The sequence below is a fragment of the Bos mutus genome, chromosome 25 (genome assembly GCF_027580195.1).
Source record: "Bos mutus isolate GX-2022 chromosome 25, NWIPB_WYAK_1.1, whole genome shotgun sequence".
NCBI lineage: Eukaryota > Metazoa > Chordata > Mammalia > Artiodactyla > Bovidae > Bos > Bos mutus.
The window spans coordinates 13,898,643-14,042,821 of NC_091641.1; the positions used below are offsets into that span (position 1 = coordinate 13,898,643).

The 144,179-nt window shown below is 40.2% G+C and overlaps 1 protein-coding gene and 1 pseudogene across 1 annotated transcript; one reads left to right on the forward strand and one right to left on the reverse strand.

Moving 5' to 3' along the window:
• Positions 1-394: 394 nt before the first annotated feature.
• On the reverse strand, positions 395-106,698 carry TPST1 (tyrosylprotein sulfotransferase 1). Its single transcript, XM_070362383.1, has 6 exons — positions 106,460-106,698; positions 73,714-74,659; positions 26,169-26,367; positions 6,372-6,422; positions 3,359-3,405; positions 395-946 (listed from the first exon to the last, which is right to left on the reverse strand). Exons 2-5 carry the CDS (start codon positions 74,556-74,558, stop codon positions 3,388-3,390), a joined length of 1,113 nt encoding a protein of 370 aa, XP_070218484.1. The 5' UTR covers positions 74,559-74,659; positions 106,460-106,698; the 3' UTR covers positions 395-946; positions 3,359-3,387.
• On the forward strand, positions 95,880-96,085 carry LOC106700577 (cytochrome c oxidase subunit 7C, mitochondrial pseudogene; annotated as a pseudogene).
• Positions 106,699-144,179: the final 37,481 nt, after the last annotated feature.

Genomic DNA, 144,179 nt, shown 5'->3' on the forward strand with positions numbered 1-144,179 from the left:
CAGGGGTACAAAAATGGACACAAAAAGACACATCTCTGCCTTCTAGGATCTTACCATCTAATGTAAGAGACAATTTAAGAAGTCAAGAAACATTAAAAACTGCAAAGTGTGATAAGATGATATTGTGAATGAGGTTGGCAGAAAGGGCATCAGGGGAAGTCTCTCTGAAATTAGACTTTATGGAGACCAGACAATTGAGAAGGAAACAAAAGAACAGGATTCTGAGACAAAAGGATGGTAGTGGGTCTCTCTGAAATAAATTACAGCAAAAACTCCACTCAGAATATCTGAAATACAGCAACTGAAGAAACTTTGGTTTATTAGATCATCATCTGATACGTCTTATTGCTTCTCTAAAATCACGGCAATGAAAAAATGTAAACTAGCAAAGTGCTTCACATTTAAAGCTTTTATTTTGAAAAATAAAATACAAAAGTCATCAAGTTGTAAATGTATGTGGTAATTCAACTTCTCAGAAACAATACAATGAATTATTTAAATAATTAAGACATTTAACATTATCCACATCAAACATTTCAACAGGTACGAGTGTTCTACAAAACATTAGAACATGTACAGACAACCTAGTCCAAGATGAAACTGCCCAATTTTGCTTACAGGATCCCATTTTTAAACCTTCCCCTTGAAAACAAAGTTTGGACTCTGGTAAGAAAAGATGAGGGCCAGAGCAGTTTTAACAGAAAGCACACATCCCAGCTGGGTTCCTTCTCTGCAGGGCTGTGCATGTAATTAGGATCGAGAGCGCTGTACATGGGAAGCAGGTCACTCAGGAGGGTCCTAACGTGTGCTGACATCCCACCCTCTCGGGGGAAGGAGACCGGCAAATAAGCAGGAGATGTAGGCATGCTACATACACTCCACTCATCTCAGCAGGGGACAGCCAGTCCTAGAAACTTCTCTGTGGCCAAAAAGGCAGCAGTCTTCCCTAGGGCAGACAAACAGAATGCATTAGAGGTGTGTACTCTAATCTCACTTTGTTCTTCCCTGCACGACACCACTTCCTTTCCAGCTGTGAGCCCAGCACAGCAGGGGAGACAAGCAGGGGGATGGACCACTGAGAACAGCTGCTTCAGAAGGACTACTGGAGAGGCCATTCTCCCTCAGTTTGGGATGCTTTTAGCTGCCTGCCAGGAGCTTTGATATGCAAAACAAAAGGATGGAAGCCAAAGCAAGGGCTGCTCCTGCCCACTTCCAAATGACTGAAACTGTCGTCTGCAACTGAAGCAACTCTGGCGGCATTTGACAGGGATGTCAAATGTCCAGGGGTCGAATGCTGACTGTTTAATATCAAAAGGTGGATACTGAGGTTCTTTAAAGCAAACTTTAGGAGATACACTGACTGCTGTTCATACACCAAAGGGATCCCAAAGACAAGATGAAAGACTATGATTTGTCTTGAGATACCTTGGTGTCTTCCTAGCTTCTCCTGAGTTCTTCTCTCATTGCATGAGGGCCACTACAGGCCTCGACAAGCAAACAGGATGCATTGCTGCTGTAGTGGTAACTCAAAGCTGGAGTCATCTGACCTGTAAAACAGCTGGTAGATAATGCATCCCTGTATGAATGTTTCCAGGAAGGAATTCATCTATACTTTTTTTTTTTTTTTTTTGGCTGCACTGCGTCTTAGTTGTCGCATGTGGGATCTTTAGTTGTAGCATTTGAACTTTCGAACTCAGTGGCGGCATGTGGGATCTAGTTCCCTGACCAGGGATTGAACCTGGGCCCCCTGTGTTGGGAGCATGGAGTCTTAGCCACTGGACCACCAGAGAAGTCTCTCATCTATACTTTTGAAAATATTTTGAATAAATAAAATTACAGAAGACCTGATAAATGCTGTTATACCTGTATGCCCACTGAGTTTAAGTCTATACATTTTGCTCCTCAGCAAAAGACAATCATATATCCTAAAACCTATGAATAGTATAAATTCACTATCATTGGTAATTTTGACATGGTATAGCAGTATTCACTTTTTTCTATCTGTAATCTATTAATACACAGCACATCATAAAAGTTTCTTATTCAGACTGAATTTTCAATCTCAGTTTTCTCATCAGTAGAACATAAAAAATACCACCTACTTGCCAGACTTGAATGAAATCATTCATATATATGTGTGTGCATATATATATATGAATAATTCATAGATCTTAAAGATATCATTTATCATATATTATTTATATACTATATATATGTGATGCTTGGTATTTCATGCCTGGTATGGAGCACACAGTCAATACATGGCTATTATATAAAGTAAAAACAGAACAGCAAACAAAACTATGACAAAAATCAGATTTTAATGAAAGCTTTTCAAGCTCCAAATGGTTGTAATGGTCCCCAACCTTTTTGGCACCAGGGACCTCAACAAGCAAACAAGGGACTGGTTTCATGGAAGATAATTTATCAATGGACCAGGGATGGGGGATAGTTTGGAGATGATTCAAGCACATTACATTTCCTGTGCACCTCATTTCTATTATTATTGCATCAGCCCCATCTCAGATCATCAGGCATTAGATCCCAGAGGCTGGGGACCCCTGGTCTACGACATAACCACATTATTCAGACCAAAATGGAATCTTAAAATCTGGAGAGTGGTGTGAGGTCTGAACAGCCATGTCAGGAGGTCTAGGTTCAGAACCAGCTTTGCCACTGGAATCCAAGACATGTACCTGATGATCACTCGGATAGAAAGGAGGCCAAGAAGGCCTGCCCCACACTGTAGCCCTTAACCACAAGACAACATGGCTTATAAACATACAACACCATAATGCATTAACATCAGCAAGGGCAGACTTGAAAAACCAACCAAGAAACTCCCAAAAGTATTAGTGCAAAAATGTTGGCACATGCCGCACACAGAGGAAGCAGCATGGGTGGCGAAAGAATCCCTGGCTGGACGTCAGAAGACGGTGCTCATTACCACTGGGTTCTTCCGACCTGTGATGTGACCTTGACCGATAATCTGGTCTCTCTAGGATCAGTTTCCTTATCAGAAAACAGGTGGTTGAGGGTGTTTCTTCAGCTAAAATATTTTACCCTTTAACACCCCTCCTCATACTGAAAATAACAACTAAAGCTGAGTGCTCACTGCATGTCAGGCTTCTGGCAGACATTACTATGGTTCATTCTACCAATCTCTTATTTACATTGTCCTCACTTTACAGATGAAGAAACTAAGACACACAGAAGTTAAGTAGTCTGCTCAATGCCAAACACAGCCAAGATTCTAATCCAGGTGAACGGACTCCAGAGCTGTGCTCCCCACCCCACCGCGCTGCCTCCTATGAGAATGAAACCCAAAGGTCCAGGCCAGCCGTGTCCCCAACCTCACCTCATGTATGTAAGAGGTTCCTGGCTCTGCTACTCCACCTGCTCAGACTGTGGAAGGAAGCAAAAGATGTTTTAAAGTCAGTCAGCATGAGAAATGACTGCTCTTGTTGAAATATCAGATGTAGCTTGCAGGCTCTGATTAGACTTCCTAATGAATTCTGTCTGCTACTGCTGACAGTAAAGAAGATTGGCTTTTGTCTCTGGTTCTTAGTAGGGAGACTAAACCCTGGGAATTTTCCAGGTAACATGAATGTCTTTGTTATTTATGAGCCCCTTAGATTATACCTGAGTGTCTGCTGAGAGATAAGATGACTCAGTATGAGGGCTGATCACAAGGAAGACCAACCTGTGATTTGAGGGCTGGGTCCCTGACCCAGCCCAGCTTCTGGGTAGGGGACTTTGGGGATTGAGTTCAATTCTACGACAGTGAGTCAATCATGCCTATGTAATTAGACTTCAATAAAAACTCTGGACGCTGAAGTTCAGTGGAGCACCCTGGTTGGTGAACACATGGATGTGCTCTGAGGGAGACATACCTGCCTACCTCGGAGAAGGGCACAGAAGCTCTGAGTCTGAGACTTTCCCAGACCTTGTCTTATGTGTTTCTTCATTTGGTTGGTCTTGACTTGTTTCCTTTATAGTAAAACTATAATCTTTTTTTTGTTGTTGTTGTTGTTTTTCCACACTGCAAGGCTTGTGTAATCTTAGTTCCCAGACCAGGGATCGAACCCGGGTCCCTGGCAGTGGAATCGTTGAGTCCTAACCACTGGAATGCCAGGGAATTCCCAAAACTGTAATCTTAAGTACAGTGCTTTCTTGAGTTCTATGAGAATTCTAACTAAAGATCAAACGTGAGGGTTCTGTGGACTTCAGTTTTCTCTTTATTAGGAGTTAAATCAAAGCCTTTTATAGGCTCTTTTCTAAGTACCTATGTGATGCATTAAATGAAACTAACCTGAACAGGGGGCTTGAAGTGCCTGTATTAAGCCTTTTACTCTATTTTTTGTTATCTTTTCCTTATTTATTACAGAAATTCTCTATACTGATGAATCTTTTGTTTCAAAATTTTCTTCTACTTAAGGTGTACTTTTTTATATGATGCTTTCTAATAAGTAAACATTCTCAATTTTAATGTAGTCCAACTTATCCATTTTAAAATTAATGATTAGTAGTTTTTATAATGTTTAAGAAATCTTTCCCTCTTAAGGTCATAAAGATATTCTCTATTGCCTCCTAAACACTTTATTATTTTGCCTTTCACATTGAGTTCTATAATCAACCTGGAAAGGATTTTTATGTATGCTGTGAATCAGGGCTGTCCCATTAATTTCAGTCTCAAAGTCCCTTTCTTGACTCCTTCAGATTTATTACACAAAACAGCCTTTGGATTGGACATTTCTTTAAGTTTGGATTGGACATTTCTTTAAGACTGCCTCTTGGATTATTCTCTGGCTCCAGCTGCCATAGCCTGTAAGTGACCACTTGTTCATGAATTCATCCAGGTTTCTGGTGCATCTTGCCCAGCCAAGGCTCAGGGCCCCTGTGCCCTCTTGTTGCAAAAGTTGATCAAAGTCTTTGGATAGACCAGGAGTCCCCTTGAGAATTCTCTTTTCCCTCTGACTCTTGAGGACACATTCCAATTTCTCACACATAAAAGTAATTCAGTAGACAGTTGTTGAATAAATTAAATGAATGGATGGATGGATTATAATTAAATATTTGTTAATAAGCATATACCATCAGAGAAGGCAATGGCACCCCACTCCAGTACTCTTGCCTGGAAAATCCATGGACAGATGAGCCTGGTAGGCTGTAGTCCATGGGGTTGCTAAGAGTCGGACACGACTGAGCAACTTCATTTTCACTTTTCTCTTTCATGCATTGGAGAAGGAAATGGCAACCCACTCCACTATTCTTGCCTGGAGAATCCCAGGGACGGCGGAGCCTGGTGGGCTGCTGTCTATGGGGTCACACAGAGTCAGACATGACTGAAGCAACTTAGCATAGCATATACCATGAAAGTAGTTTAAAATACTCAAGTAATATGTATCAATTATTAATGGTTGTTTTAAGACAAGGATCTGAGAAGACAGAGTTTTTAACCTTGGTTGAGATACAGCTACTCTTAGAGAAAAGCCTGTTTACTCTAGTCTTGCTTCAGGCAATACGACTTCATACAGTCTGTGAGGTTCCTCTCAACAACCCAGATCTGGAACACTTTTAGCGACTGAATTCAGTGCTGGGTCCTCATTTCCTATTAACAAGCTAACTGCTGTTAGCAGCAACCTGGAAGTGACATGCATTATCACCATGCTGGACAGGGACGTTTTCTCTTGGCTCAGGCAATAGTCACTGACTTCTTCCTATGACTACACAGGGATGGCAGGAGATACACTCTTGCAGGACACTCTGGGCTACTCTACATCTGTTGGTTATAACATCACCTATTCCTCTTCAACTCAAGAAACAATATTGGAATCCAAGTGAGTGATGGTGTAACATGACAAGCAGATCTCTGGATCTGCTTTAATTTTTTTTAAAAACTAAAGTTATAAGCTTCAAACTCACATCACCCATTCCCAGCTTGGTGAACTTGGTAGCTGAAGGCCAATGGCTGTGTGTAACATGTATTCATAAGTCTTCCAGGCTCCAAATGAGGAAAACTAAAAGGCAATGATGTACATGTAATACGAACAAAGGGTGGCTGTACATTATTATTTCAAGTAAGGTATCAGAAGCCTGGAGCAGACTCACCAAGGCAGGTTCCTTATTTATGGGATGCTGTGTGGTTTGTGAGTGACCTCAAGCAATCAGATTTTAGTTATCAATGAATTATTTCCCTAGCTTTAGAAGACACTGAGCCCTCTGAAATTGAGACTATGTTAAGTGATTGTCAACAATTACCAGGAGCCAGTCTTTCTACCCCCAGCATATATCATTATCTCATTGAGAGGATGACTTCAATGCAAGAGCCCATTTATTATTACACCAAGAGGAGGAAGCAGATACAGTACCTGAGGTTTTTCTTTAAGAAATTCAGGAAGCTGAAATTCTCCTTTATAGACCTAGGAAAAAAAATAAAAGCCAAGTATAAGTTTAAGGAAATATTCACTGTCATCATCGCTTTGGGAAGCTTGCATTGCCTGATGGTGGGTGGGTTCACTGCTTCATTCTTGGTGAGTTTGGGAATAGGAAGGAAGTCTGTCAGTTCAAGAGCAGCCAGAGTTGAGGACTGAGTGAAATTTCTATTCACTCTGACCCCACCTGCTCTACTCTTCCCTAGGTGCTCCCAAATATGGGCTGCCTGGGAGAAGGCTTAGAGTCTCTGAAGAAGAAAGAAAAGAATCCTAATATTCCAAGTTCCAATTATTGTATTAATAGCTGAGAAAGTAAGCCCTTGGCCATTTCTCTCCAGCATCCAACAAAGAATTCACATAATTTAGGAACAGGTTCCTCCTGATTTCCTTCTGAAATCTCCAGCTTTACTTTTCTTAATGTACCCAATATTCCCATAGTAATTTGAATACTAGGTGGTTCTTAAAATGATATATACTTTTAACCTCATGAAATCTTATAATTAAAAACTTGCACTTTTCAATATGTAAAGTTATGTTTCTAAAAGCAGCAATAATTAGGGAATAGTTTTTAAAAAGATGTGTAGGATCTTTACATAGGAAACCATAAAATATTATTGACAGAAATCAAAGACCAGACAGGCACATCACTTTCAGGGATTGTAACATTCAATATAATAAAGCTGTCCATTCTCCTCACAGGATTTCCAATAAAAACTCTAGCATGCTTTTTGGGGGAAGAAGGAGGGGTAATTTCAAGCTGATTATAAAAGTTTTGTGGAAATGCATAGGGTCAAAAATTATCAAGGTAATCTTAAAAAGAACAAGGTGGAAGGACTTATTCTAAAATATATTAAGACATTATTGAAAGTGAAGTTGCTCGGTCGTGTCCAACTCTTTGTGACCCCATGGACTGTAGCCTACCAGGTTCCACCATCCATGGGATTTTACAGGCAAGAATACTGGAGTGGGTTGCCATTTCCTTCTCCAGATCTTCCCAACCAAGGGATTGAACCCAGTTCTCCTGCACTGTAGGCAGACACTTTACTGTCTGAGCCACCAGGGAGTTAAGACATTATTTTCAGCTATAATTAAGTTACATTAAACATACAAAAGAAGCAGGGAAAGTAGAAAAAGTAGAAGCAGTAAAAGTTTTTCTTTTCTTGGGCTCCAAAATCACTGAGGATGGTGACTGCAGCCATGAAATTAGAAGACATTTGCTTCTTGGAAGGAAAGCTATGACAAACCAGACAGCATATTAAAAAGGAAAGACACAGTCAAAGCTATGGTTTTTCTAGTAGTCATGTAGGGATGTGAGAGTTGTACCATAAAAAGGTTGAGTGCTAAAGAATTGATGTTTTTGAATTGTGGTACTAGAGAAGACTCTTGAGAGTCCCTTGGACTGCAAGGAGATCAAACCAGTCAATCCTAAAGGAAATCAGCTCTGAATCAGTGGAAGGACTAATGGTGAAACTGAAGCTCCAATACACTGGCCACCTGATGCAAAGAGTTGACTCACTGGAAAAGACCCTGATGCTGGGAAAGACTGAAGGCAAAAGAAGAGGGAGGCAGAGGATGAGTTGGTTAGATAGCATCACCAACTCAACAGACATGAACTTGAGCAAACTCCAGGAGAGAGTGGAGGACAGGGAAGCCTGGTGTGCTGCAGTCCATGGGGTTGCAAAGAGTTAGACACAACTTGGCAACTGAACAACAACAAAACATACAAAAAACACATACATACAAAAAATATAGCTATAATCAAGACAGTAAGGTTTTGGCACAAAGACAGACACATATATTAATGAAACAGAATGAAGAATCCAGAAACAGACCCTCATTTACAGATAAATGGTTTATGACAAAGGTGGCCCTGCAGAGCAGTGCAGTTAGAATGAACAAATAAATGTGTTTATGTATATAATGATATACCATCCTGAAGTTTTAGAAATGAACTAATACTATACCAACAACCTAGATGAATCCCAATACATAATGATGAGAAAAGAGCCAGATCTCCAAAAAATAATATAACATGTGTCTCCATTAAAGTTTTTAGTATTTATTTATTTGGCTGCACTGAGTCTTAGCTGCATCATGCGGGATCTTTCAGTTGTGGGGCATGGATTCTCTAGTTGTGGCATGCAGGCTTAGTTGCTCTAAGGCATGTGGGATCTTAGTTCCCCAACCAGGGATCAAACTCGTGTCCCCTACATTGCAAGGCAGATTCTCAACCACTGGACCACCAGGCAAGTTCCTCAATTTAAAACCTTTAAAGCTCAAAAACAGGCAAAGCAACTCTGATGTTAGAAATAAGGATAGTGTTTACTGTGGGGAAGAGTGGGGTGGCAGAGCTTGGGAAGAAGGATGAGAGAAGCTTGTAGGGTGCTGATGATTTTCTGTCTTGATATGGGTAGTGATTATAAACATGTGTGCATTTTGTGAATATTTACTGAGCTGTGGTTTGTATACTTTTCTGTATATATACTATACTTCAAAAAAAAAAAAAAAAAACAAATTAAGCCAGTAGCTTAAGAATTTACTAGGCTTGCTCTTTCACACACACACAATTTATTTAAGTACAAAGATGTCTCTTTCAACACTGTCAACAATGGCAAAAAATTGGGAACTATTCATGAGGAAGGTTTCCATCAGCAAGAGCTTTGATAACTGTTGAGAAACTATAGAAAGAAACTATGGATTGTTACTGAGAAGAGTCAGTGGGTAGCACCTCCGAGCACAGAACAACCTTTTAAATGGTGAATACTAAAGCCTACTAACTTAAAGGATTTCACTTGGGTATAAGATGACTTTCACTTCTAAAAGTAGCAGTATGCCTTCTGAGACTCAGAGAATGGATGTACTTTTTTCCTGTCTCTTCCTCTGCAATTTCTAAAACCTAGTCTATTCTTTAGGGTCTCTGCTACAGTCCTAGGAAGCCTAAATTAAAGCACAAAGAGACTTGATATTTCTTTAGCAATGCATCACACTGGAAACTGAGGTAGGTGTGCAGGGTAACAACAGTGCAGCTGCTAGGAGGGTCTCAAAAGCTGCCTCCATCTCCTTCATATCTTCAAACAGTCCCAGGTCACCGGAGAGCTGGTCTAACTGCTCTCCAAAGAATCTACATGTAAGAATCCTATTTGCTTTACCCCAGCCTCAGAGTCCAGAGATTGTTCCAGTTCTGTTCATTTCCCCCTAGTTTTACTGAGATACAACTGACATATAACACTGTATTAGTGCTCCAGCCTTCTAACATAGTAAGTGTCTATATCATGGTAACACTGACTTCACGGTGCTTCTGTCTACTATCTGTGGGGCAAGCAGACACTATATCAAAACAGGGGCTCAAGTTATCAGAATAGGCTTTTTGTTTTTGCTTTTTACCAGATTCTCAAGTCTTTCCTTCTCCCTCTATTCAGAGAACTGAGTCCGAAGCCCCCCTCTCCAAGCCCTGGGCATAAGCTGCTCAGGCTTAAGGTCCTGCACCCTGGGTCCTTTATGAACCAAAACCAGCATGTTTGCTCCAGTACCCCTTCCACTGTTAGCGGGTTTGGTCCCTAACAAACTTTTTTTATATTCCTCACATCCTCTCAGGAACCGAGTCTTCTTTCTCTCAGCCTCTTCTGCTAGAATTCAAGTAGAAGGTGCAACACAAGCCCACAGCGTCAAATGGCTAGTCAGTGGCAGAATGAGGCTCAGAAGTCCCCAGCTCAGCACTCTCCCTTTATACTACGCTCTGCATCTTATTACTATCGGAAAATTCTTATTGTTAAATTCTTCCTTCTCTTTTTGGTTTGTTGTAAAAACCAGCAAGACATAACAGAAAATATGAGTGGGAATATTAAATATTATAAGTGTCTTCCAGGAATCAATATGTTCAGAGAGGTAAGGCTCATATGAAAGGGGAAAAAAACACACCAAAACCCTAAATATGTGATATCGCAATTTAATAAAAAAAACAAAAAGGGGTCAGGATAAGACATCAAACAAAAGGCTCAATCAACAAATAAGTGGGAAACTGTGTCTCCTCATTATCCTTTAGGGAAAAAAATGCTTCAAAAGTTAGGAGCTATGGTACTGACAGAAGTTAGGAACTTTCTATTGACCAAGCAATTTCTATTTAGTGCAGGAAACCAAGTACAGAATCACTTATAAAAACAGCGAAGTTAGAAATGGAATTTCCTCTGGCTAAAGGAATAGTGTTTCTGGACATTCTATCCTCTGGTACTAATGAACTGAGGATTTTACTAGACAGAAATGAGCTAGGTACACAGAATCTAAACGTTCCTAGAGAACCCTCCCACCTCAAGCTCTGCAAAACAAGGAGACAAAAGTAGGCTTCTGATTTAGAGGGTGCACTGGAAATAAAAAGAATAACAGCAGGCAAATTTGATTTTCTCTGCATCAGGTTGGTGCTGAGCATGCGTTTCATGTTTCCCCTTATCTAATCCCACAGTCCTCTGAGGGAGGTATTATTCTCTTTTTACAGATGAAGTAACTGTGAGGCACAGAGACATTAATTTGTCCATTGTAGTAAAATGGCAAGTTACTAAGTACCATGATTGAACTTCCATTTTAAAAGGGTCATCTTAATTGCTCTGTTAGTCTGCAGAGGATAAAGGACAGAGTCTGGAGCAACAGCAGTAATCTAGACAGGACAGGGAGGTGGTGGTGGAGGTGGTGCAAAGCAGTACCTTTGTGGATTTTCCCCCCTAATTATATCTAGATATCCTAATAGACTAGATGTGGAAAGTTAAAGAGCAGAAGGGAGTCAAGGATGACAAAGTTTTTGGCTTAAGCAACTACCAACTGGAAATATGAAGTTGCCATCAACTCAGCTGGGAAAGGTTCTGGGATATAACAGATTTTCAGGGGTTTAATTTGGAAATGTTAAGCTTGAGACATCTACTGGACAATACATGAAAATGTCACGTAGTCAGAAATACAAATCTAGGATTCATGGAAGAGGTCTGTGCTGGGATATATAAATTTGAGAATCATCAACTTATAGATGGTATTTAAAACTTGATACCTGATGAGATGACCTAGGTGCTCAGGGTAGAGAGAGGGAGCAGAGGGCTTAACACTGAAGCATGGGGGTATTCCAACATTAAGAGGTCGAGGAGAAGAGGGAGAACCAGCAAAGACTGAGAAGAGGCCACCAATGACAGAGAAGGAAAATTTTAAAAAGTGGTATTTAGAAGTCAAGTGACTCTGACTAATGTCAGATTCAAATTTGTGGAGTGAGGTATCACCAACTCTGTTATAAGCAAACCCTTCAGTTGTGGATTACCTGGAGTACAAAGCTAGAGAAGAGAAGAGAATTTATCTAAGCTGCCTGTGAAGCTTCAAAAACCCAAGAAAGAAGAGGTTCTGAATACTGACTGAAGTAAGCAATGCATCTTCTTGTTATTTGTCCTCAGGCCACTTTCCATTTTCTTACAAGATTAATTAGAAGCGGACCAGCCATGCCCAGTACCACTTCACCTGCTACCACAGCCTCACCTATAGTAGTAGTTTACAATTAAGACGTAAACAGAAGTCTCCATGGAGCTAAAATGGATGTCATTAACATACCTGCAGACTGAAGATTGAGTCTTCTATTTAATCGAGTCTTTTAGGTCCCTTTTCCTTTATACACATTTTTAACCATCACAAGTTATCCGGTTTCAACCTATAGCAATCAGATACAGCAAACAGGAAGGTAATGGGCAAGTACTGATAACTGAGAAGTGACAAATGAAACAAAGGAAGACACAGAAATTGTAAAAGGCAGATAGGAAGCCTTGAGTTCTTTAAGAAAGGGACCCACAGTTCTATATCCTATATAAAGAGAGGATGGGCATTTTCTAATACAAACAGTAATTTCCTTTGGATGAAATAAAAATTCAAATTATGATCAATAATTTACTTAAGAAGGTAATGAAATAAATCATCAAAATGCAGAGGAATTCTACATCAAAATATTAAGGTTTGGTCCTAAACGAGACACATCTACCCAGAAACCTGACTTTCTAGAATGATGGGTTCCCCAAGGATCTCAGACAGTCAAGCGTCTACAATTTACAGGAAAAGGTGGCAGACATGTTATGAGGCCTAATTCTGAATCTGGCTTGATCTTATGGAGAATATGAAACTATTTCTAAATTATTTTCATGCTAAAAGTGTTTGTGGCCACATTCCCTGATGATCCCTGTGTCTGGTATTTAAGACCTATGTAATTCCCTTCCTTTAAGTGTGAGTTGGACCTAGTGACTAGATTCTAACAACTAGAATATGGCAAAAGTGATGAATGTTATTTCTGAGATTAGGTCACAAAAGTCTGTTTCTTCTGGCTTGGGTACTCAAGATGAACAATGACTTAACTCAAAACATTCTTTCAAAATAAGAAAATTTTAAACAACGTCCAGAAACACATACTAATGACCATACTACATGCACTGCAGATTTTAAAGTGCTACTTTTGCTCATTGTTTTCTTCAAAGTGTGTGCATGTATATACACATATGTGTATACATACACACACATTCCAAGGGTTAAAAGATTAGTCTTATAACCTCTGGTTATGAATTCAAATTTCACTGTAAGCTCAAATCTAATTTATTCCTCCTTTCTGCCTTCTTCCTTCTTTCCATCCTCTTTCCAAGAGCGCTCAAGTGCACAGAATTGGATTACTTCTTAGTTCACGACAAACTTTCACCATTGGTCCATGCATGGCCCACTATTTATTTTGTTATGCAGTTCACTATTTTTAATAATATAAAAAGCATTTCCCCTCGAGAAACAATGTTAGTTTCACATGCAGAGAAAACACAACTCCAGCCAGATATGATAATGCAGAAAGGAATCTAGATTTTGAAATTTACATCTTGAATCCCACTGGGCTCTTCTGGCCCACTAGAGACTTACTATCGCTAAAATACAAACATGAAACAGCTGATAACATGCATGTTTACATATTCTCATTTGTCTTAAAAGTATTCTGGCAGCTTTGCAAACCTCAGACTGGGTTTCTGCAGCATTCAACAATCGTGTGTTACAAACAATGGACAAGTGCTATTAGTACATTCCCTATATCAAGAAGAAATATATTCATCAGTTCATAAGCATCATCTACTCCTCCAAAAAGGTTTTTAAGAAAAAGTGTATTGACTTTTGGGTGAGGCTGGACAAGATGGATTGGAACGTAAATTGAATTGGGAACGTGTAATAAATGTGACATAGGAACCTCTATAAGAAAGCAGTATAAACAGAGCAAACTTAGCATCAGGGGATTGATTTCCAGGGGAGAAAAGTTTAACATGCAGGATGATTAAGAAACTGTATCAGTTTACCATGGGATACTTACCAGGCAAGAATGAATACATCTCTATTCAAAGGTAAAAGTGTTGAACATAATTTTCAGTAACACTGAAGGACAGTTAATACACACAGGTACAGTCAATAATAATTTTATCAATTTCCTTTCACTGGGGTGCTTTTTCCTTCTTTTCTCAAACTAGGAACTTTTAACTTATCCTTTAAACATGACAATCCAGTAGAGCCAGTTCTGTGTTCACATAGCATCCCAAATGCCTTAAATTTATGGCAGTTATCATGTTGAACTACAGTTAGTTACACATCTATTTTCAGCATACTTCTTAAGGAGAGGGACAGATCCTTAATTATCTGTATATCCTGGATGCAGGGATGAATGGACTGTTGGACAAAAAAAGAAATGAATGAAGAGATTCCTTCCTAATGGTCTCCATTTTTACAGATGATGGACCGAAAATAGTTTCTGAGGCCAATTTACAGTACAGATTAAGCAGAGAAGCAGAAGAAGCAACTTCATTGGGCCCTCCCTGATTGGAACCTACTGAACCTTGAGGGCTAGATATGACATTATGTTATAGAATACTGTTAACTCATTCTATTCAATTCTACTTTTCAATTCTATTCAATTCTATTTTTGGAAATAAATGAATTCAAGAATCAACCATGAAAAAGAATGAAATAATGCCACCTGCAGCAACATGGATGGACCGAGAGATTGTCATACTGAGTGAAATAAGTCAGAGAAAGAGAAATATCGTATGATACCATGTATAAGCAGAATAGAAAAAGAAATGTTACAAATGAACTTGCTTACAAAACAGAAATAGACTCACAGACTTATAGAATGAATTTAAGTTTATGGGAGGAGGGATAGTTAGGGAGTTTGGGATTGACATGTACACACTGCTATATTTAAAATTAACCTTCTGTAATATTGCACAGGGAACTCTGTTCATTATTAGGTAACAGCCTAAATCACTGGACCACCAGGAAGTCCCAGGAATTTCTATTCTTAAAAAGACAGCCTTAACGGAGAGAAAAGGCAAAGCAGATAAGTGTGAGAATATATGTGAGATACATAAAAACATCACACATCAAAATACGAAGAGAATTTCTAAACATCATTAAGGAAAAAGCAAATGATTTTGTAGAAAATTGGATAAGAGACTTGAAAAAGCATTTCATAACATAGTTCAGTGGCAAATAGCAGGAAACAGGGTTTGCTCTCTTTAGTTATTAAGGAATACTCATTTTAACCATAATAAAACATCACTACGCTCCTATAAGAAAGACTAAAATTTTAAAAGATTGACTCTAACATTGACGATGTAGAACAACTGAAATTCTCATATACCTGCTAGTGAGAGAATATAGTCACTTAGTATTATCTCCTAAATTTGCACATTCAAATGCCCTCTGACCCATACATTCATTCATTCTGTGATGGAAAAGATTAACTTAGCAGGGTTATTTTGCTCAAATGTTGCACATTCCCAAGAAAGGCCTATTTTCAGGACTGCTCTTTGCTGGCTCCAGGGATCTGAGCCTAGAGTGTTCTGTCTATAGGAATGCATGTCTGAGGCCTTGGGCTGGCCTGTCCCAGTTTGAGCAGCTAGTTTATGTTAGTAATTTATTTATGGTGAACATCTGTTTTTTCTCTGGGGCGGGGCGGCGGGGGGGGCGGTCTACATGCCTACATGACCAATCCCCAATAAAAACCCTGGATTCAGAAGCTCTGGTGAGCTCCCTGGTTGGGAACAATTCACATGTGTTGTCACACATGTTGCCGGGGGAATGAAGCAAACCCTATGTGACTCCACTGTGAGGGACATTTGAAAGACAGCACCTGGTTTCCTCCAGAGTTTTTACCCCATGTGCCTTTTCCCTTTGTAGGTTTTACTTTCCATCTTTTTGCTATAATCAGCTACACTTGGAAGCATAAGAATTTTAAGACTACTGTCTTGGAAAATCCTAATGTAACTCTCAGGCATATTCTTAACAGAAGTGCATACTCATGTATGCACTTTTGTTAAGACATGTACCAGGATACTGTATGTACAAGGATACTGTATATCAACATTAAAAGACATGTACAAGGATATTGTATATCAACATTAAAACATCCCTACAACTATAAACAACTCAAATGTCCAAATAGTTGTGCAACTATAGTATCACATTTATTTATCACAAAAATGAATTACTGTGAAATGCAACAACATGAAACTCACGAATGTTAAACGACAGAAACCAGACACAAAAGAATACTGTCAATACCCTGCAGGTAAAGACTACCAGGAATATAGCTGTAGTTGAACATGTTGAATTCATTATTCCTTTAAGCAAGGGAACACACACACCATGGAAATGTGGGATGTCTCAGGAAAAGAGCATCAGGAAGGACTCTCATGATTTTGGTTAGGTGATTTGGGGAAAAGTCCAAGGAAACAGGGTTTTTCTCTGGACTGGGGGCTGCCAGCAAGCAGTGATTATTCTCTAAATGGGTATCTTAATAAATCTTATCTAAAAGAAAGGAACAATAGAAGTGAGAATAAAGCTGTTTTTGGTTAAGAAGCAAGAGGTGGGTATTTGGTATTTCATTGTTACTACAAAGTGGTCTTGTCTTTTCTCAGTTCATCGTGGTTAAAGAGGACTCCTGTCTTGTGTTGGGGTTCTGTGAGATCATTGGTACCCAGGTGAAGACCATCATATTTTAGTGGTGAGCACAAAAAGTCAGTTTCTAATCAACCATGGGCTAGAGGTTGTGTCAGATCAGTTCTATGGTGTCTGAGATTGCTTTTTTCCTTTCTTCAAAATAAACTGTATGATTTCATTTATATGAAATTTAAAAGCAAGCAAAATTAAATCCATGATGGCAGAATTTAGGATAGAAGTTATCCGTGGAAAGAAGGAAAAAGGAGGAAGAAATAATTTGGAGGCGCAGGCACAGGGCTTCTGAGTACTCCTACTGTCTCCTTGAAGAGCAGCAGCATCTCTGGGTTGAAAAGTAGTGGAAAAATAGAAAGGAACTGGCAGTAGTCTGCACAGTCTTCATTCAGTGATAAAACACGGTCAATAGGCTTTCCCTACAAGATGAGGTCTTTGTATGCCCGCGTGTCTGTCAAATCACTATTTAGGAGAACGTGTCACTCAGTCGTAAAGAATCCACCTGAGATGGAGGAGACGCAACACAAGCCGCATTTTCAATCCCAAATCCCCTGGAGAAGGAAATGGCAACCTACTTTGGTATTCTTGCCTGGGAAATCCCACAAACAGAGGAGCCTGGCGGGCTACAGACCATGGCATCGCAAAGAGTTGGACATGACTTAGTGACAAAACAGCAGCAGTCACTTGTTGAAATGCAAAATGTATTAAGTGAAAAATATATAAAGAATTCACATGAAGCCCACTGATACTTATTCAAGATTTCAAGTCCCAAAAATGAACATTTGAAAAAAGCAATGTTGAATATCTATCAGTGTCACTACATTGATTCAACAACAACAGGAAATAATACAGGCACACCTTGCAGATACTGTGAGTTTGGTTCTAGACAACTACAATGAAGCAAATATTGCAACAAAGCTAGTCACACAGATTTTTTTGGTGTCCCAGTGCCTATAAAAGTTATGTTGACACTATCCAGTGAATCATAATCATTTTGCTGGTAGAGGGTCTTGCCTCAATGCTAATGACTGCTGACCATCAGGGTGGTGGTGGCTGTAGGTTAGGTGGCTATGGCAATTTTTAAGAATAAGACAACAATGAAGTCTGCTGCACTGACTCTTCCTTTCATGAACGATTTGTCTGCAGCATACAATACTGTTTGATAGCACTTTACCCACAGAGTAGAACTTCTTTCAAAACTGGAATCAATCCTCTCAAACTCTACTGCTGCTTTATCTACTAAATTTATATGATATTCTAAATCCTTTGTTTTCATTTCAACAATCTTCATAGCATCTTCACCAGTAGTAGATTCTATCTCAAGAAACCACTTTTCTTGCTCATCCAGAAGAAGCACCTCCTCATGAATTAAAGTTTTATCATGAGGTTACCACAATTCAGTCACATCCTCAGGTTCTATTTCTAATTCTAGTTCTCTTGCTGTTTCCACCACATCTGCAGTTACTTCTTCCACTGAAGTCTTGAACCCCTTCAAGTCATCTATGACAGCTGGAATCAACTTCTTCTAAACTCCTGTTAATGTTGATATTTTGATCTCTTCCCATGAATCATGAATGTTCTTAACAGCATCTAGAATGGTGAATCCTTTCTAGGAGGTTTTTAATTTCCTTAGCTCAGCTCCATCAGAGGAATTGCTTTCTATCTAAGATACAGTATTATAAAGGTATTTCTTAAATAAGACTTGAAAGTCAAAATTATTCCTTGACCCATGGGCTTCAGAATGAATGCTGTGTTAGCAGGCATGAAAAAAAAAAAAAACAATCTCATTGTTCATTCCCATCAGATCTCTTGGGTGACCAAGTACATTGTCAGTGAGAAGTAATATTTGGAAAGGAATATTTTGGGCTTCCCTTGTAGCTCAGCTGGTAAAGAATCCACCTGCAATGTGGGAGACCTGGGCTGTTTGCTTTCTTAACATTTGTGTGTTCACTGGAGGAGCACTTTTAATTTCCTTCAAGAGCTTTCCCTTTGCATTCACAACTTGGCTAACTGAAGGTGCATGAAGTCTGGCTTTTGGTCTGTCTCAGCTTTCTACATACTCTCTTCACCAAGCTTAATCATCTCCAACTCTGATGTAAGGTAAGAGGTATATAACTTTTTCTTTCACTTAACACTTAGAGGCCATTGTAGGGTTATAAATTGGCCTAATTTCAATATTGCTATGTCTCAGGAAATAGTGAGGCCCAAGGACAGGGAGAGAGATGGGGGAATCACCAATCAGTAAAGCAATCAGGACACGCAGAACATTTGTCAATTAAGTTCACTGTCTTAAATGGGCATGGCTTGAGGTTCCCAAAACAATCACAACAGTAACATCAAATATCATTGATCACAGATCACAAGAAATATAACAATGCATACACAACAGTGCATTACTATTTCTTTCTGGAGGTTCTGCAGGCACAATGATCAGTATGAATGAAACTGTAATGTCATACAGGCTCTGAATAACACTATCAACAACCTTGATTTAATTTCTAATTGATACTTAAAGGACACTACATTCAACACATGCAAAATACACATTCTTATCACGTGCACATTGTACATTCCCTGAGATAGAACAGATGCAGGACTATAAAACAATTATCAACACAAATTTTGATATGTTGTATCTTCTCTGTCATTCAGTTTAAAATATTTTCTAATATTTCTTATGATTTTTTTTTCTTTGGCTCATTAATTATTCAGAAGTGTGTTAATTTCCAGATTGTTTGGGCTATGACTTCAAATGTTGCCTACAAGAACTTCATATTAGGACACAGTATTTTTGGTCAAAGAAATATTCTTCTTCCTCTGTCTAAGGTTTATTTTTGCTAATAACAATCATTTTATTGAACACCTACTAACTCTCAAGTGCTCAAGATACAAGTGTATATGTGGTCCATGCTTCTAAAAAATCCTTAGTATAAAAGAAGTAGTAAATAATATAAATGATACTATAACTGCAAGAGCAAAGGTAGGCACGAAGAATAGCAGAAGAATCTGTGGCACATAAGAGGCGTCATGTGAGCTGAGTCTTAAAGGACAAAGTTGTAAAATGAAGAAGAGAAGCAAGTTAATCAAGGCAAGAAGAGCAAGTGCAAAGGTACAGGGTTGTTATAAAAATGTGCCAAGAGAACGAAAGGCAGGTAGTGTGGTGTGACTAGAAGGATAAAGAGAGATGAGGTTGAAAAGTAAGACTGAATGCAGCAGACGAAGAATCTTAATGCTGTTTTAAGGATTTCCATTATGGTTATGAAACAGAAGATCTCATTGAAACGATAAGAAAACATCGGATAAACTTTTCTTTAAAGCCATCAAAGAGCAGTGGATGCAAAGAAGCAATGAAGTCTAGATGACTTCCAGAGAAGGATGAGTTCTTCAAAGGTGAGCGAAGAGTCTCTTTCTATCTTGAATCAATTGCTAATCTGCATATAGGTAGGCAGAAAAGCAGGCCTACCAGAGGTGAAAGATTTTGCTGATAAGACAAAAAGAAGCTGAACTTTAAGTGGCAGTGTGAACTGGTATGATGAATTCAATCTAGAAGAGGCCCAGATGCAAAAATAAATCTCTTGGTCTAATAACTATAACCCAAGGGACTTCTGCTGAGTAAGCAGCAGAGGAAGCAGAGAAAGGAGAGAGATCTCCCAAACTTGTGTGGTCCTTAGATTCCAGGGCCCTGCTGCAGCTGCAATCCAGAGGTGAAACAAATTAATTTAAGCTTCAACCCACTCCCTGCCAGCTGCTATTTTTAAAAAGCCAAAGAAATCAGCCTTTCATCCTCAGAACACAGGAAACTGCGGGTTGGGCTAAAGGTCAAATCTCCATAATTTCATTTAAATCTAGAAGTAAATGGACTAAAACTGCTGCTCAGATCCAGCTCAGTCTGACTCAATGAAATGTGAATGATCAGCCAAATACCCCAGCTGCCTGAGAGAGGAAAGAATATGCCCCATCTGGGAAAAATAAAGGAAAAATATTATCTAGGTTACTTCTTTTATAAAAAAGGTCCAGTATGAAACAAACTCTAAAACATGCAAAGAAGTAAATAAGCATAATTCATAATTAAGAAAAAGAGCCAAAAGAAAGACCCATGTATAAGAACTTTAAAATAATTATAAAAATGTTAAAAGAATTCAGAGGAGAAGATGAACAGAATGAGTGAAGAGATGGAGGATTCCAGCAAAGAAACAGAAATTCTAGTTCTGAAAAATAAATTATCTGAAATGAAGTTGTTGGATGGGATTAATAGCAGGTTGGACACAGAAGAAGAAAGGATCAATGAATTCAAACGTAAGTTAATTAAAAGCAAATTAAACCTGAAGCGAGAGACGGCAAAAAGAGGATCAGTGAATCTGGCACTTTTTAGTCAAACTGGCAAAAACTGAAGAGAAAAATCTTATAGCAGTCAAAAACAAAAAATAGGGCTTCCCTGATGGCCCAGCGGTAAAGAATCTGCCTGCCAATGCAAGAGATGTGGATTCAGTCCCTGGGTTGGAAACATCCCCTGTAGAAGCAAATGGTGACCCACTCCAGTATTCTTGCCTGGGAAATCCATGGACAGAGGAGCCTGGCAGGCTACAGTCTATACCATCAAAAAGAGTTGGACACAGCTTAGCAACTAAACAACAACAAATTCTATCAAGTGAACAATGTGTCAGAGAAGTACAGAACTGCTGAACTTTAGTACTCAAAACCAAAAAACAAACAAACAAAAAAAGCTATCACATTCATAAGAATTTTAGTTGACTTCCCATAAAAACAATGACAAGCAATAAAATAACATATTCTGGGTGCTGAAAGTAAAACAAACAAGCAAACAAAACTAAAAAACCTGTCAATCTAGAACTCTACACCAAGCAAAATATTCTCATATAATGAAGGAGAAATAATGACATTTTCAACATGGTTGCATAAAAACAATGAAATGGCTACGCTTACATGAGACGAAGGAGATTTCCAGAGAGAAACATCAGAGATGATGAGACACACTTCATAATGAGAGCTAACTACTTACAAATATATAAAAAGGTATGCTCCTAATGATACAGATTCAAAACACATGAAGCAAAATTGATAGAAATAAAAGAAAAAATTCACATCTTTATCCAAAACTGATAAAATTAGACCCCCCCAAAAGCAATAAGAATTAGAAGATCTGAGCAACACTGTGAAACAATATGACCTAATCAATATTTATAGAATTCTGCAACAATTGCAGAATATACATCCTCTCAAGTGACATGTGAGAACATATGCTGGCCATAAAGCAATTTTCAATATATTTCAAAGGACTGAAACCACACTAGTGTATTCTCTAATTGTAATGGAATTAACTTAGAAACCAACAATAAAAAGTGCATCAAAAAATTTCCAAAGATTTGGTTGAAAAGTACCATTCTAAGAAGTCTGGGCTTTATCCTATAGTACTAGTGGAGCTATTCAAGGTGTACACAAGGGAATAGTATGTTCAGATACATTCAGATTTGAACTTTTAAAAAAAGTAACTGTCATTGAGTATGTTTTTAAATGTAGAAGAATGAATACACTCACATACACAAAGGAGAATAAACCATAATTCATGTGAAAAATGAAGAGAAACTCAAATAAATAAGGTAGCTAAAATAGGAGCTGAGTCAAGATAATTTCAAATATATAATCAAGGGGGCTTGGTGATTAATTAATTACATGTCATCTGCAAAGCTAGGTAATCCTAACTACCTTTGATCACTAGACAAACAGAAATGCTATGATGGAGACAGGAAAAACACAGAGAAGTTTTTGAAAACACAGAGAAGTTTTTGAAAACACAGGTGTGCGGTACAGGCTCTCCCGTTAATGCAAGAACATTGATTCCAACAGCTGTAGCTTCTCTTTTTTTTCAGTGTGTCCTTTTAAAAAAATTTTATTTTAATTAGAGGATAATTACAATATCGTGATGGTATTTGCCATATATTAATATGAACTGGCCACAGGTATACATGTGCCCCTTCCATCCTGAAGCCCCCACCCACTTCCTTCCCTACCCTATCCCTCCAGGATGTCACTGAGCACCAGCTTTGGGTGCCCTTACTGTGTAGTTCAGGAATATAAACCAACTCCCTCTCCCACCTAACTAATATTCAAGTTCCTTTTTGTTTGCTCTGTGGGTTCTATACACTGATACGTGCTTTTCTATTTGACTATTTGTTCTTCCTTAGTACTATCTAATCTGGTCTTCAACTGGATATTCCATTCACACTTGGATTTGCTTTTCAGCTCCCTCTTCAGGTTTAGTAACCAGGTCTGTTACTGCTCTGTTTGGGGCTTGACCCATGTGTCCTGAGGACTCTGCTCCCTGGCTCATAGACAGTGCAAATATAGATAAACACAGCCTAATCTCGCCCCTAGTCTATATTCGTGCTCAGTTTAGAGAATAATCTGTTGAGCTTCTATCAGGGAACAGGTATGGACAATAAATTCATTTTGGACATTGAGTTTGAAGTCCTTGTGAACAACCAGGTGGAGAGATACAGAAAGCTGAAAAAAAAAAATGAGCTTGGGGCTCAAGAAAGAGACCCTAGGAGATACAGATTTATGATAATCAGCAAATAGATTGTAATCAAAGTTACACGAGTGAATGAGCTTTTCAAGGAGACTATAAAACAGAAGTTCTTAATCTGATGGGCTTTAGAGGCATCTATGAATCCATTAAAATTACAGAATACAATTCTCTCTATATATATGTTGTCTTATTTCTCAGACAGGGACCCATAGTTTTATCAGATCTCAAGGTCTATAAATCCAAAAAGATTAAAAACCCACAGGCAAGGAGATTGCTAGAATGTAATCTGGGGAGGGAGACTGCTGGAATGTAACCTAGAGGGCGCTATTTACTGAAATGTGCTACAATTTGGGGATTAGAGACCTCAGTGATGGGAAAGGACATGGAATATGTTAGCATTTCATTTCCAGTTTACCATCTGAGTCAGAGAAGCCATGAAGCACATGATTTTCTACTCAAAATTGAGCAACATGTCTCCAAAACACACTGACTCAGACACCAATACTTCAAGACTATACAAAGTTGCATGAAAAACAATTTTTAGGCCTAGAACTTTGAATTCTATATTCCCAGTCAAAACGTGAATTTTCCCCCTACTCCCATCCCATAAATAAAAGGCATAATCTCCCCAGCCATCTTCTTTCTCTGGAGTCAATCTCATGTCACAGCTGACAAGAGAAGAACAATTTTTAAGCATTACCTTATGAAACTTCACGATCATCAATGCTCGATATATTAGCATCTGAGCTTTTACAGGAAAAAGCCTTGAAAATATATAGCTTTGGAAAATTCCAGGAAACAAGGATGTCGGCTTGTATGCTTTATCACAAAAAGCTCAAAAATGCAACTTTGGTTCATACTTTATCTTTTTATTCCCAAAATTACTTGTTAACTTTAGAGATAGATGGGGTTGGGGAGGGAGGTTTTTTCCAGTGTATACTTTGAAACTCTTCAAAAGCCACAAATGTGTATGAAACAAACTCTCTAGTCACAAGGATTCAAACCACAGCATTCTTCCCTACTTAACCACTTAAGCAAGCCAAGAACAGTCTAACCAGCCAACTCACATGTAGGAAAACTATAATGTCTACTGCTTGGGAAACCTCTAAATATCATTTATACATGTACCTTGGTTTATAAAAACCATTTTAGTATGTACAAAAGCAAAAGCTATGAATTACCAATTACCAAGAGATTAAAAGGGACTATGATAATGGATGCTGGACTGTGTACTGTCTTTAGCAGAACATAATTGACAAAACTTTAACACACATAAAACTTTTTTTAAACTTAGGAAATAGTTTCATAAAAGAATATATGTATGTAGCTAATAATTGGAAATGTTTGATTATATTAATCAATGAAACCTATTAAAATTAGCAAAAATCTAAAATAAAATCACCTATATTATGCTGATAGTTCAAAAGATTAAAAAAACTTTATCAACATATATCATGCACCTTAAAATTTTAGATACTCTGACATAGTTTAATTCCACTTTCATTATTCTAACCTTTAAAAAGAGAACCCATTAAAATACAGTATGTGCAAAGATGTTCATTGTAGCACTGTTTGCCGAAGAGAAAATGATAAACAACAAAAGAAAAACAGTGAAATGAATATATAACATATACTAGGGAAACCTCATTCATTCATTCACTTTTCATTCATTCATTCACTTATTACTGTGTTTCAAAAGGATTTAAAGTGGTTCATATAATGTTATTTATACAACCATGAAAAACTATGTTAAAAAACATGTGCACAATGAGAAAATGCTCATGAATATTAAGTGGAAAGGGTGGGATATAAGATTTTGTGTGTGCAAAAGTAAGATTAAAGGTTATGCAATCTTACCTTTGTTTAACATGTACAGAAGAAAGGAAAATTCATCAAAATACTAACAATGGTATTTGTCTGGGTGGTAACATTACAGGTGAATTTTTTCCTATCTTTTTAATTTTATAAGTTTTATAAGCCGAGCTTATAATTTTATAATAATCCTTATATATATGAAAAATATTAAAAGGATAAAGATAATTTTAAAACAAAAAAATCTGCCTCCTTATATGATGGTTTATAAGAAAACAGCTCATTCCAAATAGCCACTAATGACTTGAAAAAAGAAAACAAAAGTAATATCTAAGAGTAAAAAATCCACATGGAAATCAGCCTCATGAAATATAAGTTAGTCAATTAAAAGTATCAAAAGAAGGACAGAATAAAGAGATGATATAAGATTGTGGGGAGGGGAGAACACTGCATAAAAAGAGAATACCAGAAAAAGAAATTTTAATCTTGAAAATCAAATAGCCTATCAGTGACTTATGCTAACATGTTTGTCTTATTTAAACTGTAGTTTCAAAAAAGACTAAATCTAGAGATTGAAAGTAGAATTGTGGTTGCCAGGGGCTGGAAGAAGGGGGAATGTGTAATGAGTACGTTGTTTCAAATTTGAAAGATGAAAAAAGTCTTTGAGATGGATGGTGGTGACAGCCATACAACAATGCAAATGTACTGAATTGTATACTTATAAATTGTTAAAATGGTAAATTTTGTTATTTGAATTTTACCACAATAAAAAAAAAAGAATACATTAAGATCTGATTTGAGATAGATTATTCAGGTAAGGTATATATTCAGATTTTTTGAGTTTTGAGCTTTTCTCAAATAAGATTATAGAGATGTGAGCATAACTTATTAAAAGATATAGTTGTAGTCATACTTTACTAGCAACTTTCTCTCAGTCAGAGGGTAGTTTATTGTACCTATTTATAATTCTTCTTCTCATGTAGTCAATGCTTAGTTTTCAAATACCAAGAAATCATGCCTCATCTAACCAAAGTAAAGCAGCCATTAGATTCAGAGTAAAAAGAAACTAGAAGTGAGGTCACTAACAATTCTGGTGTTTAGACTAGTTTATGATAATCAGCTAATAGGATAAATCTCTTCAACATAAGCACTATTCTTAGAAATATGGGAAGAAAGAGATTGAAGAATTGTCCCCACAGTCCCTGGAAAGAGCCATAGTTATCCTTAAAATGCAGTGGAAGATTTCTGACGATGAAGCATTTTACAAATAGGATTTTTCTAATTTAAAAAAATTTTCTGATCATAAAAAAAGCAAGAAATAAAACAAAAAACTTTCCCGGACCCAAATTCCATACCCAGTTTTCTCAATTCACTTGGAAGTTCTCACTTACCCTTCTGGTGTTTTCAAGGATTTTGGGATCAGGTTTTCCATAGTTAGGTGGATTGGCATATGGGTCATATCCAAGTTTGGCAAGCATGGGTGCAATCACTGCCATGTCTTGTAAAACATCTGGAGGTATCTTCCCAACCCATTTTGATAGAGCTCCCACATTGACTGGCTTGATGACTTGGTCTGTAGATCTCTCCACTCTGAAAACAATATAATCTGAATAAATATGTATTTAGAATATAAAAAACAGTATTGGAAATTATTTTTGATGACTTTAAAAATTACAAGTCTCTGGATTATAAAGCTATTGAAAAGGAGCACATTTTTCAGGCTTAACATTATTTACTAGACTTTTTTTTTAATGTTCTCAATTTCACAGCAATTATTGGCAGTCTCAGATTTCTAGAAATAGGAAAAAGGGTTAGCTGAAAACATGTGCACAAAATGTATTACTGACACTTTGATTACAACATTCAGAAAAAAAAAAACATAAGATGCTCAGAAAAACAGCTGATCAACTTAGTTGAAATATATAAAAAAAAACACAGGTAAATAAGATGGCTTGATGAAAGATGACCAAAGGGACAGAAAGATGTACACATTATGTGAAAAAGTAAATACAGCAAAATGTTAATTGTAGCTAGTGGATATAATTCTTTCAGTTTTTTGTATGTTTGAAATTCTTCATAATAAAATATTAGGGGGAAAATAGTCAACCACTATCCACTAACAATGCAAAAGATTCCTATGTCTTATTTTTTTGTTGATTTCCTAAAGAACTCTATTTTTTAAGGAAGAAAAGTGCTTTTATGACTTTTGCTATTACAAAATAAATGTGTTCTAAATCTTGACCTAGATATTTACTTTAAGCCTATAGTGATACTATGTTTGATCAAAAACTCATAACATTAGGGCAAAATATAATATAAAAAGACATCTGTATTTAAATTGGATCTGAACTAGCAGATTTAGGCCTAATGACTATCAAATAAAAGTGGCAAAAAAATGCCTAAAAGAGTTTTATATTAATATCATAATACATTAGAAGTCATTCACAGTATTCTGATAAAAGGTTAAAAAAAAACCTTTTCCTTTTTCAATCTCTCACTGAAGATAAACATTATCTAATAAAGAATCCCTCAAAGGGGCTACACTCCTTCAAAAATACACAAGAGAAAATAAAATGATTCTTCCCTGGGATTCTGTGAGGCCACTAAACCCAGGTTTCCTCCCTGTCTTGATGGCCACCTTCTTTTTTCTCTCTCAAAAATTTCTCCAGGACTCCAATGCTCTCTTCACTCTATGCATTTTCCCTGTATGGCTTCATCTCTACGATTTTTTCTTGATATTTTTTTACCTGAGTGAAGAACATCCTAGTATGTCTAGGACAGGTCCAATTTAAATCAACTGCCCCCAGCTTAATGATGAACAGCACATCACACTCACACCCATAAACGTCCAAGTTTGTATGAGACATTATATGGTCACCCTACCCATATACCCTGCACACACCCAAAAACTAAGGTGGTCCAAAACTGAACCCCTCATCTTTTGTTCAAAATCTACTTCTCTTCATATACATCTTATCCTGATAAATGGCACCACCACCTGTCTACCAAGCAAACCCAGAGATCTCAGATGGGACAGGGAGAAAGCAAGATCACTCCCAAATTATTCAAGTGCTGGAGGCTCTATCTTTGAGTAGGAAAATCTCTCCCACTGGTCTTACTGCCACTAACCTTAGTTCATGTCACCATCATTTCTCACCCAGATTACTACAAAAGTCTCCTAATTTCCCTGCATTTAAGTAGCTGGCTTCCCTGTCCAACTATCTTATCCTTCCACTAGAATATAAGGAGGGCAATGTTTTATTAAAAAGGGCTTCCTGGGTGGGTCACTGGTAAATAATCTGCCTGCCAAAGAAGAGAAGTAGGAGATGTGGGTTGGATCCCTGGGTAGGGAAAGTCCCATGGAGAAGGAATTAGCAACCCACTCCAACCCAGTCTGGATAATCCCATGGACAAAGAAACCTGGTGGGCTACAGTCCATTGGGTCACAGAGCTGGACACAACTGAGTGACAATGAACACACATGCATGCAACGGTGTAAATACTCCTACTATGTCATCAACCACAGAGCTGAGAAGAGATGCACAAAAAAGGTTTCTCTATGCTGGGAAAGAATTGAAGGCAGGAGAAGGGGACAACAGAGGACGATATGGTTGGATGGCATCACCAACTCAATGGACATGAATTTGAGCAAGCTCCAGGACAGAGAAGCCGGGCGTGCTGCAGTCCATGGGGTCGCAAAGAGGCAGACATGACTCAGCAATTGAACAACAAACAGCTGAGGCAATCCAGCTCCAACAGACCACTGGATATATAGGGCCACAGTCTCTTATCCAAAATCCTGAAATCCAAAAGGTTTCCAAAACTAAACATTTTCCTGTAACTCATATGGGAGCAAAACCTGAACTGATAAGAACCTATTTATAGTCTTTATTCTTCTTGGAGTAAACAATCAGTCTTTGATGCAGAAATATGTACTTGATTACAGAGTGCTGACCTAGAATGCACAGAGGATGTTATGTGTTACGTACATCAAATGACCTTTCTAGCATCCAAAAATTTCTGAATTCTAAAACACATCTGTGTTAACCAATGAAGTCGTACATAGATAGGGTCTTATATGTCATGATTGGGAAGTTGATTTTATCTTGAAAATGATGGGGAATGATATAAGGGTTTTTATTACCGAACTGACAAGACCAGATTTTATTACAGAACCGACAAGACCAGATCATCCTTATCTGCATTCAATATTGATAACTACGGGAAGAGTACATTGAAGGAAGAGGTAACTGCAGTCAGAAAAACCAGTGAAGACGTTCAACTATATACTGAAAGAACTGAGAAATGATTAAAGCTTCAACTACTGTAAATGGCATAGAGACGGAAAGAAAAGAATCTGCACAGATTTTTTTAAACTGATAAGACAGTGGCCAATTAGATATGGGGAGGAGAGAAAGGAGTCTAGATGAATTCATTTTTGACTTGAAGGACTGAATATACAATGTTATCATTCACTAATAGAGAGATCAATAGACAACATAGAGGGAAAGCTTAAGTATTATTGCTTAGTTTCATTTCAGATGTAGGGAACAAAAGAGAAGAGATAAATTTTTTTAGTAGTCAGGAAGTTTCCAAAAGTCTAAAGGAAAACTAGAGCTGACTAAAAGACTGAAATGTAGTATGTATTCAGTAAAAAAACAGCTATTATTATTCTTGTATCCAGATTGTAGCACTGATTCAGAAGAAAAGTGAAAGTCATTATTTATTATGATTGCATAAATGATTTACAGATAAAGTTCAACCATCTCCTGTCTGACAGACAGAATTCTAAAATGAAAAGGCTTTTTGTTATGTAACCACTGAGTCACAAGCTCCATTGGTAATGAATGCAGTTGTGAGAGAGTCAGTTCCTAGGCAGGTTGATAGGGAGTCTAGGGGTCCCCAAGGAGAGAGGGGTCTGGAATTCTCAAGGAGGAAGAAAGGACAAACTTTTTTCTTTTTCCACATTCCTTAGGATTATATAACAATAATGTATCCTGCCTAAGGACAGTCTTTGGATTCAACCTTCTGTTATCTTAAAATGTTAATTATGGGAGTAGACCTGGTCTTTACAAGGATGTATCTTGCCTGAGGACAGTGTTATCTTAAAATGTAAATTATGGGAGTAGGTCTGATGAGGTCTTTACAACCTCCAGACATTCTTTGGATTCATTGGAGAGTATATAACTTCATTGTTAACACTAGCAAGCGGGTACTCTTTCTACCCCCTTCTGATGCCTATGTCAGAAGCTTTCTCTATCTCCTTTATACTTTAATAAAACTTCATTACACAAAAGCTCCGAGCGATCAAGCCTCGTCTCTGGCCCCGGATTGAATTCTTCTCCTCCGGGGGCCAAGAATCCTGGTGTCTTCGCGTGATTCAACAACAACCTTTCAGTTGCTATGGACTTCTTAAGGGGAAGAACTTGGGAAGGCCTACTGCATAGTGATCAGGTGCTTCTCTTTAAAGGAGCAGTAATGGCATTTTATGTTGTTGAGCATAAAATCCAAATTAAATATTTTTTGAGCCCATTATGTGTCAAGTGTTAGATATTAAGGATGCAAACATGAGGTTATGGCCCTCCTCTCAAGAAGCTCAGAGTCCCTTAAGAGAGATAAACATATACATGATTAATATGCAGCATGATAAATGTGATGTCAGAGGTTAGAAATCATATTATGGGACTGTACATAACAGAACTAGGCCATTCTTCTCCTGGAATGGGACATGAGTCAGCATAAATTACCAACAGCTAGGGCAAATGTCAGCAATCTATGGGTCACAGCCCAAATCCAGTCCTACTGCCCATTTTTATCTGTCCTTCAAGCTAAGAAGGGCTTTATACTTTAAATGCTTTTTTAAAAAATCAAAAGAGTATTTTATAAAATGTGAAAATCATATGGAATTCAGATTTCTAAAGTTTTATTAGAACACAGCCACACTCATTTGTTCACATACTGTCCATGGCTGCTTCTGTGCCATAACGGCAGAGCTGAGTAGCTGAGGTAAAGCCCTGTGGCTGGACCTCCCTGTGGTCACCTAGTGGTTCAGAATCTGCCTGCCAATACAGGGAACACGGGTTTGATCCCTGGTCCAAGATGATTCTACATGCTGCGAGACAACAACTGCTACTAATAGTGTGCCATGCACAAGTACTGAGTCAGCGCTCTGCAGCAAGAGAAGCACTGTAGGGAAAAGCTCACACACCACAACTACAGAGTAGCCCCGGCTTGTCTCATCTCAACTAGAGAAAGCCTGTGCGTGGTAATGAGGACCCAGCGCAGCCAAACATTAAAAAAAGAAAAAAGAAAAAAAAAGACTATACGATTCCCCAGACTTAAAATATTTATTATCCAGCCCTTTGCAGAAAAAATTCATCAACCCCAATCTAAGACTGTACCTTAATGGCACGGAGGGTCTGTGGCGGGTGGTGGTCTCATGATAGCCTTCCTCAAGAAGGACCACATCAACTTTCACACACTTGAGAGCCTGGTACATTAGAGAGCGACACATAAGGAGAGCTAAGGATGTATTTGGAGCAGCTTTTGGGTGGAGAGGGAGATGAAGGAGGAAAGAAACATACTGTTTACTTTGTACTTACCAGATTCAAGAAAGACATTTGTTGTGTGATGAATAGGATAGGGGAAAATAAAATAGAAAATAAATTGAAAAACAAGAGACAGAGTGATCCCAATCCTCCAGGAGGTCACTGCTGGTTGGGGAGCCACACAAACTTCCCACTCTTAAACTCAGAGAATTGCTTTGTAGTTCCAAATCATCCCTTTTGGCTCATTTTTTTTCTCTCTTTCCATGGTTTCTAGGTATTTAGTCTGCCTTTTTTTCTAAGAGGCAGCAAGATGTAATGGTAAGAATGAGGACTTGGAAGTTGGGCCTGAGACACAGTTTGTAACACTGCTCAGAAGTGTTACTTCTGAGCGAACATAGAAGCGAACTATGACCCAAATCTGGCCTGCTTCTTGTTTTACAAATCAAAGTGCTATTGGGACAAAGCCACATCCACTTGTTTCTATACTATCTATGGCTGCTTTTGTGCTGACATCAAAGCTGAACAGTTACGAGAGACATTATATGGCCTATAAAGTCAAAAATGTCCGGTCCTTTACAGAAAAAGTTTGTCATTCTCTGTTCAAAAGGATACAGTTAGGACTTCCTTGGTGGTCCAGTGACTAAGAATCTGCCTGCCAATGTCGGGGACTGGGGTTCAATCCCAGGTTTGGGAAGATTCCAACTAAGCCCGTGTGCTACCACTACTGAAGCCCGTGTGTCTAGACCCTGTGCTCTGTAACAAGAGAAGCCACAGCAAGGAGAAGCCCACACACCGCAACTAGAGAGTAGCCCCTGCTTGCTGCAACTAGAGAAAGCCTGCGCACAGCAATGACAGACCCAGAGCAGCCAAGCATAAATAAATAAAAACATAAATAAATATTTGTAAAAAGAAAACAGTTATTTGAGAGCTATGAACTTCCTCCAAAGAATCGAATTTTCTTCTCCAGACAACAATCTGCAGGCAGGATGGAGTTCACCCAATATCCTTTACTCCTTCAGTCCTTCCAGAAGTTAACTAACACTTAGGCCTGAAGGGTACCTGAGTATAAACTAGTTCTCACTCCCATACCCTCTAGTCTCACAGGGGCCATAAAACAGAGCCTGACAGATATATATTTCAACACCCACATCCCAGGCACAGCACTGCAAGGCAAGGCAAGGTATCTGTGACTCTGGGCAAGGCAAGATATCTATGAATCATACATATTTCAACACCCACATCCCAGGCACAGCACTGCAAGGCAAGGCAAGATATCTGTGAATCTGCAGGTGAGGAGCTTGAAGCAGGAGTCTTAACTGTCCAGGCTCCCCTACTCTGCAGCATTCACAGTGGAAGGCATTCTTCCTCGGGGAATGGAGACAGTGCCAAAGTTTTGAATGACTGAGATGAACATTATTCTCCAAGACACTCATTTTAAAAGCATGGAGCTTCCACGCATCTTAGTTAAACCCTACAGCTAGGCGGGCTGCCAAACCACAGGTCTGAATTATGATATGCAGCAACTACTACAGGAAACCAAATCCTCTGGACTAAAGCATCAGGGCTGGAATGGACATGCAAAACAGAATGGGTAAAAGGGTAACATAATCCACACAGCTAGACTTAATACAGTAAAAAGATGAAACACCATTAAAAGTCATGTTTTCAAAGTCTATTTCACTCTTAGAAAGTGTTCAGGTTATATCTTGTGAAAGTGGATTTTTAAATGTGTACACAACAGAAATTCAATAGCCCTCCCCATCTCAGTCAAAAGCAGCTCGATTCTTCTGGCTGTGCAGGATAACACAAAGTAAAAGTGGAATTGTCTTTTGACTACTCTCTTTCTCTCATACTCCACATCCACTTCATCAGAAAAGCTTGTCAACTATCCTTTAAAATGTATCAAATATGATCACTTCTCATTAATGTCACTGCTACTCCTGATTCAAGCCAACACTGTCTCTTGCCTGGATTTCTATCATATTCTTCTAAGTCTCTCTGCTTCTTTCTTTATGTCTCTGTGGTCTATTCTCATTACACAAGCAGACAGAGCCTTTAAAAATATAAGGTAGATCTTGTCACTCTTCTACTCAAAATCCTGCAAACGCCACCCATTCCCCCACCGCCAATGTCAAGTATTCCGAATCCACATCCTGCAAATGAGAGGGAATCTGAGAAACCACAGAATATTGTTTCATCTTGCCAAATATTCCCTAAAAACAAGAAACCAGATAGCAAAACCAAAACCCCATAACCAACATTTAAAACAAAAGTAGGTAACAAAGTAGCCCCACAAACCCCCAAATGCAAGTGTGGAAACAGCCAGCACAGCCACAATACCTGCATAGAAGCAATGTTTCTGTGGGAGGAAAGAGAGGGAAGCAACATGGCATATGAAAGATAGCCGTACTCTGAAAACCAGAACAGACCAGTCTGAAACATTAAAGTGGAAGGGTTTCACCCAAACCAAAAGATCAGAGTAAGAGGCCCTCGTAAGTTGAGAAAGGGATCAGTAGGCTGGGAAAAATGAATTCTTAAAACCAACCAGCCAAAGGTCCTATCCAAGACAGGGCATCACAATGAAGGGCAACTTCTGGAGAAGAATTAGAATAGGGAGAGAGACAAAGGACTGAGCAAGTTCAGATACCTTTGACAGAGGGGTACAGAGCCAGGAATCTCAGTAAAGCAAGCCATTTAATACTGTACCAAAAAATGAGAAGAGAGTGATCTGTGCAATTGATAAAGATATCCTGAACCATTACTCCTTCTAAAAGTTTAAGAAAATTATTTTTATGTACAAATGAACAACAAGAAAATACAAGACCAAATCTCAAGGTTTTTTTTTATTATAAGGAAAAAAGGAAATAACATCCCTATGGATAAGGAAAAGCAGTCAGAAAGACATGGCCACAAAATATTAAAACTGTAACTTACTATTTTATTTTTTAAAAAAGATTTACTTGGTTGTGCCAGGTCTTAGATGTAGCATGTGGGATCTAGTTCCCTGACCAGGGATTGAAGCCTGGTCCCCATGCAATGGGAGTGTGGTGTCTTAGCCACTGGACCACCAGGGAAGTCTGTAACTTACTAAGTTTTTTCTTAGCGTAAACATGACTTTTTTTGCATTTTTTAAAACTTTTTATTTTGTACTGGATTATAGCTGATTAACAATGTTGTAACAGTTTCAGGTGGACAGCAAAGGGACTCAGCCATTTATGTGTGTGTGTGTGTGTGTATACACACCTCATAACTTATTATTTTTAAACAGCTAAAAGACATTTAAAAACGATATAAGATAGGAAAGAACAATATAAATCATAAGTATAAAAACTCAGAAATGAAGTGACAGAACTCGGGAAAATCAGAAATGAAAAAAGATTATTTCATAAATGAAGACTAATCTTGAAAGAAAAAGAAATAAAATAGATACTCTTAAAAGATATTAAAAGTGAAATAGAATAATGCTTTCAAAAGACTTAAATGTTTTCCAATTTTAAATTAATTTAAAAACTGGAAATAGAAGAAATACTAAAAAATAAAAAATTAATGAAGAGAAAAAATTCAAGACAAAGTGATCAAATTATGAAGGTCAAATAAAGAACAAAACGGAACTCAGCATATGAATAATAGGAAGTAGAAAATGAAAGTTCAGAAATACTAAAAACCAAAATTCAAAGAAGACACTCTTTAAAAAAATTTAACTACATGATTGACAATGTACATGGTCTATCTGAGAATATCTGCTTTTTAATGATGAGTATCAAGACATGTTCCAGTAAAATTAAAGGTACAAATAAAGAATAAGAATCAAAATTAGATTATCAGACTTTTCAACATCAACACTTGTTACCAGAAGAAAATGGAGGAATCTATTTAACATTTACATAGAAGAAAATTAAGCCAAGAATTTTATATCCAGCAAAACTGACTTTCAGGTATAAAGGGCACAGAGAAACTGTTATCAAAATTAAGGACTCAGGGAATGTTGTTTCCATGGACACCTTCTGAAGAATCTACTAGAGCATAAGTTGGCAAACCAAACTTTCTCTGTAAAAGACTAGACAGCAAATGTTTTGTGACTTTCAAGCCACATTCTCTGTTGTACATCCTCCTTTAAAAAAAAATTTACAACCTTTTAAAACTTAGTAAATATCATTACTGGGGATTCCCAAGTGGCACAGTGGTAAAGAATTCACCTACGAAGGTTCAATCCCTGAGTCGGGAAGATCCCCCCGAGTAGGAAATGGCAATGGGTTTCCATATTCTTGCCTGGAAAAGTCCATGGACAGAAGGAGTTTGTCAGGCTAGAGTCCATAGGGCCACAAAGAGTTAGACACGACTGAGTGACTGAACATGAACACAAAATACCATTATTAGCTCACAGGTCATTCAAAAACAGGTAGCAAGCCAGTTTGCCAATTTCTGTACTATAAAATGATTGGGGAACTAAGTTCCTACATGTCACACAGTGTGACCAAAAAGATAAAAATAAAAAATAAGATGCTAAGAATGTACATTAAACAATCTGTTTTGGAAAAAAAGAATAAGAATCAAGTATTTACCATGCTTTTTTCCTATATGAACTGTAACCCTGGAAAACCAAATAAAAGATACAAGAAGGTATCTTGTTATAAAATTTTTCCAATTAAAAAACAGAAATCTGAATTGGAATACAAAAATTTTGCAAGATCCAAAAAATTGATGAATCCAGGCACTGAAGACCAATGGTTGCTAAAATTACAAAAAGAAAGAAAAGTACACATAATGATGGCCTTGCCAAATCAGATTTCTACAGATCTTGAGCCTTTGGATTCAACTGCCAATTTGCACAAAGTACAGAATCAGAAGAATATGTTGGGGCTTTCCTGGTAGCTCAGCACTAAAGAATCTGCCTGCCAACACTGAAGACACAGGTTCTATTCCTGGCCCAGGAAGATCCCACATGCCGTGGAGCAACTAAGTCTGTGCACCCCAACTATTGAGCCCTCGTGCAGAGCCTGTGCTCTGCAATGAGAAGCCAGCACAGTGAGCAGCCCACGCATTGCAATGAGAGAAAAGCCTGAGCATTAGCGAAGACCCAGCACAGCCAAAAATAAATAAATAAAATGATAAACCACAGTACCATAAAAAAAAGAATATATTGAACAATCAGCAGTTTGACTGAAAAAATTTTGCAATAATCAAAATTCAGATTATTAACTTTACAGGCTAAATGACTCAAGCTCTTAAAAAAATAAAATGTATGGTAAAGAATGTTTTTGGCATGCCACACCACTTGTAGGTTCTTAGTTCCCTGACCAGGGACTGAACCCGGGCTACCGTAGTGAAAGCACAGAGTCCTAACCACTGAACAACCAGAGAACTCCCTGGAAACCTTTAGATTAAAAGAAACTTAAAAGACACATTAAATTACTTTTAATGAGTGAGACTATAATATATAGACATGTATATTTACATACATATATATATATACATCTCTATAATATATATAGATGTATATATATAGTTCCTAAAACTATAAAGGAACATAAGAAGGTGATTTCTATAAAAGTGCCAGAGTAGTGGATAGTCTGGTGGGGAAAGAGAAGATTTGAGTTAGGGTACATGGAAAGGTTTCTGGACTAACTAACAGTCCAATTTCATGATATTGGTGATAGTTAGAAGGGTGTCTGCCTTATTAAAATTATTAAACTAACTTTAAAAAGTATTTATCATTTATTTGGCTGCATGAGGTCTTAGTTGTGGCATGTGGGAACTAGTTCCCTGACCAGGGATATAATCCCAGCTCCCTGCATTGGGAGCATGGAGTCCTAGCTACAGGACCACCAGGAAAGTCTCCCTTAAACTAACTTTTAAATAGTTCTTATGATGGTCTGCAAGGCCCTACATAAAATAAGCTGACTTTTACATACTCCCGTATCTATCCTGTTTCAGCCCCATTGACCTTTTTGCAATTGCTTGCCTAGGCCACACATCTCCTCACTGGCATCTTTGCAGAGGCTGTTTCCTCTGCCTGGAACACTCCCCAGATATCCACTTAGCTAAGTACCTCACCTTCTTCAAGACTTTCCTCAGATCTCACCTTCTCAATGAGGCATACCCTGACCACTCTATTTAACTACTAATACAACCCGCCCCTCAAAATCTCCTAGGTCATGGTCCCCTTCATTCTTCTGATCTTTTTTCCGCGTTTATAACCTCCTAATATACTATTTTTTTTTTTATGTAGTATAGAGTTTTGGTGCCTCCTCTCATGAAGGCAGGAATTTTTGTGTTTCGTTCACTTGCTCTTGCTTTCCCACAGGGCTCTGCTCAAATTGTCACCTTACTGATAAAGACTTCCTTCTATTCCTACACCCCAGGTCTTGGCAACTACCTATTTTCTGCTTTCTCTCTTTAGCATTTATTGTGCTCTGTTTAGTTGCTCAGTCATGTTTGACTCTTTGTGACCCCATGGACTGCAGCCTGCCAGATTCCTCTGTGCATGGGGATTCTCCAGGCCAGAATACTGGAGGGGGTTGCCATGCCCTCCTCCAGGGGATCTTCCCAACTCAGGGATCAAATCCAGGTTTACTGCATGGCAGGCGGATTCTTTCCCATCTGAGCCACCGGGGAAGCCCTGAGCACTTATTACCTGACAAAAGAGACATTTAACTTGTCTATTTTTTTTATGGGTAACTCCCAAATGCTAATGTAAGTTCCATGAAAAAAAGGATTTGTTATTTTGTTTTGTTAACTGCTATAACCCCAGCATGTAGAACTTTGGTAGCACTAGTGGTAAAGAACCCATCTGCCAACGCAGGAGACATAAGAGACATGGGTTTGATCCCTGGCTCAGGAAGATCCTCTGGAGAAGGGATAGCAACCCACTCCAGTATTCTTACCTGGAGAATCCCATAGACAGAGAAGCCTGGTGGGCTTCAGTCCATAAGGTAGCACAGAGTCGGACATGACTGAAGCAACTTAGCATGCAAATACAATGCCAGCTTGTAAAACATTACCTGGCACATGATAGGTGCTCAGGAAAAACATTTAGGTGAAATTCAAGTAGATTTCTATTCTTTAAGTTTTTTTAATGAATGACAACTGAATTTTGCCAAGAGCTTTTTCAGCATTGAATGATATGATCATTTGGTTTTCTCTTTATTGATATAGTGATTTAATAGATTTTCTGATAGGAACCATTCTTTCATTTTTGAAATGAAAACTATTTGATGATAATTGCTTATCAGTTTTGATACACTGCTGAGTTTTGTTTACTAATATTTATGATTTTGGCATCAATGTGTATAAGATAATTGGTGTCAGGTTTTCTTCTCTGTAACTTCTGTTGGGTTCTGTCATTAAATCATGGTTTCATAAAATGAACTGGGGAGTTTTCCAATTTTTTCTCTATGACCTAAATTAATTTAAACAGGCTTGGGTTCATCTGTTTTTTAAAAGTTAGAAATAATTCAGTTCTTGATCATTCACAACGTTTTTAATGGTATCTCTTAGTCACATTTTCAAGCTCTTTGTAGCTAGTCAACCTATTTAAGTTCTCCATCTATCCTGAAAAATCAGCTATTGTCTCTAGGCTTTCAATTTATTACAAAAGTCCTTCCATGTAGCATTCTCACACATTCTTTTCTTTTATATCTGTGATTATATCTCCTTTCTCATCCTTTATGTGATATATATTTACTCTCTTAGACTTTTATCAATACTGCAAAGGGTTTACCTTTTAATCGATCATCTCAAATACCGAATTTGGTTTTTATTCTTTCTACTATTTCTCTTTTATTAATTTCAGCTCTTAGCTACATTGACTTTAGGATCCAATACCATTAATCCTTCGTGAAAGATATGCCACTGTCCTAAGTTCCCATATAATTTGGGTCTATTTCTTATTTATCATTTATCAGGACAGATCAATCTTGATTCATACACAAGAATATTTTACTACTGAAGTACTGAGCAAGGTTTCATTAGAAGGGGTAAAGAGGCTCAGATAGTAGCATTAAACCAGAGGTCCCATAATGTATGTTTAGTTGAGGCTAAGCAAGAAACATAGGTATCTAATGTAAGCTCACTGCAGCATGATAATGTGTGTATGCATTCCTGGGCTATCCCCCACCCAGAGAATATATGTTCCATAAGGACAGGATTTTTTGCCTCTTTTGTTGCTATACATAAACTGCCTACAATAGTCCTGCTGCTGCTAAGTCACTTCAGTCGCGTCCAACTCTGTGCGACCCCGTAGACGGCAGCCCACCAGTCTCCCCCGTCCCTGGGATTCTCCAGGCAAGAACACTGGAGTGGGCTGCCATTTCCTTCTCCAATTCATGAAAGTGAAAAGTGAAAGTGAAGTCGCTCAGTTGTGTCCGACTCTGTGCGACCCCATGGACTGCTACCTACCAGGCTCCTAGGCACATAATAAGAGGTCAATAAGAATTTATTGAATAAATCCATTTCTGATTCTTCAGATAAAAGCAGCATTTTTAGGTTTAGATTAATAGTTAGCACAAGGTCAAGAAATAAAAAAATCTCTCCCCTCCCCGATCACCCTTCCTCTCCACTGTTCCTGGTCATATCTCAGGCCTTATTCTTCAGTTCCTTGACATTCTGGGATGAAAGCAGCTCTGTTGTGGTTTTGTCCCTGGTTGTTTTCTCTGTGTAGCAACATCCTGGTGTTTGGCCAGACTTGCATTCTTCAAAACGAACACATTTCATTTCTTCTTTATGGCCCACAAGTAGTTGTAAAGACAGTGGCACTTCATTTCTTGAAAGTTCCCTCACTTGTTCATTCTGCTTTGTTCCTCCAGCATGAAATAACAGACACAAGTTCGTTAAAGGTTGCTAATAACTGTCCTTAGTCTATTCTGGACTTCAGGAATAAAATATTTAATTATTACATGCATGCATTCTCAGTTGCTAAGTCGTTGCTTATTCTTTATGATCCCATGGACTAGCCTGGCAGGTTCCTCTGTCCAAGGGATTTCCCAGGCAAGAATATTGGAGTGGGTTGCCATTTCCTTCTCCAGGAGATCTCCCTGAACCAGAGATGGAACCCATGTCTTCTGCATTGTTAAATGGATTCTTTACCATTGAACCACCTGGGAACCCCCTATTTAATTATTACCTAAAAGCAAATAGGGTACTCAGCAGATCCATCATTAGAATTAGGTATATGTTTTTATCTCCTAAAGGTAAATTGTTTTAATACGTTATATTTTAATTTCAGGCTTTTAGCAGTTAGAATTAATAAAACTGTAGTTGGAATTTTCTTACACAGTGATTGAATTGTATGTATTATTTACCTCTATTTAAATAACACTGAAGAGCAAGAAGGATATATATATTTCTTCAAAGTTTTAAATTATTATCTTTCACAAGTACAAGTAGAACTTCAAGAACAGTAACTTTTATAAGGTGTTTAACTTAAATTTTTATGAATATGTCCGCATAACCACCATCCAGAATAAGATAAAGAACACTTCCAGACTCCAAACTGGCTTCTTTGTGTTACATCACAGTAGTAGCCCTATGATAACCATTGTTTTAACTACTACATAGATCGGTTTTATCTACCTTTGAACTTCATATAAATGAAAACACACTATAAATTCATTTGTGTCTGGACTTTTATGAAAAGCACAGTATTTGTGAGATTCAATCATGTTGTATCAGCAATTTGTTCTCTGTTGAATAGTATCTTATCACATGAATATATCACATTACCTATTCCCCTGATGATGGACATTTGGATTTATTTCCAATTTCGGGCTATTTGTATAAATAGTGCTGCTATGTATATTTTGTAAAGTCTTTTGGTGTGATTTTCTTAAGTTTATAACTTCTACTGTTGTGTATGTATCCTGGAGAAATATGATGGGTCATAAGAGAGGCATATATTTTGCTAAACACCTGTAACAGGTGAATTTACTATTTTACATTAACAATAAGAGTTCCAGTTGCTTCACATCCTTGCCTACACTGTATTGCCTACTCATTTAATATTAACTATTCTGGTGGAAATGTAAGGGTATCTCACTATGGTTTTAATTTGTAACTCCTGTTGACTAATATTAACCCTACTAATTCATTCATTCACTATATCTATTTACTTAAGTAGATTTAGAACAGATCTCACCTCATTAATCTATTCAGAAATTATGTACTGAATGAAAGAAGGGAGCAGTGTGGCTTTATCTTTGCCGTTTTGAAGTAAGTGATCTTCTGAAGATCTCCTTTTTCTAGGGACCAGTTTGGCCAGTGCTAAGTCAACCTAGGTAGTGACTTTACCCACGTTCTTTATTATTTTCTAAATACAGATTTGAATATAGTGTTCCTTCATATTTCAGCTTGAAGGACTCCCACTAGCACTTGTTGTAGGCAGTTCTTCAGTTCAGTTCAGTTCAGTTCAGTCGCTCAGTCATGTCCTACTCTTTGTGACCCCATGAATCGCAGCATGCCAGGCCTCCCTGTCCATCACCAACTCCCAGAGTTCACTCAGACTCACATCCATCGAGTCGGTGATGCCATCCAGCCATCTCATCCTCTGTCGTCCCCTTCTCCTCCTGCCCCCAAACCCTCCCAGCATCAGAGTCTTTTCCAATGAGCCAACTCTTCGCATGAGGTGGCCAAAGTACTGGAGTTTCAGCTTTAGCATCATTCCTTCCAAAGAACACTCAGGGCTGATCTCCTTTAGAATGGACTGGTTGGATCTCATTGGAGTCCAAGGGACTCTCAAGAGTCTTCTCCAACACCACAGTTCAAAAGCATCAATTCTTCGGCGCTCAGCTTTCTTCACAGTCCAAGTCTCACATCCATACATAACCACTGGAAAAGCCATAGCCTTGACTAGACGGACCTTTGTTGGCAAAGTAATGTCTCTGCTTTTGAATATGCTATCTAGGTTGCTCGTAACTTTCCTTCCAAGGAGTAAGCGTCTTTTAATTTCATGGCTGCAATCACCATCTGCAGTGATTTTGGAGCCCCAAAAAATAAAGTCTGACACTGTTTCCACTGTTTCCCCATCTATTTCCCATGAAGTGGTGGGACCAGATGCCATGATCTTCGTTTTCTGAATGTTGAGCTTTAAGCCAACTTTTCACTCTCCACTTTCCTGAAGAGGCTTTTGAGTTCCTCTTCACTTTCTGCCATAAGAGTGGTGTCATCTGCGTATCTGAGGTTATTGATATTTCTCCCAGCAATCTTGATTCCAGCTTGTGCTTCATCCAGCCCAGCGTTTCTCATGATGTATTCTGCATAGAAGTTAAATAAGCAGGGTGACAATATATAGCCTTGACGTACTCCTTTTCCTATTTGGAACCAGTCTGTTGTTCCATGTCCAGTTCTAACTGTTGCTTCCTGACCTGCATACAGGTTTCTCAAGAGGCAGGTGAGGTGATCTGGTATTCCCATCTCTTTCAGAATTTTCCACACTTTATTGTGATCCACACAGTCAAAGGCTTTGGCATAGTCAATAAAGCAGAAATAGATGCTTTTCTGGAGCTCTCTTGCTTTTTCCATGATCCAGCTGATGTTGGCAATTTGATCTCTGGTTCCTCTGCCTTTTCTAAAACCAGCTTGAACATCAGGAAGTTCACGGTTCACTTATTGCTGAAGCCTGGCTTGGAGAATTTTGAGCATTACTTTACTAGCATGTGAGATGAGTGCAATTGTGTGGTAATTTGAGCATTCTTTGGCATTGCCTTTCTTTGGGATTGGAATGAAAACTGACCTTTTCCAGTCCTGTGCCCACTGCTGAGTTTTCCAAATTTGCTGGCATATTGAGTGCAACACTTTCACAGCATCATCTTTCAGGATTTGAAATAGCTCAACTGGAATTCCATCACCTCCACTAGCTTTGTTCGTAGTGATGCTTTCTAAGGCCCACTTGACTTCACATTCCAGGATGTCTGGTTCTAGGTCAGTGATCACACCATCGTGATTATCTGGGTCGTGAAGATCTTTTTTGTACAGTTCTTCTGTGTATTCTTGCCACCTCTTCTTGATATCTCCTGCTTCTGTTAGGTCCATACCATTTCTGTCCTTTAACGAGCCCATCTTTGCATGAAGTGTTCCCTTGGTATTTCTAATTTTCTTGAAGAGATCTCTAGTCTTTCCCATTCTGTTGTTTTCCTCTATTTCTTTGCATTGATCGCTGAGAAAGGCTTTCTTATCTCCTCTTGCTATTCTTTGGAACTCTGCATTCATATGGGTATATCTTTCCTTTTCTCCTTTGCTTTTCACTTCTCTTCTTTTCACAGCTATTTGTAAGGCCTCCCCAGACAGCCATTTTGCTTTTTTGCATTTCATTTCCATGGGGATGGTCTTGATCCCTGTCTCCTGTACAATGTCACGAACCTCATTCCATAGTTCATCAGGCATTCTATCTATCAGATCTAGTCCCTTAAATCTATTTCTCACTTCCACTGTATAATCATAAGGGATTTGATTTAGGTCATAACTGAATGGTCTAGTGGTTTTCCCCACTTTCTTCAATTTCAGTCTGAATCTGGCAATAAGGAGTTCATGATCTGAGCCACAGTCAGCTCCCAGTCTTGTTTTTGCTGACTGTATAAGAGTTTCTCCATCTTTGGCTGCAAAGAATATAATCAATCTGATTTTGGTGTTGACCATCTGGTGATGTCCATGTGTAGAGTCTTCTCTTGTGCTGTTGGAAGAGGGTGTTTGCTATGACCAGTGCGTTCTCTTGGCAAAACTCTATTAGCCTTTGCCCTGCTTCATTCCATATTCCAAGGCCAAATTTGCCTGTTACTCCAGGTGTTTCTTGACTTCCTACTTTTGCATTCCAGTCCCCTATAATGACTTTATTTTTGGGGGCTCCAAAATCACTGCAGATGGTGATTGCAGCCATGAAATTAAAAGACGCTTACTCCTTGGAAGGAAAGTTATAACCAACCTAGATAGCATATTCAAAAGCAGAGGCATTACTTTGCCAACAAAGGTCCGTCTAGTCAAGGCTATGGTTTTTCCAGTGGTCATGTATGGATGTGAGACTTGGACTGTGAAGAAAGCTGAGCACCGAAGAATTGATGCCTTTGAACTGTGGTGTTGGAGAAGACTCTTGAGAGTCCCTTGGACTCCAATGAGATCCAACCAGTCCATTCTAAAGGAGATCAACCCTGAGTGTTCTTTGGAAGGAATGATGCTAAAGCTGAAACTCCAGTACTTTGGCCACCTCATGCGAAGAGTTGGCTCATTGGAAAAGACTCTGATGCTGGGAGGGTTTGGGGGCAGGAGGAGAAGGGGACGACAGAGGATGAGATGGCTGGATGGCATCACCGACTCGATGGACGTGAGTTTGAGTGAACTCCGGGAGTTGGTGATGGACAGGGAGGCCTGGCGTGCTGCAATTCATGGGGTCGCACAGAGTCGGAAACGACTGAGCGACTGAACTGAACTGATAATGAAAAGGACATCTTTTTTAGGTGTTAGTTCTAAAAGGTCTTGTAGGTCTTCATAGAACCATTCAACTTCAGCTTCTTCAGCGTTACTGGTTGGGGCATAGACTTGGATTACTGTGATATTGAATGGTTTGCCTTGGAAATGAACAGAGATCATTCTGTCATTTTTGAGATTGCATCCAAGTACTGCATTTCAGACCCTTTTGTTGACCATGATGGCTACTCCATTTCTTCTAAGGGATTCCTGCCTGCAGTAGTAGATATAATGGTCATTGGAGTTAAATTCACCTATTCCAGTCCATTTTAGTTCGCTGATTCCTAGAATGTCGACGTTCACTCTTGCCATCTCCTGTTTGACCACTTCCAATTTGCCTTGATTCATGGACCTAACATTCCAGGTTCCTATGCAATATTGCTCTTTACAGCATCAGACCTTGCTTCTATTAACAGCCACATCTACAACTAGGTATTGTTTTTGCTTTGGCTCCATCCCTTCATTCTTTCTGGAGTTATTTCTCCACTGATCTCCAGTAGCATATTGGGCACCTACTGACCTGGGGAGTTCCTCTTTCAGTATTCTATAATTTTGCCTTTTCATACTGTTCATGGGGTTCTCAAGGAAAGAATACTGAAGTGGTTTGCCATTCCCTTCTCTGGTGGACCACATTCTGTCAGACCTCTCCACCATGACCCACCTGTCTTGGGTGGCCCCACAGGGCATGGCTTAGTTTCACTGAGTTAGACAAGGCTGTGGTCCTAGTGTGATTAGATTGACTAGTTTTCTGTAATTATGGTTTCAGTGTGTCTGCCCTCTGATGCCCTCTTGCAACACCTACCATCTTACTTGGGTTTCTCTTACCTTGGACGTGGCAGTAGTACATAGGCAGTTCTACAGATGACAGATTCTATAACTTTTTGTTCTGGGGGATCATCTCATTTCTCCTTCATTTTTGAAGGATAGTTTTGACAGGCATATTGGGTTGGCCCAAAAGTTCAGTCAGGTTTTTCTGTAACATTAACTTTTGGGTCAACCCAATGAAAGGTTTGATTTTTTTCCTTTCAGCACTGTGTATATGCCATCCCACTGCCTTTTAGGAATCCATGATTTCTAATGAAAATGCAGTTGTTCCTCTTATTGGGGATCTTTGCATGCCATGAGCCCTTTTCTCATCCTGCTTTAAAGGTTCTCTTTATCTTTCAAAGTTTGACTATGATATGTCTAGGAATGAATCTCTTTTGGTTTTATCCTAGAGTTCACTATTTCTTAGATGTTTAGATACATATGTTTCATGAAAACTGGGGTTTTCATTCATTATTTCTTCAAATATTCTTTCTGACAAGGATAATAAATTCTACTACAAAAAAAAAAAAGGGAGAAAGGAAGAAAAAAGAGGAAGGAAGGAAATGAAGGGAGTAAGAAGAAAAAAGAGAGACAGAAGGAAGAAAGGGAGACTTGAACAGAAAACCAAAGATAAGGAAAAACTCTTGAAAGAAGCCAGAGGATTAATTATCCTACCTATAGAAGAGCAAAGATAAGAATCACATGTGACCTCTTCAGAAACCACGCAAGCAAGTAGAATGGAGTAAAACATTTTAAGTGCTGAGATAAAAAAGTCACCAGCCTGTAATTGTGTATCTTGTGAAATTATTCCTCAAAAAGTGAAGAGGTAAAAGACTTTCACAAACAAATATTGAGGGAATTTGTTGCCAGTAGACCTGCCCTGCAAGAGATGCCAAAAGAAGCTCTTTAGAGAGAAAGATATTGATATGGTTAGAAACCTGATCCATATAAAGGAGGGAAGAGGATTAGAGAAGAGGTAAGAAAAGGTAAAGAAAATTTTTTATTTTTTTCTTGTTGTTAATTGATCTACCAGATAAGAATTTGCTCAAAATAATAATAGCAACTATGTATTTGATTATATATGCTTAAATATTAGTTCTTGGAGAAGGAAATGGCAACCTGCTCCAGTATTCTTACCTGGAGAATCCCAGGAACAGAGAAGCCTCATGGACTATAGTCCATGGGACAGCAAAGAGTCAGACGTGACTTTGCCACTAAACAGCATGTATAAGTGATATTAACGACAGCAATTATACAAGGGACAGAGAGAGGAATCAGGAATACTTTGCTATTATAAGGTACCTGAACTACCCATGAAGTGGTATAGTGTTATCTGAAAGTGGATTTACATTAGTTGTAAATGTATATTGAAGACTCTAGGGCAACCACTAAAAAGTATAACTGACATGCTAAGAAAGGAGACAAAATCAAATTATATAAAATGGTCAATTAAAACCACAAATGGCAGAAAAAGAGTGGAAAACTATATCACTATATATATATATAGTATCACTATAGTAGACATTAATCCAACTATGATAAAAATCACTTTGAACATCAATGGTCTAAACTCACCAATTAAAAGAAAGTGACTGTGATCAAAAAGCAAGCCCCAATTGTTTGTTGTCTACAAGAAATGCAATTTAAATACGAAGACACATATATATTAAAAGTAAACAGATGGAGAAAGATATATCATGTTAAACAATAATCAAAAGAAAGCTAGAGTAGCCATATTCATGATAGAAGGCTCAACTCTGAGAGATATAACAATTCTTAATGTGTAGGTGCCTACAAAAAAACGTGAGAAAAGAAAGGATAAAAATGTAAGGAGAAAGATGAATTCACCATTATTGTTAGAGAGCTTAACATGTCTCTAATTGAAATGGGCAGATTCTATAAGAAGAATATCAGCAAGGACAGAGTAGAGTAAAACATCTCAAGTGCTGAGAGAAAAATAATGATCAACCAACTGGGTATAATTGACATTTATAAAATACTTCACTCAACAACAGAATACACACATCTTAAGCACAAATGAAACAAACAACAAGATCACATTTGGGCTATAAAAAACAAAGAGAAGTTATACAAGGTATTCTCACAGACTAAAATGGATTTAAATTAGAAATCAGTAACAAAAAGGCAGCTAGAAAATCTCAAAATACTTGGGAGACTAAACTATACACTGCTCAGTAATACATGGATCAAAAAAGAAATCTCAAGAAAAAAACTTATAAATACTTTAAAGGAAAATGAAAATACAACTTATCAAAGTATGTGGAACACAGTGAAAACAGTGCTTAGAAGGAAAATTTTACATCACAGAGAATGCATATTTAAAAAAAGCAGCAGCACTTCACATAGCCTGGTCGAGTGGACTGCCAGGACTCCAAGATGGCATCAATCATACTACTGAAGGAGAAGAAGCTTCTGAAAGTCAAACTAGGGGAGTGCCAAGCTGGATACTGATGTAGGATTTCACCCATAAAGGCACTGCTGGAGTGTTTCAAAGAGGCTGTGTGCTTAGTTGGTCAGTCGTATCCGACTCTTTGTGACCTCATGGACTGTAGCCCACCAACTCCTCTGTCCGTGGGGATTCTACAGGCAAGAATACTAGAATGGGTTGCAAGGTCCTCCTCATGGGGATCTTCCCAACCCAGGGATCGAACTCAGGTCTTCCACATTGCAGGCAGATTCTTTACCGCCTGAGCCACCAGGGAAACTACTGGTATTAAAACAAGTACATCAATGTGAATAAAGGGAGCATCACTGGGCTTTCTATGGTGCTAGCTTTTCAACTAATGCAGTTCCTACAAGGACTCAAACATGAGCAGCTATGCAACTACCACTGAAGAGAGGCACTCTGCATTCCTGACCATAACCTTAGCCCAGCACCCTGAATCCTTTCATATAGTAATGGAGAATTAACACGCAATAAAAGGTGACTGGTTAGGGACTTCCCTGGCGGGCCAGCGGTTAAGACTTCACCCTTGCACTGCAGGGAAGGCAGGTTCCATCCCTGGTTAAGAAATGAAGAGTCTGCATCCCAAGTGGTGCAGCCAAAAAGAAAAAAAAAAATTTAGTTATATTTTAAAAAACTGGTTAAAAAACAGGCAGCAGAGAGAACAAGATGGCGGAGGAGTAGGTGGGCATGGAGTACCTCTCTCTCCACTGATACATCAGGAATACACCTTCAGACACAGAAGTGCATGCAGTACACCAGCTGAGAGCAGACAGGAGTACCTGACCAGTGGAAAAGAATATATAGAACCACGAAAAACTCAGTAGGATGAAGGAACTAGGGGAAAAAACAGGAATGTTAGTAAGACTGGACCTGCCCTTGGCGGGTGGGGAACTGAAGCAGGGGTCCGATCCCCACAAAAGGGCAACTGCCTGAGTCAGAGGAGAAACATTTAAGGCTGAGCGTGAAACAGCTGATCTGTGGCAGCCTAAACAGAATGAGAATCAGACAGTCCTTGCCGCAGCCATATACACCCCAGGCAGAAACACTGATCTGGAAGGGGCAGTGGCTGGGAGCTGGAGTTTAGGGATTCTGGAGCAATCCCAGGGCAAGGGCTGCTGTCGACTGCGGAGATGTGAGGGAAGAGATCGTGGTGGGAAATGCTGGTGGAGGAAAGCCAGGCAGCCATGGAAGCAAGGCGATACTGCTGAGTGGCGTAGGGGGTAAAGTCTACAGCCTCTCTCTCCCCACACACCAGCATCGGTAGCTGAACAATACAGAGGCTGGCCCATCAAATGTCTGACGCACTGAACTACAGAGTAGGACCCCAGTCAGGGGCAGGGGGGCCCTCTATGTCCCTGATGCCCTGAACAACAGAGAAGGACCCCAGGTAAGGGAGCCCTCTAAGTGCCTGAATGGTGGAGCTATGGAGAAAGACTGGCCAAAGAGGCTTTCTGATCGCCAGCTACATAGTGGCTCAAAAGACTCTGATAGGGCCATAACTTCTGCAACGAAGACAGTCCGTAGCCCTGCACACCTGGTGCCGCCAGGGTCCCCGCAAGCCAAACAGCTGGACCACCTTCACACTCAACTCTCACTGAGGCAGAGCTGCCACAGGCAAAATAGTCGCGTTTATGCACACAGGATCGCTTCGGTAATGTCCAACTCTTTGCGACCCTGTAGATTGTGGCCTGCCAGGCTTCTCTGTCAGAGAGGGGGTTCTCCAGGCAAGAATACTGGAGCGTATTGGCCAAGACTGGTTGCCATACCCTTCTAGAGCACTGTATTTCCTGCTACCCTAGCCGCCAACTCCTCCTCCTGTGACCCAAGCCTCTGCAGCACCTCCACACTTGGCCCCCAAAGCAGCAAACCCGAGCCCTCCAGGGCAGCCTCAAGAGCTAAACCCCAGTGGATGACCCAAATGTAGAGGTGGAAATAAAACCACAATTGAAACCCAGGGGCAGCGTGGCTAAGGAAAAAGATCCAAATCCAAAACCTTCCCACCAGCTGTACAAGCTGCAGATTAAATCCACATGATCAACTAAGCAGACTCTGTCTATGGAATATACAAAAGGCCATTGAAAGTGCCCACAAAAGAAAACGCACTACCTCTGAGAGCTGTGGACACTGGAGGCAAGAACACACAGGAGTAGGAACAGATTAGAATCTGACCAGCCCCCACAGCAGGTCCAGAGATGAGCAGTATTGGAGGGCATCCTAGAGAGGTAAGGTGGACTGTGATTCCCAGCTCGGGAAAGGACTCTGACAGCAGTGACTCAAGAAAAACATTTATTATTCTTATTTTTTGACTTGTTCTGTAGATTCTTTTGGATTTTTTTTCCTTCTGGTTTCCGTTTTTCCCCCTCTGTTGTAGTTACTGATTTTATTGGCACTAAGAACCCCTATTAAGCTTTTGAGCTTTTTTTTCTCCTCAGTCATATTTTTAATTGTTGCCATAAACCTCTGCCTCTACGTTGGGCTTTTGAAGTTCTATGGAGTTTTCCTCTTCTTTCTTTTTTATTTTTTTAAACCTATTATTATTTTTTCTACATTTATTTGTTTGCTTTTCCCACTGTTCTTTTTCCTTTGCAGTTAATCTTTAACGTATATAAATCTTTATCTACCTCTATTTAACTTTGCATATCTATTCTTTTCTTTCTCTCCTTTCCTGTCTACATATTTGTTAGTTTTATTTTCATTGCTTTATTCCCCAATTGGCACCTTGCTTTAGTTTTGTTTTCCAGTTTGTGCTTTAGTTTTGTTCTGGTAGACATAATTTTTGGTTTCCTTTGTTCACCTGGTCAATCTATTGTACTTTATTTTTGTTGAACTGTTATGATTTTGCCTATGGGTGCGTATGTATATGTGTATATTGTGTCACATTTTCTACTGTTATAAACCTCTGCCTCTACATTGGGCTTTGCAGTTCTGTGGAGTTTTCCTTTTTTTCCCTCCTTTTCCCTTTCTTGTTCTGTTTTTTCTCTTTTTTTTTTTATAATTTTAATTTTTATTTTTTTAACCTATTATATTTTTTCAACATTTATCCCTTTGTTTGCCTTTCCTACTGTTCTTTTCCCCTTGCAGTTAATCTTTAATGTATACAAATCTTCTTTATCTATGTCTATTTAACTTTGCATATCTATTCTTTATTTCTTTCCTCTCCTCTCAAACATACTTGTTAGTTTTGTTTTCATTGCTTTATTCCCCACTTGGCACCTTGCTTTAGTTTTGTCTTCCAGTTTGTGCTCAAGTTAGTTTTGTTCTTAACTGGTAAATATATTTTTTGATTTCCTTTGTTCACCAGATCAATCTACTGTATTTTTGTTGGACTGTTTTCACTATGCTCATGGGTGTATATGTATATGTGTATATGCCATTATTTTAATTATTATTTGCCTGATTTTGTAACTGCCATTAATCTGGGGTTCATCTCTGATTTCTCATTTTTGGATATTTGTTTTAATCTCAATGCCATAACAAACCACTTGTGGAATCTTCATTCCTGACCAGAGATCAAGCCCTGAGCCTTTGGAGTGGGAGCACTGACTCCAAGACCCTAGACTACCAGAGAACTAACCCTAGGGAATATCAACTAGTGAGAATTCACACAAAGGAAACCACTTGAATACAAGACCTGGCATCACCCAACCACCAGTAAGCACCCTGTGCAGGATGCCTCATCTAAACAACAAACAAAACAAAAATACAAACCCAATCATCAGCAGACAGGATTACCACCTTACTCAGCCTTTTTAGAGGAAAAACAAACAAACAAAAACTCAGCACAAATCTCACCTATAGGAAGCGCATGCAAACCACTGGACCAGCCCTAGGAGGGCAGAAACTAAAAGGAAGAAAGAATTCAACCTTCTTCAAGGAAAGAATTCAACTTTCCTTGAAGCCTTGGAAAAGGAGACCTCAAACACAATAACTTAAAAAAAAAATGAAAAGGCAGAGAAATACTGCACAAATAAAAGAACAAACTAGAAACACAGAAGTTCAAATAAATGAAGAGGAAACAGGAAAATTACCTGAAAAAGAATTCAGAATAATGATAGTAAAGATGATTAAAAACCTTGAAAACAAAAGGGAGAAAATGCAAGAATCAATTAACAAACACCTAGAAGAATTAAAGAATAAACATAAAGAGACAACACAATTACTGAAATTAAAAATACTCTAGAAGGAATCAATAGCAGAATATCTGAAGCAGAAGAACGAATCAGTGAGCTGGAAGATAAAATGGTGGAAATAACTTCTGAAGAGCAGAATAAAGCAAGGAATGAAAAGAGCTGAGGACAGTCTCAGAGACCTCTGGGACCATATCAAACGCACCAACATTTGAATTATAGGGGTCCCAGAAGAAGAGGAGAAAAAGAAAGGGTATTAGAAATTTTTTGAAGAGATTATAGTTGAAAATTTCCCCAATCAAGTCCAAGAGGCACAAAGAGTCCCATACAGGATAAACCCAAGGAGAAACACACCAAGACACATACTGATCAAACTAACAAAGACTAAACACAAAGAAAGAATATTAAAAGCAGCAAGGGAGAAGCAACAAGTAACATACAAGGGAAACCCCATATGCTTAACAGTTGATCTTTCAGCAGAAACTGTGCAGGCCAGAAGGGAATGGCAGGATATATTTAAAGTACTGAAAGAGAAAAATATACAACCAAGATTACTGTACCCAGCAAGGATCTCATTCAAAATTGAGGGAGAAATAAAAAGGTTTTCAGACAAACAAAAGGAAAGAGAATTTAGTACCACCAAACCAGCTTTACAACAAAGGTTAAACAGACTTATATACTCAAAAAATACAACAGAAGAAAAAAAATCTACAAAATCAACCCCAAACAATTAGAAAATGGAAATAGGAACATGATATACATAGATTAAATGTTCCAACAAAAAGACACAGACTGGCTGAATGGATACAAAAACAAGACCTATACATATGCTGGCTACAAGAAACCTACTTCAGACCTCAAGACACATATAGACTGAAGTGAGAGGATGGAAAAATATATTCTATGCAAATGGGAAGCAAAAGAAAGCTGGAGTAACAATCCTCATATCAGACAAAATAGACCTTAAAATAAAGAAGATTACAAGAGATAAGGAAGGACACTACATAATGATCACGGAATCAATCCAAGAGGAAGACATAACAACTGTAAATATCTATGCACCCAACATAGGAGCACCTCAATACAAAAGACAAACACTAACAGACATAAAAGGAGAAATTGACAGTAACACAATAATAGTAGGCGACTTTAACACACCACTCACACCAATGGACAGATCATCAAAACAGAAAATTAATAAGGAAACATGAGTCTTAAATGATATATTAGATGAGATGGATCTAATTGATATCTTCAGGACATTCCATCCAAATGCAGAAGAATATACCTTCTTAAGTGCACATGGAACATTCTCCAGGATAGACCACATCATGGGTCACAAATCAAACCTCAGTAAATTTATGAAAATTGAAATCATATCAAACATCTTCTCTGACTACAATACTAGGAGACTAGATATCAATTATGAGAAAAAAACTGTAAGAAACAAAAACACATGGATATTAAACAACACATTTCTAAATAACTAACAGGTTACTGAACAAATAAAATAATTTCTAGAAACAAATGACAATGAAAATGTGACAACTCAAAACCTATGGGATGCAGCAAAAGCAGTCCTAAGAAGGAAGTTTATAGCAATACAATCCTACCTCAAGAAACAAGAGAAACATAGAATAGACAGCCTAACACTACACCTAAAACAACTAGAAAAAGAAGAACAAAAAAAAACCAAAATTAGTAGAAGGAAAGAAATCATAAAGATCCAAGCAGAAATAAATGAAAAAGAAATAAAGGAACAATAGTAAAGATTATTAAACTAAAAGTTGGTTCTTTGAGAAGATAAAATTGACAAACCCTTAGCCAGACTCATCAAGAAAAAAAGAGAGAAGAAGCAAATCAACAAAATTAGAAATGAAAAAGGAGAGGTTAAACAGAGAATGAAGAAATACAAAGGATTATAAGAGACTATTATGAACAACTCTATTAATAAAATGGATAACCTGGAAGAAATGAACGGATTCTTAGAAAAGTTCGATTTTTCAAGACTGAACCAAGAAGAAATAGAAATTATAAACAACCCAATTACAAGCACTGAAATTGAAGCTGTGATCAAAAATCTCCCAGAAAACAAAAGCCCAGGAACAGATGGCTTCATAGGAGAATTCTATCAAACATTTAGAGAAGAGCTAATGCCTATCCTTCTAAAACTCTTTCAAAAAATTGCAGAGGAAGGAACACTTCCAAATTCATTCTATGAGGCAACCATCACCCTGATACCAAAACCAAAGACAACACACAAAAAAGAAAATATAGGTCAATATCACTGATGAACACAGATGCAAAAATCCTCATAAAATTTTAGCAAACAGAATTCAGCAACACATCAAAAAGCACATACACCATGATCAAGTTGGGTTTATTCCAGGGATGCAAGGATTCTTCAATATACGGAAATCAATCAATGTGATACACCATATTAACAAATTGAAAGATAAAAACCATATGATCATCTCAATAGATGCAGAAAAAGCCTTTGACAAAATTCAGCACCCATTTATGATTGCTGCTGCTGCTGCTAAGTCGCTTCAGTCGTGTCCGACTCTGTGCAACCCCATAGACGGCAGCCCACCAGGCTCCCCCGTCCCTGGGATTCTCCAGGCAAGAACACTGGAGTGAGTTGCCATTTCCTTCTCCAATGCATGAAAGTGAAAAGTGAAAGTGAAGTCGCTCAGTCGTGTTCGACTCTTCGCAACCCCATGGACTGTAACCTACCAGGCTCCTCCACCCATGGGATTTTCCAGGCAAGAGTACTGGAGTGGGTTGCCATTGCCTTGATTAAAACTCTTCAAAAAATGGGCACAGAAGGAACCTACCTCAACATAGTAAAGGCCATATATGATAAGCCTACAGCAAACACTATTCTCAATGGCAAAAAACTGAAAGCATTCCCCTTAAGATCAGGAACAAGACAAAGGTGTCCACTTTCACTACTATTATTCAACATAGTTCTGGAAGTCCAAGCTACAGCGATCAGAGAAGAAGAAGAAATAAAAGGAATCCAGGTCAGAAAAGAAAAGGTAAAGCTCTCACTGTTTGCAGAAGATATGATACTGTACATAGAAAACCCTAAAGATAGTGTAAGAAAATTACTAGAGCTAATCAGTGAATTCAGCAAAGTTGCAGGATACAAAATCAATACACAGAAATCACTTGCATTTCTATACACTAACAATGAAAAATCAGAAAGAGAAATTAAGGAATCAATCCCATTCACCATTGCAACAAAAAGAATTAAATATCTAAGAATAAACTTACCTAAGGATACAAAAGAACTGTTCACAGAAAATTATAAGACATTAATGAAAGAAATCAAAGACGACATAAACAGATGGAAAGATATTCCATGTTCCTGCGGAGGAAGAATCAATATTGTGAAAATGACTATACTACAAAATGCAATCTACAGATTTAATTCAATCCCTATCAAATTACCAATGGCATTTTTCACAGAACATTTTTTGTTCAAAAATTTCACAATCCATAAGGAAACACAAAAGACCCTGAATAGCCAAAGCAGTCTTGAGAAAGAAGAATAGAGCTGGAGGAATCAGCCTTCCTGACTTCAGATTATACTACAAAGCTACAGTCATCAAGACAGTATGGTACTGGCACAAAAACAGAAATACAGACCAATGAAACAAGATAGAAAGCCCAGAAATAAACCCATGCACCTATGTATACCTTATTTTTGACAAAGGAGGCAAGAATATACAATGGGGGTAAAGACAGTCTCTTCAATAAATGGTGCTGGGAAAACTGGACAGCTACATGTAAAAGAATGAAATTAGAACACTTCCTAACACCACACACAAAGATAAACTCAAAATGGATTAAAGACCTAAATGTAAGACCAGAAACTATAAAACTCTTAGAGGAAAACATAGGCAGAACACTTGAAGTCAAAGCAAGATCCTCTATGACCCACCTCCTACAGAAACGGATATAAAAACAAAAGTAAACAAGTGGGACCTGATTAACTTACAAGCTTTTGCACAGCAAAGGAAACTATATGCAAGGTGAAAAGACAACCCTCAGAATGGGAGAAAATAATAGCAAATGAAACAACTGACAAAGGATTAATTTCCAAAATATACAAGCAGCCCATACAACTCAATACCAGAAAGACAAACAACCCAATCAAAAAGTGGGGAAAAGACCTAAACAGACATTTCTCCAAAGAAGGCACACAGATGGCTAACAAACACATGAAAAGATGCTCAACATCGCTCATTATTAGAAAAATGCAAATCAAAACTACAATAAGATATGACCTCACACTGGTCAGAATGGCCATCATCAAAAAGTCTACAAACAATAAATACTGGAGAGGGTGTGGAGAAAAGGGAACACTCCTGCACTATTGGTGGGAATGTAAATTGACACAGCCACTATGGAAGACAGTATGGAGATTCCTTTAAAAACTAGGAACAAAACCACCATATGACCCAGCAATCCCACTCCTAGGCATATACCCTGAGGAAACCAAAATTGAAAGAAACACATGTATGCCGCTGATCATTGCAGCACTATTTACAATAGTGAGAACATGGAAGCAACCTAGATGTCCACTGACAGATGAATGGATAAAGAAGTTGTGGTACATATACACAATGGAATATTACTCAGCCATAAAAAGGAACACATTTGAGTCAGTTCTAATGAGGTGGATGAACCTAGAACCTATTGTACAGAGTGAAGTGACTAAAGAGAAAGATAAATACCATATTCTAATGCATATATACAGAATCTAGGAAAATGGTACTGAAGAATTCATTTACAGGGCAACAATGGAGAAACAGACATAGAAAATAGACTTATGGACATGGGGAGAAGGGAGGAGAGGATGAGACATATGGAAAGAGTAACAAGGACACTTACACTACCATATGTAAAATAGATAGCCAACAGGATGGATATCTGTACGGCTCAGGAAACTGAAACAGGGGCTCTGTGTCACCCTGGAGGGGTGGGATGGGGAGGGAGAAGGGAAGGAGGTTCAAAAAGGAGCAGATATATGTATACCTACGGCTGATTCATGTTGAAGTTTGATAGAAAACAGCAAAATTCTGTAAAGCAATTATCCTTCAATAAAAAATAAATTTAAAAAATAGGCAGCAGAAGAAAAAACAATAATAATTACAGCAGAATTCAACAAAGTTGAAAACAGAAAATCAGTAGGAAAAAATCAACAAAATCAGAGGCTAGTTATTTGGAAAGAGCAATAAAATGTTCCTCTCAGTACTAAAAAGAAATGAGCTATCAATCTATGAAAAGACAGGGAGGAACTTTAAATGCACACTATTAATACTAAGTGAAAGAAGTAGTAAGAAAAGGCTACATACAGTATGATTCTAACAAAATGACATTTTGTAAAAGGCAAAACTATAGCGACTATAAAAAATATCAGTGGTTGCCAGGCACTAGGGGCACAAACAAGCAAAGCACAGGGAACTTTTAGGACAGTGAAACTACTCTGTATGATTCTGTAACAGTGGGTATGTGACTACACATTTGTCAAAACTTGTAAAATGAACAACACCAAGCTTGAACCCTCCTGTATAATATGCACTCTGTATGATAATGACGTATCAATGTTGGTTCATCAACTGTAACAAATGGACCAGTCCGGTTTGGGATTTTGATCCCAAAAGGCTATTCCTGTGTGGGGGCTGAGACTATATAGGAAATCCCTGTATTTTGTGCTCAATTTTACTGTGAAACTGAAACGTCTCTTTAAAAAAGTCTGTTTTTAAAAATTAAAAAAAAATCATCTTGGATTAGAAGAATTAATATTGTTAAAACGGCTATACTACCCAAAGCAATCTACAGGGTTAATGCAACCCCTATCAAATTACCAGTGACATTCTTCACAGAACTAGGACAAACAATCCTAAAATTCAAATGGAACCATAAAAGACCCAGAATTGCCAAAGCAATCTGAGGAAAAAGGACAAAGCAGGAGACATAACCTTCCCAGACTTCAGACAATACTACAAAGCTACAGTAATCAAAACAGCACGGTATTAGCAAAAAAACAGACATATGGATCAATGGAACAGAATAGACAGCCCAGAAATAAACCATCACATCAGATCAGTCGCTCAGTCGTGTCCAACTCTTTGCGAGCCCATGAATCACAGCACGCCAGGCCTCCCTGTCCATCACCAACTCCCAGAGTTCACTGAGACTCATGTCCATCGAGTCAGTGATGCCATCCAGCCATCTCATCCTCTGTCAGCCCCTTCTCCTCCTGCCCCCAATCCCTCCCAGCATCAAAGTCTTTTCCAATGAGTCAACTCTTTGCATGAGGTAGCCAAAGTACTGGAGTTTCAGCTTTAGCATCATTCCTTCCAAAGAAATCCCAGGGCTGATCTCCTTCAGAATGGACTGGTTGGATCTCCTTGCAGTCCAAGGGACTCTCAAGAGTCTTCTCCGACATCACAGTTCAAAAGCATCAATTCTTCGGCGCTTAGCCTTCTTCACAGTCCAACTCTCACATCCATACATGACCACAGGAAAAACCATAGCCTTGACTAGACGGACCTTTGTTGGCAAAGTAATGTCTCTGCTTTTGAATATGCTATCTAGGTTGGTCATAACTTTCCTTCCAAGGAGTAAGTGTCTTTTAATTTCATGGCTGCAGTCACCATCTGCAGTGATTTTGGAGCCCCCAAAAATAAAGTCTGACACTGTTTCCCCATCTATTTCCCATGAAATGGTGGGACCTGATGCCATGATCTTCGTTTTCTGAATGTTGAGCTTTAAGCCAACTTTTTCACTCTCCACTTTCACTTTCATCAAGAGGCTTTTTAGTTCCTCTTCACTTTCTGCCATAAGGGTGGTGTCATCTGCATATCTGAGGTTATTGATATTTCTCCTGGCAATCTTGATTCCAGTTTGTGTTTCTTCCAGCCCAGCGTTTCTTATGATGTACTCTGCATATAAGTTAAATAAACAGGGTGACAATATACAGCCTTGACGAACTCCTTTTCCTTTTTGGAACCAGTCTGTTGTTCCATGTCCAGTTCTAACTGTTGCTTCCTGACCTGCATACAAATTTCTCAAGAGGCAGATTAGGTGGTCTGGTATTCCCATCTCTTTCAGAATTTTCCACAGTTTGTTGTGATCCACACAGTCAAAGGCTTTGGCATAGTCAATAAAGCAGAAATAGATGCTTTTCTGGAACTCTCTTGCTTTTTCGATGATCCAGCGGATGTTGGCAATTTGATCTCTGGTTCCTCTGCCTTTTCTAAAACCAGCTTCAACATCAGGAAGTTCACGGTTCACATATTGCTGAAGCCTGGCTTGGAGAATTTTGAGCATTACTTTACTAGCGTGTGAGATAAGTGCAATTGTGCGGTAGTTTGAGCATTCTTTGGCATTGCGTTTCTTTGGGATTGGAATGAAAACTGACCTTTTCCAGTCCTGTGGCCACTGCTGAATTTTCCAAATTTGCTGACATATTGAGTGCAGCACTTTCACAGCATCATCTTTCAGGATTTGGAATACACTTATGGACAATTAATCTCTGACAAAGGAGGTAAGAATACACAAGTCTCTTCAGCAAGTAGTGTTAGGAGAGTTGGACAGCTGCATGTAAACTGATGAAGTTAGAAAACACAAAACAAATTCAAAATGGCTTAAAGACTTAAATGTAAGGCAGGACATCATAAAACTCCTAGAAGAGAACATAGGTAAAACATTCTCAGACATAAATCACATTCATGTTTTTTTAAGTGAGTCTCCCAAAGTAACAGAAATAAAAAGAAAAAGAAACAAATGGGACCTAATCAAACTTACAAACTTTTGCACAGCAAAGGAAGCCATAAACAAAATAAAAATACAACCTACAGAATGGAAGAAAATAATTGCAAATGATGCAACTAACAAGGGTTTAATTTCCAAGATGTACAAATAGCTCATACAACTCAACAACAACAAAAGAACAAATAACCCAACTGAAAAATAGAAGACCTAAATAGACATTTCTCGAAAGAAGACATACAATGGCCAACAGGCACATGAAAAGATGCTCAATATCACTAAGTATTCAGTTCAGTTCAGTTGCTCAGTCGTGTCTGACTCTTTGCGACCCCATGAATCGCAGCACGCCAGGCCTCCCTGTCCATCATCAACTCCCGGAGTTCACTCAGACTCACGACCATCGAGTCAGTGATGCCACCCAGCCATCTCATCCTCTATCGGCCCCTTCTCCTCCTGCCCCCAAACCCTCCCAGCATCAGAGTCTTTTCCAATGAGTCAATGCTTTGCATGAAGTGGCCAAAGTCCTGGAGTTTCAGCTTTAGCATCATTCCCTCCAAAGAAATCCCATAGCTGATCTCCTTCAGAATGGACCGGTTGGATCTCCTTGCAGTCCAAGGGACTCTCAAGAGTCTTCTCCAACATCACAGTTCAAAAGAATCAATTCTTTGGCACTCAGCTTTTTTCACAGTCCAATTCTCACATCCATACATGACCACAGGAAAAACCATAGCCTTGACTAGACGGACCTTTGTTGGCAAAGTAATGTCTCTGCTTTTGAATATGCTGTCTAGGTTGGTCATAACTTTCCTTCCAAGGAGTAAGCGTCTTTTAATTTCATAGCTGCAGTCATCATCTGCAGTGATTTTGGAGCCCCCCAAAATAAAGTCTGACACTGTTTCCACTGTTTCCCCATCTATTTCCCATGAAGTGATGGGACCGGATGCCGTGATCTTCGTTTTCTGAATGTTGAGCTTTAAGCCAACCTTTTCACTCTCCACCTTCACTTTCATCAAGAGGCTTTTGAGTTCTTCTTCACTTTCTGCCATAAGGGTGGTGTCATCTGCATATCTGAGGTTATTGATATTTCTCCCGGCAATCTTGATTCCAGCTTGTGTTTCTCCAGCCCAGCGTTTCTCATGATGTATTCTGCATATAAGTTAAATAAAGAGGGTGACAATATACAGCCTTGACGAACTGCTTTTCCTATTTGGAACCAGTCTGTTGTTCCATGTCCAGTTCTAACTGTTGCTTCCTGACCTGCATACAGGTTTCTCAAGAAGCAGGTGAGGTGGTCTGGTATTCCCATCTCCTTCAAAATTTTCCACAGTTTGTTGTGATCCACACAGTCAAAGGCTTTGGCATAGTCAATAAAGCAGAAATAGATGCTTTTCTGGAATTCTCTTGCTTTTTCCATGATCCAACGGATGTTGGCAATTTGATCTCTGGTTCCTCTGCCTTTTCTAAAACCAGCTTGAACATCAGAAAGTTCACGGTTCACTTATTGCTGAAGCCTGGCTTGGAGAATTTTGAGCATTACTTTACTAGCGTGTGAGATGAGTGCAATTGTGCGGTAGTTTGAGCATTCTTTGGCATTGCCTTTCTTTGGGATTGGAATGAAAACTGACCTTTTCCAGTCCTGTGCCCACTGCTGAGTTTTCCAAATTTGCTAGCATATTGAGTGCAGCACTTTCACAGCATCATCTTTCAGGATTTGAAATAGCTCAACTGGAATTCCATCACCTCCACTAGCTTTGTTCGTAGTGATGCTTTCCAAGGCCCACTTGACTTCACATTCCAGGATGTCTGGCTCTAGGTCAGTGATCACACCATCATGAATATCTGGGTCGTGAAGATCTTTTTTGTACAGTTCTTCTGTGTATTCTTGCCATCTCTTCTTAATATCTTCTGCTTCTGTTAGGTCCATACCATTTCTGTCCTTTATCGAGCCCATCTTTGCATGAAATGTTCCTTTGGTATCTCTGATTTTCTTGAAGAGATCTCTAGTCTTTCCCATTCTGTTGTTTTCCTAAATTTCTTTGCATTGATCGCTGAAGAAGGCTTTCTTATCTCTTCTTGCTGTTCTTTGGAACTCTGCATTCTGATGTTTATATCTTTCCTTTTCTCCTCTGCTTTTGGGGCATAGACTTGGATTACTGTGATATTGAATGAAGTATTAGAGAAATGCAAATCAAAACTACAATGAGACAACACTTCATACTGGTCAGAATGGCCATCAATAAAGTCTACAAATAACAAATGCTGGAGAGGGTGTACAGAAAAGGGAAACCTCCTACACTATTGGCGAGAACGTAAGCTGGTGCAGCGAGTATGGAAAACGGTTACAAAGGTTCCTCAAAAAAACTAAAACCAGTTGCCATATGATCCAGCAATTCCATTCCTGGGGCACTTCCCTGGTGGCTCAGCAGTAAAGAATCCACCGGCAAATATGTAAACACAGGTTCAATCCAGGAAGATCCCACATGCCATGGAGCACAACTACTGAGCCTGTGTTCTAGAGCTCAGGAGCTGCAACTACTGAGCCCACATTCTGCAACTACTGAAGCCCACACACCCTGGAGCCCATGGAATTAAATATGACACAAATGAACCTATATATGAAGAAGAAAGACAGACAACAGACTTGCAGTTGCCAAGGGGGAGAAGAAGTGGGGGAGGAATGGAGTGGGAGTCTGAGGTTAGCAGATGCAAACTGCTGAGTGGATAAATAACAAGGCCCTACTGATTCACTAATAAAGAATCCATCCACTAATGCAGGAGACACAGGTTTGATCCCTGGGTTGGGGAGATCCCCTGGAGGAGAAAATGGCAACCTATTCCAGTATTCCTGCCTGGGAAATCCCATGGACAGAGGACCCTGGCAGTCCATGGGGTCACGAAGAGTCAGACACAACTTAGCGACCGAGCACACATGCACACACTGGATAGCACAGGAAACTATATTCAATACCTGGTGGTAAACCATAACAGAAAAGAATATAAAAAAGGAAGTATATATGCATAATTGAATCATTTTGCTATATAGTAGAAATTAATACAACATTATAAATCAACTATACTTCAATTAAATTTTTTTTTAACTTTTAAAAGGCATTAGTGAGCTCTGGAACAATTTCAAACAATCTCACATATTTATAGTTGGGGGCCTTCAAAAGAGAAGAGTAAAAAATATACCTGAAGAAATAATGTACAAGTTTTCCCACATTGTATAGAAACTATAAAATCCAGATTCAAAAAGCCCAACAGACTCCAAGTAGAAATTACCAATTTCATGAATGACAGTTTCCACAGATCGTTACAGATTCAACAGATATAAAAATGACAATAACGGAATGCTATAAAAAATTTATGCCTATAGAGTCAAGAACTGAGAAAAAATGGACAAACTCCTTCTGAAAGACACAAAGCATATTCAAGAAGAAATTATTTAAATAACCTTTATCTTTTAAGGGCTTCCCTCATAGCTCAGTTGGTAAAGAATTTGCCTGCAATGCAGGAGACCCCAGTTCGATTTCTGGGTCAGGAACATCCCCTTGAGAAGGGATAGGCTACCCATTCCAGTATTCTTGGGCTTCCCTAGTGGCTCAGCTGGTAAAGAATATGCCTGCAATGTGGGAGACCTGGGTTTGATCCCCGTGTTGGGAAGATTCCTTGAAGAAGGGAAAGGCTACCCACTCCAGTATTCTGGCCTGGAGAATCCCATGGACTATACAGTCCATGGGGTCGCAAGGAGTCAGACACGACTAAGCAACTTTCACTTTCACTTTCTATGTTTTAAAGAAATTGATACCTATTCACAAAATATATTAGCAAAAACACAGAACACAAAAGAAGAGACCTTAAAATGGTCATGGAAATGTCATATAAAAAAAGAACTGGAAAAAAAAAAAACCTGACAATTAGACTGACAGCAGATTTCTCAAGAGCAACAACTGCAACTAATGGACAGTGGAATACTACCTTCAAAGTACTAGGAGAAAATTGCTGCCAACCCAGACCTAATTGAACAAAAATAATCTTCCAAAAATTAAAGACTTTTCCAAATAAAACTTAGAAACATTAAAATCCTTAGAATAAAAGAAAAATCAGTACACCCGATGCACAAATGTAAGCAGCAAAAACTGAACAAAACCCCATCTTTTAGGCAAAAAATAATGGGAAAAGGGAGCCCTGGGGTCTGAAGAATATAGGAAACATCCTTGTTATTCTTGACAGTTTTCTCTCATCTCTTTCCCCTCATGGTGACACCCAGCATACAGAAATACACAGTGATGGTGCACGCAGCTAAAACTGAGAGAAAGCCATACTTCAGGCCAGAATAACAAGAAATGTAGCCCCAGCTAGTATGTGGGGTGGGGGAGCGGAAATCAAGGGAAAGAGAGAGCCAGAGAACATGTCCCATAATTTTGTATATGAGTTAGCACAACTTCCAACTCACACCTGGGAGAGATGGAAGTAGCACAGCAAAGGCTTTGAGAATTAAACTATGAAATAAACTGCCACTGCTGCTCCAAACTCACAAATGATTTGTCAGTGACAAAACCCAAAGCAGTATAGCAAACTGTGAAAAGTAAAATGATACTGGAAACATTATTCATAGAAGGAGACACAAACTTGAGGTTTAGAAACTAACCAGACTGATTACTCAACAAAACAAAACACTCCAGAGGATTTTAGCAGGACTCAGAGACTCAAAACGTAACTCCAAAAATTACTCAGATACACAGAACCAAGAAAATATGATCCAATAACAACAGAAAAGACAACCAAAAGGTGCACAGAACAGGAGGGAACACTCTCTAAGTAATAAGGCCAGCAGTATGATATAACGAAACTGAAACCTCACACCTCAGATTGAGACTTGAACCCACAGACTGAGACTTGAACCCAGCCAAACCCCAGACTGGGATGTGAACCCATACTTTTTAACTAGACTCACTCACCTGGTGTCAGGACTTACTGAGGCTCAGGTTCTGTATGTCTCAGTGCAGAAGAAATTCAGTGAGAGGCAAAGTGATAGATAAGGACTTCACTTCAGATTTATTAATATAGGATGCTTGTGAGGGATACAAGCAGGTAGGCAAGGGGGCTCTGGCCCGAGAATTAAGTGAGTTACACGTTTATAATCAAAGGAAAGTGGGAACGGGAAGAGGACTACCTTCTTCCTCATTCTACGAGTAGACATTAGGCTTATATCACTAGATCCTCCACATCAGGCAGAAGACTGACCGTATAAGGTCAAACCAGGACTGTCCTGGTTCTTATTCAAATCAGAAGGGTGGTAACATATACTGAAATACGTTAAATCATCTCAGTTTTCATTATAATGAGGGTCTTCTACTTTGGAATGTCATCTTTCCCTTATAGTCCTGTCCTTGGTTCTAAGGATCATTATCTTGCTAGACTTGACTAGCAGGATGCAGGCCTCATTTTTTTAACTTAATGGTCTGAGGCATATCTCATGCTTTCATTGATAAAAGCTTTATAGTTAAAGTGTTAGTTGCTCTTTGCAACCCCATGGACTGTAGCCCATCAGGCTCCTCTCTCCATGGGATTCTCCAGGCAAGAATACTGGAGTGGGTAGCCATTCCTTTCTCCAGGGAATCTTCCTGACCCAGGGATCGAACCCTGGTCTCCTGCATTGCAGGCAGATTCTTCACTGTTTGAGCTACAGGAAAGTCCCTTATTTTGGACAGGGATCTCCCAAAGTTCCCTAAGGTTCCCTCTCTATCTATAATCCCCTAGTGGGATTTCTAAAACTACCTGTCTGCCTACTCTATCCCTATCAAAACCAGACAAAGAGTGTAAGAATAATAAAACCTACACGTCAGTATCACTCATGAAATAGATGTAAGAATTCTAAACTAAAAGTTAGCATATCATATCCAGCACTAATTAGATAATTAGTGCTCCACTAAGTTGAAGATTTACCAGAAAATCAAGGTTAAATCAACATTACAAGATGTATTAATGTAACTTACATAGTAGCTTCAAGGAGGGAAAAAGGAGTCATATAACTGCTTCAATCAAATAACCTCAATGGTAGGTTACTTCTAAATGGCTCCCAATTATTCAGTCACACAGAGTCATTTAAACAAATTAAAGGTGTGCCTCACAGGTCTTCTCAATTTAACAGTAAGGCCTCTAGGAAGCTTAAGCACATTATCCCTTAGGCATCTCAGCAGGAGTCCAAAGCAAAGAACGGTTTATCTCAGAGGTTTGTGGGGAAAACTATTATCCAAATGGAACGAACCCCAGTAAGATTTACAGAGGACCCACAAAGTTTTTGAGAAGTTTATCAGCAGCAACATTACCAACTTGGACTGAAAGAGACAGAAACATTACAAAATGAAAACACACATTGGATTTCCAGAATTCTTCTGGCAGGAGGTAGTCTGATAAAACCACACAGCTACAAAATATGTGCTATCTTTCATGAAAATGAAACGATCACTCAAGAGCCCAAAGAGCAGAGCTGAGAGACATGGAAAATAATTTCTAGAATTATTTATATTCAATTGAGACCTAATCAAAGAATGTCTAACATTTTCCCAGATGGATTTCAGAATTGATATGAACCAGTGATACCTTCAGTTCAGTTCAGTTCAGTTCAGTCGCTCAGTCGTGTCTGACTCTTTGCCACCCCATGAATCACAGCACGACAGGCCTCCCTGTCCATCACCATCTCCCGGAGTTCTCTCAAACTCACGTCCATCAAGTCGGCGATGCCATCCAGCCATCTCATCCTCTGTCGTCCCCTTTTCCTCCTGCCCCCAATCCCTCCCAGCGTGATACTTTACTTACCCCAATATTTTGGCCACCTGATGCGAAGAACTGACTCATTTGAAAAGACCCCGATGCTGAGAAAGATTGAAGGCAGGAGAAGCGGACAGAGGATGAGATGGTTGGATGGCATCACCAACTCAATGGACACGGGTTTGGGTAAACTCCAGGAGTTGGTGATGGCAGGGAGGCCTGGTGTGTTGCAGTCCAGGGGGTCGCAAAGAGTCGGACACAATTGAGCAACTGAACAGTGATACCTTGCCCTCTCCCCCCATTTACCTTCATTTTAAATAAAAAGGTCTACTATCTTACGCCTGTTTCACCATTTTATACTAGCATTGGGGGCGGGATGGGGACATAACTTGTATCTTTAGACGTATCTTCAGATTGAAAATTGTTGTATTTAAGGACCTGTATTTAATAAGGAACTACACCCAAAAGCCTCAACCACAACTAGACCTGATTTAGATGGCAAGATGAAGGACTCTGAGCTTGTAACAAGATAAGAATTTGGCACTTGGTGAGGGGGAAAATATATTTTGCATATGAGGCATTGGCAACCAGAGGGCAGATTGGCTGACTTCTTCTAAAATGATTCCCAACTCCAGATATTCCTTTGTGTAATACCCTCCCCTTGACTGGGGCTGGACCTAGAGACTTGCTTCTAATGAATATGGCAAAGATGACAGGATGTCATTTGCGAGATTAGGTTAAGAAGATGTGAATTCTGTCTTGCTCACTCTCCTTGACTCTTTTCATTTGCTTGCTCTGATGAAGTCAGCTGCTGTGTTAGTAACCATAGAGAGAAAGCTTCATGGCAAGGAAGTGAGGTCCTCCATCCAACACCCATGAGGAACTGAATCCTGTCCAAAACCACATGAGCTGGGAAACTGTCCCTTACCAGTTAACCTTGGCTGCAGCCTGTATGAGATTCTGAGCTATGAGACTCAGCTAAGACAAGCCCATATTATCAACCCACCAAAACTGTCACAAAATACACATTTGCTATTTTAAGCAAACACTAAACTCACTATATTTTTAGGAACTTCCAGGTTGGTGAACACATCCATATGCAGAGGGCAGAGTATCCTTATATCATGGGGCCAGAAGCTCCTGTTTTGGGACCCTTCCAGATGTCACCCTATGTACTTCTTCATCTGTATCCTTTCTAAGAGTGGCTCGATTTTCTTTCTTAAATGCAACCTTTTAGGTGGGAATAAAAGAGAACTACCAATAACCAATGAAAATATAAGGTGCTCAAATTCATTAACAGAGAATTACAAATTGAAATTTCAATGAAGTACCATTTACTCTTACTCAATTTGAAAAATTAAAAAGCCAGGCTGTAATCTATAGTAACAGTAAATAAGAAGGTTTGCTGTTTCTTTTTTAAAAAGCCATGTTGATGAGGATATAGATTCCTGGGGATTTGTATATTGACAGTAGCAGTGTAAGCTACTATGAACTCTTTGGAAAACAATCTGGCATTACCTAGTGAAGCTGAATATGAATATCCCCCATGGTCCAGCAATCCTACGCTTAGGTGTGTATCTTAAGAGAAACTCTTGAAGAGGAGAACCTTAAAAAAATGTACATAGCTCTAAACCAAAAACAACTCAAATGGTCATCAATAGTATAAATAATTGTATCTATTATTATTAATTGATATCAGGATAGAACAATGGCCATAAAAACAAATTAAAAATAGCTATACACCTCAGAAAGATAAATCTCAAGATAATGTTAAAAGAAAACAAACAAAAATGGACAGAAAAAAACAGACTATGATACCATTTATATGAAGTTCACAAACAGGCAAACTAAACAAACAAAAGGGGAAAAACATGACAATAGCAACAGATGATCACCATAAAGTAGTTTCAAATATTGCTACTGTAAGGCCAATCTGCCCTGTCAGTATCCCGAGAGGAGCTGTTCAGTCAGGTGCCCATTTTGCTTCATTCATGAGTTAAGACCATCTCTACACTAAAACACTTATAGAGAATGTGTGGCAACAAAAGCTTATGAAGCACTTGGTTCTGTGCTAGGCACCATGCTAGGTGTTTCACGTGCATTTTTTTGTTTTTTTGACAGAGCATAAACATTTAATAATAATTTTAAAATATATACTATAACATGTATGCCAGGGCCTATACTAAAGGCTTTACAGTAATTTTAATTTAATCCTTACAACACTATGAAGTACATACTATGATCACCATCCACAATGGGTACAGTTATCATCATCTTGATAATAATAATAATAAAGATAACAGGTAACACTTTTTGCCACACTGCAGCTTGTGGAATCTTAGTTCCCTGACCAGGGATTGAACCCACGCTCTTAGTGGCGAAAGTGCAAAGTCCTAGCCACTGGACAACCAGGGAATTCCCAATAGGTAACATGTTTGATCACCTACTAATGCCAGGTACTGGGCTAAGACTTCATAGTCACCTAATTTAGTCTTCAGGATAACCTTAATGGATAGTTTCATCTCCATTTCCAGGATAAGAAAACTAAGGGGGAAGATGAGGTAACTAAGAATGAGCAAAATCAAGTAACTCACTCAAGGTCATACAACTAATAAAGGATAGAGCTAGGATTTGGACCTTTGTCTGACTGTTTAGCCACTTTCACAGTCGTTATTTTATTTAATATTCATAAGCCCTGTAATGTAAATATAACACAGAGGTTAAGAGCACAGTTTCTAAAGATGGAGAGACATGAACCCATATCCTCTTTCTACTATGTTTCAACCATGGAACTGAGGACAAGCTCCTCAACCTCTCTGAGAGGGACAGGCCTTTCATCTATAAAATGGAGGTTTTTAAAGTATCCGTGGGTAACGGTGAAAGGGTAAATATGAAAACTGAGATAAAGCATATGTAAATAGTGTTATATTTACATATTGAAATATCACATAGTAATGGAAAAAGAATGAACTATTGCTATGTAAAATAATATAGGTGAATCTAAACGTTACATGACAAAATCCAGGAACAAGATAGTAAATAGACATGATAGCATTTATATGAAGCAAGACTGTTTTTGAACTTCATATGCAACCTCATCACCTCTGGTTACTTCGGGGTTGAGGAGGATATTGACTAGGAAGGAGTATACAGGAGTCTCCTAAATGCCAGTAATTTTAAACTATCTTTATATAGTTATCTATGTATTTTTAAACTATCTTTATACATGTTAATTAAAAAAAAAAACCTCATAGTGGTAAGAGTCTTGGAATAGGCATTTGAAGTTCTAGTTGTGCCATGTGTGATTCTTGACAAAGCATAAAACTTCACAGGTCTGCATTTCATATACTACAGCTAAATAAGGTCTCTTCCCCTTCTAAAGTTCACTGATTCAAACTTCCTATGAATATCCTTGGCCACCCATGAGCCATTCAAGAGTTTAGTTCCCCAACTAGGGATCGAACTTGTGCTCCCCTGTAGTAGACAGCCAAAAGTCTTAATCACTGAACTGCCAGAGAAGTCCCTGCAAAATTATTTTCTCCTGATTTCCACAGAAATTTAACTTCAGCCAATCTCTTTACTCCCTACTTAGAGAGATGGGGGGTGTTAATAGGCTTATTTTATATTAATAGATGGAACCAGCATCAGAATTTCTGGGCCAACATATAAGCATACAGAATGAAATGCTTACCTAAAAATACAGATGATTAGAAACAAGTTATGGTCTATTATATGGAAAGGACAATGAACTGTGATGACAGGAGCTAAAACTGTAATTTTTTTGAATCAATAAATAACCTGGAGCCACTAGAGTGATGATATCTAATAATTTATAGTCAGTAACTGAAAGCTAGCTGCAGAAAAGTAGCTGTTGCTTTCAAATTATCCATATGAGGAAGGCAATGTTTACTGTACAAGTTCTACACTTGAAAAAAATCAAGAAGACATTCCTTGATAGGGGCAAGTAGGACACATGAGGGAAGTTCGTTGCTTTTTCTTTATCTTTACAGGGGATATATATTACTTTTATAAATGGAAAGATAAAAAATAGAGTCAAAGTCAACTTTTCTTCATGAGGAGATGCTACCTGAATTTAAGAGTACTTTTTATAACATTATGTCCTTATTTGATGTGTACGTCATCAAATTATGTTATCAGATCAAGTCAAGCCAACCTAGTCATCACTTTATGAGAAAGGAAGAAAATTGCAATGATTTTAGAAGTATTTTAATTCAAGGAACTTCTAGTATGGATTATGGATTAAACTTCTAAATTTCAGTGATTCTCTAACCTTTTGTAAAACTCAAGGGAAGATGTATCCATCAGATGACTAAAGAAAACACTAGATGCAATAAAATGCCATGGACAAAAGTACCAGCTCATTTAGACCAAAGCAAAGGAGAAAAGGAAAGATATAAACATCTGAATGCAGAGTTCCAAAGAATAGCAAGAAGAGATATGAAAGCCTTCTTCAGCGATCAATGCAAAGAAATTGAGGAAAACAACAGAATGGGAAAGACTAGAGATCTCTTCAAGAAAATCAGAGATACCAAAGGAACATTTCATGCAAAGATGGGCTCGATAAAGGACAGAAATGGTATAGACCTAACAGAAGCAGAAGATATTAAGAAGAGATGGCAAGAATACACAGAAGAACTGTACAAAAAAGATCTTCACAACCCAGATATTCACGATGGTGTGATCACTGACCTAGAGCCAGACATCCTGGAATGTGAAGTCAAGTGGGCCTCAGAAAGCATCACTAAGAACAAAGCTAGTAGAGGTGATGGAATTCCAGTTGAGCTATTTCAAATCCTGAAAGATGATGCTGTGAAAGTGCTGCACTCAATATGCTAGCAAATTTGGAAAACTCAGCAGTGCCCACAGGACTAGAAAAGGTCAGTTTTCATTCCAATCCCAAAGAAAGGCAATGCCAAAGAATGCTCAAATTACCACACAATTGCACTCATCTCACACGCTAGTAAAGTAATGCTCAAAATTCTCCAAGCCAGGCTTCAGCAATATGTGAACTGTGAACTTGCTGATGTTCAAGCTGGTTTTAGAAAAGGCAGAGGAACCAGAGATCAAATTGCAAACATCTGCTGGATCATGGAAAAAGCAAGAGAGCTCCAGAAAAGCATCTATTTCTGCTTTATTGACTATGCCAAAGCCTTTGACTGTGTGGATCACAACAAACTGTGGAAAATTCTGAAAGAGATGGGAATACCAGACCACCTAATCTGCCTCTTGAGAAATTTGTATGCAGGTCAGGAAGCAACAGTTAGAACTGGACATGGAACAACAGACTGGTTCCAAAAAGGAAAAGGAGTTCGTCAAGGCTGTATATTGTCACCCTCTTTATTTAACTTATATGCAGAGTACATCATGAGAAATGCTGGGCTGGATGAAGCACAAGCTGGAATCAAGATTGCCGGGAGAAATATCATTAACCTCAGATATGCAGATGACACCACCCTTATGGCAGAAAGTGAAGAGGAACTAAAAAGCCTCTTGATGAAAGTGAAAGTGGAGAGTGAAAAAGTTGGCTTAAAGCTCAACATTCAGAAAACAAAGATCACGGCATCCGGTCCCATCACTTCATGGGAAATAGATGGGGAAACAATGGAAACAGTGTCAGACTTTATTTTTCTGAGCTCCAAAATCACTACAGATGGTGACTGCAGCCATGAAATTAAAAGATGCTTACTCCTTGGAAGGAAAGTGATGACCAACCTTGATAGCATATTCAAAAGCAGAGACATTACTTTGCCAACAAAGGTTCGTCTAGTCAAGGCTATGGTTTTTCCTGTGGTCATGTATGGATGTGAGAGTTGGGCTGTGAAGAAGGCTGAGCGCCGAAGAATTGATGCTTTTGAACTATGGTATCGGAGAAGACTCTTGAGAGTCCCTTGGACTGCAAGGAGATCCAACCAGTCCATTCTGAAGGAGATCAGCCCTGGGATTTCTTTGGAAGGAATGATGCTAAAGCTGAAACAAAAGTACTTTGGCCACCTCATGCGAAGAGTTGACTCACTGGAAAAGACTCTGATGCTGGGAGGGATTGGGGGCAAGAGGAGAAGGGGACGACAGAGGATGAGATGGCTGGATGGCATCACTGACTCGATGGACATGAGTCTCAGTGAACTCTGGGAGTTGGTGATGGACGGGGAGGCCTGGCGTGCTGCGATTCATGGGGTCGCAAAGAGTCGGGCACAACTGAGCGACTGATCTGATCTGACAGATTCTAATTCTGGCCCTGCCACCTAAATTTGAGTAAATCATTTTGATCTTTCAGACTGACTGACTCAGACCTCTTCCCTATAAAATGAAGGGACTGAGTTAGATAATTTTACCTTTATTTTTCCTCTCACTAAAATGTTCTATATACTTAGAATTTACTATCTATGGGCTTCTCTGGTGGCTCAGATGGTAAAGAATCTGCCTGCAATGCAGGAGATCCAAGTTCAATCCCGGGGTCGGGTAGATCCCCTGGAGAAGGAAATGGCATCCCATTCCAGTGTTCTTGCCTGTAGAATTCCAGGGACAGAAGAGCCTCAAGGACTACAGTCCATGGGGTCACAGAGCAACTAACACTTTCACTTTCAATATGGTAGATGCTTTTCCTCATACTGACTATACTCTACACAAAAGTCAACTACCCTTATTAACAAAAATATCTGGAAATTAAATATCAGAAGCCACTAAATTTGAATGTTGGACTTGAAAGTCTGCCGTGCTTTTACTGCTATAAACTGGGTTTGCCTCCATTTTTGCCTCCATCAAATACATAAAAAGGATAATTCATAAATTTAAAAGTGAATTAAGTAAATCAAAGTGTAATGAACCAGTTAGAGAACTTTTTAAGAACTCATTGATGAAGCTCTCTCTATTCCAGGAAAGAGCTATAGTTTACACACACACACACCCCTTTATTAGCTGAATATAGGGTCAAATAAAAAACATAAAATCTACTCACTTTGACAGAGATACTCCCCCAGCTTTTCCAATCATCTCTTCATGGTGTAATACTGAGTGGTTCCAAGGAATTTGGAGGAACTTTAAGACTGTTCTCATCCACCGTTCTGGATGTAAGACAAGTTGCTCATAGTGAACTAACATGCATTTTTTATAGCCAACCTCCATACACTGGTTATACATGGTCTCAATGGCACGATTCCACTTGGTCAAACAGTCCCTATAGCTGTTCAGGTCAAATCCAGCTATAGTAACTTTTCGAGAAATCATTGAATGCACTGATGCCCGGCCATCTCGGACCATCAGGAGAAATTTGGCATTGGGGAATAACCTAGCAAGGTAAGTTAAGGATTTCAGGGCAAAAGGATCTTTATTACATAAATAAGGGGCTGGCTCCCCATGCTTCACAATGATTTCTAGTAAGAAGGCCTGCATGGCAGAATCCAGCACTTCATCGGTGACACCAGCCTCATCCAAGCGTATTTTCTCCTTACTGGACCGTGACCATATCTGCTTCAAAGCCAGGATTCGAGGAATGACCCTGGTTTCCTCTCCACAGCGAATGTCAGGGTGTGCATCTAGCATGGCCCTCATGAGCGTGGTTCCACTCCGTGGCACACCTCCAATAAATATTAAAGGCATATCTTTGTGATAGGCAAAGGTTTTATTGGCTTTGATGTCCAGGGCAGTTCGCACAGTGGTCTTTATGTTCTCCAGTTTGAGGGGTTGGCTACGTTCTTCTATTCGGTGATGGCATTCCATGGCGTGTTGGCCCAAGTAAAATACAGTCACAGAACTAATCACCAGACATGCCAATAGTAAGTTCTGCTTCAGTTTTCCAACCATCTTGATGTGATTATCTTGCTATTGAACAGATATTTTGCTCCAAATGATTTTCAGAAAACATTCAGGCCATGGACAGTGTACTTCAGAAAGATGACCAACATCTAATAGAGAAGGAAAAAGTTATTTTACCATCACACTGAGGTTGTTGACAAATTTAATAATCAGTTATCACCATTACATTTGAGCTAGAAAGAAGCTGAAGCAGTCTTAAGTACACTGATATTCTTAGAATACAAGCATATATAAATGAAAGCAAAAATAAATCAACATTTCTAATCAGAAATAGCTTTTCTTTATGTAACAATACTGAAGCTACAGACATTGCACAGAATGGAAAAATAAATAGAATTATTTCTAGTTAGCCAAGCAAATATTCAATATTCCCAAGTATGTTTCAAGTCTAACTCAAGGTTCATCTCTGATAGTCAGAGCTGCTTCATCGCCAAGAATTCATTATCTCCACATTATACTTTAAAGAGAAATTACAGAAGAAATATACAACTATCAAATTTTTAAGACAGATTCAGTTTATTCATTCTATAAAGTATTTATTTAGATACAGTCCAGATACTTGGGCTTGGCTGAGGATAAACTTTGAAAAGGACAGCAGTGCAATGACCCCTGCTCTCAAGAAACAGTCTCATGGGCAGACAGATATACAATGACAGCAAAATGTGATCAGTGCCTTAACAGAAATAAGCAAAGGAGACCATGGGAGTATAATGAAAAAACACACAAAGCATGCCTCAGGAAGCTACAAAAGCCTTATATAAAACAAGAGGAAAGACTACACTAAGCAACAGAAATTTGTGTGCAAAAGCACAATGGCATGACAGAACACAGAGGAATCAGGTGACAAGAAGTAGTTCAGAAGAGCTAGTATAGGGCGCAAAGAAAACCGTGTGTGTCTGTGATCTAGCCTTCAGAAGAACAGATAAGATCTGGGCGCAAAGAATATTCTAAACTGAAGATGACCATGACCAAAGACACAGACACATAAGAGCAGAGGCATACACGTTAGACACATATACTATGTGCACGTAAATTTAACCTGAATTTCAGAGAGCAAGCATGGTGTTTAATTTTATCTGTCAACTTCGCTAGGCTATGGTGCCCAGTGTTTGGTCAAACACCAGTCTAATGTTTCTGTGAAGGTTTTTTTTTTTTTTTTAATGACTAACAAATCAACAGACTGAACTGTGAGTAAAGCAGGTTATCCTACAAAACATAGGTGGGCCTCATCCAACAACTGAAGTCCTTAAGAGAAAAGACACATTTCCTGAAGAAAAGGGAGATTTTCCTCAAGACAACACCACAGAAACCCTGAGTTTCCAGCCTGCTGCCCTGAAGAATTTAAACTCAAGGCTAACATCACCTCTTACCTGCCAGACTATTGTATGGATTTTAGAAATGCCAGTGCCATAATCACATTCCTTAAAAACTCTCAGATATATATATGTACATATATATATGTATGCATATATATATGCTGCACTCAATATGCCAGCAAATTTACAAAACTCAGCAGGTCCCACAAGACTGGAAAAGGTCAATTTTCATTCTAATCCCAAAGAAAGGCAATGCCAAAGAATGTTCAAATTACTGTACAACTGCACTTGTTTCACATGCTGGCAAAATTATGCTCAAAATCCTTCGAGCTAGGCTTCAGCAGTATGTGAACCGAGAACTTCCAGATGTACAAGCCAGATTTAGAAAAGGCAGAGGAACCAGAGATCAAATTGCCAACGTCCACTGGATCATAGAAAAAGCAAGCAAATTCTAAAAATACATATATCTCTGCTTTATTGACTACGCTAAAGCCTTTGACTGTGTGAATCACAACAAACTATGGAAAATTCTTAAAGAGATGGGAATACCAGACCACCTTACCTGCCTCCTGAGAAACCTGTAAGCAGGACAAGAAAAAACAGAACTCAACATGGAACAACGGACTGGTTTAAAATTGGGAAAGGAGTACATCAAGGCTGTTTATAGTCACCCTGCTTATTTAACTTATATGCAGAGCACATCATGAGAAATGCCAGGCTGGATGACTCACAAGCTGGAATCTGCCAAAAGAAATATCAACAGCCTCAAATATGCAGATGGTACCCCTTTACTGGCAGAAAGTGAAGAGGAACTAAAGAGCCTTCTGATCAAAGTGAAAGAGTGGAAAAAGCTAGCTTAAAACTCAACATTCAAAAAATGAAGATCATGGCATCTGGTCCTATCCCTTCACAGCAAATAGATGGGGAAAAAGTGGAAACAGTGACAGATTTTATTTTCTTGGGCTCCAAAATCACTGTGGATGGTGACTACAGCCACAAAATTAAAAGATGCTTGGTCCTTAGAAGAAAAGCTATGACAAATCTATACAGCATTTTAAAAAGCAGAGATATCACTTTGCTGACAAAGGTCCCTACAGTCAAAGTTATGGTTTTTCCAGTAGTCATGAACAGATGTGAGAGTTGGACCATAAAGAAAGGTAAGTGCCAAAGAATTGATGCTTTTGAACTGTGGTGTTGGAGAAGACTCCTGAGAGTCCGTTGGACTGCAAGGAGAGCAAACCAGTCAATCCTCAAGGAAATCAACCCTGACTATTCATTGAAAGGACTGATGTCGAAGCTCCAATACTCTGGCCACCTGATGCAAAGAGCTGACTCATGGAAAAGACCCTGATGCTGGGAAAGATTGAGTGCAAGAGGAGAAAGGGGTAACAGAGGATGAGATGGTTGGATGGCATCACCAACTCAACGGACATGAGTTTGAGTAAACTCAGGGAGATAGAGAAGGACAGGGAAGCCTGGCGTGCTGCAGTTCAAGGGGCTGCAAACAGTCAGACACAACTTGGCGACTGAACAATCCTGACTGACAGTGAGTACACCTGGGGAAATTACTAACTATAATGGAAAAAGAATACATTCTAAGAAGCATGACTTCTAGCTATGAACTAATGAGAAGGTAAGCTAATTCTTGCTCCCTGTTGCCCCCTCCCCTACCCCCGGGCCTCAAAAACAAATTATAAAACAGGATGAAACTGACCAAAGAAATACAACAACCCAAGAAGCATTTATGTTTTAAAAACTGCTCAACACTGAGTAAGAACAGTGAGAACCTCCAGTGTTTGTGCCTGACTACTCCCACCCCACCATTCATCCACTCAGCAGATGCAGAGGTTCGGCAGAGTAGGGCAAGGCAGAACAAACTACAAGGCCTAGAGCCTTTGAAGCTGGAATCAATGGAGATCGCTCAGGCTGAATGGGAGCGTAATGCACATGCCCCACTGTGCTGCCAGTGTGACATTCCAGCCGGCACGTGTGCAAGGAGCGAGAAGAGCTTGAGTAGTTTGAGGCTGTAGCTCATAAAACTGTTTGCCGTAACTACTGAGCCCACACACTGCAACCACTGAAGCCTGCACACCTAGAGCCCATGCTCCACAACAAGATAAGTCACCACACTAAGAAGCCCACACACCATAACAAAGAGTACCCCCTGCTTGCCACAACTAGAGAAAGCCCAAGCACAGCAATAAAGATCCAGCACAGCCAAAAATAAATAAATAAATGAAACCTTTTTTTAAAACAGACTGCAAAGAAAAAATTAAGATAATTGGTAGCAATATAGCACTGAAATATCTATGCAGAAAACTGTATCCATAACATAGAAGGCACACTTCAGATGTTACACCAGTATTTAATTTAAAAGGGAGTAAGTGGGAAGGAAAGAAAATAATGGAGAGAAAAGATAGTAATATAAAGAATGGAGAATTAAGATTCAACCTGAGGAAAATGACATTTTGGCTTTAGAAACTAAAACTGTATCACAAGCACAAAGGGGAAAAAAATCTTTCTGAAATGAAGAAAAGAGACATTAGTTTATACATGTGAGGGCCTACCTTTCAAGCAAAACAAATGACAATAAACTCAATCTGGAAACACCCTGGCAATTTCAAATATGATGATTTCAAATTTCAAATACAGTTCAACTTCAAATGTGAATGAAACAGTTCTACAGGCTTCCAAACAGATAAAGAAAATAAAGCCAAAGGACCAAATAACAAGGTAGCATTAGATGTCTCTACAACATTAAATGCTTATTCTCTGGTTTTCTGGTAAGATACCTTTCCTTATTTTTCAAATTTGCTACAGTGAACATGTATTACCTTTCTAAGTAGGAAAAGAAAAACAAGTATTTTAAAAATAATTGGCATAGCCTTTCTTAAAAACTGATAGGTAAAAATCTGAAGAATGAGTAGGAATTAGGTAAAGAATGCTAAGAAGAGCACTCTAAGCAAAACTAAACGGATACACAAAAGCCCTGCGATGGAAAGGCATTTTTCAAGCTTTCAAGGAGTAGGCTAAGGCTTAAGTAAACAAGACAGAAAGTGAATGAGAAATGAAACTGGAAAGATGGGCAGGGGTCAGATCTTATGAGTCAGGGACTTCCCTGGTGGTCCAGTAGTTAAGAATCCACCTTTCAATGCAAGAGACACAAGTTTGATCCCTAGTCATGGAACTAAGACCCTACATGCTGTGGGGCAACTAACCCCACATGCTGCAGCTAGAGAGCCTACATTACACAACTACAGAGTCCACCCACTCCTGAGTCTGCGTGCCACAATGAAAGATCCTGCATATCACAGCTAAGACCTCAATAAATAAATATATTTTATATCCCTAACCTGATCCACAGGTTAGGGATATAAAATTTTATCATAGATTCCATCAGATATGACTCATATAAAGATTCTAAGCAGGGAGTTACTTAATTCTATTTAGGTTTATATGATCTCAGTCTGGCCAAAACTATTTTAAAAAACAAAGTTGTAAGATTCACAATTCCCAATTTCAAAACTTACTACAGGGACGTCCCTGGCAGTCCAGAGTTAAGACTCTGCTTCCAGTACAGAGGGTGCAGGTTTGACTCCTGGCCAGGGAAACTAGGAGCCCGCATGCCGTGCAGTGAAAAAATTAAAAACGAAACACAAAACTTACTACAAAATGACAGTAATGAAATTAATGCAATACGAGCATTATAAAACAGGCACACAGATGACTGGAAGTCCAGAAACAAAGCATTAGATTCATGGTCAACTAGCTTTTGACAAGGACGCCAAGATAACTCAGGGAGGAAAGAGCACTCTTTTCAACAACTGACACTAGGACAGCTCGATATCCACGTGTAAAGGAAGGAAGTGGAATACTTAGTCACCAAAATTAACTCAAAAGGAGCCAGAGACCTAATTGGAAGAGCTAAAATGATAAAATTCTTAGACAAAAACAGAAGTGCAAATTTTTGTGACCTTGTGTTAGGTCATAGTTTCTTAGATACAAAAGTACAAGAGACAAAGAAAGAACAGATAAACTAGACTTCATCAAAATGTAAAACTTTTGTACTTCAAAGGACAATATCCTAAAAGTGAGAGACAAACCAAAAACTGGGAGAAGATATATGCAAATCACATCTCCAGTAAGGGACCTGTATCCAGAAAATATAAAGAACTTACAATTCATCAGTAAGGACAAATAACCCAATAAAAAATGGACAAAAACTCTAAACAGATCTTTTCCAAAGAAGGCATACAAATAGTTAATTAGCACATGAAAAAATGCTCAACAATGTTAGTCTTAGGAAAATGCAAATCAATACCAAAATGGGATACCATTTCAAACCTGCTAAACAGCAACAATAAAAAACACAGACAGTAACAAATGAAGAGAATAACAAATGAAGACAGTAACAAATGTGGAGAAACTGAAACCCTCATATATGCCAGTGGGTGGGACTGTAAACTGGTGAGGGCATAGTCACTTTAGAAAACAGTAAGTCAGTTCCTCAAAAAATTAAACACAGAGTTACCATACCATCCAGCAATTCCACCCAAGAGAACTGAATACATGTGCCCACAAAAAGAACTTGTACACAAATGTTTGTGGCATCATTATTCATCACCAGAAAGTAGCAACAACCCGAATGTCCATCAACTGATAAATGAGTAAATAATAAATGGTGCATCCATGCAATAGAGTATTATTCAGTCATAAAAAGGAGTACTGATACATGTTACAATTTGGATGAACCTTAAAAACATTATGCTAATTGACTAAAGAAGCTCATAAAAGATCACATATTGTATGATCTCATTTATACAAAATATGCAGAAAAGGCAAACTTGTAGAGACAAAAATTAGTAGGTTCCTGGGGCTGAGGGGAAAAGGAAGATGGCAGTGACAAATATGTGGTTTCTTTTTGGGCTGATGAAAGTGTTCTAAACCCAGGTTGTGGGAAAATTTATGGTTTGTGGATTACATCTCAATAATACTGCTTAAAAAAAAAAGGACTACACACTTATTAGGATGGCTTAAATAAAAAATTCTGACAGACAATATCAAGTGCTGACAAAGATAAGGAGCAACTCTTTCTCATACATTGCACAATGGTATGTCCACTATAAAAAAGAGTCTGTGCAGTCGAATGACATATATGGGGAAACAATCTAAGAAAGAGTGGATATGTGCATAACTGATTCACTCTTCTGTACAGCAGAAACTAACACAACATTGTAAATCAACAATACTCCAATAAAAATTACGGAAAAAGAGAGTCTGGCAGAGTCTAATAAATATAAACATACTTACGTTTATATTTAAACATATACTTATCATACAACCTAACAAGTGCACTCCTGAGTTCTATAGAAATGAAACCTACATTTCAGCCTGAGGCTCCAGAATGCTCAGTAGTTGTGGAGCCCGGGCTTAGTTGTTCCGTGGCATGTGAGATCTTCCTGGACCAGGGATTGAACCCGTCCCCTGCATTGGCAGGTAGATTCTTAACCAATGGACCACCAGGGAAGTCCTACTCTGAATTTTTAAAAGAGGAATTGCTAGGTCAAAGGGTGTAAGATGTGCTTGATTTTAAAACTTTTAATACATATTTTATTTACCTCTTTCTCATTACCCTACATTCAAATCTGATAAAATTTCTGCCAGCTCTCCCTTCAAAATATAGTCAGAATCCCACCACTTAACATTTCCACTAGGACCATCCAGATTCTCCACCAGGATTTCTGAAAGGTGCCCTTACTTCTGCTCCTGCCCCCCACAGTCTGTTCTCAACTCAACAGCCAAAGAGGTCTTTCCAAAACTTAAGTCAGAACGTGTCAATCCTTTGCTCAAAGCCTGGTATTATCTTTCAAAATGGTCTTGAAAAGGTTTATTTGAAGACATCCAACACTAAATCTCACGTTAAATTCCTCTGTCTCATTCTACTGATTCTGTCAATAGTCATCAAAAGCACTGATGGAAGTCAGGCTTATTAACACTATTCCAAAACAGTAGTTTGCTGTTCAAAGTGAAATAGTAGAGGCTTCTTCACATTAGAGGCTTGGAGAAGGCAATGGCACCCCACTCCAGTACTCTTGCCTGGAAAATCCCATGGACGGAGGAGCCTGGTAGGCTGCACTCCATGGGGTCGCTAAAAGTCGGACACGACTGAGCGACTTCACTTTCACTTTTCTCTTTCATGCATTGGAGAAGGAAATGGCAACCCACTCCAGTATTCTTGCCTGGAGAATCCCAGGGATGGTGGAGCCTAGTGGGCTGCTGTCTATGGGGTCGCACAGAGTCGGACACGACTGAAGCGACTTAGCATAGCATAGCATAAGGACTCAAATGAAGGCAACTTCCTCTTCACTAAGGGACAGTTTGGGGTAAAGAAAACCCTGCCATGTATCCCAGCATGTGTCCTCACAACTTGATGGTTGAGTCAATTAACATAATTTGAGGTGATTTTTTCAAGCCTTCATTACTGTTGTATTTTAAATTGAACACTGTCTTCCCCAACACACTTAGGGGAAAAAAGTATGTTCTATCTCCCCTTCCAAATGTTCAAAAGCAAGTAAGACAGTAGTCAAAGGCCTTGTAAGAGATACAGAAAAGGAAAAGAAGAGGATTCTCGGTTTCCCCAGAAATATTCTCATTACTTTTTACTAAGTTTATGAAGCCCAAGGTCCTGTCCTTTAGATGTTTCTTAACTTGAAGAATCATAGAGCATGAATGCTACTTTACATCATTTGGTCCAAGGCCCAAGTAGCACATTCTTCTCACCACCTCTTTAAATCTTACCTGTTCTTTGAAGGTCACTTCATTTATTGGGTATATTTTACTTACTCCAAAAGATTTTAAAGTCCTGAAGCTCAGAAACCTTGTCTATGTCCCGTTCCCTACCACAGCATGCTTCACAGAGCACAAGGTCGCAGTGTACACTGAGCCTTCAAAAAGCATCAGTAAACTACTCAGACTCAGAAGAAAACATCTATAGAAAAGAGACTCTGCAGAGCTTGAGGCCTCTATTCATACCTCAATACTGAGTCTTCTCAATCTCTGGGAAAAAGTAGCTCTATAATTTAAGAAGAAAGCTTGTCTGATAATTACCATTACATATTTGACCACTGTCCGCCTGCATATGCACACACATGCACTCTTACACTGGCCTCTTTCCATTTCCTAAAGTCCACATCACTGTATTTTCAGACAAGGAGGCTCAACATTTTCTCAAATGGGACATTTACAAAGCTGAGGCTGAGCTAGAAGGAAACATGAGAAAGTTCAGTCTCATCTTTATCTCCAGGAGAAAGAAAAAGCACAGCCTCAGACATATCTGAAAAATTACTATTAACAAGACTTCTCTTCCCCAGAAAGCCAAATCAAAGACTCCCAGAAATAAAGTTCTGGAGAAAAAGAAAAGGCTGACATTAAACTTCATATTTGGATCACTGTCAATTTTATAAAGATTTCTAAGCAAACAGTTTCAGTCAACAAACATAGTGGTGTAAGAGACTGGTAGTCAGCAGACCATGCCCAACACTCGGCACATACACACAGGCCCACATGTGCTCATGAGCACATTCTTTACATCCTTCCTTTAAAATCCGGAAGGTAGCCATGTGCTACATACAAAGATATTCTGGGTAGATTTTCCAGCAAAAGATAAATTATAGGAATGCAACAATCCCCTAAAAGCTTTCTTTCCTTTGTTAATCATTAGCTTCTTGCTTTCTGTGCTTATTCATGCCAACCAATGGGGCAAACAGAAATAGCCAATGCTACCTTGCCTCCTGTCCAAAGTCCTGTCCAGAGATGGTTTCTCTATTTGCTTCCAGCTTTTTAGCAAAAAGAAAAATTCATGTCTTTGAACTTGATGATTAGTAAGTGTCCAGAGGTTAATTTGAATGAGTTTTGTCATTTAGCAGAAACTTCAAATAAACCCACTGCTGTAAAACCAATCTTTATGTCTGCTCATGATCAGAGTACCAACACAGGAATATCTTTTTCTAGCCACCCCCTGGGGACTGACTGGCACTAAAACAAATGGTAAGAAGAATACAGTATACACAACTGCTGATCTCTGGGAATCTACTGGGACTCTGGGAGTGTACTGGGATTTTCGTTTCAATAAATCCCATGGCCAGAAGGGAAAAAGCTGGACCTAATGCCTCATAGTCAACAAAAGAGTCCAAAATGCAGTACTAGGATGCAATCTCAAAAACGACAAAATGATCTCTGTTCGTTTCCAAGGCAAACCATTCAAAATCAAAGTAATCCAAGTCTATGCCCCAACCAGTAACGCTGAAGAAGCTGAAGTTGAACGGTTCTATGAAGACCTACAAGACCTTTTAGAACTAACACCCAAAAAAGATGTCCTTTTCATTATAGGGGACTGGAATGTTAAAGTAGGAAGTCAAGAAACACCTGGAGTACAGGCAAATTTGGCCTTGGAGTACGGAATGAAGCAGGGCAAAGGCTAATAGAATTTTGCCAAGAGAACACACTGGTCATAGCAAACACTCTCTTTAAACAACACGAGAGAAGACTCTACACATGGACATCACCAGATGGTCAACACCAAAATTAGACTGATTATATATTCTTTGCAGCCAAAGATGGAGAAGCTCTATACGGTCAGCAAAAACAAGACCGGGAGCTGACTGTGGCTCAGATCATGAACTCCTTATTGCCAAATTCAGACTGAAATTGAAGAAAGTGGGGAAAACCACTAGACCATTCAGTTACGACCTAAATCAAATCCCTTATGACTATACAGTGGGAGTGAGAAATAGATTTAAGGGACTAGATCTGATAGACAGAGTGCCTGATGAACTATCGACTGAGATTTGTGACACTGTTTAGGAGACAGGAATCAAGACCATCCCTTAGAAAAAAAAAATGCAAAAAAGCAAAATTGTTGTCTGAAGAGGCCTTACAAATAGCTGTGAAAAGAAGAGAAGTGAAAAGCAAAGGAGAAAAGGAAAGATATACCCATTTGAATGCAGAGTTCCAAAGAATAGCAAGGAGAGATAAGAAAGCCTTCCTCAGTGATCAGTGCAAAGAAATAGAGGAAAACAATAGAATGGGAAAGACTAGAGATCTCTTCAAGAAAATTAGAGAAACCAAGGAAACATTTCATGTAAAGATGGGCTCAATAAAGGACAGAAATGGTACAGACCTAACAGAAGCAGAAGATATTAAGAAGAGGTGGCAAGAATACAAAGAAGAACTGTACAAAAAAGATTTTCACAACGCAATTAATCACTGTGATAATGTGATAATCACCCAGATAATGCTGTGATCACTCACACTCACCTAGAGCCAGACATTCTGGAATGTGAAGTCAAAGGGGCCTTAGGGAAGCATCACTAAGAACAAAGCTAGTGGAGGTGATGGAATTCCAGTTGAGCTAGTTCAAATCCTGAAAGATGATGCTGTGAAAGTGCTACATTCAATATGTCAGCGAATTTGGAAAACTCAGCAGTGGCCACAGGACTGGAAAAGGTCAGTTTTCATTCCAATCCCAAAGAAACGCAATGCCAAAGAATGCTCAAGCTACCGCACAATTGCACTCATCTCACATGCTAGTAAAGTAATGCTCAAAATTCTCCAAGCCAGGCTTCAGCAATACGTGAATTGTGAACTTCCATATGTTCAAGCTGGTTTTAGAAAAGGCAGAGGAACCAGAGATCAAATTGCCAACAACAGCTGGATCATCGAAAAAGCAAGAGAGTTCCAGAAAAACATCTACTTCTACTTTATTGACTATGCCAAAGCCTTTAACTGTGTGGATCACAATAAACTGTGGAAAATTCTGAAGGAGATGGGAATACCAGACCACCTCACCGGCCTCTTGAGAAACCTGTATGCAGATCTCGAAGCAACAGTTAGAACTGGACATGGAACAACAGACTGGTTCCAAATAGAAAAGGAGTACGTCAAGGCTGTATATTGTCACCCTGCTTATTTAACTTATATGCAGAGTACATCATGAGAAACGCTGGGCTGGAGAAACACAAGCTGGAATCAAGATCACTTGGAGAAATATCAATAACCTCAGATATGCAGATGACACCACCCTTATGGCACAAAGTGAACAAGAACTAAAGAGCCTCTGGATGAAAGTGAAAGAGGAGAGTGAAAAAGTTCCCTTAAAGCTCAACATTCAGAAAACTAAGATCATGGCATCCAGTCCCATCGCTTCATGGCATATAGATGGGGAAACAGTGGCTGACTTTATTTTTTGGGGGTCCAAAATCACTGCAGATGGTGATTGCAGCCATGAAATTGAAAGACGCTTACTCCTTGGAAGGAAAGTTATGACCAACCTAGATAGCATATTAAAAAGCAGAGACATTACTTTGTCAACAAAGGTCCGTCTAGTCAAGGCTAAGTTTTTCCAGTGGTCATGTATGGATGTGAGAGTTGGATTACAAAGAAAGCTGAGCAGTGAAGAATTGATGCTTTTGAACTGTGGTGTTGAGAAGACTCTTGAGAGTCCCCTGGACTGCAAAGAGGTCCAACCAGTCCATTCTGGGGGAGATCAGTCCTGGGTGTTCATTGGAAGGACTGATGTTGAAGCTGCAACTCCAATCCTTTGGCTACCTGATGTGAAGAGCTGACTCATTTGAAAAGACCCTGATGCTGGGAAAGATTGAGGGCAGGAGGAGAAGGAGATGACAGAGGATGAGATAGTTGGATGGCATCACTGACTCAATGGACATGGGTTTGGGTGGACTCCGGGAGTTGGTGATGGACTGGGAGGCCTGGCGAGCTGCAGTTCATGGGGTCGCAAAGAGTCAGACATGACTGAGCAACTGAACTGAATGTCTAGGACACAAATAGAGACAACAGCACATGTTAAACTCAAGCGTGGCATTTCTAAAGTTCAAATCCAGTGAAATGATGTCTGGGAATTACTTCAAAAATATCTGAAGGCAGATGTGTGGGAAGGAGAGAAATTATATGACTACGAGTTAATCACTGTTGAAGCTGAGCGATGGGTACTTGAGGGCTCAACATAATTTATTTCTGCATATGTTTGAAAATTTTTATAATAAAAGGTTAAATGAAATAAAACAAAAAGTTCAAGTTACCAAGTTCTAACCTTCTCAGACTTATAAGTCAGAGCCCACGGCAGGCTAGCCTTCCTATCCTGGATTCTTCACTTACGTTTATCGTCTTTTTAAGTCACCCATGAGAGAGAACCCAAAGAAAAGAAAGAACAACTTTGCTCAAACTATACATTCTTATTCAGTTATTCAACTGGGCAATTTTCCCACCAACCTCTCAAGTTTAGAATAGGAAACTATTCAAGTAACTACAATAGGAAAAATAGAAAAGAAGATGCCACTGAAATAATATAAAGGCAGCCTAGTGTATTAGTCAGAAAACTTGGGCTCTAATCTGAAAGTCATTTTATCTTAGTCACATGGAACTAGATAAATCATTGAGCATCAAGTTCCTCATTCATAAAACAGGGATAATGATAAACTCTTTTCCAGATATAATTAGAGTAGAAAGTATAAGAAGTAAGACCGAAGAGACAACGCAAAGATAAAGGAACACCTGCAAGTTCTCTTGTTTCCCAGGCTGCTGTGACCATCAGGTGAACAACCTGTGAAAGGACCTCTAAAGAACACAGGCCTGTGGCACCCCTCATACACTGGCTTCGGCTCTTCCTCTAGCTTCATGTCTTGGCACTCCCCCCAGAAGCCTGCCCCTTTCAGGACCACCCCGCATCCACACCAGGCCCTCCACACACACCTGGCCCCTTCCCATGCTGCTGCCTCCTGTGTCAAGCCCCATTCTCTGTCGTCCATGCCTCCTGAGTGCTCTTTACTCATCCCCCTTCCCCTCAAAATCAATTGCTTCTTCTTCTGTAACCTCAAGCCTTGGTAAAAACACATTAGTTTGCACACTCATGCACTGTATTGTGGTTAGTTTACCCCCACTAAACTATAAGCTCCCTTAGAGCACAAATTAAAACCCATTCATCACTCACGCAGCAGGTGCACTATTATCAAATAAAATATAAAGGAATTTATAGATGAATAAGCACTAGTGAAATCTTCTTTCTTAAATCTCTTTAAAATGCCTACAGAGTCATCTGAAAGAAAGCAAATGTTCAACAAATAATGTCAAAAATGAAACCAGGAACTACAAATAAACAAAACCAAAGTAATCTGGAGGTCATGAAACAATTTTGCAATCCCAGTCATTATTCCAACTGAGTTTTTTCAGTTGAATCTACAAAATTCATAGAAGATGGGGAAAACAACTTTTCCAACACTTTGGAAAGAACCATACAGATATTAAGGTGGTAGCAAAAATATTTTAACTGTTATGATACTAATATTAATCAATGGAACAAAATAGAAAGCCTCAAAAAACAGCCCCAACTACGTACATAAATTTTTAAACCAGTCACAAAACATCATTTAACTTATGGCATTGGTTTTTCTGGGGCTTCCCTTGTAGCTCAGTCAGTAAAGAATCTGCCTGCAATGAAGGAGACCCAGGTTTGACTCCTGGGTAGGGAAGATCCTCTGGAGAAGGAAATGGCAACCCACTCCAGTATTTCTGCCTGGAGAACCCCATGGACAGAGGAGCCTGGCAGGCTACAGTCCATGGGGTAGCAAAAGTTGGACATGACTTAGTGACTAAACCACCACCACCATTGGTTTTTCCAGTAGTCATATACAGACGTGAGAGTTGGACCACAAAGAAGGCCAAGCACCAAAGAGCTGATGCTTTCAAACTGGAGAAGTGCTGGAGAAGACTCTTGAGAGTGCCCTGAACTGCAAGGAGAGCAAACCAGTCAATCCTAAAGGAAATCAACCCTGAATATTCATTGGAAGGACTACTGCTGAAGCTCTAATACTTTGGCCACCTGATGCGAAGACACCCTGATGCTTGGAAAGATTGAAGGAGAAGACAGCAGCAGAGGATGAGATGCATCACCAACTCAGTGAACATGAATTTGAGCAAACTCCAGGAGATAGTGGAAGACAGAGGAGCCTGGCATGCTCCAGTCCATAGGGTCACAAAGAGTCAGAACACAACTTAGCGACTGAACAACAAAGAACAACTGGGTTCCCTCAACCACACTCCTACACTCACCCAGCTTCATCTATGGCAGCCCCCTATTTATTTTCTGATGCCTCACAAATCTATATGCAGCCAAAACTTTTATGCTAAATCCCAAGAACTGATCATTCAAAAACCAAGGGATAAACTCTATCTGGATTTTCCACTGGGCCTATCAAATTCAAAGAACACAAAATGGAACATATTTTCTCTAGTAAATCAATCCTCCTCTTTAGTTTTCTCTACTGGTAAATGAACCACTTCCTCCCAAATGCACAAGCTAAAAATCTGGGAGCCTTTCTGTAGCTCCTTCCTTAATCTCTTCATACACAGCAGATAAAGTCCTATCAATTCTGCCTCCTTTATAGCTCTTGAATCTTTTCTTCTCCCTTTTCTTCCCTTGTTGGTATGGCTTTAAGTCTCACCCTCATCTTATTCTCAAAGATAACTCCATAGCCTCCTGACTACTACTCTCTGACTTCCTTTAGTCAGTTCATTCACTATCCTGTTTCAGGAGAGATCTCTCTAAAATGTAAATAAACTTATGACACTCCCCTGCTTAAAACTCTTCAATGGCTTTCTACTTCTTTCAGAAAAAAGTCCTCACCATAACATAAGGCCCTTCATGATCTAGTCCTCACCTGGCCCTCAGCCTCTGCTTTTACTACTCCACATCATCAACACCCCAAATGCACACACACACACACTCTCTCTCACCCAATGCTGCCTTCATCTTAACAACCTGAAGCACCACTTACGACTCCTACTCGTCCTTCAATATTCAGTTTCAAGACTATCCCTTCTAGGAAGCTTTCCTCACAGCTCTCGTCATTCGACACAGGTGTCCTTCCTAGTGCCCTTGTACTTACCCATATCTTATTTCTTCTTATGTAATTCGTCTTTTTTCAGTAGATTGTGTACTTCTTGAAAGTAGGAACTTTTGAATGAGTTAATGGATTCTTGATTGCCAACAAGTTAATATAACTAGATTCTATGAGTGTAATTAGCTATAAAGATACTGACTACATTTTTATCCTACCTGCATATTGCACATCAATAAATGTTGCGTGAACCCACTAAACTTTTTTTCTCACTAAAATCCCAGACAGCTAACATTTCACTATAATTACACTATAATTAGAATACTGATCAATCTTTCTTCCTGATTCCAATGTGAAAATACAGTTTGACTATATTCAGAAAGACTAAAGTACAAAGTTCAATTCTTGTTTTTCCCCCTCTGGCCCTTGCTCTTCTAATCCACTTTCTTTATTGATCAGTCTATTTCATCTATCATTTCATACTCTCATTGATGAATAAATCAGAATCTTACTTTTTTTTGTACTCTCTTAGTCTCACTGCAACAAACCAGAAGATAAATTAACACTTCTGTCCCAGAATCATTTTACATACAAGGAAACTGAAGCTCAGAAAGAATAAGCAACTCATTTAAGATATCAATACCTGGCAAACCAAGCTGGATACAGGTCTGGCTCTAAAACTATGATGACAATTCCATAGTGCTTCCCTAGGCTTGGCATAAACAAAAAGCAACACAGACAACATGAATATGCAAATGAAGTGAATTTAAAACTCTGGCAGTGTTATAAGGCTTTCATCAGCCTATGATTTAAAAAATGCACCTAGCTTTTGATTTATCCTATTTCAGTCATCTCAGATCTAATTAGAATGATAGAAAAAAACTCTAAATCCATGTATGCATTCTGCTTTATTTGTATAAACGAATACCATGCATTTTTGCACACTTTCTGCAAGTCCCTGATGACTTCATCAAGATGGGATCAAGAATGGAGAGCTAGATCTGGTCCCAAGAAATAACAGACGTACGTGAAAGGCATCAAGCAGCTCTACAATTCCTGTGTTTTTCTGCAGTTTAGTTTTGCTTCAGTACAATCACTCTCAAATGTAAATAAATCCCCACTTCTGTCAAGAGAAATTATGTGTCTGACACAAAGTTACTTACAGCTGGAATTCTGCGACCTTCTTCATAAAAATTTGGGTATCAAATCTTTGATTAGAAATCACTATTAAAATAATTTCTATGAGAAAAATTGAATTTTGCCTTTATACTCTTATATTCCTGTACCTTGCTAAAGATTATATAGTATAGGGTGTGGTTGGTATATTTTTCCAGAGTAGACCTCTTCCTGGAGTTCAATAATAAATGAATAAAATGCAATTCCCAGTAACAATACTCAAAATGTGGAACATTCTTGCTATAAAACCTTACTCTTACACTTCAATTAAATAAATATTTACTGAGCATATAAATGAGTATGATTCATCATTTGCCTTCAAAGAACTAGCATTTAGCAGGAGGGTGGAAAAGACAAGAAATTAGGATGCATATTCTCTCTCTCTATATATATATATGATGGAATTAAAAGGTCATACAAAAGATGTGAAAAAATACAAGTTTTCCAAGAAAGGATCACATCCATAGGCTCATAAATGAATCTTAGAAGATAAACAGAACTCCCACTGTGGGAGTGATGGAAGAAAGAGTGTTTTGAGCAGAGAAAATAAGATAATAAGAAGCCTCAAACTAGAAAGGGATAGCATGTATTCAGAAAATAATACAAGTAGTCAGCTTAATCAGAGTGCAGAAAAATACAAGCAAACAGGAAAAACAAAAATGTCTTGAAGTTATCAGTAACCTAAAAAATGTGCTAAAACTAACATATGAAACACTTCTATGACATAAATATAAGAAAAGCCTAAAGGTAACACATCCAGCATGGCAGAGGAAAGACCTCTAAAAGCGTGATCGTCAATAACATTGATGAGAACGCTGGCACAAATGATCAAAACCAATTTTTTCAGAGATCTTAAAACTAACCAAAAGCTTGCAACAATTTAAGAAACATTTATTCATGAAAAGCAGCTGACTTTCAGTAAGCAAAGCAAGCTTTATGGCATTTCAACTTGCCCTATTTCCCTCTTCCCAGCTCCATGGAAGCCTGGGAAACCAACAACCAGTAAACGTGGCAGCTGTGAATAACAGCAGCCCAGAAGCCACTTAAGGAGCAGAAGAGGTTAGCAGGCCCCTTCAAAACCACATCTCTAAAGAACTGTACTATAGTACAGTATAGTATAGAACGGGCTATAGTCCATGGGACTGTACTGTACTACTTAGGGCCTCCCTGGTGGCTCAGTGGTAAGGAATCCGCCTACCAATGCAGGAGACAGAGGTTCGATCACTAGTCTAGGAAGATCCCACATGCTGTGGGGCAACTAAGCCGGTGCCACAACAGCTGAACCTGCCCTCTGGAGGCCGGGAGCCGCAACTACTGAAGCCCACGTGCTCTAAAGCCTGTTTTGACCCAAGAGAAAACCCTGCATTGAGACGCCAGAGCACCACAACTAGAAAGTAGCACCCACCTGCCACAACTAGAGAAAAGCCTGCACAGCAACAAAGATCCAGTACAGCCAAAAATAAATCAATAACATTATTTTAAAAAAGAACTGTACTACTTAACTTGTCCAGCAGCTCACTGGAAAAACTCCATTCTCAGGGCTTATCCTTACTGGACCTGAATCCAAGCACCCTCAATGTGAACAATCCTATCCCAGGGCATTTGTTAAAATAATCAGAGACAATTTTTTTAATGCCACAGCTGTCTGCAGTGGCAACAACAACTGGGGCAAATACATTGATTCAAAAACTTAAAAGGAAAAACTGAGGAAAGAGATGTACATAGAAGGTTCAGAAAAGCTTCAACATATTTTTAGGAATCTGGAAGGCACGTACATACCCAGGAAAGGCCTAGGAAGGCCCTACTCTTACCTCTGTCTGATCTTGATGTTCTACACAAGCAGAAAGTAAAGGTTAAGGCACAATGTAAACTGCTGGTGCATGAAGGGAGCCATAACACACGGAGAGACACACACACACACAGGGTCCCTCCACTAGGCTGGGGACTTATGGGTTGAATACATTAAGGAAATCTGCCCAATCATTTGCTAACCACTAAGAAAACCAAGCAGAGACTTCAGTGGTTACACAGGACAAAGGCTACAGAGTTAACAGAATTAGTCCAAAAAAGTAAAAAGCAAACAGCAAAAACAACAAACCCCTGGGAGAGAGGGTGATTTCCAGAGTAGCTGCATTACAATATTTAAAATGTCCATTTTTCAGCAAAAAGCATGAAGGACACACCAAAACAAGAGAGTATGACCCAAACACAGGGGGAAAATGGCAGCCAATAAAAACTATCCCCGAGGAAGCCCAGGTATTAGATTTAGTAGATAAGGAGTTTAAATCAGCTATTGTAAATACATTCAAAGAACTAAAGGACAGCATGTCTAAAGAATTAAAATGAATTATGAAAATGATTTCTCACCAAATAGAGAGTATCAATAGAGATAAAAATTATTCTTTAAAAAAAAGCAGACATTCTGGAGTTGAAAAGTACAATAATTAAAATGAAAACTTCACTAAAGGGGCTCCACAGTAGATTTAAGCTAGCTGAAGAATCTGCAAACTTAAAGAGAGATCAATCTTCAGTCTGAATAACAGAAAGAAGAATGAACAAAAATGAATTCAGCCTCAGATCTGTGGGATATCATCAAGTTTACCAAAATATGCCAAAGTCTCAGAAGACAAAAAGAAAAAATCAGACTTATAGAAATAGCTGAAAACACCCTAAATTCAGTCAAAAATATTAATCTCTAAACATCAAGTAGGATAAATCGAAGAGATGTATAGTTATACACATTATAATCAAACTGTCAGAAGCCAAAAACATGATATTGAAGATACCAAGAAAAAAGTGACTTGCTGCATTGAAAATCCTCAGTAAGATAATGAGCTGACTTCTCAGTCAAAACCAGAGGCCAGAGACAGTGAGATGACATATTCACAGTGCTAAATGACAAAGAATATCAATCAAAAATTCTATATCCAGTAAAACTATCCTTCAAAAATGAAGGAGAAACTAAGACATTCCCAGTAAACAAAACTGAAAGAATTCAATGCTAGAAGGGCTGCTTCCTTTCCTTAAAAATATTTTTTAAGGAAAAAAGTAGATTTCTTCCTATACAAGAAATAAAGGGAGCCCTTAATGCTGAAATGAAAAGACTGGACAGTAACCCAAATCCACATGAAGAAATAAGCACTAATAAAGGTAACTGCACAGATAAATACAAAAGACAGTGAACATATTTTTGCTTGTAACTTATTTTTTATACAAAAGGAGACAACTGCATAAAGCAATAACTATAAAACCGTTGACAGGATCGTAATACAAAGTATGCACCTTGCAATAAGAATACAAAGAAAGAGGAAATGAGCAGAACTCTATTAAAACAAAGTTTTTGTGTACTATTGAAATTAAATTGATATTAATCCAAAGTAGATTGCTCTAAGATATTAACTGTAATCTCCAGAAAAATAAAAAATATTATAATAAAAGAAATAAGCTAATGAAAACATATACTGGAAAATTTTAATACAAAAAAATTTAATCCTGTCAACAGTTTTATAGTTATTGCTTTATGCAGCTGTCTTCTTTCATATAGAAACAAGTTACAAGCAAAAATATGTTCACCGTCTCTTGTATTTATCTGTGCAGTTACCTTTATTAGTGCTTATTTCTTCGTGTGGATTTGGGTTACTGTCTAGTGTCTTTTCATTTCAGCATTAAGGGCTCCCTTTATTTCTTGTATAGGAATAGGAGGAATAGAGAAACTAAAAAGACGTTAAGACATATAGAAAACAAATAGCAAAATGGGAGACATATTCGATTGGCCAGGGCTTCCCTGGTGGCTCAGACAGTAAAGAATCCGCCTGCATTGTGGGTGACCTGGCTGCGATCCCTGGGTTGGGAAGATGTCCTGGAAGAGGACATTGCAACCCACTCCAGTATTCTTGCCTGGAGTATCCCCATGGACAGAGAAGACTGGCGGGCTATCATCCACGGGGTCACAGAGAGTCGGGCATGACTCAGCAACCAAGTACAGCACATTCAGTTGACCAAAAAGTTCACTGGATTTTTCCATAAGATGTTACCAGGAAACCTGAATGAACTTTTTGGTCAACCCAATAAATCCTAATATACCAGTAATCACATTAAATGTAAATGGATTAAACACTCAAGAGGTGAGGATTGGCAGAATGGATCAAAACAGAAATAAAAAACAATTAAAAAAAATCCATATATATGCTTTCTATAAGACATACTTGTAGAAAGTATGTCAACATATTAGGTACATATGTAAACACATATGCACCTAACAAAAACCCCAAATATAAGAAGCAACAACTACAAACTGATAGAATTGAAAGAAGAAATAGATAATTCAATAATAATAGTTAGAGACTTCAATACTCTACTTTCAATATGGATAACATAACCAGACAAAGGATTCACAAGGAACCAGAAGACCTGAACAACACTCAAGTCAACTAGATACAGCAAACATCTATAAAACAGTCCAAACAACAATGGCAGAATATATTTTGTTTTCAAGTGCACATGTTAACATTCTCTAAAACAGGCCATAAAAGAAGTCTTGGTAAATTTAAAGGACTGGAATCATACAAAGTACATTCTCCAAAGATAATGGAATGAAACTGGAAAACAATAGCAGAAAAAAAGCTTAGGAAATTCACACAAAGATGTGAAAATAAACACTACTCCCCTAAATAACCAATAAGCCAAAGAAGAAATCGTAAGGGAAGTTAGAAAATACTTTAAGATAAAAACACAAAACCTATGGTATGTAACAAAAGCAGCAAGAGCCACACTATGAGAAAATTTATAGCTGTAAATACTTCTAGTTAAAAAAAAAACTCAACTCAGGGGAACAAGGTCATGAGGAAAGGAGTGCATGGTACCCTGCTGCCATTTCTTGTGCCTTCAGTCTCTGCGCCTTTGGCACTATGATGGGACATAGCGTCCAGAGGTTCACAATCTTCGTGGTCTGTAGGAGCCACTAGGAGGAAAGTCCAGGGAAGAATATACCATTTTCAGTGGAAAACAAGTGTAAGTTACTAGCATGATTTTGTGCTCTGGGACTGGATTTGCTGCACTTTTCTTTATAGTAAGACATTAATTGCTTAAAAAATTATCCATGAGACAGATATGAAGAGGATCATTTTAAGCGGTGCAATCTCTGAAAAAAGGATCAAACATTTGAACTCAGCAGCCTTGTTATCTTTGTAAATAAACTTATGGCATAAAAAAAGATCTCAAGTTAGCATGTTATACATCTTAAACTTATACAATGTTATGTAAATTATATCTCAATTTTCAACTTTTAAATTTTAAAAATTAAGAAGATTTCAAATCAACAACCTAACTGTCCACTTCAAGAAATTAGTAAAAGAAGAACAAACTAAACCCAAAGCCAGAAGGAAATAATTAGTGAAATAAATACAGAAGAGAATAAAAGAATACAGAAAATCAACAAAATAAAAGGTTGATTCTTTGAGAAGATCAGAAGAATTGACAATCACTTAGCTAGAACAACAAGAACAAAAGAGAGAAGACCCAAAACTAAAATCAGTAAATAACTACTGACTTTACATTAATGATTATAAAGGGCTATAGGGAATGCTATAAAAAACTATAATCTAACAAATTACAAAACCTACATGAAATGGACAAATTCCTAGAAAACACAGAGTACTAAAATCAACTCACAAAGAAGTAATCTGAATAAAGCTATAACAAGTAAAGAAATTGAATTAGCAAACAAAACTTCCCCCAAAGTCCAGGACCAGATGGCTTCACTGGTGAATGCTATGAAACATTAAGAATGAACACCAACCCATAAATTCTTCCAAAATACAGAAAAGATAGGAATACTTTCCAACTCATTCTGTGAAGCCAGTTTTCCCTGATTCCAAAACCAGACGAAAACAATACAAGAAAACTATAAACAAATATTCACTATATAAACGCAAAAATCTCCAACAAAATAGCAGCAAATCAATCCAGCAACACATATAAAGGATCACACACCATGACCAAATGTGGTATATCCCATGTGTGTAAAGCTGACTTAACATATGAAAATAGATTAATGTCACACACCATTATTAATAGAATAAAAGACCAAAAACCACCTGATAAATCTTAATAGGCGCTGAAGAAGCATTTGACAAAATCCAACACTCTTTCAGGCTTCCCTCATAGCTCAGTCTGCCTGCAGTGCAGGAGACCCAGGTTCGATTCCTGGGTCGGGAAGATCCCCTGGAGAAGGAAATGGCAACTCACTTCAGTATTCTTGCCTGGAGAATCCTATGGACAGAGGAGCCTGTCATGCAGTCGGACCCAACTTAGTGACTAAACCACCACCACAACACTCTTTCACAATAAACACAATTAATACGCTAGAAATAGAAGAGGACATCATCAACTTGAAAAACGACAACTAAGAAAACCCACAGATAACTTCACATTTAACAATTCCCTCTAAGATCAGGACCAAGACAAGATGTACACTCTCACCATTTCTAATAGTATTATACAGGAAATTTTAGCCAGGGCAATTAGGAAAGAAAAAGAAAGCAATCCAGATTGGAAGGAAGAAGTAAAACTACCTCTCTTCAGAGAGTATATATCGTATATATAAAATTCTAATAAAACAGTAAAAAACTATCAGAACTGTTACATGAGTTTGGTATAATTTTAAGATACTTGACTAATATGAAGAATTCAATTATATTTCTATATATTATCATTGACAATCCAAAAACAAAATTAACAAAAGAATTCCACTCACAATAGCACCAAAAGAATGAAACATTAAGAAATACACACATGGAACTCTGTTCAGAGATATGTGGCATCCTGGATGGGAGGGGGTTTGGGGGAAAATGGATACACGTACACGTATGGTTGAATCCCCTTGTTGTCCACCTGAAACTATCACAACACTGTTAATTGACTATACTCCAAAACAAAACAAAAATTAAAAAAAAAAGAAAAATTGGAAAGTGGATAAAAATACATGTATATAATGACTAATCTAAGATGCTCCTTAGTTTAAAATAAATGAAACAAACAAAAGAAAAATATTTAACAAAAAAAATGCAAAATTTGTACACTGAAAAACAGAAAACGCTTTTAAAGTAAATTAATGATGATATAAATGAGTGAAAAGTCATTACACACTCATGAGTTAGAAGACTAATAAGAATTAACATGCCAATATTCCCCAAACTGTTCAATGCAATCTCTATCAAAATTCCAATCAATGGTGTCAAGACAAATCAAAGAGTAAAAGAGTATTTTTACAACATATGGTGCTAGGACAACTGAATATCTATAAGCAAAAAATGAGATTGGACCCCTATCTCATACCTCATACAAAATTCACAAAGATGAATTAAAGATCTAAATGTAAGAGCTGAAACTATGAAACTCCTGGAAGAAAACATAGGAGATTTTCATGACTTTGAACAGGCACCAGTTTCTTAAATATGAAACACAAAACACAAGCAACAAAAGAAAAAAAGACAAATTGGACTTAATCAAAATTTTAAAACTTTATGCCATCAAGAAAGTGAAGACACCTACAGAATGGGAGATTTATATCTGTTAATCATATCTGATAAGGGTCTAGTATCCAGAATATGTAAAGAAACCTTACAACTCAGAAACAGAAAGACAAATAACTCAATCTGAAAATGGACAAAGAACACAGATTTCTCCAAAGATATACAAATAGCCAAAAAGCCCATGAAAAGTTGCTCAACATCTTTAACCATCAGGGAAATGCAATCAAAACCACAATGAGATATTACTTCACAAATATTAGGATAGCTAGAACATGAAGGTCAGACAATAACAAGTTTTGGCAAGGAGGTAGAAAAATTGGAACCTTCATACATTGCTAACAGAAATGCAAAACAGAGTAGCCATTTTGGAAAACAGTCTAGCAGTTGCTCAAGATATCAGACCTACAGTTTTAGAGTTATATGACCCAGCAATTCCACCCACAGGTGTATATCCAAGAGAAATGAAACATGCGCACCCAAAAATTTGTACACAGATGTTTATAGCAGCATTAGTCGTAATAGTCAAAATGTACAAATACCCAAACACCCATCAACTGATTAATATATAAATGTGGTCTACACACAAAACAATATTATCCAGCAAGAAAAAGAAATAAAATACTGATACATTCTACAACATTGAAGAACCATGAAAACATGCAAAGTGAAAGAAACCAGTAACAAAGGACTACATGTCGTATGATTACATTCATATGAAATGTCCAGAACAAGCAAATCTGTAAAGAGAGAAAACACATTAGCAGTTGCCAAGGGACAGGGATTAGATTTGATAGACGGAGTGCCTGAAGAACTATGGATGGACGTTCGTGACACTGCACAACAGGAGGCGCTGATCAAGACCATCCCCAGAAAAAGAAATGCAAAAGGGCAAAACGGTTGTCTGAGGAGGCTTTACAAATAGCTAAGAAAAGAAGAGAAGCTAAAGTCAAAGGAGAAAAGAAAGATATACACATCTGAATGCAGAGTTCCACAGAATAGCAAGGAGATATAAGAAAGCCTTCCCCAGTGATCAATGCAACGAAATAGAGGAAAACAATAGAATGGGAAAGACTAGAGATCTCTTCAAGAAAATTAGAGATATCAAGGGAACATTTCATGCAAAGATGGGCACAATAAACACAGAAACAGTATGGACCTAACAGAAGCAGAAGATATTAAGAAGAGATGGCAAGAATACACAGAACAATTATACAGAAAAGATCTTCATGACCCAGATAATCATGATGATGTGATCACTCACCTAGAGCCAGACATCCTGGAATGCAAAGTCAAGTGGGCCACAAGAAGCATCACTACCAACGAAGCTAATGGAGGTGACAGAATTCCAGTATTTCAAATCTTAAAAGATGATGCGGTGAAAGTGCTGTACTCAATATGCCAGCAAATCTGGAAAACTCAGCAGTGGCCACAGGACTGGAAAAGGTCAGTTTTCATTCCAATCCCAAAGAAAGGCAATGCCAAAGAATGTTCAAACTACCACACAATTGCACTCATCTCACACGCTAGCAAAGTAATGCTCAAAATTCTCCAAGCCAGGCTTCAACAGTACGTGAACTGAGAACTTCCAGATGTACAAGCTGGTTTTAGAAAAGGCAGAGGAACCAGAGATCAAATTGCCAACATCTGCTGGATCATCGAAAAAGCAAGAGACTTCAGAAAAACATCTATTTCTGCTTTATTGACTACGCCAAAGCCTTTGACTGTGTGGGTCACAATAAACTGTGGAAAATTCTGAAAGAGATGGGAATACCAGACCACCTGACTTGCCTCCTGAGAAATCTGTATGCAGGTCAAGTAGCAACAGCTAGAACCAGACATGGAACAACGGACTGGTTTCAAATTGGGGAAGGAGTACGTCAAGGCTGTATGTTGTCATCCTGCTTATTACATCATGCAAAATGCCAGGCTGGATGAAGCAGGAGCTGGAATCAAGACAGCCGGGAGAAATATCAATAACCTCAGATATGCAGATGACACCACCCTTATGGTAGAAAGCGAAGAAGAACTAAAGAGCCTCTTGATGAAAGTGAAAGAGGAGAGTGAAAAAGCTGGCTTAAAACAACATTCAAACAACTAAGATCATGGCATCCGGTCCTATCACTTCATGGGAAACACATGGGGAAACAATGGAAACAGTGAAAGACCTTATTTTCTTGGGCTTGAAAATCACTGCTGATGGTGACTGCAGCCATGAAATTAAAACATGCTTGCTCCTTGGAAGAAAAGCTATAACCAACCTAGACAGCATATTAAAAAGCAGAAACATAACTTTGCTGACAAAGGTCTATCTAGTCAAAGCTATGGTTTCTCCAGTAGTCACGTGTGGATGTGAGAGTTGGACCATAAAGAAATCTGAGCACCAAAGAATTGATGCTTTTGAACTGTGGTGTTGGAGAAGACTCTTGAGAGTCCCTTGGACTGCAAGGAGATCCAACCAGTCCATCCTAAAGGGAATCAGTCCTGAATATTCATTGGAAGGACTGATGCTGAAGCTCCAATACTTTGGCCACCTGATACAAAGAACCGACTCATTGGAAAAGACCCTGATGCTGGGAAAGATTGAAAGCAAGAAGAGAAGGGGACAACAGAAGATGAGATGGTTGGATGGCATCACCGACTTGATGGACATGAGTTTGAGCAAGTTCCAGGCATTGGTGATGGACAGGGAAACCTGGAGTGCTGCAGTCCATGGGGTCGCAAAGAGTCGGACAAAACTGAGCAACTGAACTAAACTCACAGGATGACAAGTGGGAGTTGGAAGTGACAGGTAGGGAGTGCACAGTTTCTTGAAAACATTCTAAACTTGTCTGTAATAAGGGTTGCACATGACTTTGCTGGTGCCTCAGTGCTAAAGAATCTGCCTGCCAATGCAGGAGATCCAGGTTTGATCCCTGGGTCAGGAAATCCCCTGGAGAAGGAAATGGCAAACCACTCCGGTATTCTTGCCTGGGGAATCCCATGGACAGAGGAACCTGGCGGGATATAGTCCATGGGACTGCAAAAAAATCTGGCACAACTATAGCAACTAAACAACAACTAAAATATACCAAACATACTAAAAAAAATTATACCTTAAATGGGCGAACGTATGAAATGTGAATGATAGCTCAATAAAGCTGCTACCAAAAATAAAAGAAAGTAGACTGGGCCCTATGCATGAAACTTTTTAGGGCAACTGCTACTAAAACAGAAGACTTTTCTTTTTATTGAAGGGTAACTGACTTACATTACTATATTAATTTTAGGTGTACAACATAGTGATTTAATATTTTTAAACATTACAAAATGGTCACTACCATAAGTCTAGTTACCACCTGTCACCATACAAAGTTATTACAATATTTGACTACATTCCCTATGCTATATATTACATCCCCAAGATTTATTTTATAACTAGAAGCAATTCTTAATCTCCCTCACCTATAAAAGATTTAAATAGGATCCAGAGTCTCCTAACAAAATATCACAAAGGTCCAGGATACAATCAAAAGTCAGTCATCAAAAGCCAGTATAAAAGTGTGTTTAACCACAAATTCAACCCAGGAAACAATGGAGTCTCAGTTTCCCTGGAACCTCTTAATAGCATATGGAACGGCTTCCAGAATTTTGTTGTTCAGTCGCTCAGCCGTGTCCAACTCTTTGTGACCCCATGGACTGCAGCATGTCAGGTTTCCCTGTCCTTCACTATCTCCCAGAGTTTGCTCAAACTCATGGTCCATCAAGTTGGTGATGCCATCCAACCATCTCATCCTCTGTCATCCCTTTCTCCTCCTGTCTTCTATCTTTCCCAGCATCAGGGTCTTTTCCAATGAGTCAGTTCTTTGTATCAGGTAACCAAAGTATTGGAGCTTCAGCACCAGTTTTTCCAATGAATATTTACGGTTAATTTCCTTTAGGATTGACTGGTTGGATCTCCTTTCAGTCCAAGGGACTCTCAAGAGTCTTCTCAACACCACAGTTCAAAAGTATCAATTTTTCGGTGCTCAGCCTTCTTTATGGTCCAACTCTCACACTGGGAAAACCATAGCTTTGACTAGACAAACCTTTGTTGGCAAAGTGATGTCTCTGCTTTTTAATACGCTGACTAGATTTGTCATAGCTTTTCTTCCAAGGAGCAAGCATCTTTTAAGTTCATGGTGGCAGTCCACAGTAACTTTGAAGCCAAAGAAAATAAAATCTGTCACTGTTTTCGTTGTTTAGTCAATGGGTAAAAGTAAGTAATGAGCTTTCCTGAATTCCGTGAGCCTTTATAGCAAATTATACACCTGAGGAGGGAGTTGTAAGAAGCCTCAATTTATTGCCAACTGGCTTCAAGTACAGGTCACAACCTAAGACTTGGGATTGGTCTGAAGTTGAGAGGAGTCTTGTGGGACTGAGTCCTTAATCTATGGGGTCTGCACTAAATCCAGGTATTAATAGTAATAATTAAGTTAAAGTGTAGAATACTCAGTTGCTGTCTGGAGAATTGGAGAACTATTTAATGTGAGGGAAAAACTTACATATTTGGTATCAGAAGTGCTGTGAATAGTGTAAGAAACAATAATTTACCTTTGGGCATAATCACAGACCTCAAGAAAATCCTAGTTATGAGAAAAATGGGCCCATGAGAAATGATTTAAATAAAATTTGGGGGGTAGGATGAGAGGTGGGAGGAAGGCTCAAGAGGAAAGGGATATATACATACATATAAATATAAAATGATGACTGACTTGCATTGTTGTATAGCAGAAATTCACAACATTGTAAAGAAATTACCCTCTAATTAAAAAAAAATTTTTTTTAATGTGATAAGTACTTTAACAGGTAAATATACAAAGTCAGGAAAGTAACCATGCCAACAAAAGTGACATTTACGTTGATTTTTAAAGGATGAGTTAAATGCTATATATAGCTCCTCACCATTCTCAGTCCCTCTTAGAGCTCTCAAGCCAGTTCTCAGCCTTTGCTGCCTATTACTGCTGCATGAGAAAGATTTTTTAAATGAAAAGGTCTGGCCCCACAGCAGACCAAGACTCAGAATCTCTATGGAGGCCTTGATCCCTTCATCCTCAACCTTTGAAACTCCCAGGTGGTTTTAAAGTAGAGCCTGGGTTGAAATCTGTTCAGGAAAAACATAACCCAGGCCACAAGCAATCTTCTGGCAATGAGGAGAGAAAAGAAAAGGATTTCAGGTAGCAACAACAGGATCTATGGCAGATATAATGATAGGAGAGAAGAAGAGGATTCTAAAGTTTCTAAGGTACAGAACTTAAAATAGGAAGTTTGTGGATGTCCTTAAGGCAGCTATGAGTAAGAAGAGAAAGGAAAAAATACCCCAGTTTGAAGTACAAGTATCCAAGTATAGTTACCCTATAGACAAACATATGAAATACCTGAAGTTCAAGAAAAATGAGGACTGAATATATACCGTTGTAAACCAAAAATATTTTTTTTGGTCATGTTTTTCCAGTGCTCATGTATGGATGTGAGAGTTGGACTGTGAAGAAGGCTGAGCGCCGAAGAACTGATGCTCTTGAACTGTGGTGTTGGAGAAGGCTCTTGAGAGTCCCTTGGACTGCAAGGAGATCCAACCAGTCCATTCTGAAGGAGATCAGCCCTGGGATTTCTTTGGAAGGAATGATGCTAAAGCTGAAACTCCAGTACTTTGGCCACCTCATTCGAAGAGTTGACTCATTGGAAAAGACTCTGATGCTGGGAGGGATTGGGGGCAGGAGGAGAGGGGACGACAGAGGATGAGATGGCTGGATGGCATCACTGACTTGATGGACATGAGTCTGAGTGAACTCCAGGAGATGGTGATGGACAGGGAGGCCTGGCATACTGTGATTCATGGGGTCACAAAGAGTCGGACATGACTGAGCGACTGAACTGAACTGAAACCAAAAATATACAGGTGCTACTAGAAGCCATGAACGAAAGTGTAATAACACAAACTAGAGGACAGGGGAAAGAACAGAAAACAAAATCCTAAGGAATACCACATTAATCTGAGGGAAAGAACATCAAGGCAATGTTTCGTTTTGGTTTGTTGTAGATGGTGAAAACCTGAGCATGTGTGCAAGCTGAGAAAAAGAGAGAATACAGAACATGAAAGATGTTAGCCTCAGAAAGTAATACCTTCTTCCTCTGATAAAAGAAAAGGCGATCAGAAATCAGATAGGTACAAGCACACAGATAAACGACAGACCCTTAAGGGTTCAGGGCTGATGCCCACCAATTCTGCGAGGTAAGAGGCAAAATAAGAAATGTAAAGAAATCAAGAGTAAGATAAGTCAAGTCAAGAAGAGGAAAATGGTAAAGCTCTAGAAATAGCAATGAGGTCTAGGTACATAAGAGGTACATAGGTAGTGAGTCAAAGGATCTCCAGGCAGCGCGAGCAAAGTTGGAATCCAAAAGTTTAGAACAGCACCAGCAGTTCAGTCACACGCTTTCCTCAAGCCTCCAGGAGCAGAAAAAGCCAACTGTTTGATTCACCCAGGCTTGGAAATCATCAGAGCAAATGAGCAAGAATGGCTTGAGGCCAGTAACACGGCTTATAATTTTCAAAAGTCAAACTTATTTTATTCTTTTTAAAAATCGACTCTAGTTATTTCCTCTGATAGCCAGAAAGTGGGGCGGGGGTGGCTAATTCCTCCTTCACTCTGAGAGAACTTGTCAGAACTTCCACTCCTAAGCATTTCTGATCCCTTCCACGGTTGATTCCAAGAAATCTAAAGCTGATTTCTCTAGGTTCTTAAAGGGTGAAAATTCACTGCGGGACTGGACTATCCAGCTGGGAGATAAACACTCTAAACCCTTCTTAGACACAATGCAATTTCAACTAGGAGGTGCGGGCTCTTCCTTCCCTAAAAATAAAAGTTCAGCAAAGGAGATGGGGTGGTGGGACTAAGTTGCAAACCTTATTAAGAACTCTTTACAAAGCCAATTATTAGAAAACGATACATGACACAAAGATGGCAAAATTCAATTCTTCGGAATGACTGCTGTAAGTAAATAACTGACAATGCAATCTCTTCATCACACTTGGAGGTGCCTAATTCATCCTGCCACCTCCCATTCTACTCTTGAGGTACTGGATACTGGACGTCTTGCTACCTCTATCTGGAGGGCACAAAGGCCTCAAAGGAGGAAGAGGGTAACACGCGTGAGCACCTACCACGTACCAGACCTACTGTGTGCCAAACTCTAAGCAACACACTTTTCCTGTTATGGGTGTAGCTCATTTAAAGACGACTTACGCTAAAACTGTATAGACCGGGCACTCAGGAGAGGAGCAATGTCTGAAGGTTTAAGCGTAGAGGAAAAGATGTGTTAGCGACGGTGGGGAATGAAAATGTAGAGAGAAGGGGCGAGTTGGGAAAGGAAAGCATCTGGGGGCAAAAGGGCAAAACCCAGGGACACAGGGCGTGGGGTGGGGGGCGGGAGGGCGCGAGTGAAATGCCTAGAGGACCCAGTACAGGAGGGCAAGGATGGGGTGAGCCTGGGTAAGGTAAGTCCCGGTAGAGACGAGGGCAGAAGTCCGATCCGGGGGACGCCCTGGCGGCTCATCCCCGGAAGGCGCCCCGAAGGACTGCGGAGGCTGGGAAACTGTGCCGGCCCAGCCTGAGGGACAGGAAGGCGAGGAGGGGGCGGGAGAGAGCGGAGGCCGACCACGGCGGGGGCGAGTAGGGCCACGGGGAAGCCCGAGACCGGGAAACGCGGGCGCCGAGGACAGGGGTGCGGGCTCCGGAGCCGGGCCCGGCCGGGCCGGGACACGGGGCTCCGCGCTGAGGGGGCGGGGCTGGACTAGCCCCAGGGGAGATACGCGGGCCGGCGGTGACTGGGGCCGAGGGATGCCAGGACAGACGCGGCCGGGACTCGGAGCCAGGTGAGCGGCAGCAGGGAGACAGCGGGGCCGGGGAGGCGCGCCGCCACGAGCGCGGCGTCACCCTTACCTGGAAAGAGCGAGGAGCCGCCGCACCGCCTCCTCAGCATCCTGGGCTCAGCCACTACTGCCACGGCCCTAGGTGGGGGCCATTCCGCCCACCCCGGGAGCCCGCCCTCACCGCCAGGCGCCAGCTGCTGCCAGCCTGGCCCGGCCCCGAGGAGCTGCGCTGACACGACCCGCGCCCGCGGCCGCCTCAGCAGCGACTCCCGCCGTCGCCGCCTCAGCTCCCGCAGCCGGCCTCCCCAGCGGGCACGGGATCACACACGTGCGGCGATTGGTTGCCCGGCTCCCGGCCGGGCGATGTGTCGGTCTCTCTGATTCGTGGGTTCCACAGGCTGCCCTCCGAGGGGGGCGGGGCTCGGCCTCCCGCCGGGCCCGGCAGGCACTGAGGAGAGGGGTGGGTCTGACGTCGGGGCTGCGCGGGCGGCCCTGAGTCCCGGTGTGTGCGCGCGCTCCCTGCAGGGTTCTGGGGCCGCCACCTGCGTGAGCGGGTGGTTGCAGAGCAACGGTGCGCGCGGCCTAGCTGGGGGTAGAGGGGAGGCCGCGGACAGGTGGCGGTCCACGCAGCCCAACCCCCACGGTGGGTGGCCTTCATCCTGGAAACCTGGGACCCGACAGGAGAAGGAGCTTTTCCAAGAAATCCTCCCTCTGCCTGTCCCTGCTTCAAATAGCACCTCAGTGCTTGCTACTAGCAGAGGAGATTTCACCTCATCGGGGTGATTCGAAAGTGCAAATATCACATTCTCACAAAATTATATTCCACATCAAAGTATAAATGAGTGAGAGTGGATTCTGTACCCACCAGAGAGGCGGAAACCCCGATACTTAAAAGTGAAAACTAGGAGAGGAGGGAAAAGGCAAAGAGAAGGGGGACATTGGGGAGAGGGCTGAAATTTCACAACTGAAAAATAACCATTCCTGTTCACAGGTCCTTCCTGCGGACATATCCACAGCACGTTCTGTCGAAGCAGTTATTTCAGCTCTGTGAACATAGACTGGAAAAAGCATGGGCTCTGTCTACAATCTTGGAATGAGTTTTGTTGTCTATAGAACTAGGTCTGTAAACCTCTGAGAGTTGCTGTAAAGATCAAGTGTACCTATGTGCTCAGTCATGTCTGACTGTGACCCCATGGACTGTAGCTCACCACGCTCCTTTGTCCATAGGATTTCCCAGGGAAGAACATTGGAGTGGGTTGCCATTTCCGCCTCCAGGGGACCTTCCCAACCCAGGGATAGAACTGCATCTCTTCCATTGCAGGCAGATTCTTTACCGCTGAGCCACTGGGGATGCCCAAGTTCAAGTGAGGTCCACACAAAAATGTCTACAGGAATGTTCATAGAACCCTTACTCATTATAGCCAATAAAGTGGAAAAAACCCAGATGTCCATCAGCTAATTAATGAATAAGTAAAATATGACAGAGCCACACAATGGAATATTACTTGACCATAAACAAGAGTGATCAAATCAGATCAGTCGCTCAGTCGTGTCCGACTCTTTGCGACCCCATGAATCGCAGCACGCCAGGCCTGTCCATCACCAACTCCTGGAGTTCACTGAGACTCATGTCCATCGAGTCAGTGATGCCATCCAGCCATCTCATCCTCTGTCATCCCCTTCTCCTCCTGCCTCCAATCCCTCCCAGCATCAGAGTCTTTTCCAGTGAGTCAACTCTTCGCATGAGGTGGCCAAAGTACTGGAGTTTCAGCTTTAGCATCATTCCTTCCAAAGAAATCCCAGGGCTGATCTCTTTCAGAATGGACTGGTTGGATCTCCTTGCAGTCCAAGGGACTCTCAAGAGTCTTCTCCAACATCACAGTTTAAAAGCATCAATTCTTCAGCGCTCAGCCTTTATCACAGTCCAACTCTCACATCCATACATGACCACAGGAAAAACCATAGCCTTGACTAGACAGACCTTTGTTGGCAAAGTAATGTATCTGTTTTTGAATATGCTATCTAGGTTGGTCATAACTTTCCTTCCAAGGAGTAAGCGTCTTTTAATTTCATGGCTGCAATCACCATCTGCAGTGATTTTGGAGCCCAAAAAAATAAAGTCTGACACTGTTTCCACTGTTTCCCCATCTATTTCCCATGAAGTGATGGGACCAGCTGCCATGATCTTCGTTTTCTGAATGTTGAGCTTTAAGCCAACTTTTTCACTCTCCACTTTCACTTTCATCAAGAGGCTTTTGAGTTCCTCTTCACTTTCTGCCATAAGGGTGGTGTCATCTGCATATCTGAGGTTATTGATATTTCTCCCGGCAATCTTGATTCCAGCTTGTGTTTCTTCCAGTCAGTACTGATAAATGCTACAACAGGGCTGAATCTTGAAAATATCCTGCTAGATGAAAGAAGCCAGTCTTGAAAGACCATATATTATATGAGCCCCTTTATATGAAATGTCCAGAACAGGCAAATCCATAGAAAAAAACAAGTATATTAGTGGATGCCTTGGACTGAGGGGGAAGTAATTGCTAATGGCTATGGGGCTTTTTGATGGGAGGGAGTGATTGATGAAAATGTTCTAAAATTGATTGAGGCGATAGTTGTGCAATTCTTTGAATATATTAAAAAAAAAACCCACTGAATTGTTTACTTGAAATCGGTGAGTTATATGGTATGTGGATTATATCTGAATAAAGCTGTTATTTTTTTAAAAGAGCAAATAAGGTAATAAACCTCCAAGAGCCTCAGGCTATGGTGCCACTCTAAGAACAAGGGATCACTATATCTGGTTGTTTTCCCTTTATTTGATTGGAAAAATCTTGTAAGCAATTCGATCTGACAAAATTTAAAGAAATACCCACCGTGATATTTTTTCTTTGGAACATTAAATCAAATAGGAAGCTGATCTGATCTGACCCAAGCTGCTTTGGGGCAGCAGAAATGGACCACTAGGATTAGAAAGCTCATCAAAAGAAAAGGAGCAGGACTTCCCTGGTAGTCCAGTGGCTAAGACTCTTTGTTCCCTATGCAGGGGACCCGGGATTGATCCCTGGTCAGGGAACTAGATCCCACAGGCCACAACTAAAGACCCCACATGCCGCAAAGATCAGAGATTCCTTGTGCCATGCAACTAAGACCCAATACAGCCAAATAAATGAATAAAATAAATATGAAAAAGAAAAGAAAATGAACAACGTTGGCAGGCAGAGAGCAAGAGGAAAGGGAAAGGACACAGCATTCTACAAGGTGATTCAGATACACCTGCACCCAAAGTGGTTTGATTAACCAGTCTTTTAACATTAAGAGCTATGTCCCATTCCACTTCCTGCATTCCAGACCGCTTCAGGGAAACAGCTCACCCTGACCTGAGTAATCTTGAAGCCACAGACAGCACCATGGGGCATTAATCCCTTAAACACAGCCCCTGCCAGCCTCTCTCCATGAGCCAGAAATGCAGCTTTGTGAAATGACCTCCACAACACCCAGAAAACACTTCACCCACCTACAAGACCTGGGGGAAAAAAAATTGAGTAGCCAGGTAGGAGCTTGGTGCTGGTATCTCTCATATAAACTCTGAGAACAAATTCCAGATGTAGGGAATTCCATATGAATGGGGGACGTGAATCCCAGTGAAATCTGGCAGGGATGTTAGCTCCTTGCCTGTTCCATGCCAGGATGTTTCCCTGAGCAAGACAGCTTCAGGTCGCCCCGGGACCACACTGTCTGTAAAAAAAAAAAAAAACAGCTGCAAATAAGGAGCTGTTTGATCTGACGTAAAGCTCCAGGGCTGTATGGGAACAAAGTTTTTCTGCTTTTCAAAGCTACCCCAACCCATACAGTATATGTTAAGAAAATAGACTCTAAAATATTCTCTTAAAAGAACACAGTTAAAAACAGTATATATAATATGCCCATTTGTATTTTTTCAAGTACACACAGACACACAAACACACTTGTGATTTTCAGAGATCAAATCAGTCAATCCTAAATGAAATCAACCCTGAACATTCATTGGAAGGACTGATGCTGAAGCTGAAGCTCCAATACTTTGTTTAGCCACCTGATGTAAAGAACCAACTCATTGGAAAGGACCCTGATGCTGGGAAAGATTGAAGGGGTGACAGAGGATGAGCTGGATGGCATCACCAACTCAATGGATATGAGTTTGAGCAAACTCTGGGAGATAGTGAAGGGGAGCCTGGCGTGCTGCAATCCATGCCAGGATTGCAAAGAATCAGACACAACTTAGCAACTGAACAACAATAATAAAAACTGACAACAGTAGTTGTTTCTGCAAAGGAAACTGAAGAACTTGGGCACAGAAGAGGGAAAGACATTTATTTTTACTATGCATACCTTCTGGCACTTTTTGAAATGTTGTGCCCTGTGCTTGGATTATCTATTTGAAATGAATAAATATGTAATTTTTTTAAAGACTCTTTTCTGGAAAACTCACTGATCAAGGCTTTATGAACATCCAGTTCACATGGCATATGTATTGCTCTGTGTCATTTAGTGACTCTCAGGTTCAGCACATATTCTCTGAATGCCCTGGATCTATTTTCCCTCCCCAGCTATACACCTCTTCCAGGTGATCAGCTCAGATTCAGAGACCTTACCTGAGAGCCTAGACAGCTTCTCCCTCTGACCAACAGGCAGTTCAAAGGACTCAGAGACTGCTTCTTTCAAACAGTCTGGCAGGTCCAAGAAAAGAGAAGAAGTGGAAGAGTGTTCACTGACACCCCGTTGAGCACCCGGAAGCCACTGCCATCTTCTAGGTCACCCTTTACCCTGCTTCTGCCTCAGAGAGTCATCTCCCAGCAAGCAGCCCAGCCCTTCAGAGCCCTTATTTTATTTTCTTCCCCAACTTTTCTTTTCTGAGACCCTCTCCATCCCTTCCTCTCACCTCTGCCACCACTCTTTGGTTTTGCTTTGGTTTCTTTTATTTGGACTGACCCTTGCAGCTTATGGGATCTTAGTTCCCCAAATAGGGATCAAATCTGGGGCCTGGGCAGTAACAGCTCCGAGTCCTAACCATTAGGCAACTGGGGAACTCCCTGCTTTGGTTTCTGGAAGGACAAAAGTACAGCAGCGCCCACAAATGGCACTTCCATTCCAGGATCTGGCATGGAGAGAGGATGGGGGACAGAGAGGGTCTCAGAAAGGGAAAGCTGCGGAAGAAACTCATGCCAAAGGAATTACTTTTTTATTCTCTGTCTCAGACCAAGAGAGCTAGAAATGAGGGTCAGCAGCAAGGGGTTTAGAGAAGGCATCTGGATTTAGAAAAGGCAGAGGAACCAGAGATCAAATTGCCAACATCCATTGGATCATCAAAAAAGCGAGAGAGTTCCAGAAAAAACATCTACTTGTGCATTATTGACTACGCCAAAGACTTTGGCTGTGTGGATCACAACAAACTGTGGAAAATTCTGAAAGAGATGGGAATACCAGACCACCTGACCTGCCTCTTGAGAAATTTGTATGCAGGTCAGGAAGCAACAGTTAGAACTGGACATAGAACAATAGACTGGTTCCAAATAGAAAAGTGGTATGTCAAGGCTGTATATTGTCACCCTGCTTATTTAACTACACAGAAGAACTGTACAAAAAAGATCTTCACGACCCAGATAATCACAATGGTGTGATCACTCATCTAGAGCCAGACATCCTGGAATGTGAAGTCAAGTGGGCCTTAGAAAGCATCACTACGAACAAAGCTAGTGGAGGTGATGGCATTCCAGTTGAGCTATTCCAAATCCTGAAAGATGATGCTGTGAAAGTGTTGCACTCAATATGTCAACAAATTTGGAAAACTCAGCAGTGGCCACAGGACTGGAAAAGGTCAGTTTTCATTCCAATCCCAAAGAAAGGCAATGCCAAAGAATGCTCAAACTACAGCACAATTGCACTCATCTCACACGCTAGTAAAGTGATGCTCAAAATTCTCCAAGCCAGGCTTCAGCAATACATGAACCATGAACTTCCTGATGTTCAAGCTGGTTTTAGAGAAGGCAGAGGAACCAGAGATCAAATTACCAACATCCGCTGGATGATGGAAATAGCAAGAGAGTTCCAGAAAAGCATCTATTTCTGCTTTATTGACTATGCCAAAGCCTTTGACTGTGTGGATCACAATAAACTGTGGAAAATTCTGAAAGAGATGGGAATACCAGACCATTTGACCTGCTTCTTGAGAAATCTGTATGCCGGTCAGGAAGCAACAGTTAGAACTGGACATGGAACAACAGACTGGTTCCAAATAGGAAAAGGAGTACGTCAAGGCTGTATATTGTCACCCTGCTTATTTAACTTATATGCAGAGTACATCATGAGAAACGCTGGACTGGAAGAAACACAAGCTGGAATCAAGATTGCTGGGAGAAATATCAATAACCTCAGATATGCAGATGACATCACCCTTATGGCAGAAAGTGAAGAGGAACTCAAAAGCCTCTTGATGAAAGTGAAAGTGGAGAGTTAAAAAGTGGGCTTAAAGCTCATGGCATCCGGTCCCATCACTTCATGGGAAATAGATGGGGAAAGAGTGGAAACAGTGTCAGACTTTATTTTTCTGGGCTCCAAAATCACTGCAGATGGTGATTGCAGCCATGAAATTAAAAGACGCTTACTCCTTGGAAAGAAAGTTATGACCAACCTAGATAGCATATTCAAAAGCAGAGACATTACTGCCAACAAAGGTCCGTCTAGTCAAGGCTATGGTTTTTCCTGTGGTCATGTATGGATGTGAGAGTTGGACTGTGAAGAAGGCTGAGCGCCGAAGAATTGATGCTTTTGAACTGTGGTGTTGGAGAAGACTCTTGAGAGTCCCTTGGACTGCAAGGAGATCCAACCAGTCCATTCTGAAAGAGATCAGCCCTGGGATTTCTTTGGAAAGAATGATGCTAAAGCTGAAACTCCAGTACTTTGGCCACCTCATGCGAAGAGTTGACTCACTGGAAAAGACTCTGATGCTGGGAGGGATTGGGGGCAGGAGGAGAAGGGGATGACAGAGGATGAGATGGCTGGATGGCATCACTGACTCGATGGACGTGAGTCTGAGTGAATTCTGGGAGTTGGTGATGGACAAGGAGGCCTGGCGTGCTGCGATTCATGGGGTCGCAAAGAGTCGGACACGACTGAGTGACTGAACTGAACTGAACTGAGAGTACATCGTGAGAAATGCTGGGCTGGATGAAGCACAAGCTGGAATCAAGATTGCTGAGAAAAATATCAATAACCTCAGATATGCAGATGACACAACCCGTATGGCAGAAAGTGAAGAACTAAAGAGCCTCTTGACGAAAGTGAAAGAGGAGAGTGAAAAAGTTGGCTAAAAGCTCAACATTCAGAAAACTGAGATCATGGCATCTGGTCCCATCACTTCATGGGAAATAGATGGAGAAACAGTGGAAACAGTGGCAGACTTTATTTTTTTGCGCTCCAAAATCACTGCAGATGGTGAGTGCCGCCATTGGAAGAAAAGTTATGACCAACACAGACAGCATATTGAAAAGTAGAGACATCACTTTGCCAACAAAGGTCCATCTAGTCAAGGCTATGGTTTTTCCAGTGGTCATGTATGGATGTGAGAGTTGGACTGTGAAGAAAGCTGAGCACTGAAGAATTGATGCTTTTGAACTGTGGTGTTGGAGAAGACTCTTGAGAGTTCCTTAGACTACAAGGAAATCCAACCAGTCCATCCTAAAAGATATGAGTCCTGAGTGTTCATTGGAAGGATTGATGTTGAAGCTGAAACTCCAATACTTTGGCCACTGGATGCGAAGAGCTGACTCATTGGAAAAGACCCTGATGCTGGGAAAGATCGAAGACGGGAGGCGAAGGGGACGACAGAGGATGAGATGGTTGGACGGCATCACCAACTCAATGGAGATGAGTTTGAGTAAGCTCTAGGAATTGGTGATGGACAGGGAGGCCTGGTGTGCTGCAGTTCATGGGGTCGCAAAGAGTCAGACATGACTGAGCGACTGAACTGAACTGAGCAAGGGGTTTGGACACAGATAATGGGGAGGACAGGCTCCCTTTGCTATGCAAGTGAAGGAGCAGAGGTTCTTCAGAGAGCATGGAAATGGCCTTGGGAGGAAGTAGAGAAGTGGGGACAAAGAGTTCTCAAGGGTGAAGGCAAAAATGGTGATGATACAAAGTCGTTTGTCTACCTGATCCTCCATCCTGTTTCCAGGACAGGGCTTGGCACTGGTCAAATGAATGGATGAGTGAGTGAATGGATAGATGATTAGCAAAAACTGCAACTGGGGCTTCCTAGGTGGCTCAGTGGTAAAGAATCTGCCCACCAATACAGGAGACATGGGTTTGATCCCTGATCTGGGAAGATCCCCCATAAGCAGAACAACCAAGCCTGTGTGCCACAACTATTGAGCCTGTGCGCTAGAGCTCAGGAACTGCAACTACTGCAGCCCACATGCCCTGGAGCCTGTGCTCTGCAACAAGAGAAGCCACTGCGATGAGAAGCCCGCCCACCACAACTGGAGAGTAGCCCCCGCTCACATCAACTACAGCAAAAGCCTGAGCAGCAACAAGACCCAGCACAGCCAATAAATACATAAATAAAATCACTTAAAATAAAAAACACCTGCAGCTGCTAAATAGACATTTCTCTAAAAGGCATATGAAAGTGAAAGTCACTCAGTCGTATTCGACTCTTTGTGACCCCAAGGACTATACAGTCCATGGAATTCTCCAGGCCAGAATACTGGAGTGGGTAGCCTATCCCTTCTCCAAGGGATCTTCCTGATTCAGGAATCGAACCGGGGTCTCCTGCATTGCAGGCGGATTCTTTACCAACTGAGCTATGAGGGTATCCCAAAAGATGGCATATGAATGGCCAATAAGCACATTAAAGATGCTCAACATTGCTAATTATTAGAGAAATGCAAATCAAAACTACAGTAAGGTACCACCTCATGCCGATCAAAATGGAGAACTTGTGATACAGTACAGAGAACTCAGCTTGTTGCTCTTTGGTGACCTAGATGGGTGGGATGGGGGGTTGGGGAGGGAAGTCCAAAAGGGAGGGGATATATGTATACATATAGCTGATTCATTTCATTGTACAACAGACACTAACACAACCTCATAAAACAATTATGCTCCAATTAAAAAAAGAGTCTACAAATAAATGATGGAGAGGGTGTACAGAAAAGGGAACCCTCCTACCCTGTTGGTGGGAAGGTAAGTTGGTACAACCAGTACGTAAAACAGTATGGATGATCCTCAGAAAACTAAAACTAGAGTTGCCATATGGTCCAGTAAGCCCACTCCTGGGCATATATCCAGGCAAAATCACAGTTCAAAAAGATACATGCACCTCTATAATAGTGCTCACAGCAGCGCTATTCACAATAGCCAAGACAAGAAAACAAATGTCCATCGACAGATGAAAGGATAGAGAAGATGTAGTATATATTTATGGAATACTACGCAACCATAAAAAAGAATGAAATAATGCCTTTTCCACAACATGGATGGACCTAGAGATGATCATACTAAGTCAGACACAAAGAGAAAGACAAATACAGTATGATATCACTTACATGCGGAACCTAAAATGTGAACCTATCTACAAAACAGAAAGACTCACAGACACAGAAGACAGACTGGTGATCGCCAAGGGGGAGGGGGCTGGGCGAGGGGCAGAGTGGGAGGTTGGGTTAGCAAATGTAAGCTATTATATATACACTGGGTGAACGACAAGGTCCGACTGTACAGTACAGGGAACTCTATTCAATATCCTGTGATAAACCATAATAGAAAACACATGAAAAAGATGTACATACGTATATATAACAGAATCACTTTGCTATACAGTAGGGATTAGCTCAACACTGTAAATCAATTACAATTTTTTTTTAAAAAAAAAGCTGCAGCTCTCAGTGAGGATGAAGGCAGCAGGGCAAAGCAGAGAGAGACGCAGGGGAGAGAGTAGGAGGGCACTCAGGGCCCTGCCTGGAAGCGCAGGGGACTCCAGGTGAGGGCTCCAGAGCCAGAGATCCTTGGTGGAGAACTGAAGGTTTAACTCTCACTCGACTTAAAGTGACCCCAGAGCCCTGGCTGATTTGAGACAAGAAAAAACACCTACCTGCAAACAGCATCAAAGAGCCAATGAACTGCGGGAGACACTTCACGATTCTCTTGAAGCTTGTGGGTTAGAGGGATTTGAGACAAAAAGAAAATGGTGACACAATTTAAAGAAAAAGGGGAAAAAAATGAGCATGTCTCTTCGCTTTCCCCACCCGTAGATCCAGGAAAACTGGCCAGGTCAGGCCCTTCAGCCACATCATCATTTTAAAATGAAAATCCAGCCCAGCCTATGAGCAGGCATTTTCCAAATGGCTACAGAACTCCTGCACCTTCCAAAAATACCTCTTCATGCACCTCCTGCCAGAGAAGGAGGGCCACATGCCCAGGCTGGAACTAACCCACCAGCCTTCCTGAGCCCAGGAGTTGCCCCTCCCGTGTTCTGCAGGCCCCAGATACAGGAAATGCCCACTGCTTCATGGGGAAACCTAGCCAGACAGCTACTGGTGCTGAGCCCAAGACTGGGAATAGAGCAGCTTCTGATTCCACTTGCAACAGAGATGATGCGACTTCCAGGAGTAGTTGCCAAACCTCTCTATGCATGTAAACCACCTGTGCAGCTTTGACACCGGGCCTCCGGTCAGCTTCATAAAGCAGAGGCTCTGGGGGAAGGATCCCCCTGACTCCCAAGGGAAAGAGGCGGGGGTAGTGACGGGGAGGTGGCACTGGGGAACATCAGAAAGGCTGGTGGACGATATTCTGTTTCCTGAATTGAGGACTATCTGGTTTGTTCACTTTGTGAAAATTCATCAAACTACACACACATGTGCACTTCTCTGTACATTTATTACACTTCATTTTAAAAGGAAAAAAAAAAGCTCACAGATCAATCCTGCTCCCCTACCAGGTTTCAGACCTGAGCTGGAGGTTCAGGATGAAGGGTTTAGGTTACACAAAAGAGAGAAGCTAGGGGGGGACTTCCTTTGTGGTCCAGTGGTTAAGAAGCCACCTTCCAATGCAGGGGATGTGGGTTCAATCCCTGGTTGGGGAACTAAGATCCCTCATGCCTCAGGGTAACTAGAAACTCACACACTGCAACTACTGAGCCCTTGCACTCTAGAGTCCGTGATCTGCAACAAGAGAAAAAAAGAGAGAGAGAGAGGCTGGATGCTTTCGAGTGTTGGCTGGAGTAGGTACAGGATCTGCCTCCCTTCTTAAGCAAGTCTGTGACCCTCAGCAGAGAAAAGCTACACAGAGGGCAGTTAAGAGGGGCTTTCCAGGTGGTACTAGTGGTGAACAACCCGCCTGCCAAGGCCGGAAACATAAGAGAGGCAGGTTCAATCCCTGGGTCAGGAAGATCCCCTGGAGGAGGAAATGGCAACCCGCTCTAGTATTCTAGCCTGCAGAATTCCATGGACAGAGGAGCTGGTGGGCTACAGTCCATAGAATCACAAAGAGCTGGATACGACTGAAGCAACTTAACACACAGCACATTCTTTCCTGTGACTTTGGTTTTCCCTCCCTGGTTAAAGAGGCTGCGCAGGCTACCAGTTTCTTGCCACCCTCCCAGGTCGCTTACCTGCTACTCCTACAGGATCTGGGGGACTCCAGCACATGCAATTTAACAACGTCCAGCACCAGTCACTCTTCTAAGTGCTGAGCACAGAGCAGTGAACAAGTCAATCTCCAATGCCCTTTGGATTACATTTGTTAACAATAAAACAGCCAAGTTATAGACTTGGACACGACTGAAGTGACTTAGCATTCATGCATGCGTTGGATGGAGAAGGAAATCGCAACCCACTCCAGTATTCTTGCCTGGAGAATCCCAGGGATGGGGGAGCCTGGTGGGCTGCTGTCTATGGGGGTCACACAGAGTCGGACACGACTGAAGCGACTTGGCAGCAGCAGCACCAACCAAGTTATTTTTACCAGCAAAATGGATTAATCCAGGAGCAGCAAAAATCACACTTTGGGATGTGCAACCGTTGCGGGAGAATGGGAGACAGAGAATGGTCTCATTCCAGGTCTCAGGCAAGTCCCTGGGACCAGCCCCACGTGAGGGTCTTTGGCTTTGCATAGGAGAGAATTCAAGAGTTAGCCATAATAAAATGAGAGCAGGTTTATTTAGAGAGATACACATTCCATCGGAGAAGGCAATGGCACCCCACTCCAGTACTCTTGCCTGGAAAATCCCATGGACGGAGGAGCCTGGAAGGCTGCAGTCCATGGGATCGCTGAGGGTCGGACACGACTGAGCGACTTCACTTTCACTTTTCACTTTCATGCACTGGAGAAGGAAATGGCAACCCACTCCAGTGTTCTTGCCTGGTGAATCCCAGGGACGGGGGAGCCCCGTGGGCTGCCGTCTATGGGGTCGCACAGAGTCGGACACGACTGAAGCGACTTAGCAGTAGCAGTACACATTCCATAGACAGAAAGTGAAGTGTCTCAAAAGGCACAGTTTTTTAAGAATAAGACAATGATGTAGGCTGCCGGCTCTTCCTTTCATGAACGATTTCTCTGTAGTATGCAATCCTATTTGATAGCACTCTTCCCACAGTGGAACTTCTTTCAGAACTGGAGTCAATTCTCTCAAGCTCTCCCACTGCTTTCTCAACTAAATTTATATAATATCCTAAATCATTTATTGTCTGGTCAACAATCTTCACAGCACCTTTATCAAGAGCAGGTTCCCATCTCAAGAAACTACGTTTTTGGCTCATCCAGAAAAAGTACTTTTTTGCGCATTAAAGTTTTATATTGAGGTTGCAGCAACTCAGTCACATCTTCAGGCTCCACTTCTAATTCTAGTTCTCTTGCTCTTTCCACCACACCTGTGGCTACTTCCTCCACTGAAGTCTTGAACCCCTCAAACTTATCCATGAGGATTGGAATCAATCAACAGTTTCCTCTAAACTGTTAATGTTGATATTTTAACCTCTTCCCTTGAACCACAAATATTCTTAATGGCATCTAGAATGTGAATTCTTTCCAGAGATTTTCAATTTCCCTTGCCCAGATCCATCAGAGGAATCACTATCTATGGCTGTTATGGCTGTATTTCTTAAATCATAAGACTTGAAAGTCGAAATTACTCCTTGGCATGAAAACAATACATCAATCTCATTGTCCATCTCCATCAGCACTCTTGGGTGACTTGGTGCAGTGTCAATAAGCAGTAATATTTAGAAGTGAATCCTTTTTTTCTGAGCAGTAGGTCTCAACAGTGGGCTTAAGATATTCAATATTTGTAAACATATGTGCTGTTATTCCAGGTTTTATGGTTTCATTTACTGAGCATAGGCAGAATAGATTTAGCATAATTCTCAAGGGCCCTAGGATTTTCAGAATGGTAAATGAGCATTGGCTTCAACTTCAAGTCACCAGCTGTGTTAACTCCTTAAAAGAGCAGCTTTGAAGCCAGGCATTGACTTCTCCTCTCTAGCTATGAAAATCTCAGATAGTGTCTTCTTCCCTGAGAAGGCTGTTTTGTCTACATTGAAAAATCTGTTGTTCAGTGTACCAGCTTCATCAATTATCTCTGGTAGATCTTCTGGATAACTTGCTGCTGCTTCTGCATCAGCCCTTACCCTTTACCTTGCACTTTTATGTTATGGAGCTGGCTTGTTTTTTAAGACTGCATGAGCCAACCTCATCAAAAGAGCCTCTTGATGAAAGTGAAAGAGGAGAGTGAAAAAGTTGGTTTAAAGCTCAACATTCAGAAAACAAAGATCATGGCATCTGGTCCCATCACTTCATGGCAAATAGATGGGGAAACAATGGAAACAGTGACAGACTTTATCTTTCTGGGCTCCAAAATCACTGCAGATGGGGACTGCAGCCATGAAATTAAGAGACACTTGCTCCTTGGAAGAAAAGTTATGACCAACTTAGACAGCATATTAAAAACCAGAGACATTACTTTGCCAACAAAGGTCCATCTAGTCAAAAACTATGGTTTTTCCAGTAGTCATGTATGCATGTTAGAGTTGGACTATAAAGAAAGCTGAGCACCGAAGAATTGATGCTTTTGAACTGTAATGTTGGAGAAGACTCTTAAGAGTCCCTAAAGAAACTAAAGACCTATATATAGAAAACTATAAAACACTGGTGAAAGAAATCAAAGAGGACACTAATAGATGGAGAAATATACCATGTTCATGGATTGGAAGAATCAATATAGTGAAAATGAGTATACTACCCAAAGCAATTTATAGATTCAATGCAATCCCTATCAAGCTACCAACAGTATTCTTCACAGAGCTAGAACAAATAATTTCACAATTTGTATGGAAATACAAAAAACCTTGAATAGCCAAAGCGATCCTGAGAAAGAAGAATGGAACTGGAGGAATCAACCTACCTGACTTCAGGCTCTACTACAAAGCCACAGTTATCAAGACAGGATGGTACTGGCACAAAGACAGAAATATAGATCAATGGAACAAAATAGAAAGCCCAGAGATTAAATCCACGCACATATGGACACCTTATCTTTGACAAAGGAGGCAAGAATATACAATGGATTAAAGACAATCTCTTTAACAAGTGGTGCTGGGAAATCTGGTCAACCACTTGTAAAAGAATGAAACTAGAACACTTTCTAACACCATACACAAAAATAAACTCAAAATGGATTAAAGATCTAAATGTAAGACCAGAAACTATAAAACTCCTAGAGGAGAACATAGGCAAAACACTCTCTGACATACATCACAGCAGGATCCTCTATGACCCACCTCCCAGAATATTGGGAATAAAAGCAAAAATAAACAAATGGGACCTAATTAACCTTAAAAGCTTCTGCACATCAAAGGAAACTATTAGCAAGGTGAAAAGACAGCCTTCAGAATGGGAGAAAATAATAGCAAATGAAGCAACTGACAAACAACTAATCTCAAAAATATACAAGCAACTCCTACAGCTCAACTCCAGAAAAATAAATGACCCAATCAAAAAATGGACCAAAGAACTAAATAGACATTTCTCCAAAGAAGACATACAGATGGCTAACAAACACATGAAAAGATGCTCAACATCACTCATTATCAGAGAAATGCAAATCAAAACCACTATGAGGTACCATTTCACACCAGTCAGAATGGCTGCAATCCAAAAGTCTACAAATAATAAATGCTGGAGAGGGTGTGGAGAAAAGGGAACCCTCTTACACTGTTGGTGGGAATGCAAACTAGTACAGCCACTATGGAGAACAGTGTGGAGATTCCTTAAAAAACTGGAAATAGAACTGCCTTATGATCCAGCAATCCCACTGCTAGGCATACACACTGAGGAAACCAGAAGGGAAAGAGACACGTGTACCCCAATGTTCATCGCAGCACTGTTTATAATAGCAAGGACATGGAAGCAACCTAGATGTCCATCAGCAGATGAATGGATAAGAAAGCTGTGATACATATACACAATGGAGTATTACTCAGCCATTAAAAAGAATACATTTGAATCAGTTCTAATGAGGTGGATGAAACTGGAGCCTATTATACAGAGTGAAGTAAGCCAGAAGGAAAAACACCAATACAGTATACTAACGCATATATATGGAATTTAGAAAGATGGTAACAATAACCCTGTGAACGAGACAACAAAAGAGACAGTGATGTATAGAACAGTCTTATGGACTCTGTGGGAGAGGGAGAAGGTGGGAAGATTTGGGAGAATGGCATTGAAACATGTAAAATATCATGTATGAAACGAGATGCCAGTCCAGGTTCGATGCACGATACTGGACGCTTGGGGCTAGAGCACTGGGACGACCCAGAGGGATGGTATGGGGAGGGAGGAGGGAGGAGGGTTCAGGATGGGGAACACATGTATACCTGTGGTGGATTCATTTTGATATTTGGCAAAACTAATACAAATATGTAAAGTTTAAAAATTAAATAAAATTTAAAAAAAATAAATAAATAAAGATATACCAATATCAATTAAAAAAAAAAAAAAAAGTCCCTTGAACTGCAAGGAGATCCAACCAGTCCGTCCTAAAGGAAATCAGTCCTGAATATTCACTGGAAGGACTAATGTTGAAGCTGAAACTCCAATACTTTGGCCACCTGATGAGAAGAACTGACTCATTGGAAAAGACCCTAATGCTGGGAAAGATTGAAGGTGGGAGAAGGGGAAGACAGAGGATGAGATGGTTGGATGGCATCACCGACTTGATGGACATGAGTTTGAGTAAACTCCGGGAGTTGGTGATAGACAAAGAAGCCTGGCATGCTGTAGTCCATGGGGTCGCAAAGAGTTGGATACCACTGAGTAATTGAACTGAACTGAACTGATCCAACCTCTGCTAGCTTCAAATTTTTCTTCTGCAGCTTCCTCACCTCTCAGCCTTGACAGAACTAAAGAGAGTTAGGGTCTTGCTCTGTGTTAGACTTTGGCTTAAGGCAATGTTGTAGTTGATGTGATTTTCTAACCAGACTAGTGAAACTTCTTCCACATCAGCAGTAAGGCTGTTTTGCTTCCTCATCATTTATGTATTCACTGGAGTAGCAATTTTTTCTTAATTTATTTAATTGAAGGATAACTACAATATTGTGTTGGTTTCTGCCATACATCAACATGAATCAGCCATAGGTATATATATATGTCTCCTCCCTCTTGAACCTCCCTCCCAACTCCTACATCATCCTACCACCCTAGGGTATCATTGAGTATCCGATTTGAGCTCCATGCATCATACAGCAAATTCCCACTGGCTATCTGTTTTACGTACGGTAATGTATATGTTTCAATGCTTGGAGAAGCAATTTTTTAAAATACTAATTTATTTGGCTGTGCCGGATCTTAGTTGTAACACACAGGACCTTTAAGTTGCAGGGTGCAAACTCTCAGTCGCAGCAAATGGCATCTAGTTCCCTGGACAGGAATCGAGTCTGGGCCCCCTGCATTGGGAGTGCGACATCTTAGCCACTAGACTACCAGGAAAGTCCCTGGAGTAGCCACTGTAATTTACTTCAAGAATTTTCCCTTTACGCTAACAACTTGGCTGTTTGGCTCAGAAGGCTTAGCTTGTAGCCTATCTCGGCTTTCAAAATGACTTCCTAAGTTTAATCATTTCTAGCTTTTTTTTTCATTTCTAGCTTTTGATGTAAAGTGAGAGACATGTCCGTCTTCCTTTCACTTGAACACTAAAAGACATGGCAGCGTTATCAGTTGGCCTAATTTCATTATTGCTGTGTCTCAGTGAGTAGGGAGTCCTGAGGAGAGGGAGAGAGATGGGGGAATGGCTGGTTGGTGGAGTAGTTAGAACACACACATTTATTAAGTATACCATGATACATGGGTGTGGTTTCTGGTGCCCAAAACGATTACAATAGTCATATCAAAGATATCAAAGATCACAGATTGCCATAAAAAACATAATAATGAAAAAGTTTGAAATATTTTAAAAATGAGCAAAATGTGGCACAGAGACACAGAGTGAGCAAATGCCATTGGAGAAATGGCACCAGTAGACTTGCTCTTGCAGGATGGCCATGCCGTGCCATCTAAGTCGCTTCAGTCGTGTCCAGCTGTTTGTGATCCTATGGACTGTAGCCCACCAGGCTTCTCTGTCCATGGGATTCTCCAAGCAAGAACAATGGAGTGGGTTGCTATGGCCACCAGCCTTCAATTTGTAAAAAATACAGTATCTGTGAAGTACAATAAAGCAAAGCACAAAAAACAGGGTATGCCTGTAATCTGTCTTCAGTTTAATTCTCAGGCTGCAGCCACTGAACCTAAGAGGAGCAGAAGACAAGCGTTGTTTTGCCTACCTGACTTCACAAGGCACTCAAGGTGAAGAAGGCTTGCTCATGGGACTTCCCTGGTGGTCCAGTGGTTAAGAATTCACCTTCCAATGCATGGGGCAGGGGTTTGCACCCTGGTAGGGGAAATAAGATGTTCCATGTGGAGGGGCAACTGAACCCACATGACAAAACTACTGAGCCCACGCACCTCAATTAGAGAGAAGCCCTCATGCCACAACTAAAAACCAGCATGGCCAAAAATTAATTAATTAAAAAAAAAAAAGACTTGCTTACCACTCAATGTGCCCTTGTCTCCACCCGGCTCCTGTGCTCATGCATAGCCTTCTACATGCGTGGTACTCCTCCACCCAGCCAGTGAAAAATCAGTGCAGCTCCACCAGGACCATCCTCACATTGCTCTGAAATGCCAACTCCGCTCGGAAGGGTCTCACCTCTGTGACTCTTGTGACCTCTGCCCTACTTTACACCTTTCTTAAGGCCCTTCTCCTGTTCCACTTCATATTCTTGTTCGTTATCTATTTGTCTGGTTCTCCCCTATCAGACAGGAAGCTGCTTAGCTGGCAGATGAACTTTTCCCTGAAACACCCAACACTGTTTCTGGGCCCTTAAGAGGCCTTAGAATGTTTGTTGGGATGGATTAAATGGAATGATGGGATGTTATCTCCCTGGAGAATAAACAGTTCACTTTGTTCTACATCTCTGTGATTCACAGACAAAAAATTTTTTTTTCTCTTTTTTAATTGGAGAATAATTGCTTTACAATGTTGTGGTCTCCACTGTACATCAACGTGAATCAGTCATAATTATATATATTCCCCTCCCCGAAATTCTTTAAACTAGAAAAAATTGGTGAGAACAGTACAATCAACTTCAGTATACATATCCTTACCAAGTGTCTGCTGAGTCATCATTTTGCTAACATATGTTACATTTGCTTTAATCTCTCTCTCTAGCTAGCTAACTATAATTGTCACTATTTTTAGTTATTGAACCATTTGAGAATAAATTAGACATTGTGTCTTGCATCCCTTTACACCTATATACTTCACTGGTACCACTGAAAAGCAAGAACGTTTTCTTCTTATACAATGATCCAATGAAAGAAATTCAACATTGATAGGATACTATTATCCCCATGCTTAGTCGCTTCAGTTGTGTCCGACTCTTTGCAACTCCATGGACTGTAGCCTGCCAGGCTCCTCGGTCCATGGGATTCTCCAGGCAAGAACACTGGGGTTGGTTGCCATTTCCTACTCCATAATTATCTCCATGTACAGTACCTATTCAAATTTCCCCAGTTGTCCCAATCATGATCTCTAAGCTATTCTTTTTTTCATTCTCATTGTCTACTGAACAAAAATGTATAACCTAAAAGTTGAGAATTATGTTTTATTCCGAGGACTTTCTGAACACTTAAGCCCAGAAGGCAGCCTCTCAGATAGCTCCGAGGGACTGCTCTGAAGAGGGAAGCGCCAGGTTATATAGGAGTTTAGCAACAAAAACCAGGTAGTAATTAAAAGATTACTGTTGGCAGACCCCGTCTTGGTCTTGCCAGAAGCCCCCATGCAGTGTACTTAATAAATTATCTCACTTTCTAACTTCAAAAAAAAAAAAAAAAAAAGATTACTGTTAATTAAAGCAGACATCTCAATTAATCTAGTGCTTGTGTATATATGGGAAGAAGCAAGAGTCTGGGCTCACTGAATCCATCCTTTATCTGCACCTTAGCTGTCTAGGGCCAATATCCAGTTCTTTCCCATCCTGAATTCCCTCAGGGCTCACCCTCAGGGTAGCTGTAACGTGAAGGTTGCAGCCTCCTTTGTTACTGATATGGCAGGTGATGTTTTTCATTCACATCATCTATGCATTGCATTTAGTTATTGTATCATTTCATTCCATAATGTAGAACAGTTTCTTTCGCTTTCATTCTTGAGGCATACTAGTTATTTGTAAAATAGCCTTCGACTTGACTTTGTCTGCTGTCCCAGGTTATGCCTTTGGGGGACTGGAAGGCTCTGGGAATGAGGTTGTGCCTTTCTCAGAATATGGCAGCAGGAACCCACATGAGGTCAGTTTCTCCCCTCATCAGTCATGTTAATTTTTTGTGGGGGGCTGCAAGGCTTGCCTGTGCCCTGTGTGTCCATGCTCAGTCGTGTTCAACTCTTTGCAACTGCATGGACTGCAGACTCGTCTGTCCATGGGATTTTCCAGGCAAGAATATTGGAGTGGGTTGCCATTTCCTCTAGGGGATCTTCGCAGGTCAGGGATTGAACCCACGTCTCCTGAATCTCCTGTACTGGCAGATGGATTATCTACCCCTGCGCCACCTGGGAAGCCCAGCTGCAAGGCATGTGGTCTCTTAATTCCCCAACCAGGAATTGAAGATGGGCCCTCAACAGTAGAAGTGCAAAGTCTTAACCACTGGTCCGCCTGGGAGGTCTGGGTCAGGTTAACTTTGATGATCTGGTTAAGGTGGTAACTACCAGGTTCCTCCACTGAACACTTACAGTTTTTCCTTTTGTGCTTGTAAGAAATCTGTGGAGATGACCTGGTATTTTAGAGACTGTGGAAATACTCTGTTCCCAGTCTGATGATGATTCCTGCCTGATGCGCCTGCCAGTCATTCAAGGAAAGTGGAGTTGGCCGGCGGCCTGGAGCTGGGGCTCTGGAGCTCACAGAGCCGGGATGCGCAGAGAAGGAAGCACAGCAGGGACAAGAAAGTGCAGAAAGCAGGGCAGGCAGTCTGAGGGCTACACTGGGAGCAGCTGCAGCTCACTGCGGTGTAGGTGGTGGGCACCTCAGGGCAGTCTCGAGGGTACAGGCCCTTCACCAGAATCAGGATCGGGAGAGGAACCAGTTTGCTGGAAGCAGAAAGACCATTCCATTTGTCCTTATTCCCTGGTGGCCCCTGGTACTCGGTGCAGGAAATGCCTCAGAGGCATTGTTTCCAGAATATTTCCAGGGGCTCCCAGTGAATGTGAAGGGATCCAGACCTCTGGGCCTGGCCTGGCCCTTGCAGCCAGGCTCCCCCACACCCTACCCCGCCCCTGCCTGTTCGCTCCACTCCTGACAAATATTTGCTCTGCTGGGTACACAGCCCTGGGCTGGCAGTCACGGTGGAATGCAGGCAGTGCATACCCACAGGACACACACAGCCCCAGACCAAGTGGCCACGAGCTCCTGTGTGCTGGACAGTTCCTTTCCTGTGGCTGCTGTAACAAATGACCACAAATGCGGCAGCTTGACACAACAGGAATTTATTCTCTTCCAGTTCCGGAGGTCAGAAGTCTGAAATGGAGGGGTCGGCAGGGCCGGGCTGTTCCTGCAAACAGTAGGAGAGAATCTCTCGTCGCCTCTTCCAGCTTCTGGCAGGCCTTCGCTTCCTGGCTGCAAACTCCAGTTTCTGCCACTGCAGTCACTCTGCCTCCTCTTCCTCTCTCTTCTAAGGAAACTTTTCTTGGTTTTGGGCGGGATCCTAGGGACCCCCAGATAATCCAGGATGATCTCCTAGTGAGACCCTTAACGTATTTACATCTGCAAAGATCCTTTTTCCACACTAAGCTCCCACTCACGGGTTCTGGGAGTTAGTGCACATCTTTGGGGGGCCACCAGTCACCTTGCTATGAAAGGAATTCATGTCTGCTCTTCCACTCTGCACAAATATTAGTTTTCCATATGTTTCTCCAACAAATTCTGTACTTTGCTGATGGTCAGGCGTCATTAAAGTAGTCCCCAATGGCTGTTTCGGGCTTACCCAAATACTTTTGTCCTCCCCCCGCCACATCCAAACACACACACACAAAATAACATATCTGCACACAGATGGTTACACACTGTCCCCAGGTCCTTGTACAGAAATGTGCGTGTGCGCCGCAGTCCTTCACTTGACACATATTTGTTGAGTGCTCACCATGTGCTAAGCCCTGTGGAGGCACTGGAAACGCTGCAGTGAACGAGGCAGCAAGCCCACGCCTTGTTTACATTCTGCTGAAATATTTACACGCACACACGATGATGTATGTAGATGCAGAGCCCGCAAGGTTTTTCCATGCCCGGGGCTCCCAGAAGGACTGAAGTCAGCAATTCCAGGCCACAGGCAGCAAGGGGATGTGAAGGCCTTTAATGCAAATAAACCAAGTCACCAGGAAAGTCATTTTTAAAACAACAAATCCTTGATTAAGTGAAACCCTTGTGGGCAAGGGTGAACTCCCCACCCATTTCTGAAAGCGCAAAGCACTGTTATGGAAGCGCTTGGAGTTCTTGGGTGAGAGAGGAGTCTGAGCAGAGGGACCAGCTGGGCCTTGAACAGCCAGCACATGCTGGATTTGAGGTCAGCCCCAAGGACAAGGCATGCTGGGCCGCCTGGAGGGGAGAGAGCGTGACCACAAGAGACAGCCAGGGCTCAGCCGTCAGCTATGATCTGCAGGGTAAGGTGAGACTAATGACTATATCCTGGCAGTATCTATCCAAACTGGCACGCACGCTAGCGCAGTGGATGCATCATGTGGCAGTTGGCTAGGCGGTCTACAGACTCCCAAGTTCCCTTTCCAGCGGGACTCTCTCATGAGAGTCAGAGGACAGAAGGAAGACAGGAGCCACGGTGTAGCTCACACACAGTTCTTACCTGTAATTCACTCAACTCTCTTTTCCCCCGGATCTTCCTTCCTGAGTGCCTGTGCACAAGCTTGTACCCAGGGGGCTCTAGACTGCTTGTGACCTTCCCTTCCTTTATTGAGTGAAAACTGTGGGTAGTATTCTGCAGGGTTTTCTTTATTTCTGACATTTTTTAAAAGTCACATCTTCAGTGAATAAGAAGAGGGTCATTTCATACCCCAGAGCTTCCAGAACTGGCTGCTATCTTGACCCTTCTTGGCCCTTTATATTTTCATATAAATTTAGAATTAGCTTGTCAAGTTCTATTAAAAAAACATGTTGAGAGACAGACTTACAGACACAGAAAACAAACCAAAGGGTTTGTTACCAAAGGGGAAATGGAGAGGGAGAGGGATAAATTCGGACTTTGGGATTAACAGATACATACTATTATATATAAAATAGATAACCAAGGGGGACCTACTATATAGCACAGGGAGCTATATTCAATATCTTATAATAACCTATTTTTGAAAAGAATTGGAAAGATATATATATGGGCTTCCCAGGGGACGGTAAAGTGGTAAAGAACCTGCCCTGCCAAAACAGGAGACTTAAGAGATGCTAGTATGATCCCTGGGTCAGGAAGATCCTCTGGAGGAAGGCATGGAAACCCACTCCAGTATTCTTGCCTGGAGAATCCCCATGGACAGAGGAGCCTGGCTGGCCACAGTCCATGGGGTCATAAAAATCAGACATGACTGAGCGACCATGTGCATGCATACACACACATACAAACACACATTTATAACAATCACTTTGCTATACACCTGAAACCAACACAACATTGTAAATCAAATACATTTCAATAAAAAGTTGTTTGTTTTGGGAAAAAAGAGAAATCAAAAACGGAAGAATATAATCATTAATAATTATAAATAAATAACCTTTACAAAATAAATAAAAATCAAAATATAAAAACAAAACAAATACCAAAAAAAAAGTTGAGATTTTGATAAGGATATATATAACCTAGAAATCAATCTGGGGAGGATAAATCCATGAGTTTTTCAATCCATGAACATGCTGTATTTCTCCAGACTCATACATAGATTTAATGAATACAAAAGAATACATCAAAATGGCGGGATAGCTGGCTCAGTGGATACCCCCACGGGAATGAACGGCTGGCACTATCCGCTCTTGCTTCCTGCTTCCAGGCTGCCAGGTTTTCATGTGACCTTGTCCTCTGCCCACAGCTAATTGACTCAAGGGAGGGGAAGGCACCTGCCCCAAGCTGATCCAGTGAGTGCTTTCTCCCAGAATTTTTGGACCAAAGACTGAAAGAGAGTTGAAACAGACTGTTTTTGGTGTCTGAGGCTGTGAAAACATAAAACTTAGGTGCTGTCTACAATCATGTTTCAGATCACGTGAACTGGAGGATTGATTAGAGGCAGCTGCATTGCTGAGAAAAAAGAGTGACGCTCAGAGAGGCACAGAAACAAGACAGAGAGGCTGGTGGTGTTTGAATCTGTGATTTCATATAGTTTCTGCGTCCCAGTTGCAGTCTTGTTCTTGGGTTCCAATAAACCCATGTTCCGAGAGAGCCATTGATTCCAAGGGTCCATTGTTCCTTAAATCCATCTTCAGGTGTAAGCTATTTTGAGTTTCTACTGCTCACAACCAAGGTACCTACCTACTGCAGTTGAGTAGACTGAAAATGGGTGATCTCAAATAGATTCCAGATGAGCAAGCCTCAGCACCTGGACTTAACAGGCTCACATTTTGGACTGTAGTCTGGTGCCCCTTTCGAGCACAGGCCAGCATTCTTTATTCCCTTCTTCTGCAAGAATTTTGCTGCCTCTCTTGGGATAATTAATCAGAGGCGAATGCTATCATCCTCTTTTTTTATGCAGGATTTATCTATTCTAAATACTTGTCTTATTTTTATATGTGGATGCCAAACTTTGGTTAGAATTAATTACCATATTTATTCACTAAGATCACCAGGATGATCACTCTTGGGCTGTTTTGGCCTGACTGGCAAGTGTTGCATAAGTCAAGATGTCAAGAGGAGCCCCCCCAAACAAGATGCAAGCACCAGATGGAACTTTAAAAGAAATACTAAATATCTTCACCACTTCTGCCTTTCTAGGTAAAGACTCTATTCACCACAAGGCAGGGGTTGTTATAATGACAGGAGAATAAGGTTCTGAGTTTTCAGGAGATTGAAGGGAAGAATTTTGAAGATACTGTGCTACAGGGAGAGAGTATGTCATATATATATATATATATATATATATATATGTCTGTCTATATAGACAGTCCACAATTTTGCTAATTTCAAGTCTTAGTCTACACTTTTGTATGTTTCATATACTATATTCTGACAGACTGAATGCAACTTTCAAAGACTGAATTTGCACTTGTATCTCTCAGCTGACTCTGGATGATTTCAGGCTAAGTCCTGGGGTTGCTATATAGCTGCCAAGAGTTCCATTTCAGCATCACCAGTTGTCTTCAGTCTCAGAATAGCAACTGATGTCATTATTTAAATATTTAATTGAATAGAAAATACAATACAAATGACATTGTCGATCAGTAATAAGAAACAAAGATCTCATGAACTTGAGACAAAAGTGGGGATGATTAGCTAGCTAAAATTAGTGACTCTTTAGCTTCAAGTCAGGGGTTTATCACATTGAAACTAGTCAATTGCATGTTTATTTGTGAAGGAAAATAACAAACTTTTGTAGGATGATTTTTCCAGTTGACTAGGAAAACTGTATTCTTTTGGACAGGGCCTGAATTGTGGTATGGTCCACTTCTACGGCTCTGAGAAGCATAACAAAGATAGTTGAGGGACTTCCCTGGTGGCCCAGTGGTTAAGACTCTGTGTTTCCAATGCAGGCAGCATGGGTTCAATTCCTGGTGGGGAACTAGGATCCTACATCCTGCAACATGTAGGAAAATGCAACATGTAGGAAGTGCAACATGGCCAAAAAATTCAAAAAATAAAATGAGCCTTTAAAAAGAAAAAAGATAGTCAAGTTTTCTTATGTTCTAAAAGGCAGCCTATTCTTGGCCTTTTCAATGTAACTTTGACAGCTCCAAGAAGGTTCTGGCCACTACACTTTAACAAGTTTTTAAAAATTGTATCATGTTCCAAACTTTCTAAATCAAGGTTATATTACTTTTGCTAAAAACAAGACAAGACAACAGATCCAAAATGAAGTCACTTAGGCTAAGCCCCATGTCACCTAATTGAGACTTAATTCTAGTTTTGGCCTCTCCTGGAAATGGAGTCTTAAATCAGTCAACAAGGAATTACCTGGTCAGCAGTAGTGAAGACTCTTACTCTCCCCTAAAGAAAGATGACCTCACCACAACCAATCCACTCTTTGCTAGTTTAACTTCCCTACCCTGTTCCTTCTGCCGGGAAGTCTTCTATTTTATACAGCTCCTGGGAGCTCCTTTCTATCTACCAGGTGGGATGCTGCCCAATTCATGAATCATTAAATAAAGCCAATAAGATCTTTAACATTTCCTCAGTTGAATTTTTTTTACCACTCTGTAATATAAAAATCTCTACAACTATCGATCTATATCTAGATGATGATAAGAGATATATACATAGATAGGTGATAGATAGGGAGATATTCAATCAGTCAGTCTTAAAGTAAATCAACCCTGAATATTCATTGGAAGGACTGAAGCTCCAATACCTTGGCCTCCTGATGCTAAGAGCTGACTCATTAGAAAAGACCCTGATGCTGGGAAAGACTGAAGGCCAAAGGAGAAGGGGGCAGCAGAGGATGAGATGGTTAGATAGCATCACCGACTCCATGGACACGAATTTGAGCAAACTCTGCAAGACAGTGAAGAACCAGGGAGCCTGGAGTGCTGCAGTCCATGGTGGTGCAAAGAGCTGGACGCAACTTAGTGACCAAACAACACGAAGGGAGATATTCTCTGAGACTAATCGAACCCTTTAGTCAATGATGTCTCGGCCTGATTCTCTAGGAGAAAAAGGATCCAGGACTGAAGACGGGGACTCTATTCTGAACCGATGAGTTAAAATAGCTTAGGAATGTGCTGTCTGTTGGGAAATAGCCACACAAGGACACATTTTACTCATTAATGCTGATGCAGGCCAGACTGCTTTCCAAGAAAGCCTGCCCTGTCACTTTTTCCAGCCATTCTTGTCTGAGGACACAGAAGAAATTGAGAAAGCCTGGGTATTCTTGGAAGGGACGCTGTGCCTCAGTTTGGTGGCCAGAGTTTCCTCAGGGGTATGTGCAATGCAGGGTGTGATGACAGAACAAGCAGCTCCCTGGGTCCTGTGGGAAGGAGAAGGGGATTCAGCAACTGGCCACTTCCAGAGACCACACTCCCCAGGTCTGGAGGCCTGAGAAGAATCCACTCCAGAATCCAAGCATGATCCTATTTCCCCTCTGCTTCTGAAACGTGGCCAGGGCTCACTTGGCAGCCAATTATTCTATCTCAAGAGATTTTTTTTTGGCCATGCCGCACTGCACGTAGGATCTTAGTTCCTGGACCAGGGATCAAACCCACACCCCTGCACTGGAAGCACAAGTCTTAACCATTGGACCACTAAGGAAGTCCCTATCTCAAAAGATTGCAGACAACTTGAATAACTGATTTGGAAGGAAGGAACTCAGCACCCAGTAAAGGTAGCCCAGGGGATCTTAACTGACAACACGTCACCTGGAGAGGCGTTTCAAAATTCCTAGACCCTGGATGGCCGATCTGAACCCACAGAATCAGAAAATCTGGGGCTTGGGCCCATGCAGTTTGAGAAAGGTTGTGGAGATTCTAACACAAGCCACAAGTGAAGGACTACTGCAAGAGAACATGGTGCCAGGAAGGCCAGCCCATGGCCTTGGTACCTTTGTCTTTTTCAGGACTTCCCTGGTGGTCCAGTAGTTAGGACTCCGTGCTTCCACTGCAGTGGGTATGGGTTCGATCCCTCGTGGGGGAAGAAAGATCCCACATACCGCAGTGTACTAAACCGGGCTTCTCATTTTAATGAGTACACAAATCACATATCTTGTTCAAGTGTAGAGTCTGATTCAGCATGTCTAGGGTGGAACCTGTTAATTTACATTTCTAGCAAGTTCTCAGATGATGCTTATGCTAACGGTCCATGGTCCACACTTTGAGTGGCAAGGGGGCGGGGCCAGTGGTTCTTAACCTGGAGCGATTTTGCCATCAACACCCCCAGGGGACGTGTGGAAGTGAAAAATGTCCGGAGATGTTTTGGCTTGCCAACTGGGGAAGGGGAGGGTGTTAACCACCAAGCCAGTGCCAAGGATGCTGCTAAACATCATGCAGAGGGTAAGACAGAATCCACAGTGAAGAATCATCCAACCAAACTGTTTGTGATTCTGAGGTCGAAAAACCCTGGATTAGACCAAATGCAGAATTTATCAGGTCTCTGAAAAATAATCAGTCTTAACTCCTTGCCCCATCAAAGGTAGAAAAATGTTGGCAATTGGATTTAAGGAGGAAATTTTTTACAGAGAATTTTCTGGGAGAGGTGTGTTTGCTCCACACCTAGTGAATGAGAAAAAGGATGCCTCAGAGAACTCATTCAAGTACCCAAAGCTTCAAAGAAGGGACTTTTAAACATCCAACAAATCCAAAACCTACGCACAGCAGAAATGTTCAAGTAAGAACTTGCCCATTTCCGTTTTCTCTCTTCCCAGTGTTGGGAAACACTCAGAAGTTAGCCACTTGGAGCTGCTCCCCCATTCCGGGCTTCCCACCTGGGTCTTTGACGGACATTTGGGTTGTTTCCACCTCTTGGCTGTTGTGACTAGTGCTACTGTGACCATTTGTGTGCAAGTTTTTGTGTAGACATATGTTTTCGTTTCTCTTGGGGATGAACTTGGGTGTGGAACTGCTGGGTCATATGGTGACTCAGTGCTTAGTCATGTCAGGACCTGCCAGGCTGTTTTTGCTGTGGCTGCACCATTTCACACCGCCACCCACACCCTGAGGTTCCCACTTTCTCCACATCCTCAACGCTCACGGATATGAAGTGGTATCTATCTCACTATGCTTTCGATTTACAAATCTTTGATGGTTAGTGATGGTGAACATCTTTCCATGTGCCCTTTGACCATTTGTATTTCTTTCTTGGAGAAGTCTGTTCAGATCCTTTGCCTATTTTTTAATTGGATCGTTTGCTTTTACTAGGATTCCATGGCAAGAGTTCTTTACCTGTTCTGCAGACAAGTCACTTATCAGACATAAGATTGGCAAATATTTCCTTCCATTCTGTGGGTTAGCCTTTCACTTTCTTGAGAGGGAGCAAAAACAGCCCATAGAGGAATCTTAGATTTGGCAAAAATACCCAGGCCTTAGTATCCCTGTCATACATGTCATGGTCTGGGGCTGCCCAGTCCGACACTGGACCCAGTGTGAAGGCTGAGGCAAATCATGAGATGCAAAGAGCTGAAGGCTGCCAGCTACCTGTACCCCTGGCAGCTAAAAGACGCACTTCTTTTTTTAATATTTATTTGACTGTACCAGTTCTTAGCTACAACACACAGGATCTTCGATTTCTGTTGCAACATGTGGGATCCTTAGTGTGGCACCTGGGGTCTAATTCCCTGGTCAGGGATCCAACCGGGGCCCCCTGCATTGCAAGCACATCTTAGCCACTGGACCACCAGGGAAGTCTCTAAGGGCACGTTCCTTCTTGAGGGAGATCCAACTGTCACATCACGGCTCTGTGTCTTTTGTTTCCAAAAGGATAATCCCATAAAATATATTTCCTTTTTCTTTTTTTCAGAAGCAAGATGAGGAGAGGCAGTGTTTCATCTTCAGCCTGGGTCGTGCAAGCCAAGGGTGTCTGTAATGTCCCCTGGTGGTGGTTCCAGGATGAAACAGCACACCCAAGAGAGTACCTTCAAGTGGAGGCCAGATGCAAGACAGACCTGCAGTCCCAAACATACCAAAGGCTCTTGAGCACAGGTGCCTCAGAACAGAACATTTAAGAAAACTGCAGGCCTGGACTGTGGGTGAAGACAGCAGAGGACAGAACTAATCCCCCCTAAACAAGACACTGTTTCCTGCCTTCTTTCCCACTGCTTCTTCTAGTAGCTTCTTATCCCATTTTTGCCAAACTTGATATGTGCATGCTAAGTCGCTTCATTTATGTCCAACTCTTTGTGACCCCATGGACTGTAGTCCACCAGGCTCCTCTGTCCATGGGACTCTCCAGGCAAGAATACTGGAGTTGGTTACCACGCCCTTCTCCAGGGTATCCTCCTGACCCAGGGATCGAACCCATGTCTCTTATGTCTCCTGCGGGTTGACAGGTGGGTTCTTTATGACTAGCACTCTCTGGGAAGCCTGCCCAGCTCCATATCAACACACTATTCTGTAAATTCATGGTGGACGCTGGGATCCCCACAAGGAAATGAAGATCCCCATTCAGGAACGAAGCACATGTTACCTCAGAGTGACCCTCACAGATAAGCCTCAGCCACAGTCAAGAAGAGCCTCACTGAGGACAGCCACCCCGAGCAAGGTCACATCCTCACATCAGGCAGCCCACGTCTAAGGACTGATTGTCATAGGAGGATAAAGGGCAAGCCCTCTCACTCCCCCTCCCACTTCAAACCAGCTCTGGAGCTTGGTCCCAGCTGCAGCCAGAGGCAGCTCAAGGCTTCCATGGAAACATCAGCAGATCCTGCTACCCTTTCTCATTCCATCCTGCTCCACATCAAAGGACTCTCCCATCAGCATAGTTCTCCAGTCTCAGAACTGGGATTGGAATAATCCATCCGAAGCTCTGGGTGAAGCCAAAACTGCAACACAGAAGCTTAGAGCAGAAGTCAGTTCAAGGGGATACCGAACACAAGAACTGGCCTGGATGCTGCTTGTGGAGCTCTGCAGATCCAAGAGCCCAGGAGGGGGTGAGGAGGAAGAGAGAGAGACGCCACTCAGAGTGTATTGCGCTGCTCAGATTGCTCTTCTGGAAAATTTAGCCCTAAGAAAGCCACCAGCTTTCCAGCTGTAAATCAATTTCAGTTATTCCTCTCTTCCCTGCCTCAATTCCTCTCTCCTCCTCTCTCTCTTCTTCCCTCCCTCCCTTCTCACCTTTCTTATCTTTCTTCCCATTCTTCTAACTTAATTTTTTCCAATGATTAAAAAAGAAAACCTATTTATTATAAGCATTTTAGAATGCAAAGTATTAATATGGAAAGAAAACTATCACTCAGAGATAATCACTAGTAAGTAACATTCTTTAAAAAATTTTTTTTCACAGAGACCGTTTTTAAAACCTTTATTGAATTTGTCACAATGTTGCTTCTGTTCTATGATTTGTTTTTTTGGCCTCGAGGCATGTGGGATCTTAGCTCCGCGACCAGGGATTGAACCTGTATCCCCTGCATTGGAAGACAAAGCCTTAACCACTAGGCTGTCGGGAAATTCCCATCACTAGTGACATTCTGATAGTTCCTTTTGGCCTTACTAATGTACAATTTTTAAAAATCATAGATGAGAACATACTTGAGGTAGACTCTTGCAGTGAAGACCTTCCATTGGTGCGTGCTTCCTTCTCTCCAAGCCCTTGACTGATGCCCTCCCAGGCTGACTTTGAGCTTGGTCATCCTGACTAGCTTTGGCTAACATTGATGTAAAGGCCTGGATCTAAGTCCTTTCCCCCAGTACACACACACACACACACACACACACACACACACACATGTAAATATGACAAGTATACCCCATATATTTATCTATTCTCATTCTGATATCACACATTATCACAGTTTCACAGTGTATTTTCTACATCAGAGAGAATGTCTCTAGTATTACTCTTATTTTTTATAGATTTCTCAGCACTTACGATGTTGATTCTTTCAAGTAACCGTGTGTTGGACACTTGCCATGTTTTGGAGCTGCTTCTTTAGAGCATCTTTGCTTTACAAACTCTGCTTTTTCCTCATCTCCCAAGAGAGAAGCCAGGAAATGTGATTTCCCTGCCTCCCTTGCAGCTAAGGAATAGATATGTGACCAAGGCTCCAGCAATCCCACCCAATCGAATGAAATTTTAGAAATAAAACAACATGAGAAAGTGTGCTCTGAGTAGAATTTGTTTGTTTGCGAGGGTGACTACTGACATCTAGCTTTGACAGCCAATAGCAGCTGTGAGGCTGAGTTTCAGGCATCAGTGTGGCATTGGTGCTGGTTGCAGTACTAGTCACAACTGGTATGCATGCCTGGCATCAATGCTGATGGGCTCAGTGCCCAGCAGTGGGAAGGCTGGTTCCCTCATGAGGTCAGTTCTGCAACATGTCTGGGCACTGTTCCTGGGAGCTCAGTGCCAAGGGGTTCTGAGAGTTCCCCAATGCTGCTTCATAAATACCCTTTCCATGCAGGCAAGCTAGAGGGTGTTTTGATATTTGTAACTGAGAATCTTGACTGACACGCTTGGTAGAACTAAATTAGGGGGGAAAGGCACTATATCCGGAATGAACTGCAGGTGTTTTCTGAAGTCTAGACTAACCCTTGACATTTAACATGCGACCCATGTGGACTAGCAGCACCTGGAAATTTCTTAGAAATGCTAACTCTTACCTGTACTTCAGTTTAACTGAATCCAAACTTGCTTTATAACAAGATCTCCAGGGAAACTGTAAACACAGAATGAGAAGCACTGGTCTAGCAATTCCCAACACTGGTTACACTTTAATAAAATCACTTATTTTTTATATAAGGAGGAGGGCTTCCATGGTGGTTCACTCGTAAAGAATACCCCTGCCAGTGCAGGAGACAGGGGTTCGATCCCTGATCTAAGAGGAGCCCACATACTTCAGAACAACTAAGCCTGTGCACCACCAGTATTGAGCCTGTGCTGTAGAGCCCAGGAACTGCAACTCATGAAGCTCGCGTGTGCAAAAGCCTGTGTTCTCAACAAGAGAAGCCACCACAATGAGAAGCCCGCATATCACAGCTAGAGAGTAATCCCTGCTCACTGAAATTAGAGAAAAGCCCACCTAGCAACAAAGACCCAGTACAGACAAAAACAAGTAAATAAATAAAATTATAAAATTGCTCAGGGACTGTTTTAAACACTGATGTCCGTTTACATTCTACATGATCACAATTGATTCAGAAAAGAATCATCAGTGGATCCAAAACCACAGGGCAAAAGCTTGTTGGTTTTTCTGCACAGATCAAAGAGTTTCCCCACAGATTACTTATTAATTATAAAGTGGGGGAAATGACCTTTACAGCAGAGAAACCTGGCAGACACTATGTCAACAAGTGATAAAACATCCCAAATAGTCAAAATGACAGCATGAGCCTAATAAGAACATGACATCACCTATCCACAATTTCTGCCAAAAATGATTAACCTGAATCCCATACTGCAGTTGCAAAAACCAGACAAATCCAAATGGACAATCTGCAGAACGGCTGTCCAGGCTCCTCACAAAAAGTTTCATGAGAGTCTAAAAAGACTGGGAACTACTCTAAATTAAAGGCAACTGAAGAGAAATGATAAGTAAATGCACTGTATAATCTTTAATTACAAACTGAATTGGGGGGGGCAGACTAAGAAGGACATTTTCAGGACAATTTTGGGGAAATGTGGATATTAGTAGAATTAGATCAATGTTAAATACTCTAGGTGTGATCATTATAATGTGTTTTGTGAAATTAATTCTTAAAAACTCAGCTCCCAGACCCACTACATTTCACTACCCATCACCTCTCGCAAGGAGGGTCAAGAGCAACATGCCAGAGCCACACCCAGGAAAAGTCACTCGGTGTAGTTCCAGCTTACAGCTTTACTGGCTGAGCTCAAGGCAGATTTTAAGGCTCAGACCACAAACTGGCTGCCTGCGAGCCAAATGTAGCCTGAGGATTCATTTGTTTGGCTTGTGTGGCATAATTAAGTTCTGAATTAGGTACTAACGTCTTAAGAGATTTCACATAAAAACATGTATGTCTGACTTAAAAAAAACCTAGCCTATCTGGCTAGGGGTCTCCAACTGACCATCTCTTTTTAAAAAAATGGTGTATCTCAAAACGTTTATTGAGGTGTGGTATACATACCCAAGTGGTGCTAGTGGTAAAGAACCCATCTGCCAATGCAGGAGACATAAGATCCCTGGGTTGGGAAGATCCCCTGAAGGAGGGCACAACAACCCACTCCAGTATTCTTGCCTGGAGAATCCCAAGAACAGAGGAGCCTGGCAGGCTATAGTCCATAGGGTTACAAAGAGTCGGACACAACTGAAGTGACTTAGCACATACATACAATAAACTGCGTATATTTTAAGTGTATATAGTTCAGTGTGACTTGATGAATGTACACTTAGTCACTCAGTTGTGTCCGACTCATATGACAAATGTATATACCTGTAGAACCTCCACTACCATGAAGATAGAGAACATTCCTATCATTCCCCAAACTTCCTTGTGCCCACCTCCCACTACTGGCCCAGGGAACTACTGATCTACTTTCTCAGTATAGTTTTGTCTTTTCCAGAATGTTATATGAATAGAATCACAAAACATGTACACTTTTGTGCTTAACTTCTGCTCAACATGTTTTTATCCATAATGTTGTGTGTACTGGTAGTCCATTCATTTTATGGCTGTACAATATTCGATTGTATGGACATATTACAATTTGTTTATCCAAATTCCTGTTGATAGACTTGGCTTATTTTTATTTTTGTCTATTTATGAATAAAGCTGTTATGAATTTATAATAAAGCCTTTTTGTTTAAAAAAAAAAAAAAAACAACAAACTCCTCTAAATTGAAACTGGGACAGGCCTGTAGGGCGAGCTATCATGACCACGATGCATCATCAGTTACACCAGACAGGAAGAGACCTCACCTATATCTCTGACAGGAAGGTGCCTCTACATTACTATCCATCAGGGGGACGAAAACATCTTTCCACTCCATGATGGCCCAGCTAATCAGACTGTAGAAGCCCAACCAATGAGAAGCCACCATACTTTGGATTCCCAGCTTCTTCCAATGGACTCTTTGGTTATCACAGTGCCTCTCAACTCCCTCCTTTTCCCCATAAAAGCAAGTTCCTTTTCTTTGTGCTCTGGATTTGCCTATGGTGTGCTGTCATTCACTTTTACCAAACTGGAATTCCTCTGCTATCAGTAAATAAACTCACTTTTGCTGCTAAAGTAGCTGGCTATTATATTACTAAAGCTGACATACTTGGTGTCAGAAGTGGGATCCAAAGGAGGTGGACGCCAGAGATGATGGCTCCCAGAACTGAATGAGGTACCTGCAAAGTCCGTTATGCTCATTGGTTCTGTGGTCAGCACCTGCTTTCAGTCTGGAGTCTCATTTTGGGTTCCAAGCTCCACTCTCTTTGCACTTTGAGCTCCTGGACTTCATCTGGGATTTGGAAAGGTTTTGTTCTTTCTGGATCAAGGCTTCTTCATTAGTGAGTATTAAGTTGTTTTCTGGAGCATGGTAGTGAGGTTCTCTTTTGAGGACCAAGCTAAGTGGGATCTAAGAGTTTGTTTTATTCCTTTTGGAGTCTGGGCCAGGACTGCAGCAACTTTCTTAGAATTCTAGGCTAACTTGAGAAAATAAGACTCTGACCATCTAAATGTCCTGAGGGCAGCCCTCCTTTGGGGATTCCAGTTGGTTTCATGTTAAAAACTACAGGCTCCCCACATGTGCATTTTTAACAAAGTGGGCTGAAAAATCTAAAGGTTACTCAGAATTACCATGGCCATTATGAGGAATTTTCAATCTTCCTAAACTCATTTTTAAGATTACATTGGAGGACTCTGATTTTAAAATTAAAACAAATGGTATATTTGTTAGTACGGATAAGCTTTCAAATACACTTAATACTCTAAAACTGCTTCTCGGCAAGGTACTGTTTCTAAATTGGCAGATGCAACCAAAAAATTAGATTAAAAAAAAGAACAAAATGACTTCTGAAACCTCCTACTTCTTATGTTCCCCTCCCTCTAAATTCTTTGTCTTAGGGCCATCTTGTGTATCTTCTTTGGCTCTTCTGTCTCAGGACTCCACCTTGTACTCTGGCCCCACCCCCAATGCCATCTTCCATCTTTCCTCTGTGAAAACCAGCCCCTTTAAAACTGAACTATCATCTGAGGATCCAAATGTTAAACCCCTAGTTACTGTTTCTAAGTTAACTGGAGCAAATAAACAAGAAGGAAAGATTTAAATAGCAATTGCCTTAGATTTTTGGTATTTCTGTCTGTTGAAGGGTTTTGGGAATTCATCCATCCTGTTCAAAAGGGGGAATCTTTGTTTTAAAAAAGTTCACCTTAAGGAGCACTCCTAAAAGAGAGGAGTCCAAATCCTTCGGGATCCAATGTAATGCATTCTTTGATTTGCAGAAGCTTCTAAAAGGCAAATTGACTTCATAAAGAGCTCTAAAAGCATCTTTACAGTATGCCAGAAACACAATTTGGATCTAACTATTCTTTTGAGTTTGATCTGAGACACGGCTGAAATTTAAAACAAACCAGTGGGTCCCTGTTTCCTTCTGTCTGTATTTTCATGTGTCTGTATGTGTGTGTGTGTATACATGTGTTATAGATGTGTTTTTTTCATTTCCTACCTGCTGATGGTATTGCTAAAATTGATCTGGAGAAGAGCTCTATTTAATTGGCTTAAAAACAAACAAGCAATGGGACTTCCCTGGTGGTCAATGGTTAAGACTTCAAGCTTTCACTTCGAGGGGTCAGGGTGGGCGGATGGGAGTTGATCCCTGGTCTGGGAACTAAGATCTCACATGTCACAAATCACAGCCAACAAAACCAAACCAAACCAAAACAACCCAAAGCATTTATACCAGTTGAAATATAACAGACTGGATCCAGCACTTTTCAGGTTTATATGATCTGAGATTAATTTTGGCATATTAAAGCAAGTTCGGAGTTTTTAAGTAAAACAAGCATATCTTTAGAGGTATCAACCCTGAAAATAATGCAGGCATACAACTTTTATTCTCCTTGAGTTTACTGGTCAGGTAAGTTCATGTTATCTTTGTTACAAAACTTGTCGGCAAGAAAAGTAACTTGGTATGATAAAATTTTTGTGAGTGATCTAAACAAGTAAATTGGATGTGAATGAGATAAGAGGTTAACAGGCATTGCTTTTAGGTAGCTTCCTCCAATCTTTCTGGGGAATGTTCTTATGTACTTTTTTTCCTACTTTTTTTTTTTTCTTTTGTTTTCAGTCCCTATAAGAAAAGAGAAGAATTTTCAGTAATGCTTTTCAAACTACAACTGGTAAATCAATGAATCATGAGATTAATTGAGTGGAGGCACAATATGCTATCTGTTTAAAAGGAACAGACTAGAAAATTATGAGACAACATTGCACATAATAAAGGTAAAAATTGCACCATAAAACTTTTTTCCAGTTACATATATATGTCCATATGCTGTTATAAACTGTAGCTTTCACTGTTTTAGTAAAAAAAAAAAAATTTAAGCTTTGACCCAGAGGACAGGATAGACTGAGGGACTGACTGCTCCCCATTCCCATTTGGACTCAAGAATGCTGACACCAACGATGAAGGGAAACTTGTTATACTGGGTTGATCAAAAAGTTCCTTTGGTTTTTAAGTAAAAATAAGACACATTTTTCACTTTCACCAAGAACTTTATTGAATAACATATTCACTGTTTTGTTCCATAACCTACTGCCATTTTCCAGGCAACTTCATAATTCCACCTTTCCCAAACTTATTATCTTTTTTAGCAAAGAACTGTTACAGGTGCCTTTTACTCTAGGAAGCTGAAATTTTTTTGCCATTAAGATAATTTTGAAAAGACCAAAATAAATGGAAATTCAAAGGTGCAATGTCTGGTGAACACTGCAGATGAATCAGAACTTCCTAGCCAACCTGACCAGTTTTTGCCTGGTCATCAAAGAAACATGGAGTTTTACATTACCTTGATGGAAGATTGTGGGCTTTCTGTTGACTAATTTTGAACACTTTTTGTTGATTGCTGCTTTCAGTGGGTCTAATTGGGAGCAGTACTTGGTGGAAATAATTGTTTGGTTTTACAAAAGGAGTTCATAATAGAGGACTCCTTTCCAATCCCACCATCTTCCAATATCACTTCTTTGGATGAAGACTGGCCTCTGGTGAGGTTGGTGGTGGTTCATTTTGCTTGCCCATGATCTCTTCTGTTCCACGTTATTGTACGGTGTCTACTTTTCATTGCCCATCACAATTTATTTTAAAAATAGAAAGTTTTTGCTATGTTTCAGTAGAATCACATGTGGAAATATGGTCAAGGTTTTTTCCACTTCACTTATGTAGAACCCAAATTTA

What these genes read in the sequence shown, in the direction of transcription:
- TPST1 (XM_070362383.1), bottom strand. Translation starts at nt 74,558, where the DNA reads ATGGTTGGAAAACTGAAGCAGAACTTACTATTGGCATGTCTGGTGATT. An exon ending in GGGGGAGTATCTCTGTCAAA is followed by an intron (nt 26,368 to 73,713) that starts GTGAGTAGATTT and finishes TATTGTTTTCAG; the next exon opens with AGTGGAGAGATCTACAGACC. An exon ending in TCCTTGAAAACACCAGAAGG is followed by an intron (nt 6,423 to 26,168) that starts GTAAGTGAGAAC and finishes TTTTTTTCCTAG; the next exon opens with GTCTATAAAGGAGAATTTCA.